General features: G+C 44.7%; 3 protein-coding genes across 3 annotated transcripts; 2 read left to right on the forward strand and 1 right to left on the reverse strand.

Moving 5' to 3' along the window:
• Positions 1–27101: 27101 nt before the first annotated feature.
• LOC134612106 (olfactory receptor 11L1-like) lies at positions 27102–28037 on the forward strand. Its single transcript, XM_063456483.1, has one exon. It carries the CDS (start codon positions 27102–27104, stop codon positions 28035–28037), a length of 936 nt encoding a protein of 311 aa, XP_063312553.1.
• Positions 28038–35199: 7162 nt separating this feature from the next.
• On the forward strand, positions 35200–65512 carry LOC134612107 (olfactory receptor 6F1-like). The gene is made up of 2 exons (XM_063456484.1): positions 35200–35279; positions 64557–65512. The coding sequence occupies exon 2, from the start codon at positions 64565–64567 to the stop codon at positions 65510–65512; it is 948 nt and encodes a 315-aa protein (XP_063312554.1). The 5' UTR covers positions 35200–35279; positions 64557–64564.
• A 30431-nt stretch (positions 65513–95943) lies between these two features.
• On the reverse strand, positions 95944–96909 carry LOC134612108 (olfactory receptor 6B1-like). The gene has a single exon (XM_063456485.1). It carries the CDS (start codon positions 96907–96909, stop codon positions 95944–95946), a length of 966 nt encoding a protein of 321 aa, XP_063312555.1.
• Positions 96910–144179: the final 47270 nt, after the last annotated feature.

A 144179-nucleotide genomic window follows, 5' to 3' on the forward strand; every position in this document is an offset into this window, starting at 1 on the left:
GGTGGGGGCCAGGCGGGAGGACATTAGGTCACCCCCAATTTGTATTTAGGGCCCCCACCCACCACTCAGGGGTGGGGGCCAGGGGGGAGGACATTAGGTTCCCCCCCTTATTCTAGTTTAGGGCCCCCACCTACCACTCAGGGGTGGGGGCCAGGGGGGAGGATATTAGGTCCCCCCCAATTTGTATTTAGGGCCCCCACCCACCGCTCAGGGGTGGGGGACAGTGGAGAGGACAATAGGTCCTCCTCCCTTTTTTCACTTTAGGGCCCCCAGCCGCCTCTCAAGTGTGGGGGCCGGGGGTGGGGAGGCAATAGGTTCCCCCCATTATTTTACTTTAGGGCCCCCACCCGCCACTTGGGGGTGGGGGCCGGTGGGGAGGACAATAGGTCCTCCCCCCTTTTTTTACTTTACGGCCCCCATCCGCCACTCAGGGTTGGGGGCTGGGTCTGCTCTCTGTTTAATAGACATGCCCCTACTCGCAATATAGCAAGTAGGGGTATAATTTACTAAGTAATCTTTACCTGGTATTAGTAAATTTGGCTAAAAGACCAATTCAGGTCTTTCAGCCTTTTAGTAGATAGCTCCCTAATACTGTGGGAATTAGGGAGTTATCTACTTATTCATTCCTGTCATTACAATGACTGGCCAAGTAACTTACATTTTATATGAATGTGTGTTACTTGATTGTTGTAAGTGTTGCAAATGCTTACAGCTGAATCCTGTACTTGGGTACTTGGGCAATACTGTGCTTCGGAACTTCGGCACTTTGACACCTCAGAACTTCGGCAACTTCGGAAATGTGGCACTTCGGCACTACTACAATTTGGAAATTCGGTAATTTCGGCACTTCAGGACTTTGACAATTTGACACTTCAGCAATTCAGCTATTCGGACATTCGGAAGCACCTGAATGTCCGAATTGCCTGAAATTCGGACGAATTTTCATTCGGACAAATTTTCATTCGGAACGAAACTAATTGCACATGTCTAGTCTGTTGTCCTAGGTTTGCAGGGTCCATAGACACTGTCGTAAACCTAGGTAGATATGAGGAAGGTATGTATACTGGTCCTTAGAGTGCCTGGATGTGTACTGGTCTTTAGAGTGCCCGGGCTAGCACTGAGATTTTAGTCAGAATGTCTGCAAGCAGACACAGAATAAACGTTAACAAGACAAAGTAAGGGATTACAGAAGTACACAGAAATGGGAAACAAGCCGTAGTGTGTGAACATTTTGTTTTACTCCCCCTTCCCTGCTTCTTACCTGGCCATGACAATGCTCTGACCTGGGACTCACAAGACTTAGACAGGGGAGCTGCTGGGAAGGTTAGTGAGAGTGTGCTGCGGGCCCCCGGGTACCTGTCTGTTGTAGTAGAAAATTGCTGTATATATGTGTACCTAGGCAATGTGGGTCCCGGAACTCCCAGGGCAGTCCGGGCCCCCCAGGACCTCCTGGCCCATGACAACTGTCATGGATGTCATGCCCTGATGGTGGCCCTTATAGCTGCAATAAAGTTACATCTGTTTAATCACTGATATAATCACTTGCTACATATCCCCTCTGAATTCAAGTCAGATTACGTTAAAGACATGGATTGTTATCTTTATAAATTAGAAAAGTTGGCCATAAAAGAAACAAAAAAATGGTGGGAGATTTAATTTTTGGAAACTTATATTAAAGGAAATTTGTTCCCAAGGAGTCTACGTTTAAGAAAAATGCCTGCCAATGGCCAAGAACTATCAAAACATGCAAAAAAATGTGATTCAGCGTTGGAAAAATGCTCTAAAAATCTTATGGAAATGATAGTAGAATTCGAGAAAGATAATATAAATAATAATTTATATTATAATAATATAATAAAATAATAATATAAATTTCCAGTGCAGTGGGTATTTCATGTTGTAAAAATGTATCTTCTAATAGTAATGGCCAATGCTTTTTGATTATTTTCTGAATTTTAAATGCTTGGGCATTATATTGTGTAATAAAAGAAAAGTCAAGCTCTTCATTTTTAGTGGTAAGACTACTCTTATCTGTTAAAAAATAATTTCTATTTTTCTTCCTAATCATATCAATTTAATTATTTAAAAAGGACAGAGAATATCCTTTTTTTTTAATAAATTTCTCCTTTAAAAAATTGCTTTGTTCTATAAAAGATGTATTTGTCTGTACAATTTCTCTTAATTCTAGTAAATCGGAATTCCGGTGATTTTTATCTAACCGCCCTTTCCTATTTGGCAGAAGACAGCTTGAGAAGGTGCGAACAGGATCATTAAAAAGAATCCCGACGAGACCGACAACATCACTACTGGATACCCCTGAGGAAGTCCGTTTGAAGGATGAAACGCGTAGGGCTGGGAGAACAATATAGTGACTTTCATTTTTATTTATTTAATTGTATTTTGTATTCAATTATTAGTTTATATTTGATCTTATTTTATTTGTGTGGATTGTAAGCTGCTATCCTGCTACCGACTACAAAGGACTGCCAAAACACCATACCCTGAGTCTGCATACACATATCATGATATGCAAGCCTAAGAAATCCATCCTGCAGTTTGAAATAAAAGGTGTTTTACCTTTTAAACTGATACACTATGTTTGTTTTTCTCACTCTTTTTCCTATATATTTTAGTTTTAAAAAATTACCTGTCATACCAGAGTTTGCTTGTGCAGTAAACTGTGACACACTATATGTTACTGAGGAAAGAAGCTTGCAATTTTCAAAGCATAAACAGTTAAACTGAAGCACACTGCAAATCAACTTATTTGTCTCTCACTATAAATTTAAAAAAAATCATAAAACAGAAAACAATTCTAAATTGGTTAGTCATAATTTGAAGTTTAAGTGTCACTGGCAGTAGATAGGCAAGATGAACTTTTTTTGTAATTATTCTTTAATAGCTTGAACCTCTACACTAGCACTTGGTTGAGTAGTGCATTGCAAAAGTTTGGTGGTGGTGGTAGTGGTTGTAGTAGCGCTGGTGGTGATGAATGACATCCAACGCACGAGTGATAGGATGTTACCGCAGCCCCATCTTGTAAACCCCAGTGAGAGACCAAGAATGGACAGAAAAGGCAGAGTTTGAATGGAGATACTGTGGGTGGATTTTTTATATGTATTGGGAGGCTAGTAATGGACTTAGAGGTCCTGACCTTTTTTTAATGGTGGAATATACCAGAAATACCATATATGGGTATTTCATTTGTTACACATGTTGTGGATTTCATAATCAACTATGGTATAAAACAGAACATTTTGAACCCAGTAGGATATGCACCTGCGGAAGACCAGCTACGGTTGAAACGTGTTGTGCTATAAGTACCCCTAAGTTTGTTGTGTTTTTTACTTATTGCAATAAAGTATATTACTTACAAAACTTATGCATCCTGAACTTCATCTGAGAAAAATATCGCTGGGACCGTCTACACAGCAATTCTTCAGAGTTCAGAGCCAACCTGAAGGGCTCTTAAATATGTGAGTGTCCTCTATATTTGTTACACGAATACCACTTTGTACAGTCTGAGCTATGTCACTGTTTTTATTAATAGGTTTTATCCTGCCTACTTCTGCCAGTGTGTAATACAACTACCATTACTGCTATCACCTTATTTATGTATGTATAAGTGTTTTTGTGGCATAACACTTGGGTGAATTTGTGCTGCACTGTTTTTTCTGTATTATTGTGACGCCATTTATCTTTAAACTCTCTTGAAAAATTGTAAAAAGCAGATAGAGATGGTCTTCATCAAGGTGGAAAATTAGCAGCAGGAGAAGAGTGCAGACTAGTTGGAGAAAATAGTAGTGGAGTTCTGCCTGTCCTCTTCCTGTCTTCTCAAGACTAATGTAATTTATCTGGCTCATTTTGAAGTTCCTCCTGGGCCATAAATAAATAAACTATGTCACTGGATGTGGTAGGAGTAATATCATCATCTCCAGATTCATCTTCACCACCACCAATACCAGACATTGGGGACACTACTTAGGTACTCTCCTGTACCTATTTCTGGATAATATGCTGCTACTACTTGTGGGCCTAGCTGACTCTGTTCCTGCAACTACACATTCTTCTTTGAGTTACCAAATACTGCAGTGTAATTCAAAGAAACAAAATATTCACTATTATTGTTGGCTAATTGGATGTAATGGATATGCTTGTACCATTATCCTGAGGCTGAATACTGCTTCCAGTGGGGGTACTTCTGATGGTGATGGTGGCAGTGGCAGCAGAGTTGTTAGCAGTACTCGGGACTGAGTAGATGTCAGTCACATCGACCTTCCTCAATCGTCCAGTACAAATCCAGAGAGATTAAAATCATAGCTTTGCTTATTTTCACACATAGCTCCTTAAATACTTCTGGGTGAATACCAAAAACCTAGGGCTTTGTTGAAAATTTTTAACTTTCTGTAGTTGCAGTAGCACCTTCTCTTGAGTCATCCAATCACAATTTTTCAGCTAGTTTTATTTGCTGCATTCATTTGCATATTTCCTACTGTAGGTTGCTCCTTAATTTGTACTGAGGAAAATTAGTTTATTAAAATCTCTGCCTTTTACAGGTCTTTGCTAATTAACACACTCATCTCTAATTTCAGTGTACTTTGTTTGTACACTTTGTTTTTTACAATTTGTGTACTTAAGATTTTGGGGGTTGGTTTTGCTCTCTTTGGCTATCACTTTCTCATTGTCTAGTTTAACCCATCTAATCACCTTTTTGCATGCATTACAAGCCCTCCACAAGACCTCTGAACGTGTCCTGTGGTGTCTGATACCATGACATTAATAGCAGTTAACATAAGTATTGCAAGTTGTGAGGTGGAGCCTCCAAGGATCAAATGTGTTGTTCCATCACATCTGACAGATGCTCAATCGAATTGAGTTCTGAGAAATTTGGAGGCCAAGGAAACACCTTGATCTCTTTGTCATGTTCTTCAAACCATTGCTGAACATTTTTTGCACAGTGGCATGGTGCATTATTTTGCTGAAGAGGTCATGGCCATTAGATAGCAGCATTGCCATGATGGGGTTTATGTGGTCTGCAATAATTTCTAGGTAGGCGGTACATGTCAAAATAACATCCAAATGTATGTCAGGATCCAAGGATTCCCATCAGAACATTACCCAGAGCATAACACCGCCTCCACCAACCTGTCTTCTTCCCATTGTACATCCTGCTGTCATTTCTCCCCCAGGTAAATGACGCACACACACCCAGCCATCCACCTGATCTAAAAGAAAATGGATTAATCAGACCAAGCAACATTCTTCTATTGCTCCATGGTCCAGTTCTGGTGCTCATGTCCCCATTGAAGGCACTATTGGCATTGTACTGTGGTTATCATGGTCACTTTGATTGGTCTGCAGCTATACAGCCCCAATGCAGCACTATCTGTTCTGACACTTTTCTATCATGGCCAGCGGCATACATACCGCGGTCACAGGGGACTGGGCCCGTCACTCCAGGGGGCCCAGCCTCCCTGCGGACCCCTGCGAACCCCTGCGACCGGGTACCAGCTGCCACCATCTTTTGCGGCCCCGGCCCGCATGGCAAACCGCCGGGGATGCATGTTAAGGGGTCCATCAGGTGGCCCATGTTGTCAGGGGGCCCGGTCAGCGCTGGGCCCTTTATCAGCGCTGACTGGGCCTCCTGTGATGATGTCAGACAGAGCATGTCACTCCTCCCAGCTATCTGACAGAGCCGCGCGGGAGGAAGGAGGAGGGAGTCAGAGTGGGAACTCTAACTCCCATTAGGCTGAGCCCACACTGGACCCCAGGGAAGTCACCCTCATGCAAAAGGTAGGAAACAGGAGGGTGACTTAAACATTTTGTATGTTTATGTCTGTATGTATGTGTATGTCTGTGTGTCTGTCTGTATGTGTGTGTATGTGTGTCTCTGTATGTATGTGTCTGTGTCATACAGACACATACATGCAGAGACACACACACATACATACAGAGACCCACACAGATACATACAGACACATACATACAGACACACATATATAGACTGTATGTGTGTGTGTCTCTGTATGTATCTGTGTGTGTGTCTGTATGTGTGTATGTATGTGTCTGTCGGGGGGTGTATGTGTGTGTCTGTGAGTATGTGTGTGTCTGTATGTATGTGTCTGTATTTATGTGTCTGCGTGTGTGCCTATGTATGTGTCTGTGTGTATATGTGTGTGCCTCTATGTATGTCTGTGTCTGTATTTATGTGTCGGGGGGGAGGGCATGGATCGTGGGGGGGGGGGGGAGCATGGGTCAGTTTCGCACCGGGGCCCCATGTATTGTGTGTACGCCACTGATCATGGCTATTCTTTTCAGCAATTGTTCAGCAATTTAAGGCAGCAGTAGCTCTTCTGTATGATTGGACAAGACAGGCCTGCCTTTGCTTTCCATGTGTATCCCACAAGACTTGTCATTTTGGAGATGCTCTGACCCAATTGTCTAGGTATCACTATTTGCCCTTGTCAAAGTCACTCAAATCTTTTCACTTGCTCATTTTTCCTGCTTCCAACACATGGAATTTAAGAACAAATTGTTCACTTGTTGCCTAATATATCCCACCCATTCACAGGTGCCATTGTAACAATATATTCAATGTTATTCACTTCACCTGTTAGTGGTTTTAATGTTGTGGCTGATCAGTGTATATATAATGTGGAATCACCCAGTCCAATAATACAAAATGTGTTTTGTTACAAAGTAGCTCCTTCAATCCGCGGCCTCTTCCTGACAGGCACTAGTGGTGTTTTTGCTGCACTAACCGAGTAAAACTCAGTCACATGACATGTTAGCTCATATGACAGCATTGAATTCAAACCTTTTCTATGGGGAAGCTGGAATGCGTGAGGAGCATTGAATTGAACGATCACCAAAGCAGGCCATGCCTCCTTGATTACGTTGTGGGAAGCACAGAGGGGAGCAGTGCCAAGGGAGTTTCAGAGCTGTAAAAATGTGAGTATAACTATTTATTTTCAGAATACAATTTTGGGGGAGAGGGGTCTCTGTCTTACTGGGAACAGGCAATATAGTGTTTCTTTAACTTTGATGTTCGGTTTGGATCGGATCGAAGATCATGAAAAAACTTGAGTTTTCTTTATATTTTTGATCAATGTGGGGTAAATCAAAAACGTAAAAGGAACATATCAATATTATATATATATATTTTTTTTTATTTAAGGCAGGGCCTGTAGTTGTGGGAGGGGCTTGGGTCCCCTTTTAAGGGCCTTCAATCCTATCTCACATACCATTATTGGTCTGGCGAGTTGAGTGTGACTACTTCCAGTCACTTACAAATCTCCATCGTGTTATTTTTACCTGTGTCCTAGTGGTCCTGGTTCCTAGCTCCTGTCCATCTGATTCTGCTTACCTGACCGCTCACTGAACACTTCCAGCCCTCTTCCTCCTCCAGCTTGCTCAGAGACTAACCCAGAAGTGCTTGTTTGAACCGTAAGTTAGGCCTTGGTCGCGCCTTCGATCTTGTGCGTTCGGCATCATCACAGTTTGGGTCTATTTCAATTTTTTATGGTTTTGCACGTGTTCGGCAGTTTTCGCATAGAAGCACACGTACAAATTACTCAGTTTCTGTCTGGTAGGGGCTTTCAGTTCTTTCAACTGCACAAATAGAGACCCTCGCTCATCTCCTTTCGCATACGCTAGCCGATACATATGAACTGACTATTTGATATGTACTAGAAATGCACGAACACCTGTTTAAAGCATAGGATGTTCGCAAATTCTAAATCTAAATTCAGCAACTACACAAATAGGTATGAACTGAATGTATATTTGACTAATTTTTTTGACTAATTTTTGGTTAAGGTGCCCTCCACTGGTTATGGACGATATTACATTTGAATTTTGCATATTGTAATTTGTGGATAAGAGGGGAAGTTTATTTTAGAATTTGTACTAAAACCTGCTATTTGGTATTATATTACCATTGGTATGTTCTACCCACAGGTTCGGTTCAGAACTGTTATTCAGGGGAATTGTTCCTGTTTGGCAAACACTTCAAGATTGTCATTTCTATGTGACAATATCTGTCCAGGATGATTAAAATCATGAGGTGCTCATCAATTAGTGGCAGCTTTGCCAAATTGCATTTTATGTCTAGCAATCTGGGTAGGTTACTCTATATTACTTGGGTCCACGATCCGCCCCACATGTTTTGCCACACCCTTACATACAATTTTACGGTTTCATCTTTAGGTTGCCATTCTCAGGGTACCTGTGGTCTCTACCTCCGAAAGAGGTAGAGACTTAGCTGTTCCTCCATCCAGACGGCCTGATGGCTCCCTTCCCCACGGTCTATCCGGTCATGCAAGGCCGGCCGCGAGGGAGTGACTGCCTTTTACAGCATCTAGGCAGGAAGTTGTCATCAGGACACTCCTCCGGGACGACCTGTCACTCAATTGCTGCAGGACCAATCAGGACGCCCCGGAGGCGTGGTTACTGCTCTGAACAGGGTATTTAACAGAGCTTCTTTCATTAGCTCATTGCCCTGTCGTGGTTCTAGCTTGTTCTAGTCACTCAGTGCTTGTGTATTCTATTATCCCTTTTGGTTTTGACCCGGCTTGTTTACCTTTCTCTGCTTATCTCTGTTACCCTTGATTCGGCTTGTCTCTCGCTTACCTGTCTTCTGTTACCCTCGACCTCGGCTTGTCTTTGACCATTCTATACTGTACTACTTACGTTAGTCCGGCCATTCTAAGGTCCGGTATACGTATCTGGCTACTGTTTGTACTCTGCGTGTTGGATCCCTGTCCCGATCCTGACATTACGACAGGGCCAATGGATCCTGCAAGTACAAACAGTCAGCTGGCTTCTCCTGATCCTAGGTTTGAAGCCATGGATCACAGAATGGATCAGATGGCGCTTGCGCTACAGGCTCTATTATCTCGTGCCAATAACCCACCAGAGGAGATACGTAATACCCCTGTTTCTCCTGTCGGTTCAGGTCTAGAGGTAGCCACAGTGGGTGCTTCTTCTCGCATTACCCCCCCAGTACGCTATGGTGGGGCTCCTGAGAAGTGTCGTGGTTTCTTAAACCAAATTAGTATCCACTTTGAATTGCAACCTCGCTCTTATCCTACAGATAGGGCAAAGGTAGGATTTATTATCACCCTACTTATTGAGAAAGCTCTGAGATGGGCCAACCCATTATGGGAGAACGATAATCCATTAGTTTATAACTATAACGCCTTTTAGAAGAACATTTGACCCTCCAGGTAGAAAGGTTAATGCAGCCAGAGTACTGTTGCGTCTGAAACAGGAGAACCAAACACTGGTGGATTATGCACTAGAGTTCAGGTCTCTGGCGTCAGAAGTCAAGTGGAATGAGCAGGCGTATATGGATGTATTTTTGAATGGCTTATCTGAAGTAATCCTTGATGAGGTTGCTACCAGAGAACTCCCTGAGAATTTAGAGGATTTAATTTCGTTCATCTCTCGTATAGATGAACGTTTAAGAGAGAGACAGAACACTCGAGAGAGGAACCGGAGACCTTCTTTTAGGTTAGCCCCCGCTTTTCCAAGTCCTGACTCCACGGTATCTTTGCTTCCTGAACCTATGCAGATAGGGTATACCCGCCTCTCTGAGGAGGAAAGACAGTACAGGAGAAGAGAGGGTTTGTGTATGTATTGTGGAGCTAAGGGTCATGTACTCTCGAACTGTTCTAACCGCCCGGGAAACGCTCGCACCTAAGTCTCTCTAGAGGACAGGCCTTGGGTGTTTCTATTTTGTCCTCTACTCCTAATTATAAAGATCACAGGCTTCTGCTACCAGTTTCCTTAACTTACGGGAGGGAAGTAGTAAGGGCTATGGCTTTGATAGATTCCGGTGCTGCTGAGAATTTTATCGACCAAGCCTTTGCTAGTAAAAACAATTTCCCATCCCAGCTAAGGGAGACACCCTTGGCCGTTGAGGCCATAGATGGTAGACCACTACTAGACCCTGTTATCTTCCGTGAGACCATACCCATTGAGTTAAATGTTGGTATCCTACACGTGGAGAATTTATCTCTTCTGCTCATTTCGTCTCCTTCCGTTCCCATAATTCTGGGGTACCCATGGTTGAGAGAACATAACCCTATTATCTATTGGGAGTTAGGGGAGATACTCTCGTGGGGCCAGGGCTGCCAGGATCGGTGTTTGTGCAAGGTTTCTCCATTAGCTAATATTAACATACAGGAGAATCCTACTCAGTCCACAGAGAGACAAATACCAGACCTTTACCTAGACTTAAGGGCAGTGTTTGACAAGAAGAATGCCGATTCTTTGCCGCCACACAGGTCATTTGACTGTAAAATTAAGCTTCTACCCGGGACTATGCCTCCGAGGGGCCATGTATATCCTTTGTCTGTTCAGGAAAACTCGGTTCTAGAGGAGTATATTCAGGAGAATTTAGAAAAGGGATTTATCAGGAGGTCTTCTTCTCCGGCTGGGGCGGGGTTCTTTTTCATTAAGAAGAAGGATGGCACGCTGAGACCTTGTATCGATTACCGAGGCCTGAATAAAATAACTGTCAGAAATGCCTATCCTATCCCACTGATTACCGAGTTATTTGATCGTCTTAAGGGCTCCAAAATCTTCACCAAGTTAGATCTCAGAGGGGCTTACAATTTGGTGAGAATCCAGCAAGGTCACGAGTGGATGACGGCATTCAATACCAGGTATGGCCATTACGAATACACTGCAGAATGCACCTGCAGAATTTCAAGATTTGATTAATGAGGTACTTAGGGAGTTTCAGCATGATTGTGTTATTGTTTACCTGGACGACATACTAATACATTCTAAGGAGATTGAGACTCACCATAGACAGGTCAGAAAGGTGTTACACAAACTTCTGCAACATGGTCTATACTGCAAATTGGAGAAGTGCAGTTTTGATCAGTCTCAGGTAGACTTTCTTGGGTACGTGATTTCTGGGGAAGGTTTTAAAATGGATCCTGGTAAACTCCAATCTATTTTAGACTGGCCTTTGCCCAAAGGACTCAAGGCTATCCAAAGGTTTATTGGTTTTTCCAAGTACTATAGGCGCTTCATTAAGGGTTACTCCTCTATCATTGCGCCTATTACCAATATGACCAAACAAGGGGCTGATACTAAGTTCTGGTCTGAGGAAGCTCTTGGTGCTTTTAAGACTCTCAAGGAACTTTTTGCCTCAGCTCCCATTCTAGTTCATCCTGATACGACTCTGCCTTTCTTGCTCGAGGTCGATGCTTCTGAGACAGGAGTTGGGGCTGTTCTGTCTCAAAGGTTAGGGGTGGATAAACCGTTACACCCTTGTGGTTTCTTCTCTAAAAAAAATTCTGGGCCTGAGAGCAGATATGACATCGGGGAGAGGGAACTGTTAGCGGTCATTAAGGCTTTAACCCCTTAAGGACACATGACATGTGTGACACGTCATTATTCCATTTTATTCCAGAAGTTTGGTCCTTAAGGGGTTAAAGGAGTGGAGACATTTACTGGAAGGGACACTACACCCTGTTACTATTCTAACGGATCATAAGAACTTGTCTTATATTGGGGAGGCGAAGCGCTTGTCCGCCAGGCAGGCTCGCTGGGCCTTGTTCCTCACTCACTTTAATTATGTACTTACGTATAGACCTGGTTCTAAGAACTCTAAAGCCGATGCATTGTCTCGTCAATATGAACCATCCACTATAACTGAACCACTGCTGTCCTCCATAGTTCCTAAGGGGAATATCATCGCGAACACGAATCTCAGGATTCACTCTCCATTGCTTTCTGAGATCATGAAGTTTCAGCATTTGGCACCCAAACAGACCCCTGGGGATCGACACTTCGTTCCTGCCGCTCTCCAACTGGAGGTGCTACGCTGTCTCCATAACAGCAAGGTGGCTGGGCATCCTGGCATCCGCAAGACTTATGCGCTGGTCTCTAAAGATTTTTGGTGGCCTGACTTACGCAAGGATATTAAAGAATTCATCGGGGCATGTGAAGTTTGTACCAAGACCAAGCTACCCCATTCGCTTCCATGCGGATTTCTGCACCCTTTAGAGGTTCCTGAAAAGCCTTGGTCCTGCCTGGCAATGGACTTCATTGTTGATTTGCCTATCTCTAAAAAGCAGACTGTCATTACACTGTGGTAGACAGATTTACTAAAATGGCTCACTTCATTCCCTTACCTAAACTCCCATCTTCGCCCGAATTAGCGGAGATATTCGCCAGGGAGATTTTCCGTTTGCATGGGATACATTCCCAGATTGTCTCTGACAGAGGCTCCCAATTTGTTTCCCGTTTTTGGAGATCATTCTGCTCCCAACTAGGCATCAAATTGAATTTCTCCTCTGCCTATCATCCTCAGTCCAATGGAGCTGCTGAACGCACTAACCAAAAAGTTGAACAATATTTACGTTGTTTCGTTTCAGAACACCAGGACGATTGGGTCGGTTTGATTCCTTGGGCGGAGTTTGCACATAACAATCTCATTTGTGATTCTACGCATTCTAGCCCTTTTTTCTTGAATTATGGCTTTCATCCTTCCATCCTTCCTTCGGAGTCTTCTTCTCAAGGGATACCGTCGGTGGATGTTCATGTTGCCAATTTAAGAAAGTTGTGGGATCAAACTCGACAAATCCTTCTGCACAATTCTACGCTGGTTAAAAAACACGCTGACAAACGTAGAAGGGCAGCACCGGTGTTTGTTCCAGGTGATAGAGTATGGTTAAGTACTAGAAACATTCGGTTAAAAGTGCCGTCCATGAAGTTTGCTCCTCGATATATTGGACCTTACAGGGTACTGTCTCAAATTAACCCAGTTGCGTATCGTTTAGCATTGCCTAATGCCTTACGCATTCCTAATTCATTTCATGTTTCCTTGCTAAAACCATTAATATGTAACAGGTTCTCCTCCACGATCGCCCCTCCCCGCTCAGTTCAGGTGGAGGGTCAGGAGGAGTATGAGGTCAATTCCATCGTTGATTCTCGAATCTCCCGCGGGAAACTGCAATATCTGGTCGATTGGAAGGGTTATGGTCCTGAGGAGAGAAGTTGGGTACCTCAGGAGGAGGTGCATGCTCCCCGTCTCCGCAGGGCGTTTCACTCTCGATTCCCTTCTCGCCCTGGTGTATTCCGCCCGGTGGGCGTATCTGAGAGGGGGGGTACTGTCAGGGTACCTGTGGTCTCTACCTCCGAAAGAGGTAGAGACTTAGCTGTTCCTCCATCCAGACGGCCTGATGGCTCCCTTCCCCACGGTCTATCCGGTCATGCAAGGCCGGCCGCGAGGGAGTGACTGCCTTTTACAGCATCTAGGCAGGAAGTTGTCATCAGGACACTCCTCCGGAACGACCTGTCACTCAATTGCTGCAGGACCAATCAGGACGCCCCGGAGGCGTGGTTACTGCTCTGAACAGGGTATTTAACAGAGCTTCTTTCATTAGCTCATTGCCCTGTCGTGGTTCTAGCTTGTTCTAGTCACTCAGTGCTTGTGTATTCTATTATCCCTTTTGGTTTTGACCCGGCTTGTTTACCTTTCTCTGCTTATCTCTGTTACCCTTGATTCGGCTTGTCTCTCGCTTACCTGTCTTCTGTTACCCTCGACCTCGGCTTGTCTTTGACCATTCTATACTGTACTACTTACGTTAGTCCGGCCATTCTAAGGTCCGGTATACGTATCTGGCTACTGTTTGTACTCTGCGTGTTGGATCCCTGTCCCGATCCTGACAGCCATACGTTACTACCCTCACCCTCCTTACTCTACTGCTACAGAGAATCATCATTTTAGATTCTCACTGTCCCAGGTAGGACATTTACAATTACTAAGTTCATAGTCCTTATTAGCGGAGAGTACTGGCTTTCAGGGATCTAGGTGTCCAAATAGTTTGTTTTCTGGTCTCTTTGCCATAGGAAAGTGGTCCCGCGAGGCCAACACCCATTCTCATACTCAGAGGTATACGCCCATCGGTTCAATGCATTGTTATCTACCTCGCATGGCTGCATAGAGAGGGACTCACCTGTTCCTTCCATACTATTTTCTGCTTTGTCACCGAGAGGCAGACACCCCACCACAACGTTTGGTGGCCTCAAAATCGCCTCAGGCAAAGGCCTAATTAGAGCCTCTCAAGCCACTTGGAAACTAGCAGGGCCTCACCTGTCACCCTTTTTTAGTGGAATTCTTTCGCCGCTTGGCAATAGGTAGACTGCTAGTACCAGTTGGGTTTTACACTAATGGTAATTTTATATTTTACAATGTCTCAGGTTCCCAAATATAGGGATGTGTATTGCTCTGCATTTACTGGCTATTAGAAACCCAGGTGTCCAATATTGTATATTTTCCAGCCCCTGTGCCATAGGCTAGTGCTCCCATGAGGCAAACATCTATCCTCATACTTGGAGGTATATGCCCATCGGTCCAAAGCATAGCTATCCACCTTGCAGGGTTGCATAGAGAGGAACTCACCTGACACTCCCATACTATCTTCTCCTTTAAATTGTCACTGAGAGGCCGACACCCAACTACAACGTTCAGTGGCCTCAAAACTACCCTTGGGCCAACAGATAGTTAGAGCCTCTAAAGTCACTTGGCATCTAGCAGGGCCTCACCTGTCACCCTTTTTGTGGAATATTTTGCCACTTGGCAATAGCTAGTCTGCCAGTACCAGTTTGGTTTTGCAATAATGGTAATTATATATTTCAGTATATCTCCGGTTTCTAAATATAGGGATGGGAATTGCTCTGTCTAGTCCGAGAAACGAGAGGAACTGGATGTGTAGCTCTGACTCGGTTTAACTTCAGTATGGATTGGAGTAGACTAGATACAGAGTTTTTCTGCAGACACTTTGCAGGCCTCAGGATTCCGGCTCATGCAGTTTTACATGTCCATGTCACACTCAACGAATTTGTGCCCTAAGACGGAAGAAGTCCCTCGGGGCCACTCGGTTTCTTACACACCTACAAAATCTGATAAGGTAGTTAAGGATAAGCTGGGTAGGGACATTTTTTGGGGCAAAACATGCAATATTTTAAGGCAGGTACTTGCGGTTTCTGTACTTACAGGTTATTGCACGTTTGTTCCTACTGCTTTAAGACTCATGCCTAGTCTAGGTGCCTAAATAAATGTTCCCTAAAACCTACCTTACAGGTATTAATGTTATGTGTTTTGCTGAACTATTTTTAGTACCAACACTCACAACAATTGGTTAACTTTCTCTTTGATTGGTTATTGCAGGGGTTTCACGATAGTATCATACACTTGACATCTGGTACGATGGAATGCAATAATTTGCAGGTAGCGCTAGCAGATCCAGACTCGGTGAATAAATTGATAAGACTGAGTTGGAACAGGGAATTGTTTTGGGGTCTTTTAGGTCCCCTCCTTTTACTTCTTGGGTTACAAACTCTATTGTATAGTCACTGGTAAATCATCACATGAACACAGATTGATCATTGACCTATCAGCACCACATTCCTCCACGGTTCCTAGTCTTAACTCCCATATTCCCTCTGAAGGTCCTCCTTGCAATGTTACACCATTGACAATGCCATCTGAGCCTTTCTTGAAGCTGGGGTGGTAGCATGGCTCAATAAATCTGATTTTGTCATATGCGTTCAAACTATTTCCTATTCACCCCTCAATTTGTCATCTGCACGGCATTAAGTGGCAGGGTTTATGTTATTTTCTCCCGGCTTATGTTCAGTTCCAAGGTAGCACCAAGATATTCGATATTTTGCGGAAACCATGTGCTGGTTGCTACTTGATGTGTGCAGATGTCCGACTGTTATACACTATTTAGACAATTTTCACACTATTGAAGACAACGTCCACCCCCTTGCAGTCTCACAGCAGCAATCAGTCTTTTTGCATCCATGTGTCAATTAATCCATGTCTCCCCTAAAAAGACAGAAGGTCCAGACATGGTAATAAATTTTTCTGGGTATTCAACTAGACTCTATCAACATGCAGTCCTGTCTTCTTCGTGGTAAGATTGAGCACAACCTCTCAAACATTGTCCTATACTTGCAATTAGGTTATTGCGTCCGTAAAGAACTACAGTCTATGCTTGGTTCACTCAATTTTTCCATGAGGATCATCCCACAAGGTAAATCCTTTATTTCCTGACTACTCTGTTTGTTCCCTAACCTTCCCTCAGACAATACTCGCATCACGTTAGACCCACAAGCGACGGCTGACTTACTGATGTGGCTCGCTCTTTTCACAACATGGTAGGGGAAGGCAATGTTTATTCCCCGATCTACGACAAGTCCCCGACATTCTGGACAGATGCTGCGGCCAATTCGGGTTTCACAGCCACACAGGGTTTCACAGAGATTACTCTGGGAGGCCATAAGCTTTCCTGAAGAGATGGGTTTTAAGGCCCTTCTTAAATGATGTAAGGTAGAGATTACTCTGGGAGGCCATAAGCTTTCCTGAAGAGATGGGTTTTAAGCCCCTTCTTAAATGATTGAAGACTAGGGGAGAGTCTGATGGCAGTAGGCAAGCTATTCCATAGGAGAGGAGCTGCCCGCGAGAGGTCCTGCAAGCGCGAGTTGGCCGTACAGGTGCGAGCAGCGGTCAGGAGGTGGTGACGGGTAGAGCGGAGGGTACAAGGAGAGGCATACCTATGGATCAGTGAAGAGATATAAGAGGGGCTGGAATTGTTCAGTGCTTTAAATGTATGGGTTAGCACTTTGAATTGACTCCTGTAGGATACAGAGAGCCAATGTAAGGACTGGCAGAGGGGCGAGGTGTGAGAGCACCGACTAGAGAGGAAAATCAGTCTAGCTGCAGCATTCATTACAGACTGTAGAGGGGCAATACGGCTTTTGGGGAGACCAATCAGGAGAGGGTTACAGTAATCCATGCGGGAAATTACTAGAGCATGGACAAGCTCCTTGGTAGCATCTGGTGCAAGAAAGGGGCAGATGCGGGCTATGTTTTTGAGTTGGAACCTACAGGACTTGGCAACAAACTGGATGTGAGACTCAAAGGTGAGACCAGAGTCAAGTATGACGCCAAGACAGCGCACTTGCAGGGATGGACTTATGTGGATATCACTGACTTGAAGGGAGAGCGAGAGAGGAGGATCAGTATTAGGAGGAGGAAAGACAAGGAGTTCAGTTTTAGAGAGGTTAAGTTTGAGAAAGCGTGACGACATCCAGTCAGAGATGGAAGAAAGGCAAGCAGTGACACGTTGCAGGGCGGCAGGGGAGAGGTCTGGGGAGGAGAGGCATATCTGAGTGTCATCAGTGTACAAGTGGTAGTGGAATCCAAAAGAGGCAATACGTTTTCCAAGAGAGACAGTATAAAGAGAAAATAGAAGGGGACCGAGGACAGAGCCTTGGGGAACTCCAACCGAGACAGGACGAGGGGAGGAGGTATCCTTGGAAAAGTAGACACTGAATGAGCGTTGGGAGAGATAGGAGGAAAACCAAGAGAGGACAGAGTCACAGAGACCGAGCGATTGAAGAGTTTGAAGGAGGAGAGCATGATCAACGGTGTCAAAGGCAGCAGAGAGGTCAAGGAGAATTAATATGGAGTAGTGACCTTTGGATTTTGCGGAGATTAGGTCATTCATCACTTTGATAAGAGCAGTCTCAGTAGAGTGGAGAGGGCAGAAGCCAGACTGAAGAGGGTCAAGGAGAGAGTTGGAATTAAGGAAGTCTTTCCAAAAGCTTTGATGAGAAAGGGAGCAGGGATATGGGACGATAGTTAGAGGGGGAGGATAGGTCAAGAGATGTTTTTTTCGGGATAGGTAATACAGTGGCATGTTTAAGGTCAGCAGGAACAGTGCCAGAAGAGAGAGAGCAGTTAAAGATGTGTGTTAGGGTAGGCACAAGACAAGGGGAGAGAGATCTGATGAGGTGAGATGGGACAGGATCGAGCGGGCAAGTGGTGGGGCGAGAGGAATGGAGAAGCGCAGCCACCTCTTGTTCAGTAGCCGGGGAGAAAGTCTGGAGGGTAGGGAAAGCATGATTTATGTGAGGTTGAGAAAGAGAACGGCAAGGAGGGGAGAATTGTTTCCTTAGCTGTTCAATCTTGTCAGTAAAGTAACATGCAAAGCTATCAGCTGTAAGGTTAGTTTGGGGGTGGCCACAGCAGGGCGGAGAAGGGAATTAAAGGTGTCAAAGAGACGTCTGGGATTGCGAGAGCATGAACTAATGAGAGAGGAAAAGTAGGACTGTTTGGCGAGGGCAAGGGCAAGGGCTGCGCTGTATGAAATAATGGAGAAAGTCTGCCTGGGTGCGAGACTTCCTCCAGGAGCGTTCAGCACAACGGGTGCAACTCTGTAGATAGCGTGTTGATTTATTATGCCAAGGTTGGGGTCGTGTCCTCCTCGAGGTTCATGTTTTGAGTGGGGCTGCAGCGTTCAAGGCAGATGGATGTGAGGGTAGTGTTATATGTGGAGATGGCCAGTGAGGGACAGGAGAGGGAAGGGATGGATAGCAGTTGTGAATCAATGTCAGCTGACAGCTGCTGGAGGTCAATAGAGGCTCCTCCTGAGCTGAGGGGGTTAGGCTGAGGTTGTTGGGTGAGGGGGTAATTGAGAGCAAACGATACGAGGTGGTGATCAGAGAGAGGAAATGGGGTGTTGCAGATATTAGATAATGTACATGAATAAGAGAAAATAAGGTCAAGGGTATTGCCAGCTACATGAGTGGGAGAATTAGCCCACTGCAATAGTCCAAGGGAGGAAGTAATTGAAAGTAGTTTAGAGGCTGCTGGGGTTAAAGGTGGGTTAATGGGAATATTGAAGTCTCCAAGAATTAGGGATGGAATGTTGGAAGAGGAAGTAGGGTAGCCAGGCACACGCACTGATCCTTACCCACCTAGCACTCGCAGTTAACACTACGAATCATATGATAGGACTCTCTTTTTATATCACTCACCATTACTTATATATATAGTGTAGATTGGATCTACATATATATATAGTGTAGATTGGATCTACATATATATATAGTGTAGATTGGATTAGCCATATTAGTCCAGTAGACAAGATGCCAAAATACCTGAGTATTGCAGTATGCAATGATACCTTTTTTATTGGACTAACATAATATTTCAAAGACAAGCTTTTGAGCGTTTTCCTCTCTTCTTCAGGTCTGAAGCAATACTGATCAATCTGATAGAGTTTAACACTTAAATCAACTGATGTTAGAGAGGGGGGGAAGGGGGGTGAGGAAGGTGTCATAAATAGCAGAAGATGTGCCTGAAAGTGAAAGGTGTAGGTTAGCTGAGAATAGCCAAAACAGTAAATAAACAGAGGAGAGTCAATAAGCTAGTTAAAAAAAAAAAGAAAGAAAGAAAACAGCAGAGCAGGGCAGGGCAAGCAAGTATATAGTCACATATATGTATGTATATAAAGTGATCCAATAAATGTGAAATGAGAATATTGAAAAAGAACTATACACTGCGTGCAGAATTATTAGGCAAATGAGTATTTTGACCACATTATCCTCTTTATGCATGTTGTCTTACTCCAAGCTGTATAGGCTCGAAAGCCTACTACCAATTAAGCATATTAGGTGATGTGCATCTCTGTAATGAGAAGGGGTGTGGTCTAATGACATCAACACCCTATATCAGGTGTGCATAATTATTAGGCAACCTCCTTTCCTTTGGCAAAATGGGTCAAAAGAAGGACTTGACAGGCTCAGAAAAGTTAAAAATAGTGAGATATCTTGCAGAGGGATGCAGCCCTCTTAAAATTGCAAAGCTTCTGAAGCGTGATCATCGAACAATCAAGCGTTTCATTCAAAATAGTCAACAGGGTCGCAAGAAGCGTGTGGAGAAACCAAGGCGCAAAATAACTGCCCATGAACTGAGAAAAGTCAAGCGTGCAGCTGCCAAGATGCCACTTGCCACCAGTTTGGCCATATTTCAGAGCTGCAACATCCCTGGAGTGCCCAAAAGCACAAGGTGTGCAATACTCAGAGACATGGCCAAGGTAAGAAAGGCTGAAAGACGACCACCACTGAACAAGACACACAAGCTTAAACGTCAAGACTGGGCCAAGAAATATCTCAAGACTGATTTTTCTAAGGTTTTATGGACTGATGAAATGAGAGTGAGTCTTGATGGGCCAGATGGATGGATTGGTAAAGGGCAGAGAGCTCCAGTCCGACTCAGACGCCAGCAAGGTGGAGGTGGAGTACTGGTTTGGGCTGGTATCATCAAAGATGAGCTTGTGGGGCCTTTTCGGGTTGAGGATGGAGTCAAGCTCAACTCCCAGTTTCTGGAAGACACCTTCTTCAAGCAGTGGTACAGGAAGAAGTCTGCATCCTTCAAGAAAAACATGATTTTCATGCAGGACAATGCTCCATCACACGCGTCCAAGTACTCCACAGCGTGGCTGGCAAGAAAGGGTATAAAAGAAGAAAATCTAATGACATGGCCTCCTTGTTCACCTGATCTGAACCCCATTGAGAACCTGTGGTCCATCATCAAATGTGAGATTTACAAGGAGGGAAAACAGTACACCTCTCTGAACAGTGTCTGGGAGGCTGTGGTTGCTGCTGCACGCAATGTTGATGGTGAACAGATCAAAACACTGACAGAATCCATGGATGGCAGGCTTTTGAGTGTCCTTGCAAAGAAAGGTGGCTATATTGGTCACTGATTTGTTTTTGTTATGTTTTTGAATGTCAGAAATGTATATTTGTGAATGTTGAGATGTTATATTGGTTTCACTGGTAAAAATAAATAATTGAAATGGGTATATATTTGTTTTTTGTTAAGTTGCCTAATAATTATGCACAGTAATAGTCACCTGCACACACAGATATCCCCCTAAAATAGCTATAACTAAAAACAAACTAAAAACTACTTCCAAAAATATTCAGCTTTGATATTAATGAGTTTTTTGGGTTCATTGAGAACATGGTTGTTGTTCAATAATAAAATTAATCCTCAAAAATACAACTTGCCTAATAATTCTGCACTCCCTGTATAAGGCATTAGGATGTGTGTTTATAAAAAGTTTTGGTAGTGTGTGAGAAAGCCAGAGTCTACATTAAGTCCTTCATTTCTGGTGTTAAAATGTGTGATCATTTTCATCTCAAATGGGAGTCTTTGAAATTCCCTTTAAGAACTTTAATACTGAGGTTTTGGATGAAGTGGCCAGTCTGGGTGAAGTGATGACCATGAGGGGCACAATATCCATTTTCCTTGTGGTTCTTGATTGAGTGTCTGTGTAGATTCATTCTGAGATGTAGCTTAAGGCCAGTTTCTCCAATGTAGCAAACTTTGTCACACACTGTACACTGTATCAGGTACCCCACATTTGCAGATGTGTACGAATATGATCCCTTAATGCTGTATGATTTGTTATTGTGTCTAGCTGTGTTATTGCCACATTGTAGCGGAGTAGTAGTATTATCCATGGTATCTCCGCTGGTAGACAGGATGAAGCAGGTAAAATGTAGGTAAAATGCAGGTAGCATAATTACAATCCTTTTCTCCCAAGAACTAGACGACACATAGCTTGGAGGTCAACTGAGGTTTTTAATCACAGGTCACAGTATTTATGCGGTTACAAATTTAAGGGGTTTCCCAAGTCACACTGCAGGGGTTGTCCAGTAGTGGACTACATGGGAGACTGAGCTTACAGGCTGATTTCCCATCATGCACTGCTGTACTAGAGAGATAATCACCCAAGAATGTATTGTTAATGGGATTATCTCCTAGTACAGCAAACTACAGTTTTTACATTAAAATCCATAACTGACACAATATTCCTGACATGTAGCTAACAGACCCCTTGTTACATAGCTGGGATCTGAGAGCATCATTGAGGGAACTAGCGCTCAGATCCCGGCACAAATAACCAAACACCATTCAAATTGCATCATCAGAACCACCAGGCTTGAAATAGTGGTACTGACTGAGGGAATGAAATTCCCAAAAGAACAAACTCCTGAACGGCTTGGAAGTCCAGCGGGGCTTGTGCCGCCGAGTAGACGATTTTAGTTCCAGGCACTCGACGGCAAAACCCTGCTGGGTCTCCGAGAACAAAGATGGCTGCCGCCACGTGTTCGGTACATGAACGGCAGCCACCCGCAGCAGACATTAATTGGGCCCTGCTACAATGTTGCAAAGTACCTAATGGGAGACACACGACCTGCTGGGGTGGTCTCCCATTCGGTACTTTGCTTGTTCCACGAACAGTGAGGAGATTCACTGCTTGTGGATAGCCAAGCTGAATGCTAGCGGTGTGTTATATATTTTATGTATAGGACACTCATTTCTTGTTTGTATTCGTGTGTTGTAACACTCCTTCTAGAGTTGACTTGTATATAACTACTAGAGGGATTCTTGTTTTCCTTTCCTTTGTATTGTTGGAGCCTTTCCCGTGGTGTTTTTAGGGCAGATTTTATTTTTTTAGATAGTGTCCTTTCCTTGTAGCCCTTTTGCCTAAATGACTGACAGTGTACTCAGGTGCTGATTTCTGTCTTTTGTGTCAGAGCAAATGCGGTGATATCTGATAGCCTGGATGTAGATAATCAGGGCCGGTGCTAGGATTTTTGACTACACAGGCGAAGATGCATTTTGACGCCCCCCCCCCAAAAAAAAAATAAACAATGCATCTTCACCTCTGTGTCTCGTAGCCTCCTTTTGAATGTCTTACCCCCATTAGTGTTGCATATCCAACCTCTTGAATGTCTTACCCCTTTGTGCCCTTTAGTGTGTCTCCTACAACCCCTCTTATGTATTTCTTACTTCCCACCAGCCCCTTTCTGTCTCTTTCTTCCGCCCAGCCCCTATCTATCTCTCTTTTTCTCCCACATAGACATAGATAAAGGCAAAAATACATACATGCACAAATACACAAACATACAGACACACAACCATACAAGCACACAGACATAATTATTCAGGCACACAGTCACAAAGATATACAGGCACACAATCAAACAAACACAGTCATACAATCTACACATACAGGTACATTGTCGTACAAACACAGGCATACATTCATACAGACACAGGCACACACAGAAATACAGACACAGACATAAAGAAACAGAGAGGCATATAGAGACATACATACACAATGATACAGACAGACATACACACACACACACTGACATTCATACACACACACACTGACAGACAGACATATACACACACACACACACACACTGACAGACGTACACACACACTGACATACACACACACACACTGTCAGACATACACACACACACACTGACAGAAATACACATACACACACACTGACAGACAGACATATATACACACACACACTGACAGACATACACACACACACACACACACACACACACTGACAGACATACACACACACACACTGACATAGACATACACACACTGACAGACAGACATACACACACACAGACTGACAGACACACACACACAGACTGACAGACATACACACACACACTGACAGACAGACATACACACACACTGACAGACAGACATACACACACACACACAGACTGACAGACACACACACAGACTGACAGACATACACACACACTGACAGAGACACACACACACACTGACAGACAGACATATACACACACACACTGACAGAGACATACACACACACACACTGACAGACATACACACACACACACTGACAGACATACACACACACACACACACTGACAGACATACACACACTGACAGACAGACATACACACACACACACTGACAGACAGACATACACACACACACACACACACTGACAGACATACACACACACACTGACAGACATACACACACACACACAGACATACACACACACACACTGACAGACACACACACACTGACAGACATACACACACACACTGACAGACATACACACACACAGACAGACACACACACAGACAGACACACACACACTGACAGACAGACATACACACACACTGACAGACACACACACACACACTGACAGACATATACACACTGACAGACACACACACACTGACAGACATACACACACTGACAGACATACACACACTGACAGACACACACACACACTGACAGACAGACATGCACACACACACACACACACACACACACTGACAGACATACACACACACACTGACAGACATACACACACACACTGACAGACATAAACACACACACAGACAGACATACACACACACACACACTGACAGACATACACACACACACACAGACAGACATACACACACACACACACTGACAGGTTCAGGAGGGTGGCTTACCTGGGATCCAGAGTGCTGCCTGAGGTAGTTGGGAGTTGGAGCTGGTCCTGCCCAGCCCCCCTCCTCTCTGCTGTCTTCTTGGGAGGACTTCCTCCCATGCTGACGTGAGGGGGCCGGCGGTAGCTCCGCCCCTGCTGGGTGCCAGCTGCACTGTGTGCTACAGAGGGAGCAGGGATATGACGTGTTCATATCCCCGCCCCCTCCACACAGTCTACGGCACTGCAGCTTGGCGCTCGGCCACGCTACAAGAAGTGACCAGCAGGAGAGGAGAGCTGTGCGCTTCCCTCCTGCCGGTCACCTGGACATTTGCGCCCCCGGGCCGGTGCGCCCCCGGGCCGGTGCGCCCTAAGGCGGCCGCCTGTGCCGCCTTATGGACACGCCGGCCCTGTAGATAATACCTTGTTCAGTGTGATTGGGATAGAAGCTGGAATTGTGGCGGTAGTTGTACCTGTCTGTGGGTTTTCTATATACAGACGAATGAAGAGTGCCATTGGTGACAGTTATTGTGCAGTCCAAGAAACTCACACCATGATTTAAAAAGTTCATTTTAAGGTTTATTGACGGGTGGAATGAACTGAATGATTTATGGAAGTCTATAAGCCTTTCTTCTCCATCTGTCCAAATTATGAAAATATTATCTATGTAACGATAATATGTATATATATATATATATATATATATATATATATATATATATATATACAAATTCAGAGTTTTATGAGTAAGCATGTGTAAAGGTGGAGTGCTGCCTCATGGGAGCATGTGGTGTTTTACTCTGATGTCTTATTTAGCAGAATTAAAGGGTCTGAGATGTGGCTCTTTACTAATCATGCAGATGGGGATTTGTCCATGATCTTCGGGGAATAGTGTTGAGTTGTATCAGAAGGCTGAGCAGAATGGTGATATATCACAGTCATTCTTAGCAGCCCTCTGTCAGGCTATACATCTCACATCAGCGTTTTTCTACAGAGAAACAGTTTCACTTAGTTAAAGTCTTCTCTAAACCTTTCAACTGGTAATGTATAGCTTGCAATCTATTAAACAAAAACTTATCGCTCTATATATCATCTGTGATGCTCCTAAGCAGTACTAGAACCGATTTTTTTCTAGGACATATGCTGTCATTGTGGAATCAAATGCCTTTATCCTCTTATATCGTACATATTTCAATTAATGCTTCTATTTGTAGATATAATTACTGGTAATTGTAGATATTATGCATACTTTAGCTTGAAGGCTTTTTATCTTTTTCTTAATAGACATTTATTTATGTCCTGCACTTAATCTCTCATATATTATTAAAGTTATTTGCAAAGTTAGGAGTTTTTTTTTTTTAATTTGTTATGTTTTTCCCTACATATTACTAATGCACCCCATAGACATAGTAGGTTGGTTAATACAATCAATTAGACTTGTGCAAAAAATGTGTTTCGCTCATTTCATCTTAATCCAATTCCTTTTTATCCACAACCATACTAATCTATCTGTCCCTGATTTACTTGGGGAGGCTTATTCACTGGTAAATCTCAATCGATTTCATTAATTTGGGTGTATATTAAAATACATCCGTTTCAGACAAGCCAGAAGAATTTTTTTTTTTCACAAGTCTACAATTCATACCCACCCTTCAAAATATTTATTTTTAAACATGTACATTATGTAACCCTTTCATTAACCAGGTATCTCTGTTTACAACTAGTCTCGTTGCATTTTGTACAGGCTGTTATTTGGCAATATCTACAAATCAAAGGCATAGTTTTTAAAATGTATTTTTCTTTTTAAATTTTGTTTATTCTTATGACACTCCTTATCTTGAAATATTGACATAGAAACAGTAGAAACAGTAGGTGTGTCGAAGCACTCGACTTACAGGTATTTCAAAGGAATCTGGTTCTATATTTTAGAAACAGAACAAGAATGATATTGGATTGTAATGCCCCCATACAATTAGTGCAGCTATACCAGGAATCAGCCCTGTACATTGTACACTTCTAAATCCTTCCTTGTAGTTAGAAGTATGACCTTTACAGGTCAAGGTCAAGTTCTACTGTGGAAGAAGAGGTGTCTGTTGTTGTCCATCTCCAGAGGTTTAGAGGGACAGAATGAAAGTGGTTAATAGCTTTTAATAATTAAGATTAGTAATATATTAAAAATCTTTGGGCTTATTGGGTTCTTACTGTGCTTGTTGCCATCATGTACTAATTGTTAAAATGGCTGTCAATTTAATTATCTATAAGCATAGTGTATATAGTTTTAAATAAATACCTGTGTAATTAGGTTTGGAAACACTGAATGGAACTTGCTCAAATGATTGCAGGTGACATGTAAAGGTGGTGTGTAAATCATGTATAGCCTGATAGAATTACTTTTTCTTGATGTATGTCTAGGTTTCAAAATAGTAAACACTATATAGAGGATAGTATCAGTAAAGGTAGATGTGAATAGTGTGTTAACGATAAAGGCAGGGCTGGACCAAGGAATGCAGTCATAATTTTTAGCCATGAAAATCGACCAGCTGTTGGAGTTGACTATATTTAAGGGTTGCTTGTGACCTACTAGCCTGCAAATAAGTCATTTCTAAATAATGCGTAAAAATACAGAACATTTTAAAAATATTAAAAGAAAAAACTCTCTTAGTGATGATAACAAAAAATATTTATCACAGACTGATAACAATTAAGTTAGACCAATGCATGTTTTCTGGCTCTTTTATTAGCTGTAGTTATAAAATAGACAATATCAATAGTCTATGCACGGTCATATGAATTTTTGATTAAAGAATATTTTAATTATGAACAATTAAAGAATACTTCATTATTGAAACTGGTACACTACTTACTGTTTTCTCAATTACTTTCTCTGCGCAGAAACCTTTCTGATGGATTCTGGACATTATCACCATTTATACCATGCATTTTTCCAACCAAACCAATAATAAAGATTTTGTGATTCTTGGACTGTTAAACATTCCGGATCTTGACATCCCTCTCTTTGTTGCTTTCTTTCTTATTTTTTTAGCAACCATCATTGGAAATCTAATAATTTTAACTGTGGTGTGGCTAGAGAGAGCTCTTCATACACCAATGTACTTTTTCCTTACCAACCTCTCTTTCTTGGAGATCTGGTACACAGCAACTATTGTTCCAAAGTTGTTAACCAATCTCTTAGTAAAGAACAACAATATATCTTTTTCAGGGTGTATGACTCAATTATTTTTCTTTGTTACATTTGGGGCCTCTGAGTGCTACTTTCTATTAGTCATGGCATATGACCGCTACATGGCCATCTGCAAACCTCTGCATTATTCCTTGCTAATGGACACCAAAACCTGTTTTCAGCTAGTCACTGGTTCTTGGACAACTGGAGTTCTGACCGGACTGATTCCAGTTCTGCTTATTTCACAGTTACAGTTCTGTCAGTCTCGACAAATCAACCACTTTTTCTGTGATATTCCACCTTTGTTAGAGCTCTCTTGCAGTAACACTAATAATACAGAAATCTCTATCTTTATTCTGTCTCTCCTGGTTCTGTTTGGCTCTTTAATGCTAACACTAATATCCTATGTTTTCATTGTCATTTCTATATTACGCATTGCTTCAGCCAATGGCAGGAATAGAACATTCTCCACCTGTGGAGCTCACCTTACTGTAGTATTAATCTATTATGGTACTATGATATTTATGTATGTTCGCCCTCATTCCAATTACTCATCTGATTTAAAGAAATGTGTATCCATTTTCTATACTGTGGTCACTCCAGGTCTAAATCCTATTATCTACAGTTTGAGAAACAAAGAAATGAAAATATCAGTTAGAAGGGTGTTAAAGAGATTCATATTATCATGAGTATCCATCTCACTTAATATATTGATATTGTTCCTTAGCGTATTTGAGCATCAAGGAATTGGTTATACTGCATTTTGAAGTACATGGATTAAAATGAATACATACATAACAATATCCACAACAAAGGTAATAAAAAATTGTAAAGCAAATACACAAGAAAGAGTTTGCATTTAGTAATTTAAAAAATGTCTAGTGAGCTTTCATATTAACCGTCCAGTGGGGAAATGGTACATAAAAACTATTTGCACCATAACAGCTACAATAACCAGTAGTGGTTATCAATGTTATTCACTAAAGTGAGAATTGGGCTTATTGGATTTCAAAACACTTTTTCTGTCCCTTTAAATCCATGGGGAAATGTGCCTCTTCCCCTCCCCCTTTTTCCTGTCCATTGTTTCTCCAGCACGGCGTTGTCCCTGGGACACTGCCAGACCAGTTTAAACTGGCTGCTTTGTCCCTCCTCAATCTCTCATCAGTCCTTGCTATTGTTTAACCCCATAGCGATCCAAATGTATTTGTGAGATCTGAGTGCTTTTCGGACATATTGAGCACTCAGATCCAAGCTATCTGGGGATATGTTGGACATATAGGTTAAACATTGTATTTTAAGAGTTATGTATTTTATGTGGTTTTTGTAACAGTTTTTGACTTCCTGTACCTGGAGATAATGAAGTTACCACAGCCACTTAAGCCAATTATCTCCAGGATAGAGGAGAAGATAGACCGGCTGCACAGCCTAAATCTGTGGAACTATTTTGGGCATGAAAGCCATCCTTGCAGTCGGTCAAAAGAGACTTCCATAAAACCTTTGAACCCCTGCTCTGATCTGGGTGATTTTTTGGATATGTGGTTCACCCAGATCAGGGCTATCCAGGGATGTAGGATGTTGTGAGGATATGTGGTGTTTTGGGGTGTTTTGTGAAAAATTTGTGTTTTCTGCCTGTGGGTAATTGAGTTAGTCCATTGTGCTTGGTAATTGTATCACAGGCAGAGGGGAGGGTTTGTGTGCAATATCTGGGAGTGCCTAACTGTTCAAGAGTGTTTTGATTGGCTTTGTAACTTTGTGTCCTGTGTTCCATAAGGTCCACATGGGTGGTAACCTTGTGGGAAAACTTATATAAAAGAGACAATAAACCCTTCTGTTCTGTTCCTGCTTAGAGGACCACTATAGAGCCAGGAAAACAAACTTGTTTTACTGGAACTATAGTGCCCTGAGGGTGCCCCCACCCTCAGGGTCCCACTCCCGCCGGGCTGAAGGGGGAGGAAGGAGGTAAAATACTCGCCGGGTGTCCGGCGCTGGAGGTTCTCTCCTTCTCTCCTCCCTCTTCTGACTTCACCGGTTGAATGCACATGCATTCAGCCAGTCCATAGGAAAGCATTCTCAATGCTTTCCTATAGACTGGCGTCTTCTCACTGTGAAAATCACAGTGAGAAGTGCGGAAGCACCTCTAGCGGCTGTCAATGAGACAGCCACTAGAGGCTGGATTAACCCATTTGTAAACATAGCAGTTTCTCTGAAACTGCTATGTTTACAGCAAGCAGGGTTAATCCTAGATGGACCTGGCACCCAGACCACTTCATTAAGCTGAAGTGGTCTGAGTGCCTATAGTGGTCCTTTAACCCTCAATATGTAGCCTTGTCTCGTTATTGTAGGGAACTGCTATATTCACACTGGGGATTGCTATACTTTGTATACTCCCCGGAGCTCTAATCACTTAGCTCTTTTCAAAGCTCTTGCTGATACGCTCTCCTGGAGGAGAGGTCTTTCCCACACGGTTCTGGAAGACAGAGGCTGGGTGGAAGGAAGACGGCGAGACTCCAGTTAAGCTACAGCGGTTGTGGAGTCTGCGGTGGTTGTGGTGTCCGGTGAGTTGCTTATGGTCCTTGGCGTCAGCTAGGAAGGTGTCCGTCAACGGAGGTGCCCAGTCGGGGTGCCAGGTGATCCGTTACAACTTTGAATTCTCACTTCAGTAAATAACCCTTAAGTATCATTGGTTTTGCTATATAGGTTATTAAATCACTGGTTGATGATTAAAAGCACCTCACATTTTATCTCAGACACTTGTACTTGCACTGGCGCAGAGCTGTGACTCAGATCTCAAAAGCCTCAACCGTCTACTGGTAAAGAGATGTGCCATATTGGCATGATGCTGCACTGTGCACGATGCACCAAGGTGGCATTCCCAGCAGATTCTACATTTCTCCATCAGATGACAGCTAAGCGGACCGTGCCTTACCTCTCTTTACACCAGTCACCACTACCAAGGTTCTAGCAGTACCATATTGTGCAACTCCAGCTACCAAACAGAATAGCCACAATTTATTTGCTACCATTCAAAAACTGTTCGCTACTTACGTTGCCATGGTGAAGGCAGAGGGTCAAACAGTAACACCTCCTGTACTGGCTTCTGAAGAGGATGTCCTGGAACTTCAACAGGGTTTGACAGTATTGGGGAAAACAGGTCAACAACTGCAAGCATCACATTCTAATCTCACCCTCTGGGTAGATCATAGAATAATAAAATGAAAATCATGGGAGTTGCGGACTCTCTTCCTCCTGATGAACTTCCATATTTTAGATAGTCGCATAGTTACATAGGCTGAGAAGAGACTTGCATTCATCAAATTCAAACTTACATCTGTTTTTGCTGTTGACCAAAAAAAAAAAAAGGCAAAAAAAACAGCTTGATGCACTTTCCAATTTTGCAACAAACTACAAAAAAAAATTTCCTTCTTGACCCCAATGGCAGTCAGATTTCTTCTTGGACCAAGAAACCATTATTCCACAAATTAAAAATTATATGAATGGAATGTTTTTGGTAGGATTTATCCATTTGCTGTTTAAACATCTGTACATACTCTTAAGGCAGAGAATTCCAGATCCTCATTGTTCTTACTGTAAAAAAAACCCTCTCCTTTGCATTAGACTAAATCCAATTTCTTCCAGCCTAAATGTGTGACCTCATGTCCTATGTATAGGCTTGTTTCTTATTAGATTTCCAGACATTGGTTTGTATTGGGCCCGAATATATTTGTATAATGCTATCATATCCCCTCTGAGGTGCATTTTTTCAAACTAAAGAGATTTTAATGTGTTGACCTTTCTTCATAACTAAATGGTTTCATTCCTTTTAATAATTTTGTAGCCTGGTTCTGCATTTTTTCTAGTGCCAGAATATACTTCTTTAGAACAAGTGTCCAAAATTGCTCAGCATATTCAAAGTGTGGTCTTACCATTGATTCATAAGGAGGCAAGATTATATTTTTATTCCGAGAATTAATGCACCTTGATATATATGACAATACCTTACTGGCCTTAGCAAATGCTGTTTGCCATTGAACATTGTTGCCTAACTTGTTGTCTAACAATTCCTAAATCCTTTTTGTGTGTTATCACTAATTATTATTATTATAACCGCCATTTATATAGCGCCAACAGATACTGTAGCACTTTACAATATTATGAGAGGGGCATTTAACTATAAATAGGACAATTACAAGAAAACTTACAGGAACAATAGGTTGAAGAGGAGCCTGCTCAAACAAGCTTACAGTCTATAGGGGGTGGAGTATAAAACACATTAGGACAGGAAATAGCAATCAAATAAGGTGGAAGTGAATCAGAGCTGGAGGAGAGAGTAAAGTGCTGCCCTTTAGTAGAGGGTGTAAGTTGCTTGTGCATTCTAACCTGAAGTGCATAACTTTGCATTTATCTACATTCAATTTAATCTACCATTTTAATGCCTAATCCTGCAAAATCTATCTAAATATTTTTGCATTGAGAAAATATCCTGCTCATATTGTATTACATTACAGAGTTTTGAGTCATATGCAAACAGTGAAACATGACTTGCAATGCCTATTCCAAGATAATTTATAAATGTGTTAACAGAATCCTGAGGGACATCAATTACTACTTTTGTCGAGCTCAAACATTTACCATTAATGACAACTGTCTGTACTCTATCTTTACGCTAATGTTCTACCCAAGAACAAGAATTTTCATCTAAACCGATATATTTTAGTCTGAACATTAACCTATTGTGAGGAACCGTATAGAACACCTTGGCAAAGTTCAAGTACATCACATCCACTGCAACACCCTAATCTCTATTTCTACTTACTTCTTCATCATATGCAATTAAGTTAGCATGACCTATGTGTCATAAACCCATGCTATTTTTTTGCAAATAACAATGTTCTTCCCATCAAATTCCTGAATATCATCACTTAATAACCAATCAAGTATTTCCCCAACCACAGAAGTTCACAAGTGTAGACATTCCAGGCAAAGATGTTGAACCCTTTTTTTAATGTAGGAACCTCATCAGCCTTTCTCCAATCCTCCAGTACAAATCCTGAAAGAAAATAATTCTGAAAGATTAAAAACAGAAGTTCACGTATTTCCACACTTAGCTCATTAAGTACTCATGACTGAATACCATCAGGCCCTGGAGCTTTGTTTACATTAATTTTCTTTAGCTGCTGCAGCATCTTGTCTTGAGTCATCCAATCACAATTTTCTGCAGGTGTTTGCAGAATTCACTTGCATATATCTTACTATAGGTTCCTCAATATATACTGACGAGAAATAGTCATTTACACTTTCTACCTTTTCCTGGCCTTCATTAACTAACACATTAATCTCTGTTTTCAGTGTACCTACCCGATACTTTCAAAATTAGTTTTTTTTTTTTACAATTTATGTACTTAAAAAACAATGGGAGGTTGGTTTTGCTCTCTTTGGCTATCACTTTCTCATTTTATAAATTTAGCCCATCTAATTGCTCCTTTGCATGCATTATTGACTTCTTTATATATTATAACTCTAACCATTCACCTTGCTTCCTTGAGCTTCTGGCAAAGATCTCTACTGAGACAGAAAGGGGTATTTTTTATATACACCCCTATATATTATTAACCCTTAATAGGAAACACATGGGAAGGGCGGCTGCATTGTAACGTGCAAGGATGGGCAAATTGTAGTGTGACTGACCGCCTGGCACCCCAACCAAGTGCCTCCACCAATAGACTCTCCTAGAGCTCACCGAGGACTCCAATCACTCCACCAGACACCATTAGCACCGTAGTCCCCACGTCCAGCTTTACAGCTTGGCTGGGAACTCGCCGTGCTCCACCCACCCTGGACCAAACACTAGGATCCAGCTTCCAGTGGGTCAACCTCTCCTACTCAAGAGAGTTTAGCAGGAACAGCTCTTATAAGAGCTAGTGATTATAATCCCAGGGGAGTATAGTGATATAGCAATCCCCAGAGTAGATACAGCCGTTCCCTCCACACATGAGATGAGACTCTATGTTGAGGGTAAGTAGGAACTCATTTATTGGTAGCCACACTGGCCTTTTATGCAATTCACACAGAATTACTGTCCGAAAAGAATTCCAGGAAATCAGGCTGTGTGGTCAGTCTACTTCGGGGATTCAAAGTAGCATATAAAATACCGAATGTATAGCTTCGGGAGTAGTCTCAGTCTATGTCTCTCGTTCGGGAGTTTATTCTTACCGAACACTGTTCGATTCCCATTTGAATAGCCAAACATCAGTGAAAGGTATGTGTCCAGCGGTGTTCACGCCATCAAGTGTCCAATTTGAGTTCCATGTACTTGACGACCAAACACCACTCATTGTGCTTGCAGCTTAAGATGGCCACCGCCACGTGTTTGAATGCTTCGAACCGCATTGGGAGTTCAAAGTGCCGCTTCACCAACAGTTTATTACAGGGGCCATAGTCACAGGGCAGGAGGCTGGCAAACCTGCTCCTCTAAAAGCCAGTGGTGAGGTTACTCTCGCCACATATAGATCCTCAGCTGGCAGAGCATCATGGGAGTTGGGTGACAGATGAGAATCTACCTTTTTGCCACACTAGAGGGGGCCCAAAAAACTTTCTTGCACCAGGGCTCTTTTTGAATTAGTTCTGCCACTGTCTATAGCCATTAACAAAGCTAATGATAATGTTAAGATAACTAAAAACATAATCATAATCACAATATTTTTTTTTTCTTTTTGTAACAAGAACTGTCAGGTGACTGCTCTGCCTGCCCCTATGGAACAGTTAAGATATAAATAACTTTAAATCACATGAATGTGATGGACTGTATGGACTGCAGGTAGTACTGAATAATTATGACACAAAAATATGTCATGCAAATGAGAGTAGAGAGACATGAGTAAACAGGCAAGGAGAGCTGGCACTGCTTAAAAAATCAACAACATACAAAATTGACTTAACCGAAGCAGAATGAGAATGTGTGCTTAAATTTTATCAATAAGAGAGGAAATACCAATGGACTCAAGTAAAGTGTTACATAGCTGAAAAGAGACTTGCGTCCATCAAGTTCAGCCTTCCTCACATATGTTTTTGCTGTTGATCCAAAAGAAGGCAAAAAAAAAAACTGAAGCACTTCCAAATTTTGCAGGAAACTAGAAAAAAAATCCTTCTTGACCCCCAAAATAGCAGTCAGATGTCTACTTGGATCAAGCAGCTATTACCCCACTAATTAGAAATTATATCCCTGTATTTTATGTTTTTGCAAGTATTTATCCAATTGCAGTGTAAACATCTGTATGGACTCTGATAAAACCACCTCTTCAGGCATATAATTCCATATCCTTATTGCTCTTACTGTAAAAACAGAAAACAAAAAACAAAAAAACCTTTTCTTTGCCTTAGATGAAATCTCCTTTCTTCCAGCCTAAATGTGTGACCTTGTGTCCTATGTATAGCCCTATTTATGAATAGATTTCCAGATGAAATAGATTAACCAGTCACATACATATTAGCATCTTACCTGGTCATGATAGCAGGGTACACCGGCAGCATAACTACTACAAGAATGTAATTTAGAAATCTTTTTTTTTTTTTATTTGTTAGTTTTAGTGTTCTCTAAATTGGAGCTGATTATGAATTTCATGGTTCAGGGAGATGGAATTTCAGAGGCCGCAGAATTTTTGAGTTGGACAGTCTAGTTAAACAGCAGTAAAGCTAAATTATCTCCCTTGATGTCATTTTAAGTGTGCTAATATCACAATGAGAATGCCCTAAGAGGCCTCAGGTGCATTCAGGCACCAAGAGACTTTAGTCCCAGCAGAGTCTGACTGATCATATAAATGTCAGTAATGATGACTGTAAGTCGAGTTTATTCGTATCAACTACCACGCGCATTGCCCAAGCCGGAATTTTGTATAGAAGGAAAAACATTGAAATTTGAAATATACGATTCAAAGGTGAGATAACGGCACTCTTTAAATGTTTAAATTCTTAATATCACTTTTGAGCATATTTGTTAAAGCAGATTTTAGCACCTTTGCAGCTCACACAGTAACACATATTGCGAGTGGGTAAATGAAATGGACTCGCTTTTTGTAAACATTTGTCATTTAACTCTGCAAGTGACTGCTTAAATTTTGAAAACAAAACTTTGGGTACTTATATTTTATTTTCACCAGTCTTAGCTTGACTTGTTCTTATTTGAGGAATAACCAATATATACTCAAAATTATCATTGTTTGACCAACATGGCATACGAGTAATTTCAAAACTTTCCCTTTTTAAAAAATGTTCCCTGGAAGCATACTAAGGACTCAAAGTGAAGGAGGCATTAAATAAATAGAATGCTCGTCTGGTCTACTTGCGGTAGTGCCAGTGGTATAACAGCATATACCAAAAGTAAATGTAGCAAGTGTATATATTTATAGGGGATCCATCACATTCCAGTATGTTTAATACTATGTTTACTTATTCTTTATAATTCTAAAAAAAAAAAAAAAAATCTATTTGTCAGGTGTGAAAAAATAAATAAATGCAGAAATCCACAAATCTTTAACCTGCAACTGGGTTATTCCCTGTCAGTGTTGCAAGCTCTGTCCATTGCACTTTGCAATCAGTATAGCGAAAACATGTTTAAAAAACAAACAAACAAAAAAAACAACAAATGAAACAATGTTTCTGTTTCCCCCCACATTTGAATTTGTGCCAAGGCTGTGCTTACTAGTACTTACTAGTATTAGTAAAAACAGAGCAATGCATGTAAAAAAAATTGTTAGCACAAGTTATACGTGATTTTAAATGTTTCATTACAAAGTTTGATATCCACATTAGTAACAGTTACTCTTTACCAAGCACAGCCAACAGACTTCATTACCAGATTCAGGGCCATCTTTAATATCACTAGGACCCTGGGCAAAACATTTTCTTGGGCCCCACGGGCAAGGCATTTTCTTGGGCCCCATGGGCACCCCCACTCCCTGGCATGCAATTGCACTTCTCACATACATACTTACACAGACATACACACGGACAGACATACTGACACACACACATATATACTGAGAGGCATGTTGACACACACAGACACAAACACGTCTGACAGTCATTCTGACACACACAACCTGACAGACATCCTAACACACACACACAAAGACATACACTGACAGACATACTGAGATACTGACACACATACACTGTCAGACATACTGAGACACACAGACAGACACACAGACATACTGACAGACAGAAACACAGACATACTGACAGATTCACACTTTTAAATCTACTCCCTGCTTCCTACAAACGCCCCCCGGGTGGCCCTTACTGCATGGGCAACCCGGTGGGCCTCCTTAATGTGCGTCCCCAAGATCTTGTGGATACTTAAAAGATCACTATAGTGTCAGGAAAACAAAGCGGTTTTCCTGACACTATAGTGCCCTGAGGGTGCCCCCACCCTCAGGATCCCCTTCCCGTGGCGATGAAGGGGTTAAAACGCCTTCAGCCACTTACCTTAATCCAGTGCCGGGCTCCCTCGGCACTGGTGACATCTCCTTCCGTCCGACGTCAGCTTTCCCGTCCAACGTCACTGGAGCTGAATGCGCGCACATTCAAAGTGTCCATAGGAAAGCATTTCTCAATGCTTTCCTATGGACGCTCTGTGCGATGGAGGCAAAATTTGCCTCCAGCGTCGCAGATGCGCCTCTAGTAGTTGTCCGGAAAACAGCCACTGGCTTAACCCCAAATGTAAACATAGCAGATTGAAACTGCTATGTTTGCATCTGAAGGGTTAAAACCTGGGGGACCTGGCACCCAGAACACTTCATTGAGCTGAAGTGGTCTGGGTGACTATAGTGTCCCTTTAACCCCTTAAGGACACATTACGTGTGTAACATGTCATGATTCCCTTTTATTCCAGAAGTTTGGTCCTTAAGGGGTTAATATCAAGGAAGCTGCAATCCAAACTTTTTTTGGGATGCTTATGGTTGTTTGAGGGTCCCTTACAGCATGTGGCCCTTTAAGTGCAACATATAGCTCTGCATTTAATACTGGAAATGGTTAGAGAGACATTTTGTAAACCTGAGTTAACCCCTTGAGTGCCAGAGGCATGCCCAACGTATTTCAAAACACGCATAGAGCTAATGTTTAGTTGCCACCAGATTTCCCCTTTGCATTGCAGACTCCCATGCCAAGCCTAGGGGTGGACAATGTGTTGTTTTGCTGTTTAATCTGCACTTTTTATTATCTGAACTGAAATCCATGCTGCTGTTTTGCACCATTTTTATTAACCTGTTCAGTGCTGGAAGCCACTGCAACTAAGTTTACCCATTACATACCCTAAACGTTCCTGCCAGGCAATGTTTCACCAGGCCTTCTCTTAACCACAAAGTGACAAAGAAACATGTTAACTATTTGTGCACTGCTTGTTATTGTGCAGCGAGCACACTGACACTCGAAGGGTTAAAGCAACTATCAGTAAATACTTTGCTTGTATGGAGAAAAGGATATCTACTTTCAAAATGAAAAAAAATAAAATAAAAATGTATGTAGAACTTTAACGGAAGAGCAAATACATTGTGATCTATATCCTAAGCAGTGAATTAAAAACAGAGAATTCTTTAATTCTTTAAACGTTTTGGCCCCAAATATAGCATATTCCAATTTACACATAATCCCATCTTGAATATTTCAGACTGAACATTTGCATATTAGCTTTTCAGTGAAATTCACTGTTTAGTGAAAATACCCCAAAGTGATTTGTGATGCTTATATGTTGCAAATACTGCAATAAAATGGCAATATTATTAAAACAATAAATGACTTGCTCTAAGAAATATATATGAATGATCATGAGATGCTTGCCAGAACTGGTAGAGAATTTTGCTTCAGTAATAAAATAGCATTTATATTTGTTTTAACTCTTAACTTGAGTGTCAGAGAGTGTGAAATGCTTTTCACAGACACCTGGTACATACAGGGTTAATAGTGACTTGTTTATAAACTGAATATAGGAGGATTATATTAGGAATATTGGTCTTAGTGCATGGTACAAAAAAATACATTTACATGGTGCAAATGTTCTTCCCCCAGCACTACACAATCCTTCTTCTCTCCCCTTTACATAAAATCTTTTTAAATGGAATCCTGATTAAATATGGTGTACATCACTGGGTTCAAAGAGCTGTTACAGTATCCAAACCAGAAGAAAAATTATCAGGGATGAACAGCTCGTACATATAGCAGAGAGGTGTATGTAAAAAAGAAAGGGAACCAGCAGATGACAAACACCTGAATGACTACAGACAAGAAAAATGTGAACCTCTTCTCACCTCTTTTAAGTCTACCTCTTAAGACTTAAGTCTACCTTTTAAGTCTGAACCTCTTTTAAGTCTACTCCCGTTTCCTACCTTGAAGGATTGCTTCCCTGGTGGCCAGAGTGGTGGCTGAGGTTGTTGGGGGTTGCAGACTGGCAGTCTGGACCAGCCTTCCTCCTCTCTACTTCCCTGGTGTGGTCACTCCCGCGCGGCTCTCTCTGGGAGGAAGTGACTCACGGCAGTCACTTCCTCTCATGCTGCCAAAAAGCAAAGGGGCCCGGTCGTGCTGTTAAAGGGCCACAGCATGCACTGGGGGCCTATGGGTGGAGGGCTGGGGGGAGAAAGTTGTTGAGGGCAGCGGGGCCCACGTGGCAGCTGCCTTGGGCCCCCGGAGGTAAAAGGGCCCGGGGCAGCTGCCCCGTTTGCCCCGCGTTAAAGACGGCCCTGACCAGATTGGATACACTAGACTTCCTATTCACAAAACATTTAACTTATTTTCAATGCTGTATACCAATCAAGAAAGGCAAAACAAAACAGAGCATGCAGGTTCACCACAAGAGAACATACATAGCTTCCTGGAGATATGGATAGTAGTATTGCTAACTATAAATATAAAGTAATTAACCTGTAACGAAGTAAATGTCCTCTGAGATTCAGCAGTACAGTATTAAAAGAAAAAAATAAATAAAATACAATAACCACCTTGTACGGTAAACCTCTTATACCTCTTGTACAAAGTCTCACAAGGCTGGTATCACCATAAAAAGGAGCTTTATTAACCCCTTAAGACTGCAGGGCATTCTATGCCGTTCCTATTTTGATGGCTCTAAACGCTGCAGGGCGGCATAGAACGCCCTGCGATCTTATGTACTTACCTGGTCGCCGGCGATCCCACGCCGGCGATCATGGTATGGGGACTTACCTGGGAGCCCAGAGAGTCCCCCTCCGTCCTCTTTGGCCCCCGTGGGCCATGTGATCGCGAGGTCCTTGGGAGGACCTCGTGATCACATGGACGGCATAGCCGTCCAAGGCATTGCCAGCAGGGGGAGTGCCTGTAATGACAGGTACTCCCCCTGCTGTCTGGAAATAAAAACCATTATAACAGTGTAAAAATAAATAAATATACTTAGATCATATATACATTTATTATATATATGATCTAAATGTATATACACACATATACACACATACACATACACTAAGTGTATTTTATTATTAATATATACATAATTATATATATATATATATTAATATCAAAATACACGTACAATGATATTGATTAAATATATATATATATAATTTTATAGCATGACAGGAGGCTTCATATTTGCTTAAGTCTCTCTTTACTAGAACTCCACAGCAGCACATTAACAGAGAGATAAACACCAAAGACAAAAACATAAGGTATCTATATAAGGCTCCTCCTAAGCCACCATTTCCTCTTTCTTTGCTGCTCTGCATCAGTACAGGTCAGAGTACCTCTGCCTCCTGCTTCTTGTGGGTGGCTTTGGGATTTAGTGTGATTTATTTATGATTGTTATGAACTATGCTTGGTTGTGAGATTTATGTGCCTTTCTGGCTCTTTTATTTTATTTGGTGAATGTTTCCTTTACAATACTGATAGTTTTTTTCATGTGTTTATTTATACAGATTACTGACAGTTTGCCATGTGTTTATTTATACAGATTACTGGTAGTTTGCCATGTGTTTAGTTATACAGATTACTGACAGTTTGCCATGTGTTTAGTTATACAGATTACTGACAGTTTGCCATGTGTTTAGTTATACAGATTACTGACAGTTTGCCATGTGTTTAGTTATACAGATTACTGACAGTTTGCCATGTGTTTAGTTATACAGATTACTGACAGTTTGCCATGTGTTTAGTTATACAGATTACTGACAGTTTGCCATGTGTTTAGTTATACAGATTACTGACAGTTTGCCATGTGTTTAGTTATACAGATTACTGACAGTTTGCCATGTGTTTAGTTATACAGATTACTGACAGTTTGCCATGTGTTTAGTTATACAGATTACTGACAGTTTGCCATGTGTTTAGTTATACAGATTACTGACAGTTTGCCATGTGTTTAGTTATACAGATTACTGACAGTTTGCCATGTGTTTAGTTATACAGATTACTGACAGTTTGCCATGTGTTTAGTTATACAGATTATTGACAGATTGCCATGTGTTTAGTTGTACAGATTACTGACAGATTGCCATGTGTTTAGTTATACAGATTACTGACAGTTTGCCATGTGTTTAGTTGTACAGATTACTGACAGTTTGCCATGTGTTTAGTTATACAGATTACTGACAGTTTGCCATGTGTTTAGTTATACAGATTACTGACAGTTTGCCATGTGTTTAGTTATACAGATTACTGACAGTTTGCCATGTGTTTATTTATACAGATTACTGGTAGTTTGCCATGTGTTTAGTTATACAGATTACTGACAGTTTGCCATGTGTTTAGTTATACAGATTACTGACAGTTTGCCATGTGTTTAGTTGTACAGATTACTGACAGTTTGCCATGTGTTTAGTTGTACAGATTACTGACAGTTTGCCATGTGTTTAGTTATACAGATTACTGACAGTTTGCCATGTGTTTAGTTATACAGATTACTGACAGATTGCCATGTGTTTAGTTATACAGATTACTGACAGATTGCCATGTGTTTAGTTATACAGATTACTGACAGATTGCCATGTGTTTAGTTATACAGATTACTGATAGATTACATGTGTTTATTTATACAGATTACTGATAGTTTACCATGTGTTTATTTATACAGATTACTGGTAGTTTACCATGTGTTTATTTATACAGATTACTGGTAGTTTACCATGTGTTTATTTCTTTGTGCCTGTTTTCTCCTTGGGAGTTTTGTTTTACCCTGTTGGCTTTATTGTTTGTTCTGTTTCCTCTGGCTTATTGGCCGTGGTGGTCGCCGAGAAGCGGTCTTCCGACCGCTCCCCGTGCCGACCGCCGGGACCGCGGAGAAAGACTCCTGCGGTCCCTCGTGTGTTGCCTTTGATTCCCGCCCGCCTGCTTCGTCCGCCGAGCGGGAATCCCCGTTTTGTTCTTTACCCTGCCCGCGTCCCCGCTCACTCGCTAACACTGTTATCAGAGTGGGGACGGAGCAGGGATCTACTCATTTGCCGCGGGAGCCTCCTCCGCTCCCGGTCACCTTCCCCGCGACCGCGTGGTCGGGCAGTGGGTGCGCGGCTCTCCTCTGTGTTAGCCGCGCGCGTCACTGCCTTATTAAAGGTACAGTGACTAGCTGGTCCGGTGTGTTTCCCCATCTCCTGGGCTGTTTGGGGGTGCGTATTTTTTGGTGACAGCTTTCTTTTCTGTCCATGTGAGGCAGCTCTGTGAGCCCTTGCATCATAAATTATGCCCCATATATGAGGGTCGCAGATTCAATCCCCCTCACCTCCCCAAGTAACTAGCAATAGACTTTAGTTTTCGATTCTTTGCATGTGTGTTTGCCCTGCATGTTTTTCTATGAACATGGTTTTACGGTTGACTGGTTCTCCTGACTTCCACATGGCACTGCGTGCCTCCTGCAGGAGTCCCTGCCTGGTGTCCTTACCCACTTATTGAACTAGGACTGCTCTGATCAAGCCTCGGTTGCCTGATGGAGGTAGCACTGGCGTCAAAAGCCAGGGATTGTGGGTTCAGGCCCCATCTGGGTGGTTGAGCATGGCACTCGTATTTTGTGGCCTAATGGATTAGGCACAACCATATAAAAACTAAAGTGTTTCGCTATCTTGAAGAACCTTGCCTATAAGGACCCAGCTTCGTCTCTACCCTGCACCCTAATAGTCAAGATTCTACTACATGTCTAAAAGGATCTAGGTTTCCGCCTGCATTATACCTCTGGGTCGGTACCGCCCGTACCCTTATACTGGCCTGCCTTGTCTGTGCCTTTATAATTGGCCTGCTTTGTCTGTGCCCCTTGATTGGCCTGCTTTGTCTGTGCCCCTTGATTGGCCTGCTTTGTCTGTGCCCCATGATTGGCCTGCTTTGTCTGTGCCATACTATGCATGCTATTGGACTGGTGGCTCCATACCCTGGATAACGGTTTGTTGAGCCTGCATGCATTATTACTTGCCTCTGCCAACACTAGGGGTGCTGCCCCTTTTGACTGCTAATGATACCTGTTTTCTAGCTTCGTAGGTATCAAGTATCATAGACTCAGACTTTATGGACGCCTCTGCACAGGAGCAGAATTTGCAGGCTTTACTTAATGCGGCTGTGACCATCTGTTGAAAAAGCCCTGGCTAGGACCCTCCCTCAACCACATACGGACAGGGGTGTGTGTGGAACCCCTCAGTTGGCAGAAGACTCGGATGAGTCAGACTCTCAGGTGCGAGAGCAGGCAACGCGCTATTGAAAGGGTGAAGACCCTGAACCACGCTCCCGGACGGGCAAGACTCCGGCGAAGTGACGTGGTTTGAGGTTGACAACCTCGCCGGCCAGGCGCCACCGCCTATCGGGCGCAGGGGAGGAGGCCTCCTAAACCCCCCCCCTCCACCTTGGCCGCGCTGGATGTGTGGCGGGCAGACCAGCCTCCCTCAGATGGAGAAGATGTTTGGGTTGCGGACCTTGGCGAGGGTCCCGGTGGACGTAGGGAAGAGGAAGACGCGCCACCGACTAGGGCCTCCACGACAATGTTGGGGGACGATACCCTTTTGGGCACTACTGGAGAACCTCTGTTAGAGCCTCAATCTATCCGACGCCCCAGGTCCTCGGACTAGTCACTGCCCGACCACTTGGCACAATTCGTGCGCTACTGGGTCCGTAGACCCCTTGGAAGTAAGGCCTGCAAGAAGCTGCGGGCGGAATGCCCCAGACCGGTACTGCTGGACAGGGTGGCGGTTACCCCGGATGTTGGCCCTAACAGACGAGGCCTTCACAGAAGGTAGGGCTCTGGACCCAGCCACCATGAGGGACTGGGCACTTCGTTCAATTTGCCTGCTGGGCAATGCCACTGTGGCCCTTTGCACGGAACCCAGGAAGACGGCACTCTTCCATATGGACAACAAGCTGTCAGATTTGGGAGCCGAAGATGTGGGTCCCCTGGCTAAAGGTCTGCTGTTCAGGGAGCCTTTCGTTGAGGAACTGCAGAAACAGGTTATTCTGTTTACCTCCCGGGATAAGCGAAGTCTTCGATCGGGAGGGTCTTCCGCCCACGGTTACCTTCAGACGTATGGGTCCTTGGGACAGTGCGGAGTTATGTCACAGACTTCCACTCTTCCCCTACACAGGTTGGACGCCCGAGGATCCCAGTCATCACAAGAGGCCAACAGCCCTTGTTGGAGGTGGAAGTTCGAGCTCCGCTAGCCAAAGGCGCGGTCCTACAGGTCCTGGATTTTGGGGGGTTTCGTCAGCTCGATTTTCTCCTGGTAAGGGAGAAGTCTGTAGAATTCCGTCCAGTGATCAATTTAGGAGAAATGAATGCCTTCGTGGTATACAACCACTTCGAGATGGAGGGCATTCACCTTCTTCGATGCCTTCTCTGGCCAGTAGACTGGGTCGCGAGACTGGACCTAGAAGACGCTTACCTCTCCATCCCGGTGGACGGGGCCTGTCGCAGTCCCCTCTGATTCGTATGGAGAGACTCTCCGTACCAATTCCCATGCCTCCCCTTCGGCCTCAGCTCGGCCCCTTGGTGCTTCACCAAGCTCCTGAAACCGGTGGTCACCCAATTCAGAGCAGAGGCCGTATGCTGCATCGTCTATCTGGACGACTTGCTTATCTTTGCGAGGACCCCACCGGGCTCAGATTTCGGACGCGCTCTGCGTTTTCCTCGTTGGAATGCTGGGGGTTCGTGGTCATTCTGAAGAAATCGGCCTTGGAGCCTGCGCAGACGGTGGAATTCTTGGGTTTCGTAGTCGTTGCGCAAGACGGCATTCACCGCCTGCCTGTGGCGAAGATAACGACCATTCGGAAGGAGATCAGACGTGTTTTCGACAAGACCGAACTCCCCTCCGGAGGTTGGCTCGCGTGGTGGGTCTCCTCTTGGCCTCGATACAGGCGTTCTACCCGGGCCCACTACATTACAGGGCCATGCAGCGGCTGAAGGCGCACTCTCTACGCAAGAGACCCTCTTAGGACCAGATGATCTCCTTGGCCTCGGAGGTGCAGGCCGGATTGAGCTGGTGCCTCCTGCATATATCCGCCTGGAAAAGCAAGGCGATATTCGGGATGACCCTGGATCTCGTGTAGGAGTCGGATGCGAGTCTTTGGGACTGGGGTGCCTCGTGCACGACGAGGTCCACGGGGGGCCCGTGGTCAGACAATAGATCGGAATCCCGCATCAATTGCCTGGGGTTGATTGCAGGTTCGTTGGCAATTCGGAGCCTGGCGAAGCATCTGTCGGACTGATGCGTGCTCCTTCGGATGGACAATGGTTCGGCGGTGCAATACATCAACCACTCGGTTTCGAGCACTAGAGGTGTTATCTCTCAACATGGAGCTCCTGGTTTCGCTGGTGCTTGGAACGGGATACCGATCCCTTTACGGGTCCTGTATCTAGCGTGCTGAATTTCTTGTCTCTTGTCTTTGACCTGGGTCGGTCATATCGCTTGGTTATCGTGGTTAGATCAGCTATCTCGACGGCACTTGTCCCGCTTCGGGTTTTTCCCCATCGTCCAGGATCCGCTAGTCTGCAGGCTCCTGCGTGGAATGAGACTGGTGCGCCCTCCGGCGCCCAAGTATTCTTCCCTCTGGGACGTGCGTTTGGTTTTGGCGTTCTTTCGGGAATTGGCCTGATAACCAGGACATTTCTCTTCGCCAGCTTTCAGCGAAATTTGCCCTCTTGTTGTGTCTGGTCTCGTTCAGACGTGTTTCGGATGTCCGGGCCTTCGATGTCAGCGCTTTCTCGTTTTTCTCCAGAGGGGGTGTCCGTCAAGGTGCTTAGACGTACCAAGTCGGATTCGACGGTTGTATCATGCCCTTACTTCTAGGACTCGCCTAAGCTTCGTGTAGCGAAGGCACTGGCGCGATGGATAAGATGTCTTTTGGCTCCGGCGGGCGTGGATGCGACCTTCGGAGCGCTTTTGGTTAGGGGCGCCGCAGCTTCCGGAGCTTTTTTGGCGAGCGCTTCCCTTCAGGACATTTTGCGTTCGGCGGACGGGTCCCGTGTAGAGTTTTTTCGCCTATTTTACTTTAGACCGTCGGAACATGCTTCTTTTGCTTTGCTGTCGGAGCGTTAAAACAGCAAATATGAAGCCTCCTGTCATGCTATAAAATTGTAGATTATACTAGCTTTAGTGTAACTATAATCTTAATTTTATTAATGACAGGAGGCGAATATTTCCCACCCAATTTGATTTCTTCCCCCCCTTGTTTTGGATGGATTGTATTTCTGTTGATTTGTCTGATTATCTGGGCTAGGTTGGTTAGTCTGGGGTGATGTTGTGGGAAGTGCATGTTATACTGTATTGACGGTCATTAGTATGGATTTCGTGTCTTTATTCTATCTGGATCGTGGGATTTATGTTTTATCAGTACATTTCATTCACTAATCAGTGTTTTCGATTCTGTTTATTTCGTTTCAGTTTAATGGTTCGACTTCAGTTCATAGGATCGGCCGTTTGGCAGGATAAAGATCAAGTTCATCCATTATCCAAAGTTTTTCCAGATGACATTCATCGTTATGTTGTGAATTTTTCTTTATTTAGTTATTGTCATTGTGTACGTTACGTTGTCGCAGCGTGAAAGAGGAAATGGTGGCTTAGGAGGAGCCTTATATAGATACCTTATGTTTTTGTCTTTGGTGTTTATCTCTCTGTTAATGTGCTGCTGTGGAGTTCTAGTAAAGAGAGACTTAAGCAAATATTCGCCTCCTGTCATTAATAAAATTAAGATTATAGTTACGCTAAAGCTAGTATAATCTACAATTTTTATTATATATATAATTATATATAATAAAAATATAAAAAATAAATAAATAAAACATATATATACATGTGTAATTTCGTTCTAACTGTATTTTAAAATTAATATATATAGATATCAAAATACATATAGAACAAAATAATATATATATATCTATATACATAAGTATATATGTATATATCACTATATATATACCTATATATAAATGAAAATAATAAAAAAAAATGATATACATATATATATACACATAAAATACAAAATTGCTTGCACTCCTGGAACAGGTAAATAATGTGCCCGGTGCTGGTCAGGCAAATAGCATAGAAAAACAGAGAATGACCGCACTCAGGGACTTGTAAATATCACTAAAACTTAACTTTTAATGTTCAAAATTAATCAAATCAACGTTTCAGCCCCATATTTGGGCTTTCATCAGGATGGTAAAAAAAAACTTAATTCTATGTATATATTTATGTAATAATTTTACATAATTAGGTCATTTTATTAATTACAATTTGCAGGACCTGCCTGACAACCCAGGCCGAAAGTTCAGGGAATTTAATTTGCTAGCACTATATTTAACCCTGTAAGTTTCCAAGACACCATAAAACCTGTACATGGGGGTTACTGTTTTACTCGGAAGACTTCGCTGAACACAAATATTAGTGTTTCAAAACAGTAACATGTATTACAACGACGATATCGTCAGTGACATTTTTTGCATTTTTCACACACAAATGGCACTTACACTGACGATATAATTGTTGTTTTACTGTTTTGAAACACTAATATTTTTGTTCAGCAAAGTCCTCGAGTATAACAGTACCCTCATGTACAGGTTTTATGGTGTTTTCAAAAGTTAGAGTCAAATATAAGGCTTGCGTTTCAGTTTTTTTCACATTAAAATTCGCCAGGTTGGTTATGTTGCCTTTGAGACCGAACGGTAGCCCAGGAATGAAAATTACCCCCATGATGGCATACCATTTGCAGTAGTAGACAACTCAAGGTATTGCAAATGGGGTATGTTCAGTCCTTTTTAGTAGCCACTTGGTCACAAACACTGGCCAAAATTGGCAATTAAATTAGTTTTTTGCATTTTCAAATATTAACACTAATTTGGCCAGTGTTTGTGACCAAGTGGCTACTAAAAAAGACTCAACATACCCCATTTGCAATACCTTGGGTTGACTTCTTTTGTAAATGGTATGCCATTATGTGGGTAATTCTTATTCCTTGGCTACCCTATGGTCTCAAAGGCAACATAACCAATCTGGTGAATTTCAATGTGAAAAAACTGAAAAATGTAACACGCTATATTTGACCCTGTAACTTCCCAAAACACCATGAAACCTGTACATAGGGGGTACTGTTTTACATATGAGATCGCTAAATACAAATATGTGTATTTTTTTGCAGTGAAAGCAAACAATATTTTGACATTCAGTTAAAAAGTCACGTAGAACTAAGAAAAAAAAATAATAATCTTATTTTCTCCCATTTTTGTATATTTTATTCATATTAAATTATGTTCCATACCTAAATATTTGATGTTAAATGAAAGCCCTGTTTCCCCTGAATAAAATGATATATAATAAGTGTGGGTGCATTTAATATGAAAGAGGTGAATTACGGTTGGACAGACATTTAGCGCAAATGCCAGGTTTTGTTTACGTTTTGATCACAACTTGTACATTTGGCTGCGGTCTTAAGGGGTTAAATATGGCTCTACATACAAACACACGTCAGCCCCTGTGAGAACAATTGATTGCTGCGAGGAAAGAGAGGCTATGTAGTCAGTATACATATCACCAAATGGAACAGTCAAGGTAATGTCAGCCTGTATGCGGCAAGAAGGGTTATTTAAATGAGTCAAATAAAGCCTGTTGGGTGGCCAGGTGGACAAATAGGTATAAAAGCCTCTCTCCATGTTAAGCTTGCTAGACAGACATAGTAGGAAAGATCAGAAGTAAAAATCAAAGTAAGTGAACAATCAGAGCAACATGCTAACCATTAATGAAAAATAAAGTCCCAAGTGATAAAACAAAAAGCAAGAATGCCAGACACGCGTTTCAGTGCAGAACTACATGCACCTTTGTCAGGGAGGAAAACAATAGAATGGCAGTGATCTCTGTTATATACCAGTATCTCATGTGTATTGGCTGTGTTCTCGAAGTAGTCATCCATATTGACAACCAGCGTCTATCAATATCACTGATTATCACCCTAGCAATCCTGGGTTCCATCTATTTAATGAATTTGTGGACACACTTAACCATGATAACTTCAATCTAAGATTTCCCCCCATAATAGGTGAAAAAATATCAATTTCCTTGACATCACAATTACAATTGACACTGTAGGACACCTATTAACCACACTCTTTTGGAAACCCACGTCTACCATGTCTTCTGAATTGTGATAGTTATCATCCACCAGCCCTCAAGAAAGGTATCACAGTGGGACAATATTTGCGCCTTGGACGCAATTAGTCTACTTTGGATGAATTCAAGCAGAAAGCAATGACGCTGAGGGCCCAGTCCAGAAAGAAGGGATATCCAAATGATCTACTAGACATATCCCCTTCGGATACTATTAGATGCATCAGTATGTGGCGGGTGCAAAGCATGTCAATTTATAAGAAGACCATCTAAGACATTATCAGACTCAACTAACACCCATGAATTTACCACCAAAAACTTTTTCAACTGTCAATCAGTCTGATTACTACACCTACTGACTTGCTTGTGTAATAAATTGTATGTGGGAAAAACTATTCGTGCCTTCAAATTCAGGATGCGCGAACATGGCAATTCTGTTAACCCAAGGAGACTTCAGTAGACACTCCAATCTCAAAGCATCTTAAACTTTGTCACGGCAGTTCATCAGATGGACTTTGCTTCTGTGGCATAAAAAAAGTGTCACTTGGTCCTAGAAAGGGTGACCTTGAGAAAAAGCTTCTCCAAAGGGAGAGCTTCTGGATATATAAACTGAAAACACTGTCACCAATAGGCCTTACTGAAGTTTTCTCATATGCATAATTTATCTCAGATTAAATTGTTTTAACATTACGATCCTATTATGCCAAATAGTAGTTATGGTTGCTTCCTTATTTATTTATTTATTTTACTCATTTTATCCAAGTAGCATTTGTTATTAATTCCATCCATTATAACCAAGCGGTGGGAGCACACTATATTTATATGGGATCAAGGATATGATGAATTAGTATTGACACATTCATCAACATGAGTGTATGTACTTATACATGTAAATATTTTTTTAAGATCAGACATTTACCATCCCTGGGGACATACAGACACTTTCTGTACCTATGTCTGATACATGTAAGTTACATTAGGACATCTGGATGTGCTTGAGTACCCAGGATTGCTACGGTGAAAATCAGTGCTATTGATAGACACTGGTCGGTAATATGGATGACTACTTTGCCCACACTTTGAGTACACTCATGCAGACACTTACTCTCTTACTCTGTGGATCCTAATTCCAGCCGACCCAGATCCACTCTGGATCATGCAGGAATAACAATGGACCACTGTGGTTATGATGGATGTGAGCTTGTGGGGTCGCTAAGCACTCTTTTTATTTCAAGCTCGGTAATCGTTTACTTTGCCTGTTCGTACTTTGGTGCCATGGGTCACGCAGTGGTGAGACAGGAAAGCATTGACATCTACGCAGAGATCTATTTGTATGGGGTAAGGATGACTTCTGCCTTGATATATGCCCCGATTAGATTATCTCTTTAAGATTACTAATAAGGCGTTCCCCACTTATGCCCCCCCCTTATTAAAGTACAGCCTGACTATTGGCTGATACCCGGGGCTTCCACGTGGAATATTGGTATATAACAGAGATCACTGCCATTCTATTGTTTGCCCCCCTGACAAAGGTGCATGTAGTTCTGCACTGAAATGCACGTTGGGCATTCTTGCTTTTTGTTTAACACTGGTTAGCATGTTACTTTGATGGTTCACCTACTTTGATTTTTACTTCTGATCTTTCCCCCTATGTCTGTCGAGCAAGCTTAACAGGGAGAGAGGCTTTAACCTTTTGCCAGTATTTTACTGATAATAGTATTTTTTATCTTCCTCTTATCGGCTATATTGTATATACCTATTTGGCCACCTGGCCACCCAACATGCTTTATTTGACTCATTTAAATAGCCCTTCATGCCTCATACAGGCTGACATTACCTTGACTGTTAGATCCATTTGGTGCTATGTATACTGATTGACTACATTGCCTCTCTTTCCTTGCAGCAATCAATTGTTCTCACAGGGGCTGACGTGTGTTTGTATGTAGAGCCATATTTAATAAAGCTCCTTTTTATTGTGATTCCAGCCTTGTAAGACTTTGTACAATACTTATTTTGAGATATGAGGTTTACCTTACAAGGTATTTATTGTAGTGTATTTTATTTATTTTTTCTTTTAATAATGTACTGCAGAATATCAGAGGACATTTACTTCACTACAGTTTAATTACTTTATATTTATATTTAGCATTACTACAATCCATATCTTCAGGTAGCATTGCATGTTCTTTTGTGGTGAACCTGCATGCTCTGTTTTGTTTTTTCTTTCTTGATTATCTAGGGTTGTGCCCTGAGAGACCCCTGGAGTCTCTCTTTGGTGCCTAGGAGCATTGGGAACACTCGGATACATTTCATTTAGAATTAGGCATGTGCATGGGGAAAATGTTCGGTTCAGCATTCCGCAATTCGGCACTTCAACACTTCAGAACTTCACCAACTTCTGAACTTCGGCACTTTAGAACTTTGGCACTTCGACACTTCGGAACTTCGGCAACTTCGGCACTTCGGAACTTTGGAATTTCGGAATTTCGGGACTTCGGCACATCGGGACTTCTCTTGCAGCCGCTTAGTAGATAACTCCCTAATTTCCACGGTATTAGGGAATTATCTACCAAAAGGCTGAAAGACCTAAATTGGTCTTTCAGACAAATTTAATAATACTAAGTAAAAATTACTTAGTATTAGTACATTTTGCCCCTACTCGCTCACTGTAAAAAAAAAAGAAAAGAAAAAGGGATCCCCTTTTAAACTAAAGGGGGGACCTATTGCCCCCGCTGGCCCCCACCCCTGAGCGGCGGGTGGGGGCCCTAAAGTAAAATGATGGGGGGGGACCTATTGTCCTCCCCCTTGGCCCCCACCCCTGAGCAGTGGGTAGGGGCCATAAATACTAATAAGGGGGGGACCTAATGTCCTCCCACCTGGCCCCCACCCCTGAGCGGTGGGTAGGGGCCCTAAATACTAATAAGGGGGGGCCTATTGCTCCCCCTGGCCCCCACCGCTGAGCGGCAGGTGGGGGCCCTTAATACTAATAAGGGGGGACCTAATGTCCTCCCCCCTGGCCCCCACACCCGCGGTGGATGGGGGCCCTAAATTGGAATAAGGGGGGAACCTAATCTCCTTCCCCCCGGCCCCCACCCGCCGCGCAGTTGTGGGGGCCAGGGGGGAGGACATTAGGTCTGCCCCTTATTAGTATTTAGGGCCCTCACCCACCGCTTAGGTGTGGGGGCCAGGGGGGAGGACATTGGGTCCGCCCTTATTAGTATTTAGGGCCCCTACCCACCGCTCTGGGGTGGGGGCCAGGGGGGAGGACTTTAGGTCCCCTCCTTATTCCAATGTAGGGCCCCCACACACCATTCAAGGGTGGGGGCCGGGGGGGAGGAGATTAGGTTCCCCCCCTTATTCCAATTTAGGGCCCCCATCTGCCGCTCAGAGGTGGGGGCCAGGGGGGAGGACATTAGGTCCCACCCTTATTCCAATTTAGGGCCACCACCCACCGCTCACGGGTGGGGGCCAGGGGGGAGGATATCAGTCCCCCCCCCCTCTTATTAGTATTTAGGGCCCACACCCACTGCTCAGGCTATGTTCCTGGCTATGTTTGTATACTTTTTATTTAAAATTGCATACATTTTTACATTCTTCATTCTTCCACTGGGTAAGTATATTAGTTATTAGACAATACTGTGCTTCGGCACTTCAACACTTCGGCAGCTTCGGAACTTCGGCACTTCAGCACTTATGAACTTCGGCACTTCAACACAATTCGGTAATTTCGGAACTTTGGGACTTCGAACATTCGGCAATTTGGCAATTCGGCAATTCATCTATTCGGACATTTGGAAGTACCCGAATGTCCGAATTGCCCAAAATTGCACAGTTTCTTATGTTTTCATTTCTTTCATAACAATTTCTACCAACTTGAATATCCCATCTGTAACAAAAATTTCCAGACAAACTAAAAATGTACATTTATTGACCGAAACAAAAAACAAAAATATTTTCTGTGTACATTCATAAAACTAGTTTACTTTTTATTAACCTCAGAGAAGCTACTTAAATAATTTAAAGGATGGATGCACTCTCAGATGCACACTGATATACTCACACCTATAACATACACCAGACTGACCCATAAAGACAGACACTCACTGACTCTCACTGACTCATATACACACATACACAGACGGATTCATATGTACAACACACAATCTGTGACACACCGACCCATACTTTTTTTTCAGTTTGACAATTTTTATTGAATGTTTTCCGTTTGAGTAACAGTGCAGGATATGGTATTACATTTGTGGAATCATAACAATATAAGAACGGTTATTGACGTTTTAGAGCGAGTCACCATTAATACATAGTCAAATACCATACATAATTATACAGCAACAATATCTTCTGAACAGATCAATTCAAAAACGTGCTACACATTGTTTTGAAATAACTAGGATTGCCCTATCCACTTGAAGCCATCTTGTATGTTGAAAGCCAATTCCTAGTTTGCTCAATGGCAGCTTCAATGTAGCAGTGGGCAACATAAAGAATGTACTGGGACATACCTAGATTGAGCTGACAATGGATAAAATGTACAGTGACTGGGAGCCAAGACATATAAGATCGATATAGGTGTTGAATATTGGACAATAAAGTATACGTGCTCTGTACAAATGTTCATAAAAGATTCACTTGTGATGCCTATATAACCTCTCTAGCCAGCTAGGACTGTAAGGGTCTGTCGGGCATGGATAACTTCTTTGTAGTGATGTACCGAACTGTTCGCTGGCGAATAGTTCCTGGCGAACATAGCGGTTCGATCCACCCCCTATTCGTCATCATTGAGTAAACTTTGACCCTGTGCCTCACGGTCAGCAGACACATTCCACTAAATAAGCAGCAGACCCTCCCTTCCAGACCCTCCCACCTCCTGTACAGCATCCATTTTAGATTCATTCTGAAGCTGCATTCTTAGATAGAGGAGGGAAAGTGTAGCTGCTGCTCATTTGATAGGGAAATTGATAGTTAGGCTAGGGTATTCAGTGTCCACTACAGTCCTGAAGGACTCATCTGATCTCTGCTGTAAGGACAGCACCCCAAAAATCCCTTTTTAGGGCTAGAACATTAGTCTGCTTTTTTTTTTTCTTTTTTTTTTCTGTGTAGTGTAATTGCAGTTGCCTGCCTGCCAGCTTCTGTGTCAGGCTCACAGTGGATACTGTGCCCACTTGCCCAGTGCCACCACTCATATCTGGTGTCACAATAGCTTAAGCTTGCATTTAAAAAAAAAAAAAAAACGACACTGTAATAGATTGAATAGCAGTTAGTTGTCTGCAAGCGTCTGGGTGTCAGGCCTTCAGCGTGTACTCTGCCAACCTCTGCAAGTGCACTTTGCCACTCCTATCTGGTGTCACTATAGCGTGCCTTTAAAAAGAAAAAAGGTTTTCACTGTAAGCTGATAGCAGTCAGTGTCCTTAAAGCGGGTGTCAGGCCTTCAGCGTGTACTCTGCCAACCTCTGCAAGTGCACTTTGCCACTCATATCTGGTGTCACCATAGCGTGCCTTTAAAAAGAAAAAAGTATTTCACTGTAAGCTGATAGCAGTCAGTGTCCTTAAAGCGGGTGTCAGGCCTTCAGCGTGTACTCTGCCAACCTCTGCAAGTGCACTTTGCCACTCATATCTGGTGTCACAATAGCGTGCCTTTAAAAAGAAAAAACGTTTTTCATTGTAAGCTAATAGCAGTTAGTTGTCTGCAAGCGTCTGAGTGTCAGGCCTTCAGCGTGTACTCTGCCAACCTCTGCAAGTGCACTTTGCCACTCATATCTGGTGTCACTATAGCGTGCCTTTAAAAAGAAACAAAGTTTTTCACTGTAAGCTGATAGCAGTCAGTGTCCTTAAAGCGAGTGTCAGGCCTTCAGCGTGCACTCTGCCAACCTCTGCAAGTGCACTTTGCCACTCATATCTGGTGTCACTATAGCGTGCCTTTAAAAAGAAAAAACGTTTTTCACTGTAAGCTAATAGCAGTCAGTGTCCTTAAAGCGGGTGTCAGGCCTTCAGCGTGTACTCTGCCAACCTCTGCAAGTGCACTTTGCCACTCATATCTGGTGTCACTATAGAGTGCCTTTAAAAGGAAAAAAAGTTTTTCACTGTAAGCTAATAGCAGTTAGTTGTCTGCAAGCGTCTGGGTGTTAGGCCTTCAGCGTGTACTCTGCCAACCTCTGCAAGTGCACTTTGCCACTAATATCTGGTGTCACTATAGCGTGCCTTTAAAAAGAAAAAAAGTTTTTCACTGTAAGCTAATAGCAGTCAGTGTCCTTAAAGGGTGCTCGTTGTCACCTATCTGGTAGCTGTGGTGTTGTACGTGGCTGGGGGGAAGGACATACCTTCAGTGAGATCACTGAGGACGAGGAACGGGACATGAGTAGCTCGGCATCCAACCTTGTGCAAATGGGGTCTTTCATGCTGTCGTGCCAGTTGAGGGACCCTCGTATAAAAAGGCTGAAGGAGAATGACCTGTACTGGGTGTCCACGCTACTAGACCCCCGGTATAAGCAGAAAGTGGCGGAAATGTTACCAAATTACAACAAGTCGGAAAGGATGCAGCATTTGCAAAATAAATTAAAAAGTATGCTTTACACAGCGTATAAGGGTGATGTCACAGCACAACTGGAATCTAACAGGGGAAGAGGTGAAAGTCATCCTCCTCCTCCCACGACCACGCCGGCAAGGACAGGACGCTTTAAAGACGTGTTGTTGATGGAGGACATGTGGAGCTTTTTAAGTCCTACGCATCGCCACAGCCCTTCGGGATCCACCCTCAGAGAACGACTCGACCGACAGGTAGCAGACTACATCGCCTTAACTGCAGATATTGACACTCTGAGGAGCGATGAACCCCTTGACTGCTGGGTGTGCAGGCTTGACCTGTGGCCTGAGCTATCCCAATTTGCGATAGAACTTCTGGCCTGCCCCACTTCAAGTGTCCTGTCAGAAAGGACCTTCAGTGCAGCAGGAGGTATTGTCACTGAGAAGAGAAGTCGCCTAGGTCAAAAAAGTCTAGATTACTTCACCTTTATTAAGATGATGGATGGATGACCTTTATTAAGATGATGGATGGATCCCGAAGGGACTGACAGTGGGCGATACATTCGACTAAAAAGGCCTGATGAGATGAGCTGCCTTGGGCTAAAAATGGTGACCCTATGTAGGAGGAACAGTCCCTATTCTGCTCTGTGTCAGTGTGTATCAGGGTCCCTGAGGACAGGTGTCAATCCATATCTGCCAAGTGACCCTATGTAGGGGGAACAGTCCATATTCTGCTCTGTGTCAGTGTATATCAGGGTCTCTGAGGACAGGTGTCAATCCATATCTGCCAAGTGACCCTATGTAGGAGGAACAGTCCCTATTCTGTTCTGTGTCAGTGTGTATCAGGGTCCCTGAGGACAGGTGTCAATCCATATCTGCCAAGTGACCCTATGTAGGGGGAACAGTCCCTATTCTGCTCTGTGTCAGTGTGTATCAGGGATCATTAGGATAGGTGTCAATCCATATCTGCCAAGTGACCCTATTTAAGGGGAACAGTCCCTATTCTGCTCTGTGTCAGTGTGTATCAGGGATCATTAGGATAGGTGTCAATCCATATCTGCCAAGTGACCCTATGTAGGGGGAATAGTCCCTATTCTTCTCTGTGTCAGTGTGTATCAGGGATCATTAGGATAGGTGTCAATCCATATCTGCCAAGTGACCCTATATAGGGGAAACAGTCCCTATTCTGCTCTGTGTCTGTGTATATCAGGGTCTCTGAGGACAGGTTTCAATCCATATCTGCCAAGTGACCCTATGTAGGGGGAACAGTCCCTCTTCTGCTCTGTGTCAGTGTGTATCAGGGATCATTAGGACAGGTGTCAATCCATATCTGCCAACTGACCCTATGTAGGAGGAACAGTCGCTATTCTGCTCTGTGTCAGTGTGTATCAGGGATCATTAGGATAGGTGTTAATCCATATCTGCCAAGTGACCCTATGTAGGGGTAACAGTCCCTATTCTGCTCTGTGTCAGTGTGTATCAGGGATCATTAGGATAGGTGTCAATCCATATCTGCCAAGTGACCCTATGTAGGAGGAACAGTCTCTATTCTGCTCTGTGTCAGTGTGTATCAGGGTCTCTGAGGACAGGTGTCAATCCATATCTGCCAAGTGACCCTATGTAGGGGGAACAGTCCCTATTCTGCTCTGTGTCAGTGTGTATCAGGGTCTCTGAGGACAGGTGTCAATCCATATCTGCCAAGTGACCCTATGTAGGGGGAACAGTCCCTATTCTGCTCTGTGTCAGTGTGTATAAGGGATCATTAGGATAGGTGTCAATCCATATCTGCCAAGTGACCCTATGTAGGGGGAACAGTCCCTATTCTGCTCTGTGTCAGTGTGTATCAGGGATCATTAGGATAGGTGTCAATCCATATCTGCCAAGTTACCCTATGTAGGAGTAACAGTCCCTATTCTGCTCTGTGTCAGTGTGTATCAGGAATCATTAGGATAGGTTGTGACGAAACCAATCTCGCCACATTGTATTGGAGGAGCCTGGTTGCCCGCCTGCTGCCTTTAGATTATGGACCGGCAGCTAAAGGGTTAATTTTGCTGTGCAGAAGGATTTATTTCTCACTTTCTGCACAGCAGTTCACTTTCTGCACAGCAGTTCGGCAAACAGCCGTTCACCAACCTCCCCAGAGCCGTGGGAAGCCGGCCGGCATTGTTAATTGGCCACCCAGAAGCTGGAGTGTGCCTCCTATTTACCTCCCTGAAGCTGCGGTTAACCGCAGCTTAATTGCTTGTTAACTGGGTGGCCGCTGTTACACTTAGCGGCCGCTAGGTGGCAGTGTTCTGGAGCTCCCCGGGCAGCCAGCGCTTTTCTGCCCGGCTTTCATGCACCAAAATCGGACACTTTTACGTGCAGGCACCGCTGAACCTCCAGCCCCTGGTTCTCATTCGTATGGATTTGGTGAATGCAGGGAAATTCGGTATTTTATGTTTTATGTGAATGCTTTAACCCAGATAGCAATGCCATGGAGCCTGTTCGTATCATTAAAGACTTTAGCTCCATGGCACTTAAACTGTATTCGGGTGGTCTGGGTGCCATTCACCTAATAATGTGCACCCAGACCTGAGCTATCTGGGGATATGTTACATGTCTGTGTTTTATGTATAAAATGTGTCTTTATGTATTTTAAAGTGATATTCTGTTTCTGTGTCACCACGTGCATAATGGAGTCTGGCCTTTGTCCTGGGAGATAATTGAATTACATCATTAATTATCTCCAGGACAGAGAGGAGGAAACCAGGATGCATTGTGGGAAAGTATTGTGGCTGTGTGTACAAAAATGATACATGTCTGTCTGCTGTTTCAGTCTTCCATTTGGTCCCCTAGGGGAGTGTCCACCAGGTGGGAGACCTGCATAAATACAGGGGCAGGTAGCCCTCAATAAACAGACCACTGCTTGACCCTCAACACGGAGCCTTGTCTCGTTCTTGGGGGGATTCACTGTATGCTGTTGGAGATTGATTGCTAGGAGTGTAAGCTGATGTATGCTTTTCCTATTCGTCTGCTAGCAGCTATTCGTGAGGTTCCAGCTTGGAGTGCTATCTTATTCCCTGGTATACAGTTCGGGAGTTTGATGCATTCGCCTATATCCAATTCGTGAGTTTTGATGTTCTGCAGTAGCTGTGCCTTTCTGTAAAAAGGGGATTATCGCCTAAACGGATTTTATTCCCTTTTATGCTGAAACGGTCCGTTACATAGGTGTTAATCCATATCTGCCAAGTGACCCTATGTAGGGGGGACAGTCCCTATTCTGCTCTGTGTCAGTGTGTATCAGGGATAAGTAGGATAGGTGTCAATCCATATCTGCCAAGTGACCCTATGTAGGGGGAACAGTCCCTATTCTGCTCTTTGTCAGTGTGTATCAGGGTCTCTGAGGACAGGTGTCAATCCATATCTGCCAAGTGACCCTATGTAGGGGGAACAATCCCTATTCTGCTCTGTGTCAGTGTGTATCAGGGATCATTAGGATAGGTGTCAATCCATATCTGCCAAGTGACCCTATGTAGGGGGAACAGTCCCTATTCTGCTCTGTGTCAGTGTGTATCAGGGATCATTAGGATAGGTGTCAATCCATATCTGCCAAGTGTCCCTATGTAGGGGGAACAGTCCTTATTCTGCTCTGTGTCAGTGTATATCAGGGTCTCTGAGGACAGGTGTCAATCCATATCTGCCAAGTGACCCTATGTAGGAGGAATAGTCCCTATTCTGCTCTGTGTCAGTGTGCATCAGGGTCCCTGAGGACTGGTGCCAATCCATATCTGCCAAGTGACCCTATGTAGGGGGGAACAGTCCCTATTCATCTCTGTGTCAGTGTATATCAGGGTCTCTGAAGACAGGTGTCAATCCACATCTGACAAGTGACCCTACACTCCCTATTCTGCTCCGTGTCAGTGTATATCAGGGTCTCTGAGGACAGGTGTCAATCCATATGTCAAGGTGCCAATATGTCATATGTCAGGTGTCAATCCATATCCATTGTGATTTAGGAATGTTAGGTGATTTATGCCCTTTATGGATTAAAACCAGACTCTGCACCAACTGTGTAATTTTCCATGGGAGTTTTGCCATCCGGCATGCCACAGTCCAGGTGTCCCCTTGAAACAACTTTTCCATCACTATTGTGGCCAGAAAGAGTCCCTGTGGGTTTTAAAATTTGCCTGCCCATTGAAGTCAATGGCGGTTCACCCGGTTCGCCGGTTTGCGAACGTTTGCGGAAGATCGCGTCCACCGTTCGCGAACCGAATATTTTGTGTTCGCGACATCACTACTTCTTTGATATTCCTACTAATCTGCCTGGATGTTGTTGAATGGTTTACACAAATGTCACTTTTCATCTCATTACTGTCAGTTTGGGAGAGAAATATGTAAGTAGTGGGAATAAATGTATAATATTGTAAGTATAACCTTGTGTAGTTTAGCATTTTCCCCTCTGCATAAGGTGTTCTTATGACCTGGAGCACGTTAGTAATTGTACTGGAATATGAGATTGATCTCCTGGTCATTTTTCACTCACATATGTCAAACATTAAAGTTTTCTGACACACACACATACATACTGACACACACAGATACATACAGACACATACATACATACTAACATACATACAGACACACACACACACATACATACAGAGACACATACAGACACACACATACATACGTACTGACATACATACATGCAGCTAATTTTTTTGGACACCCTTCTGTTTCTTACCATTTCTGTGCAGAAGGCTGGCTGGGGCTGATGGGAGTTGGCCCAAGACCTCCATTCTGTCTCTTCCATCCCGCACGGAGTAAGATGGGAGGCCGTCACTTCCTATCAGCACTGGCTGTGGCTAACATCATTAAAAGTAGCCCGCTAATTGCTAATTTTTTTATTTTTGATTTTCAATTTTGAATAGCCATATTATAAATAAAATAAGAAAACGGTGTTACAGAATACACCACCAATGAGACTATGGTAAAATGCAATTAGAACTCAAGAATAGTTGCACTAAACAACAAAAATCTGAATGCAAATAACAGTGTATGCAGATAATAGTAATTCACACAATCAGTCATTTGAAATATCACGACAACAGTGTTATTAATGATCAGGTATATGGGAGGAGCTGTGGGAGTGTAGTCAGTCCAAACACACTGTCTCATTATACAAAGGTCCTAGTTGAAGTGAATCTCTGCTATCCCTGGCAGTGTTGAATTTCTAGCATCTTATTGCCCACAGAGATCTTTAATGACAAAAAAAATTATGGATGATTCCTCATAAAAAAGGAAAAATGCAGTTACAAAAAAGGAAATAAATTACTATATTCCCAAAAAACAATGGGGGATGAATAGATTGTATGCAAGTCTGCACAGTAGACAAAACATACACATATACCACTTATATAATGAAATAATATGACACAATTGCAGGTTGGAGTCTTTATGCAATATCCCTGTTACAAAAGCCTCACAGCAAACAGTTAATTTGCTAATACAGGACAAAGTGCTACTGCAATTAAATAAAGTTTAAGGGGCACTATTGTCACCAGAACAACTAAAGCTTATTGTATTTGTTCTGGTGAGTATAATCATTCCCACGGGCGGACTGAGCACTCGGGCAAATCGGTCATGGACTGAGGGCTCTTGGGGGCCCGTCCACTGTGCAGGAAAGGAACAGTTGGCTGGGGAGTTGAACAATCTCCCCAGCCAGCCTGCAGTCAGTAAGGGAACCGTACGTCACTCCGCGGGCCCCTGCTACAAAATACTTCTCTTCTTTTTCAGCCCCTCTCCCCTTGTTCTGCTTCCCCAAAGACCCACTAGGCTGTCTCTAAGTGTGCCTGAAAGATAAACACATTGGGAGAGCTGTCAGTAAGCCTGATCACATGGCAGCTCCATGCAGCTCTTTATATAGGAAGTGACATCATGTGTCAAAAGTTCAGCCGTGCGGAGTTGCCTGATCTGTGTTAGAGGCAGCACTTCAGGGAGAGACAGCATGCTTCAGGACCACCAGGAATTCCTCCTCTTTGGCTAAAGGTAAGGCTCAGCCCCTCTACCCAACTACAGCCCATATATCCCTTTACCCCAAGCAGCCCCTATATCCCCTTACCCACTCTACCTTCTACCCTTCTACCAGCTAACCCCTATATCCCTTAACCACCAGCAGCCCCTACAATATACATTCAGAAGCGCAGCACCAGGCGCCGCAGAAGACGAACCACTGGAGGGGGGGAAGCAGGCAAATTGTTGATGGCCTGCACAACCCCATATTAACACAGTGGAAGACCACCCTACGATCCCTGAGTATATCACCTCAGATCTCCAATGCCACCACGACAGGAAAAAGCTCCAAGAAAGCAAGGTTCTTAGTTAACCCCGCAGAATGCCAAGATTCCAGCCAAGATTCAGCACACCAGTGGGCCCCAAAGATGACCCCAAACCTCAAGGTACCTGCATGGTCAGTGAACAGATGGAGCTCGGCATTGGACACCTCAGGGGCCTGTCAATACTACCAACTACATAAAAGCAGGAAATCAAACAACCCATGGGCAAGCACAGGTCCTCATTATAGCAGTCCTGGAAGAAACAACCCAATAGGTGATGGAAATCTGGGTGGACTGGAAGCAAGCGAAAGGCAGCCTCTATATCAGCTTTTGCCATAAGAGCCCCCTGGGCCTGCCACCCGAACCATCCGAACCTCTGCGTCAAATAATGCGGACGACAACCTACACTGATCCTCATCAATATCACTATTCACCGAACCCCCTGAAGGAAAGAGAAATGGTGAATACGCCAAATCTACCCAGCTCCTTCTTAGGCACCACTTCCAATGGGGAGACACGTAGGTTCATGATTAGCGGGGTGAGAATGGGCCGGCCATCCATACAAGAGACAGCTCCATATTGAGCTTGTCAGCCACCCCTCGGGGTGATCCCGAACCAACTTGAGGTTCTGACAAATCCCAGTAGATTCCCTGACCCGATGGGGAACCCAAAACCCATCACGGAAACCCTGCTTGAAACAGCGGGAGGCTGAGTGAGAATCCCCCACACCCGGAGCATTCATGCTTAAACTTGCAACTGCTCTCCAATTTACACTGACTTTCATTGTATTGCCAGCAGCAACCAGTGTGCCTGGGCAAGGCCAATGTAGAGGAGTGTCCCACCGTGCTGGCCCCCTCAAGAAAGGTCAACATACCGCCCTGATGCGACGCCCGGTGAGTCATAATTGCCGGCCACAAACTAATATCCATTTGATCCCAACCAACGGACGGGCGAACCGCCATCCACAGGCGAAACTGCTCACCATAGCACCACCCGCTTAACCCCCACTTATCCAACATGCAGTCCAAACTATATCCTGATAACAAAACAGAGCCGAGCATTTTTCAGCATTTTTCATTTTTCCCTATAATACAGGCCAGGATTGAAAAAGCCCTGATCCAATTCCCAAACTTTTTGGGGATCTTCCGATACCGGAACTTGTCCTTGTCCTTGTCGGAGTCCTTAGACTCCTTATCAGGAGGGGGCAAGTCCTCCAAGGGGAGCAGGGAGAAAATCTCAACAACCCCCCTCCCCTTCCAAATTGTGTCACGCACCTCCTGGTGCAAATGCAGCCCCATGGGGCCTGACCAGCACATATATGCTGCACCATGTGCAGCCAGCGAGACCTCAATGCTCGCTGGAACCGCCACGGGTTCAGGAGAGTCTAGGACCACTGGGGCAGAGGCTAATGGTGTCCCACCTGGAACAGGCACCCCCAGCCCCCCAGAAGAAGTAACTGACCCACCCTAACCTGTGCATCCAAAGAAGAGGCCGCTGCCCTAGGCTCCCAGTTATCCAAGAGCCCCCTCAGACACCTCATCAGTGATCCACTAAAGCACCCCAGGACTCACTGGAGGATTGGAGAAGCAGAGTCATAACCACCAGAGGTTCGGCCGGAGCTGCCACCTCCATATGAAGCGATACCAGCATAGCGCTTAATGAGTCCTGGAACATGGCCCGGCCTGGAGCCACCTGGGGAGAAAGAACAGAGGAATTCATATCCCTCTCCCCGACCCAGAATGGCAGGCCCACCCCTGGAGGACGGAGACGGCAAGAGGTGTCCGGTAGGTCCAGACGACACTCCGAGGGAGGGCAGGGGGCTAGCAGAGCTACCACAGGAAGGGATAGGAGACAGACACCTCACACTACTCCCAGCCACCACCCCACTTTAGGAGGGGATGCCCCTGCCCCCCAGGAGACACCCTTGAACCTACTCACCCGGCTGGAGGCCTGGGCTGCGGGACCCACATGGAGGGTCCGCCGATGAAGGCAAGGCCACTGGAAAACCAGCGGAAGTGAAAGGAGATTCAGCCTGCGCCGGAGCATCATCAGTCGGAGTAGCCGTGGGCCAGCCGGCCCGGGAAGAAGGACTGCTGCTCCTGCTGCATGAGGCTGGAGAAAAGGGTGATAAGCGGGCGCAGAACGCCCCGCTCCCCGGTTAGAGACCAGCGGATAAAAGGCCTGCACTCCTGAGCCCAGGAGGACCTGTAGCTTCATGTAAGGCTTCAGCCCTGAGGGCAGAGAGGACAGCTTTGATATCCATACCCTGGCCGCAAACAGCACTGGGAAAGCAGGTATAACAAGCGCAACAACCAGCAATTACCAAGCTGTAACCAAAGTATAATTAAGATGGTTGCTATCCTGTAAGATGGCAACCTATTTATACTATCCAACCCATCTACCCTTTACTACTCCACCCATTGTCCCAGGACCACTTTACCACATTCCTCTGTATACATTACCCTCACACTTACATGTCCCTGTTCTGCCTAGGCCTTGCCTGGCTCCTCATGGTTTCTTTTGTTTAATCCGTTTAGAAATTATCTTGAAGTGGGCATTAAAAACTATTGCAGATGACATAGCTAGGTGAAATAATATAATCTGAATATGATATAACTTCTCAACTGAGTGATGTCCATTAATTGAGGGAAGTGTTTTTTTTTTCTCTTTTGGCATCGAGAAATATGTTTTTAAAAGTTGAACTTGATGGTCTTTTTCAATCGATCTTACTATGCAGCCACTTGAATAATAATAACAATGTGTATGCCTTTTTCAGTAACTGTAATGGGAGCTTTTAATCAAACATTAGTGACAGAATTCATCATTCTCGGATTTCCAAGCCTTCAGAAGCTCTACCCCGCCCTGTTCCTGATTTTCTTAGTGATCTACCTCTTCACTATTACAGGTAATGTTGTTATCTTTTTGATCGTATTTTTAAACTACAAACTGCAAATCCCTATGTTTTTCTTCCTCAACCATCTCTCTGCGATGGAAATCTGGTACACATCAGTTATAGTCCCCAAAATGTTGGCTAACTTCGTTGCAAAGAGCAGAAGTATTTCCTTCAACAATTGCATGATTCAACTTTATCTGTTTAGCTCCCTTGGGGCATCTGAGTGTTATCTCCTGACAGCCATGGCTTATGATCGATTCCTTGCTATATGTAATCCTTTACATTATTCCACTCGAATGACCAATTCAACAGCCCACCAAATGGCATCTGGTTCATGGTTCGGTGGATTTATTTCACCAATTCTTCCAGTTGTATTGATATCAAAGCTTGTGTACTGTGGCCCAAATCAAGTCAATTACTTTTACTGTGATTCACAACCTCTGCTCAGATTATCTTGTAGTGATACTCGGTTAACAGAAATGGCTATTACTACCTTAGCTACTGGTCTAATTTTCAGCTCTTTTCTTCTCACCGTTATCTCATACATATTTATAATTTCTACAATTTTACGTATTCCCTCAGTCACTGGAAGGAAAAAAGCATTCTCAACATGTGCATCTCATTTAACAGTGGTCTTAATTTACTACGGCACCATTACATGTATGTACATGCAGCCCATGTCTAGATTTTCTCTGGATATTAATAAAGTACTGTCTCTGTTATATACAGTGGTGACACCAATGCTCAATCCTATTATCTACAGTTTAAGGAATAGGGAAATAAGGGAATCTCTAGGCAAGATCATAATTGGACTTAAAGCAAAGGGATATGCTACATGATGAAGTATACTGTATTGTTGTTCTGCATTGTTTATAAATTAGCAACCTGTCAAAAAGCATAAAACATTACTTTTTTACACTGTGTGTTACATCCTATTATTTTTTTATTGGCCTATAATAAAGAAGTAATTAAGCTAATGTACGGAAACTGGTGACCTCGGGCTCAATGATCATTCTTTAACCTCTTAAGGACCAAACTTCTGGAATAAAGGGAATCATGACATGTCACACATGTCATGTGTACTTAAGGGGTTAATTTAACAAGTCAACTTGATCTGACACATGTAAATTATCAACGTCTAAAATAATATTTTCACCTAATTGTGTTTTGCATAGTGATAAAGACATAAAATATAATGGTAACTTTTAGACTCCGTAAACCAGAAGTCTCATATGGATGTATAAGGAGCAAACAACTTGCACAATGGACCAGCATGTTCTTTAATTCATCAATCAGAGTTCTGTGTATGGTGTCAGAAAAAGAGTTGATTGTTGGAGGGAAAGATGATTGATGGTTAGAGGGCAGCTGCTAAATGTGAGCATTGACCAATGGAATAAAAGGAGAAGTAAAATATATATATATGGTTTTATTGGTCCTGAGGAAAGTCCCCAAGTAGGACTAAAACGTCGACCGGCTATTATACTCTTTTTCCTACGCAATATTGGGGGATGTTCATTTCTAAACATATGAAATAAAGAAAATGTTGGAACAAACACAAAAAGACCATGACTGCAGCCAAATTCCTCTTATTTTTTTGTATTACAAAGCTAAGCCTGGGCACCCGGCAGAACTAAATGTATATTGTATTGGCAAGTGTGCAAAGATTTATGTTATATATATAGTTAATACAATGTTAAACAAAAATCTGTACACCAGTCAAGCCATAAGACTTGCTTTTCCCACAGAAACCACAAATTTGCAGTGATGTTACTACCACAAAGGATTCTGGGTGGACATATGCAAATTAACTTAACAAAGAATCACATTTTTGCCTCATTCTATGTGAAACATGGATTCCTTTGGGTCTGTGTATGCTGTATACAACAACTTTGAAACACAACTTGGGAAAAGATGCAAAGTCAGTGAACCACTCATGGACAGCTGTTTCATTGTTAATGCAAATGATCAGCATGAGGTTGGTTACTGATTTTCTATTGAGGCTTGGTAGTGCTTGGGAAGCAAAAACCAAAAAGGTTATGGTGGGGAAAATAATGTGATTGAAAACCCCTTCCACCTGAAGTCTGCGGATAATTAATACAATGTCAAACAAAAATCTGCACACCAGTCAAGCTATAAGACTTGCTTTCCCCACATAAATCACTATATTACAAATTTATTAAACCTAATTTATGAAAATAAATAAATAAATAAATGAAACATATGTTTATATGTTATATAGTGCCCTGGGCAAGACACATAACAATATAATATGAGAGTTACATGAACCAAGAGAGCCATGCCAGCTCAGACCTCGCATTGGATTAACAAGGTCCACATCAGATGCTATGGAATCAGGGCAATCTTATGACAAATGGGCTACTGAAACAAACCATTCCTAGACACGAATGTGGGAACTATAGATCAATAAGAGACTTTCTTCTACCCTAACATCAAAACAGCTATGTACACAACATATGAACATTGTCAAGTGAAAGTTAGTTAATTGGACTACACAAAACAACACCATACAATGAGATGAAAGAAATTCCCATACACAACACCAGATATAAGAAAGATGATCAGAGAAAAGCTTGAGCACCAGCCAAGATTACCAAAAATCACTGGAAAACTACTACTAGGCAGTATGCTAGCTGTGGATAATGAGGCACTGTCCACAATCCCAACTAACACCAGCACAGAGACCAACAAGCTCAAATATGCCACAGCATTAGTGGCCCTCCAGATGCTTGAGTACAATATCAGGCTGAATGAGAAACAATGTCCATTATGGAGACTAAGACTGGAAGCCAAGATAAAGGCAACACATAAGTTAATACGCTAGATCAACTTCATAGAGGTAGAAAGATCAAAAAAAGATGTCTACTGAGGAAATTCAAGGGTATGAAGCACTAGAAACAGCTAATCAAAGGCTAACCGCACTGGCAACCAAACTGAGCAAGTACACCAAAGAACTATCCAAAGTGTATGCACACCTGCAGGGATACCACATGTCCAGAAACAAATAAGAATTGGAGGCACAACCAGAACATGCATTTCTAAGTAGTCATGCTGCTGTAAAGACCAAAATATAAACACAATACAATTAAAGGAACAGTGCACTTAGGTGATTTTAAGTAGCCTTGTAAAATGTAAAACTGTAATTTTGTTTTTGTGTGTGTGCTGTGGACCAATGGTCTTCTGCCTGCAACAATTGAATCACACAGTGGTAGAACAATGCATTTAGGGCCACCCAATTGGATATCGCTGAGCAAGGGCCCATTCGGGTACCAAAGCCCTTTAAGAGCGTGGCTGGGCCAGTGTAATATGGGCTAGCTATAAGGAGTGAGCGCTTCAGGGAGGAAGAATGCACAGCACAGGCAGCAGCGGGAAGGAGAGAGGCAGACTCCCCACACATCAGCCTCAGCCATCAGCACCACAGGCATGTCAGCCCCCTGCATACAAAATGTATGCTAACAGAAGGGTGGCTGCAAATATAAAAGTTATGATGAGTGTGTATCTGTGTGTGAATATGTTAGTGTGTGTATCCATGTGTCAGTGTGCATGTGTCAATGTGCATATGTCAGTGTGTGTTTCTGTGTGTGTGTGTGTGTGTGTATGTGACAGTGTATGTATCTATGTGTCAGTGTGTGTATCTGTGTATGTGTGCCAGTGTGTGTATCTGTGTGTGTGGAAGTGCCAGTGTGTGTATCTTAATTATGTGATTTTATTAATTATATATTGAGGACCCTGCCTGACAATTGCCGAAAAAAAGTCCAGAGAAGTTGATTGGCAAACTCTTTATTTCACCATGTAACTTTCCAAAACCATGAGATATGACTGAATACAAATATGAGTGTTTTAGAGCGACAGAATCTACAATGATGATATCATCATTGGTGAAATGGCAGTTGTGAAAAATGCAAAAAAATGTATATGAGCACTAATGTTAGCCTGGGTTTGTAACTACATGGCTACTAAAAAGACTAGCATACCTACTATTTTTATTTTATTTCTTTCTTTCTTTTTCTTAATATTTCAGACGTATACCTGGCTTATGTAGTTTAACTGGTACTTCTTGTCTTGGCACGGGAGAGAGAATGAAAGCACAAGGTAATAATGAATACCCTAAGTAAAGAATAAAGAAAAGTTCACAAATATGGTAGGATAAGATGTAATACACAGTTAAAGAAAACAACACAACACACAAACGGAAATATATCACCTATATTAAAAAAAAAACTCAATTTAAATTAATAAGAAAAATGTATAATAGCAGTACAAAAAAAATTAAATAAAAAAATAATAAGATATAATTACATAGGAAGAAACACATTCACACAAGGATATCTGAAAACACTTAAAGGGTGTAAGTTAAAAAAGGGGGGAAATAAGCCTAAATAGAGCAATTAGATGAGGAAGAACATAAGTTTTCACACAAAGATAGAATATGAAAATAATATATAAAAAGACTTAAAAGGGGGAAAAAGGAAATAAAGGGATGAGGGAAATAATAAATAACAATATTTTTTTTTCCTTAGGACTAGAAAAAAAAAGGTAAAAGGTGAGTGTGGATTAAATTATGGAGGTCCTGTAAGGTATTCAAAATAGGTAAATCGTTCTCCTATAATCTTAAAACAGCCCAAAAGGGGGCTCCCTCTTGATCGTAGACCCTCAGCATGCTTTCCCCAATAGACAAGTGGGACCCATGCTCGAGTAATGCCCGATATTACTCGAGATGCCGTATGGCAGGGTACTTCTGTCATACAAAACCTATCTTCTAGGTGTATTCCTTAACTTTGGAAAAACCTAGTATTTGATACAAATTATTTTCTTGTTTTTAGCTTCACAATAAATTTTGGAGAGAGAGATCCCCAAGAACAGACAGATAAGTTTAAATTAAGCTAGTTTCAATAATCGCCCGTGGGATCAACACACCCGGTAAAAGATCGACAATCTTAGAATTTTTAACAAAAAATAGGGTACAAATTTGTGCCCTACAAGAAACACACTGGAACGATAATCGCCCGTGGGATCAACACACCCGGTAAAAGATCGACAATCTTAGAATTTTTTTTTTTTTTTTTTTTTTATTCTTTATTTTTTCAGTGCATTGAGATATAACAAGCTGGCATGCGGTACCCCAACGGCAGTCCTCATGCTGTTCAACAGATATAACATTAGGGTTTAGGTTAGTACTTGCACAATTTTTATATTATAGGTTAATTCACTTAAGGAGCATTGCGTTTTTATATTCATACAATGGTAAACAAGCTAGGTATATATTTCTAACTGCGAATCATTCTTCATGGCTAAGACTCTGCTAAATGTTATTTATATAGGAACATACAATGTTGTTCTATGCTTAGTATACGTTTTGAAGGTTAAGAATGCGCTGTTGCATTAAAACTAATAGCATTAGTACTGAGCTTGTAACATAAACAAGGTAGGTTAACTATGTAGCCGTGGTGCTATACGGTAGGTAAAGGAATTGTGGTTAAGCCATAGCTTAGTACAAAACAGCAGTAGTTGGGTGAGTGCTAGGGGATATGTCGACAGGGTGACACATGGCTGCGCTATAGTGATAGTCAGGCCTCTGGCGATATTTCAAACAGAAAAAATAAACATAAAAGATGAACCAAACGCTGTAATAGATGATCTTGTGAGTCCATTTGAGGCATATGAGGCTGGGTGTCAGCGAATACTTTGAATTAGGAGTGCTGGCCTGTGTTTAGAGTCCCGGTCAGTTCACGCCTGCTCTCATCTGATAAACAAAGGGTTAGGAGCTTTTCTGGCTAGATTTGGTTAGGTAGAGGCAGGCGGCAACTGTGGGGTTCTGCCATCGGTCCTTTTAGCCAATGCCCATGAGTGGGGGGTCAGTAACCCAGGAGTGCAAAGTTCTCGGGTGTCGTGGTCCGAACTGGGGCCAGTGGGGCTGGCTGGGGCATTTCAGGGGCGGGACAAGCGCTGGCATACCTCGCTCCCTTGGGCATGTGTGGCCATCTCCGCTCGCACGGCAGTTGGCAGGTGTTGTCAGTCGTTTAACGCGCCGGGTGTTCCTTGCGCAGTCTGGCCGTATGTGCCACCGCTGGGTCCCGGTATATCGGTGCGGATGGTTCGGATCTGATCCCTGAGCTGCTGCAGAGGTTCGGCTTTTCGTCCATGGTGAAGATTTCTGCCCTACATCTCTGGGTGCCCCTCCGCTGTGCCGACTGTGCTGTTGGGTTCGTGTGTGCTGGGGGTTTGGTACCCCATCTCGCCTCAGAGCCCGGCGATATCTGTTGTGGCGGACGGCCATCTTGGAGGCTCGGGGCATCTGTATAAAGTAGCTGCGTCTCGCTGCAGGACGTATCCATGATGCCACCTTTAATTCAGCTTGGCGGTGAGTTACTCCCTGGCTGTATAAAGCCTCCCTGAGGCCTGCGCAGAGCCAATCAAAGGTTTCTAGTGAGGACTTGTGTGTCCTGAGGCTGATGCTCCGCATTTCGGGCACTGGCTGGGTGGCTCTTGTGGACAGGCTGTGTGGATTTGTTGCCCCACTTTGCTTCACCTCCCTCTTGCCTGCTTTAGAGATGCATGTGGGTGTAGTAGGCTGCTGCTGCGTACCATGAGTTTTGCCGTCGCTTGCGTCCGCCATTTTGGAGGCCCTCACCTCCGGTCTGCTTGTTTCGGCTGTCGGTCCCGAGTGCAGGCGTGCAGCCGAGCCAGCTCCATGTGGCGGGGACCGGGATATCCCCCCCGGTCCGTAGGGGGGGAGGGGACGCCTGGTGCTTGCTTGTGGCCCGGTATGGTGAGCGGGAAGCGGCCGCCTTCCCAGCCCGTCCGACCTTGTAGGCCTCACTCCGCCGTTTCGGTTCCCAGGCATGCTGTGTGGTAAGTCGGGTATCCGCATGTGTGTGCTGGTTTCCCCAAGCTTTCTAGACACTGTACGTGGTTCTTTCTGCGGTTCACCCCTAGATATTAGGCAGTAAACCTCCCGATCGGCTGGAGCTCGAGCAGAGCACGTCTTGCTCGCTGGCTTGCCAGGCTCCGCCCCCAATCTTAGAATTTTTAACAAAAAATAGGGTACAAATTTGTGCCCTACAAGAAACACACTGGACGAAATCCACTAAAAATATAATAGGCTCATCAAGATATCCCACAATCATAAGCGCTTCTATGGATAATAAAAAAAAAAAGAGGTGTCGCCCTTCTGTTTGAAATTTTTTTATTTTTAGACGTTAAACACGAAGTACTAGATCCAGAAGGCCGTTACATCATCTTAGTATGTGAAATCAACAATAAACTATTCACAGTAGCCAACATATACGCACCGAACAAATCTACAATAAATTGTATTGCAAAAGTCCTCAAGAAGATAGAACAGATTAAACAAGGACTGGTATTAATGGGGGACTTCAACTGTGTAATTGATCCCGTGAAAGATAGGAAAAGCCAGAAAGATTGAAAGAACAAGATTACAAGCGGAAACTGAATGCAAAACCTATTGAACAACTATAATTTGAGAGATATATGGAGAACATTTCACCCCTCCGATTTAGATTATACATGTTACTCTAGAACATATAACGCTTATTCTAGAATTGACATTATGCTGGGAAACGTGTCCATGCTCTATCTGACTAAAAAAATAGAGATAGAAGATATAAATCACATAAATCAAAATCAACATAAATCAACCACTAACAGAAACAGAGGTCAGTAAATCAATAGACAATAGTGATGTCGCGAACATGAAATTTTCAGTTCGCGAACGCGAACTTCCGCAAATGTTCGCGAACGTGCGAACCGGGCGAACCGCCATAGACTTCAATAGGCAGGCAAATTTGAAAACTAGTGATGGAAAAACTAGTGATGAAAAAAATAGTGATGGAAAAGTTGTTTCAAGGGGACTAACGCCTGGACTGTGGCATGCCGGAGGGGGATCCATGGCAAAACTCCCATGGAAAATGACACAGTTGATGCAGAGTCTGGTTTTAATCCATAAAGGGCATAAATCACCTAACATTCCTAAATTGTTTGGAATAATGTGCTTTAAAACATCAGGTGTGATGTTGTATCGATCAGGTAGTGTAAGGGTTACGCCCGCTTCACAGTGACAGACCAAACTCCCCGTTTAACGCACCGCAAACAACCGCAAACAGTCCATTTGCACAACCGCAAACTCCCCATTTGCACAAGGTTGGATTCCAAGCTAGCCATGTCCCGTTCCTTGTCCTCACTGATGTCATTGAAGGTCTCTTCCTCCACCCAGCCACGTACAACACCAAGGGTCCCCGAAAGGTGACGACAAGCCCCATGTATTTTTTTTTAAATGTACAATACTGTTACACCAGATATGAGTTGCACTGGTGTGACACTGTGCCCTGGCAGGCCCTGAAACGCACACGTGTGAAGGAAACTGACTGCTATTATTTCACAGTCAAATTTCTAGTTTTTTTTAATGTACACTACTATTACACCAGATATGAGTTGCACTGGTGTGACACTGTGCCCTGGCAGGCCCTGAAACGCACAGGTGTGAAGGAAACTGACTGCTATTATATTACAGTCAGTGTTTTTTTTTTAAATGCAAGCTATTGTGACACCAGATATGAGTGGTGGCACTGGGACCACCTTAAAAATATTGGATATCGCTAAAAATCATGATCACTATATACTAGACATGTGCAATTCGTTTCGGTCCGAATTAAAATTCGGCCGAATTTCAGATAATTCGGACATTCGGATGCTTCCGAATGTCCAAATAGTTGAATTGCCGAATTGCCAAAGTGCCGAATTGCTGAAGTCCCGAAGTGCCGAAATTACCGAATTTCCGAAGTGTAATAGTGCCGAACTGCTGAAGTGCCGAATTGCTGAAGTGCCGAAGTTCCGAAGTTGCCAAAGTTCCGAGGTGTTAAAGTGCCGAAGTTCCGAAGTTCCAAAGCACAGTATTGCCTAAGTACGAAGAAGAATGTTACACTGTATACAATTTAAAATAAAAAGTATACAAACATAGACAGGATTCAGCTGTAAGCATTTGCAACATTTACAACAATCAAGTAACACACATTCATATAAAATGTGTTACTAAGCCAGTCAGTGTAATGACAGGAATTAATAAGTAGATAACTCCCTAATTCCCACGGTATTAGGGAGCTATCTACTAAAAGGCTGAAAGACCTAAATTGGTCTTTCAGCCAAATTTACTAATACTAAGTAAAAATTATACCGCGAGTAGGGGCATGTCTATTAAACAGTGAGCAGTCTGTGGCTGCTCACTGTTAAAAAAAAATAAAAAAAGGGTCCCCCCTCCCTGAGCGGGTGGCGGCCCTAAACAAAAGTAAGGGGGGTAGGACCTAATTTCCTCCCCCCTGACCCCCACCCCTGAGCGGTGGGTGGGGGCCCTAAACACAAATTGGGGGGGGGATCCTAATGTCCTCCCCCCTGGCCCCCACCCCTGAGCGGCGGGTGGGGGCCCCAAATACATATTTAACCCCCCTCCCCCAGGTGACTAGGGGTCCCCAAACCCCTAGTCGACCCTCCCCCCCAAAAATAAGCTCCTACCTACCCCCCTCACCCTAAAAATAATGAGGGGGGACCATTTAACTAAGTACCTTTAAAAATAATAAAAAATACACTTACCATTCAATGTTTTCTTTCTTCTAAAATCTTCTTTTTTCAGCCCCAAAAAAGGCCAAATAAAAATCCATAATAACCGACGCAAAAAAAATAATCCATCTTCATCCGACGAGGGCTCCGCGCAGACTGAGCTCTGCAGGGCGGGGGAAGGCTTATAAAGCCTTGCCCCGCCCTGCAATTAGGATCAGAGCACTCTGATTGGTGGGTTTAAGCCATCCAATCAGATTTTAGAAGAAAGAAAACATCGAACGGTAAGTGTATTTTTATTTTTAAAGGTACTTAGTTAAATGGTCCCCCCTCGTTATTTTTAGGGTGAGGGGGTAGGTAGGAGTTTATTTTTTGGGGGGGACCCCTAGTCACCTGGGGGAGGGGGGTTAAATTTTCATTTAGGGCCCCCACCCACAGCTCAGGGGTGGGGGCCAGGGGGAGGACATTAGGTCCCCCCCCCATTTGTATTTAGGGCCCCCACCCACCGCTCAGGGGTGGAGGCCAGGGGGGAGGTCAATAGGCCCCCACCCACCACTCAGGGGTGGGGGCCGGGGGAGGACAATAGGTCCCTCCCCTTATTCTTGTTTAGGCCCCCACCCAACGCTCAGGGGTGGGGGCCGGGGGGAGGACATTAGGTCCCCCGCTTATTCTTGTTTAGGGCCCCCACTCACCGCTCAGGGGTGGGGGCCAGGGGGAGGACATTAGGTCCCCCCCCCATTTGTATTTAGGGCCCCCACCCGCCGCTCAGGGGTGGAGGCCAGGGGGGAGGTCAATAGGCCCCCACCCACCACTCAGGGGTGGGGGCCGGGGGAGGACAATAGGTCCCTCCCCTTATTCTTGTTTAGGCCCCCACCCAACGCTCAGGGGTGGGGGCCGGGGGGAGGACATTAGGTCCCCCGCTTATTCTTGTTTAGGGCCCCCACCCACCGCTCAGGTGACAGGTACTCCCCCTGCTGCCTGGAAATAAAATAAAATAAGTTAAAACAGTGTAAAAATAAGATTATATATACTTAGATCATATATATATTTACTATACATACACACATACACATAAATATACATGCACTGTCTACGTGTATTTTAATATCAATATATATATAATTATATATATATTTTAATATCAAAATACACGTACAATGATATTGATTAAATATATATATAATTTTCATTATATACGTATATATATTTATATATAATAAAAAATAAATAAATATATAAATATGTTAAAAAATTAAATTAAAAAAATAATACAAAATAAATAGATAAAAAATATATAAACATGCGTAATTTCGTTCTAACTGTATTTTAAAATTAATATATATATATATTGATATCAAAATACATGTAGAACGAAATAATATATATGTCTATATACATAAGTATATACGTATATATCACTATATATATACCTATATATAAATAAAAATAATAAAAAAATTATATACATATATATATACACATATATATACACACACATATATATATAATAATTCTACGTATATATTTATGAAATAATTTTACATAATTAGGTCATTTTATTAATTACAATTTGCAGGACCTGCCTCACAACCCAGGCCGAAAGTTCATGGAATTAAATTTTCTAGCACTATATTTAACCCTGTAACTTTCCAAGACACCATAAAACCTGTACATGGGGGTACTGTTTTACTCAGAAGACTTCGCTGAACACAAATATTAGTGTTTCAAAACAGTAAAATATATTACAACGACGATATCGTCAGTGACAGTGACATTTTTTGCATTTTCCACACACAAATGGCACTTACACTGACGATATAATTGTTGTGATACGTTTTACTGTCTTGAAACACTAATATTTGTGTTCAGCAAAGTCTCCTGAGTATAACAGTACCCCTCATGTACAGGTTTTATGGTGTTTTCAAAAGTTACAGAGTCAAATATAAGGTTTGCGTTTCAGTTTTTTCACATTAAAATTCGCCAGGTTGCCTTTGAGACCGTATGGTAGCCCAGGAATGAAAATTATCCCCATGATGGCATACCATTCGCAATAGTAGACAACCCAGGGTATTGCAAATAGGGTATGTTCAGGTTTTTTTAGTAGCCACTTAGTCACAAACACTAGCCAAAATTTGCGTTCAATTTAGTTTTTTGCATTTTCAAATATTAACACTAACTTTGGCCAGTGTTTGTGACCAAGTGGCTACTAAAAAAGACTGGACATACTCCATTTGCAATACCTTGGGTTGTCTACTTTTGCAAATGGTATGCCATCATGGGGGTAATTCTTACTCCTGGGCTACCATATGATCTCAAAGGCAACGTAACCAATCTGGCGAATTTTGTGAAAAAAATGAAATATGTAACACGCTATATTTGACCCTGTTACTTCCCAAAGCACCATAAAACCTGTACATAAGGGGGTACTGTTTTACACGTGAGACATCGCTGAATACAAATATGTGTATTGTATTGCAGTAAAAGCAGTTAAAATGTCACGTAGAACTAAAACAATTTAAAAATTATCTTATTTTCTCCCATTTTTTTTTATATTTTTTCATATTAAATTATGTTCCATACCTAAATATTTGATGTTAAACGAAAGCCCTGTTTCCCCTGAATAAAATGATATATAATAGGTGTAGGTGCATTTAATATGAAAGAGGTGAATTACGGTTGGACAGACATATAGCGCAAATGCCAGGTTTTGTTTACTTTTTTTTTGGATCACAACTTGTACATTTGGCTGCGGTTTTAAGGGGTTAAAACAATTTGGAATTACGGGTTCAATATTACAAGCGATATCAGCCCTCTACACGGATCCATCAGCAAAAGTTTTAGGGTCAGGATTTACATCATAAAACTTTAATATAAGAAATGGGACAAGACAAGGCTGCCCACTTTCTCCGCTATTGTACGTAATGGTTTTAGAACCCATAGCAATTTCAATAAGACAAAGCAAAAGGATAAAAGGCTTCACTAACAAGTCTGGACAAACAAAGTTAAACATATACGCAGATGATATTCTATTAACATTAGAAGATCCTGAAATCTCGGTCCCAGAGTTACTAAATTAAATAAAAATATACTCTAAAGTTTCAGGATATAAAATTAACTTAGAGAAATCAATATATATGGTTAAAAATATGGAAAAATAGAGTAATTAACTTTCTTGTTTAAAATATTGGACTTCCAGATAATAAGGATAGACTAAGTTATTTAGGTATAATTATAACACCACATATAAAAGATCTAATCAAAGCTAATTTTCTACCCTTACTAAAACAAACTAACATTAAAGGATTGGAAAGGACTAGGCTTCTCTTGGTCAGGTAGAATTTACATCCTAAAAACATACATTTTACCAAAATGGCTATACTTATGGAGAATGATACCTCTGAATTTCCCAGAAAACTGGTTAGTATTATTACATTCATCATTCTGCAAATTTGTGTGGGGAGGTAAAAAAGCTAGGGTGAAAATGAAAAATGTACCTTGGTCAAAGCAAGATGGAGGTCTGGGATGTCCAGAAATGATGCAATGCTACATGGCTAGCAGACACTTTCACATATTGCTCACCCAAAAGAAACTTGGTATAATATGGAAAAATCAGAAACAGGGGTAAACAATTTGTGTTCATTATTTTGGATTTTAGATCTGAACAAAAAAACAGTTGAGGATGCACGGAGCAAATCACAGATACTCAAAGAATTAATGAGGGGGTGGGATAAAATCATGTTTAATATAGGATTTAGAAATAAAATTATAGAGATGCTTCCATTTTCTATGATTTCAGATATGCTGGGAAACATAAAAATAGACACCTGGAAAACCGGGGCGATTAGGGAATTCAGAAATATTATAGTGGAGAATAAAATCAAACCCTTATTTAATGGAGGAATTTAACATCTCCTGGAATGAAACCTTCAACTACTTGAGAATTAAGGGCTTCATCTCTGAATACCTATCCAAAAACAAGGAGGAGAAAAATCTAAAATTCAGACATCTTCTGGAACTAAAGAATTATAAAAATCTATTGGCAAAATGCACCAAAGTCATATATGGATGGAGGCATGATAAACAAATAGGATTGATTAATAAATGGGAAAAAGAACTACATGTTTCTATAGAAGAAAAAGAATGGATGCGTTCTCTAAATAAAGTATATAAACAGATATAGTGCCTAAATCTCACAGAAACACAATTCAAACTCGCTAATAGATGGTATTTGACACCTAAACATCTAAATAGAATCTTTCCAGAGACATCAGACAGGTGTTGGAAATGCAATGTCAATGAAGGTAATCTGATCCACAGCTGGTGGCATTGCTCTCCTATAAGTCAATACTGGAAGAATGTAATGAGGGTAATTTATCAAATAACCGGAATGAAAATAGGTTTGAAACCGGAAGTAGTTTTATTAAATCTAAAGTGGCCCAAAATGCCAAAAAAAGAACAAATGGTAATAATACATATCATCACAGCAGCTATCATGTAATTGGAAAACAGTGACAATTCCACACATCCAAGATTGAATCACTCAAGTTTTATGGCAAGCGAAAACGGAAAGGGATATACTAATGAACTTAGGAAACAGATACACCCAGATAGAAGACTGGGACACATGGATAAATAAATTGGAATCCATAATCCAAGAACCGGCATAAAAGTGTAAAAGTTCATATGGATCCCGAAGATCCCAAGTAACAAGCAAATATTAAAAGCTAGAATAATAAACAATATAACATCATACAGAATAGTGTGTTCTCTATCTCCAAGGACAGGTGGATAAAATAAATCAACAATGAAGAATCTATAACAAGAAGCTAGATAAGGTAGGGGGAGGAGGGATGGGGAGGAGGGGACTAGAGCTTAAGCACAGAACTCCTCTGTTTTCTCTCTTCCTATACCTACAAATGTATTAAACAAAGAAGTGAATATATCAATACAGAGAGGAGGAATGGGGTTGGATAGGAGGGAACAAGGGTGGAAATATTTATGATGACAAGAATACCTAGGCTAGCATACTTAATATTGAATACCATTGGTTGTCTACTTTTGCAAATGCAGAGATGCACAATTTGTATTGCCCGAAACTGGGACATGCAGTTCCAGGCCCCAGGCAGGTTTCTATTTTTTTCTTGTAGCCCTCCTGTGGGCTAGCAGCAGAGTTAAATGATTTTTTTCCCCTCGGATCCAGGTCCCCTGCATAGCTGCAGGGGACTTGGATCCTCCTTTGAGGTAGAGGCGTCTCTCAAATTAGGTGACTTATGCGGCCGCATAAGGCCTCGCCCTGACTAGGGCCTTGGGGCCGCCTTAATAGCCTTAATCGGCAGAGTGAATTGTCGGTTTCCGCGGTCCATGACCAAAGACCTGATATCGGGAGGGGGCCCTGCAGCTTGTGGGTGTGAGGCTTCAGGGTACGAGGCCTCTCCAGCCTGCCCTGTGAGGGAGAGAGTCAGCTCCTCCAGTCTGCAGCTCCACCGGTGTGAGCTGCAGAATGTGCAGTATCTCGCAATCTCTGGCCAATCGGAGCATTGCCGCGGGTTACCACAACTGGCAAAGCTGCAGACTGGAGAGACAGCCCACTGAACCACCAGGGTGGTTGACAGCCCTAAGGAACACCAGGGTACCTGGAAACAGGACACCAGGGTAAAAGAAAAGGTATTTCTAATACCCCTCCCTCCGTTTGTCACCAGTCACCCCCTCCCTCACTCTGCCACCAGTCACCCCCTCCCTCATTCACTCTGTCACCAGTCACCCATCCCTTCATTCTGTAACCATTCACCCCAGCCATCCTTCACTTTGCCACCAGTAACCCCCTGTGGCGAAACCAGCTTCGCCACTGTGAACTGGAGAGGCCTGGCTGCTGGCCTCCTGCCCGCTGACTATGGCCCCTGGACGTGTCGCACTTTAGAAACTATATTTGGGCAGGTAATAATTTGTATTGCTGCTGCTGGCCCTTTAAAAGCAGCGATGGACATATTGGAACTTTTGGGACTACTGTACCTTTAAGACTGTGGAGCGTAGTACAGTAATCCTGCCTTTAATACTTTAATGTCATGTATGTATTGTTGTATGCAGTTACCTGGGTTATATATATGTACAGCATTCATCTGATTGTTCGGTAGAATCACTCCATTCATTATATTGAGGAAACTACCGAACAACCAGACCACCCAGGACTAAGTGTGGCCCCAATTACCGTTTGCAACAATGTTGCAAACGGGTAATTGGCAATCCATGTAATGTATTCTTTGTCCTCTGGGTGGCCGCCATTCGGGAAACAAACACGTGGCGGCGGCCATCTTAAACTACCGAACAGCGGTGTTTTGCCGTCGAGTGTCTGGAACTAAAATCGGACACTTGACTAGGCAAACACCGCTGAGACCTCCATACTTCCAGAAATTCGTATGGAAACTACCGAATGACCCGCCGTTCGGTAGAAAGAACCCCATAAACAAGGGAATTCATTCAAACCCTCTCCAGGCTCTATAACACAGGCAATTCGCCTGTTTTCATTCCCTTGTTTGTGACCGACCGCAGGGCCAAAATGCATGGAACTGTTTTCGGATACTTTACCCATGCGGTCGGTCAAATCTTTGGAACCCCATATCTCACGAACCATTCATCCGAATTACTTGAATTTTGGATATGTTGTCCCCCTGATTAAGGGCTATCCAGCGATGCTGGATTTAAAGGTGTACCCCCGGGTTTTGGGGTACATCCAGAACTTGGCTGAAAAAGTGTACCGGATAATTGAGTTTAATGTTATCTGAGGGGAGGGGATGTGTGGGCTGAACCATGTATGTGATTGGTTAATTTCATCCTCCCCCTGGGAGTGTCCTGTATGTACTTGTTTGTAATAAAAGCCAGACTGGGTGTCCCAGTCCACAGTTCTTGCTTAACCCTCAAAGCGATGTGTCGTCTCGGTCTTTGGGGGAATGGGATTGTATGCTGACTGCCAAGAGTGTAAGCCGATGTCTGCTTTTCTTGTTCAGCTGTTCCAGTGTTCGTATGGTTCCAGTCGGGAGAATGGTGTTTGCAGTAGCTGCCTGTGCATCTGGAAAGGGGATTATCGCCTAAACTGGGTTTTATCCTCTTGTAAGTGAAACGGTCCGTTACAATTGGTGGCAAGCGGCGGGATCGTTCCTACAAACAGAGGGACAGCTACAGACAATACCATTTCTGGATTACAAATTGAGGGCAACGCTAGTATCCGTACAGCGACCCTATCTACAAAGGAACTCAGAAAATGGAGAGGAGGCTTCGGGATGTAATGTCCAGTTACGTAGGCCTGTGGGGTGGAGTAGTCCCAGAGGAGGACATGATGAGGTACAGAGATATGGCCAGAGCCAGATTGTGGGACGAAGCCCTAGAAGAAGTACAGTATTCACGAGGGGATCGGCGCCGCAGCAGAAGGCAGCGAATTCTGGCTAGAATGGCAGAGCGGATGCCCCTCCTGAGAAAACAGACCACAGAAAAGTGGGTGACTAGACTCGAGATTCTAGTATACGCAGAACTGACGCTCGACAACGCGTACCAGGCGCTACAGTGGTACGCGGCTCAGTGTGTCCCCAGGATGGCAGAGTATGAGTTCCCAGAAGGCGGAGAATACACTGGCCCCGGTCTATTTTGGGATAATAGTGGTGACGAGGACTTTGGGGAAGATGCCGACTATCGTTTTTGGGACCTGTACGGCATCCGAGAGAACATGCTGGGTCTCTTTGGCGCTGTGGACCTCGAGGCAGACCTACGATATTTGGTCATCAAGGAATGGAACCTGGAGGGGGATTACCTGCGACTCATCAATGAGGCCTGGGAAGAGACAACCGGTCCTCCCGCCCAACAGCAACCAGCAGTACCCGAGGTAGCAGAGTTCCTAGACTGGTCCTGTGAGCAACCCCAGGGAGATGAAGGTGTCGTCCTTCCTCCCCAGCGGCAGGCTGAGTTACAGGGGGCAGAGGTTGTTGTTCCTGCCCCCCAGCAGCAAAGTGATGTGCCGGGAGGGCAGTGTGAAGTGAAGGGAGAGGAGAGCAGCGTCCTCCCTCCCCAGCGGCAGTGTGTACCCCAGGGAGATGAAGGTGTCGTCCTTCCTCCCCAGTGGCAGCATACACCCCAGGGAGATGAAGGTGTCGTCCTTCCTCCCCAGCGGCAGGCTGAGTTACAGGGGGCAGAGGTTGTTGTTCCTGCCCCCCAGCAGCAAAGTGATGTGCCAGGAAGGCAGTGTGAAGTAAAGGGAGAGGAGAGCCGTGTCCTCCCTCCCCAGCGGCAGGGTGTGTCTCAGGGAGCAGAAGGTGCAATCCTTCCTCCCCAGCGGCAGTGTGTACCCCAGGGAGCTGATGGTGTCGTCCTTCCTCCCCAGCGGCAGTGTGTACCCCAGGGAGCAGAAGGTGCCATCCTTTCTCCCCAGCGGCAGTTTGCCATCCAGAGAGAGGAACTTGTTACACCCTCTCTCCCACGGCAACCTAACCCACCAAGGGGAGATGTTAAGCCCCACAACTGTGCAGATGGGACCGTAGTCTCTGCACTTACAGCACAAGGGATAGGGACGGTCGGTCCTGTTCCCCAGCCTCAGTGTGATGGATCCAAAGGGGAGACAGTCGGTCTCCCCCTCCAGCAGTCGAGCTGTGCACCTAAAGGGGAGACAGCCAGTATCCAGCAACCAGACGCCCACCAGACTACTCCCGTGGTAGTGCTGGCAACAGGACAGAGTACCGCTGGTCTCTGCCCCCTCAGCAACCCACCAAGGCAGCCTACCCGTCTCCCACCCAGCAGTGGTGAAACACCAGAACTTGGACAAAATCCTTCCTCACCCAGATGTAGTAACCGGTTAGTGTGGGTGGGCTGCTCTGTTATTTCTGTTTTGTGGGTGGGTTGCTGGACTAACCAGGGCACTGACCGGCAGAAAGTCAGGTACCCTGTTAGTCTTATTGGCAAAGGGGAGAAATGTGGCGAAACCAGCTTCGCCACTGTGAACTGGAGAGGCCTGGCTGCTGGCCTCCTGCCCGCTGACTATGGCCCCTGGACGTGTCGCACTTTAGAAACTATATTTGGGCAGGTAATAATTTGTATTGCTGCTGCTGGCCCTTTAAAAGCAGCGATGGACATATTGGAACTTTTGGGACTACTGTACCTTTAAGACTGTGGAGCGTAGTACAGTAATCCTGCCTTTAATACTTTAATGTCATGTATGTATTGTTGTATGCAGTTACCTGGGTTATATATATGTACAGCATTCATCTGATTGTTCGGTAGAATCACTCCATTCATTATATTGAGGAAACTACCGAACAACCAGACCACCCAGGACTAAGTGTGGCCCCAATTACCGTTTGCAACAATGTTGCAAACGGGTAATTGGCAATCCATGTAATGTATTCTTTGTCCTCTGGGTGGCCGCCATTCGGGAAACAAACACGTGGCGGCGGCCATCTTAAACTACCGAACAGCGGTGTTTTGCCGTCGAGTGTCTGGAACTAAAATCGGACACTTGACTAGGCAAACACCGCTGAGACCTCCATACTTCCAGAAATTCGTATGGAAACTACCGAATGACCCGCCGTTCGGTAGAAAGAACCCCATAAACAAGGGAATTCATTCAAACCCTCTCCAGGCTCTATAACACAGGCAATTCGCCTGTTTTCATTCCCTTGTTTGTGACCGACCGCAGGGCCAAAATGCATGGAACTGTTTTCGGATACTTTACCCATGCGGTCGGTCAAATCTTTGGAACCCCATATCTCACGAACCATTCATCCGAATTACTTGAATTTTGGATATGTTGTCCCCCTGATTAAGGGCTATCCAGCGATGCTGGATTTAAAGGTGTACCCCCGGGTTTTGGGGTACATCCAGAACTTGGCTGAAAAAGTGTACCGGATAATTGAGTTTAATGTTATCTGAGGGGAGGGGATGTGTGGGCTGAACCATGTATGTGATTGGTTAATTTCATCCTCCCCCTGGGAGTGTCCTGTATGTACTTGTTTGTAATAAAAGCCAGACTGGGTGTCCCAGTCCACAGTTCTTGTTTAACCCTCAAAGCGATGTGTCGTCTCGGTCTTTTTTTGGGAATGGGATTGTATGCTGACTGCCAAGAGTGTAAGCCGATGTCTGCTTTTCTTGTTCAGCTGTTCCAGTGTTCGTATGGTTCCAGTCGGGAGAATGGTGTTTGCAGTAGCTGCCTGTGCATCTGGAAAGGGGATTCTCGCCTAAACTGGGTTTTATCCTCTTGTAAGTGAAACGGTCCGTTACAATTGGTGGCAAGCGGCGGGATCGTTCCTACAAACAGAGGGACAGCTACAGACAATACCATTTCTGGATTACAAATTGAGGGCAACGCTAGTATCCGTACAGCGACCCTATCTACAAAGGAACTCAGAAAATGGAGAGGAGGCTTCGGGATGTAATGTCCAGTTACGTAAGCCTGTGGGGTGGAGTAGTCCCAGAGGAGGACATGATGAGGTACAGAGATATGGCCAGAGCCAGATTGTGGGACGAAGCCCTAGAAGAAGTACAGTATTCACGAGGGGATCGGCGCCGCAGCAGAAGGCAGCGAATTCTGGCTAGAATGGCAGAGCGGATGCCCCTCCTGAGAAAACAGACCACAGAAAAGTGGGTGACTAGACTCGAGATTCTAGTATACGCAGAACTGACGCTCGACAACGCGTACCAGGCGCTACAGTGGTACGCGGCTCAGTGTGTCCCCAGGATGGCAGAGTATGAGTTCCCAGAAGGCGGAGAATACACTGGCCCCGGTCTATTTTGGGATAATAGTGGTGACGAGGACTTTGGGGAAGATGCCGACTATCGTTTTTGGGACCTGTACGGCATCCGAGAGAACATGCTGGGTCTCTTTGGCGCTGTGGACCTCGAGGCAGACCTACGATATTTGGTCATCAAGGAATGGAACCTGGAGGGGGATTACCTGCGACTCATCAATGAGGCCTGGGAAGAGACAACCGGTCCTCCCGCCCAACAGCAACCAGCAGTACCCGAGGTAGCAGAGTTCCTAGACTGGTCCTGTGAGCAACCCCAGGGAGATGAAGGTGTCGTCCTTCCTCCCCAGCGGCAGGCTGAGTTACAGGGGGCAGAGGTTGTTGTTCCTGCCCCCCAGCAGCAAAGTGATGTGCCGGGAGGGCAGTGTGAAGTGAAGGGAGAGGAGAGCAGCGTCCTCCCTCCCCAGCGGCAGTGTGTACCCCAGGGAGATGAAGGTGTCGTCCTTCCTCCCCAGTGGCAGCATACACCCCAGGGAGATGAAGGTGTCGTCCTTCCTCCCCAGCGGCAGGCTGAGTTACAGGGGGCAGAGGTTGTTGTTCCTGCCCCCCAGCAGCAAAGTGATGTGCCAGGAAGGCAGTGTGAAGTAAAGGGAGAGGAGAGCCGTGTCCTCCCTCCCCAGCGGCAGGGTGTGTCTCAGGGAGCAGAAGGTGCAATCCTTCCTCCCCAGCGGCAGTGTGTACCCCAGGGAGCTGATGGTGTCGTCCTTCCTCCCCAGCGGCAGTGTGTACCCCAGGGAGCAGAAGGTGCCATCCTTTCTCCCCAGCGGCAGTTTGCCATCCAGAGAGAGGAACTTGTTACACCCTCTCTCCCACGGCAACCTAACCCACCAAGGGGAGATGTTAAGCCCCACAACTGTGCAGATGGGACCGTAGTCTCTGCACTTACAGCACAAGGGATAGGGACGGTCGGTCCTGTTCCCCAGCCTCAGTGTGATGGATCCAAAGGGGAGACAGTCGGTCTCCCCCTCCAGCAGTCGAGCTGTGCACCTAAAGGGGAGACAGCCAGTATCCAGCAACCAGACGCCCACCAGACTACTCCCGTGGTAGTGCTGGCAACAGGACAGAGTACCGCTGGTCTCTGCCCCCTCAGCAACCCACCAAGGCAGCCTACCCGTCTCCCACCCAGCAGTGGTGAAACACCAGAACTTGGACAAAATCCTTCCTCACCCAGATGTAGTAACCGGTTAGTGTGGGTGGGCTGCTCTGTTATTTCTGTTTTGTGGGTGGGTTGCTGGACTAACCAGGGCACTGACCGGCAGAAAGTCAGGTACCCTGTTAGTCTAATTGGCAAAGGGGAGAAATGTGGCGAAACCAGCTTCGCCACTGTGAACTGGAGAGGCCTGGCTGTTGGCCTCCTGCCCGCTGACTATGGCCCCTGGACGTGTCGCACTTTAGAAACTATATTTGGGCAGGTAATAATTTGTATTGCTGCTGCTGGCCCTTTAAAAGCAGCGATGGACATATTGGAACTTTTGGGACTACTGTACCTTTAAGACTGTGGAGCGTAGTACAGTAATCCTGCCTTTAATACTTTAATGTCATGTATGTATTGTTGTATGCAGTTACCTGGGTTATATATATGTACAGCATTCATCTGATTGTTCGGTAGAATCACTCCATTCATTATATTGAGGAAACTACCGAACAACCAGACCACCCAGGACTAAGTGTGGCCCCAATTACCGTTTGCAACAATGTTGCAAACGGGTAATTGGCAATCCATGTAATGTATTCTTTGTCCTCTGGGTGGCCGCCATTCGGGAAACAAACACGTGGCGGCGGCCATCTTAAACTACCGAACAGCGGTGTTTTGCCGTCGAGTGTCTGGAACTAAAATCGGACACTTGACTAGGCAAACACCGCTGAGACCTCCATACTTCCAGAAATTCGTATGGAAACTACCGAATGACCCGCCGTTCGGTAGAAAGAACCCCATAAACAAGGGAATTCATTCAAACCCTCTCCAGGCTCTATAACACAGGCAATTCGCCTGTTTTCATTCCCTTGTTTGTGACCGACCGCAGGGCCAAAATGCATGGAACTGTTTTCGGATACTTTACCCATGCGGTCGGTCAAATCTTTGGAACCCCATATCTCACGAACCATTCATCCGAATTACTTGAATTTTGGATATGTTGTCCCCCTGATTAAGGGCTATCCAGCGATGCTGGATTTAAAGGTGTACCCCCGGGTTTTGGGGTACATCCAGAACTTGGCTGAAAAAGTGTACCGGATAATTGAGTTTAATGTTATCTGAGGGGAGGGGATGTGTGGGCTGAACCATGTATGTGATTGGTTAATTTCATCCTCCCCCTGGGAGTGTCCTGTATGTACTTGTTTGTAATAAAAGCCAGACTGGGTGTCCCAGTCCACAGTTCTTGCTTAACCCTCAAAGCGATGTGTCGTCTCGGTCTTTGGGGGAATGGGATTGTATGCTGACTGCCAAGAGTGTAAGCCGATGTCTGCTTTTCTTGTTCAGCTGTTCCAGTGTTCGTATGGTTCCAGTCGGGAGAATGGTGTTTGCAGTAGCTGCCTGTGCATCTGGAAAGGGGATTATCGCCTAAACTGGGTTTTATCCTCTTGTAAGTGAAACGGTCCGTTACAATTGGTGGCAAGCGGCGGGATCGTTCCTACAAACAGAGGGACAGCTACAGACAACACCATTTCTGGATTACAAATTGAGGGCAACGCTAGTATCCGTACAGCGACCCTATCTACAAAGGAACTCAGAAAATGGAGAGGAGGCTTCGGGATGTAATGTCCAGTTACGTAGGCCTGTGGGGTGGAGTAGTCCCAGAGGAGGACATGATGAGGTACAGAGATATGGCCAGAGCCAGATTGTGGGACGAAGCCCTAGAAGAAGTACAGTATTCACGAGGGGATCGGCGCCGCAGCAGAAGGCAGCGAATTCTGGCTAGAATGGCAGAGCGGATGCCCCTCCTGAGAAAACAGACCACAGAAAAGTGGGTGACTAGACTCGAGATTCTAGTATACGCAGAACTGACGCTCGACAACGCGTACCAGGCGCTACAGTGGTACGCGGCTCAGTGTGTCCCCAGGATGGCAGAGTATGAGTTCCCAGAAGGCGGAGAATACACTGGCCCCGGTCTATTTTGGGATAATAGTGGTGACGAGGACTTTGGGGAAGATGCCGACTATCGTTTTTGGGACCTGTACGGCATCCGAGAGAACATGCTGGGTCTCTTTGGCGCTGTGGACCTCGAGGCAGACCTACGATATTTGGTCATCAAGGAATGGAACCTGGAGGGGGATTACCTGCGACTCATCAATGAGGCCTGGGAAGAGACAACCGGTCCTCCCGCCCAACAGCAACCAGCAGTACCCGAGGTAGCAGAGTTCCTAGACTGGTCCTGTGAGCAACCCCAGGGAGATGAAGGTGTCGTCCTTCCTCCCCAGCGGCAGGCTGAGTTACAGGGGGCAGAGGTTGTTGTTCCTGCCCCCCAGCAGCAAAGTGATGTGCCGGGAGGGCAGTGTGAAGTGAAGGGAGAGGAGAGCAGCGTCCTCCCTCCCCAGCGGCAGTGTGTACCCCAGGGAGATGAAGGTGTCGTCCTTCCTCCCCAGTGGCAGCATACACCCCAGGGAGATGAAGGTGTCGTCCTTCCTCCCCAGCGGCAGGCTGAGTTACAGGGGGCAGAGGTTGTTGTTCCTGCCCCCCAGCAGCAAAGTGATGTGCCAGGAAGGCAGTGTGAAGTAAAGGGAGAGGAGAGCCGTGTCCTCCCTCCCCAGCGGCAGGGTGTGTCTCAGGGAGCAGAAGGTGCAATCCTTCCTCCCCAGCGGCAGTGTGTACCCCAGGGAGCTGATGGTGTCGTCCTTCCTCCCCAGCGGCAGTGTGTACCCCAGGGAGCAGAAGGTGCCATCCTTTCTCCCCAGCGGCAGTTTGCCATCCAGAGAGAGGAACTTGTTACACCCTCTCTCCCACGGCAACCTAACCCACCAAGGGGAGATGTTAAGCCCCACAACTGTGCAGATGGGACCGTAGTCTCTGCACTTACAGCACAAGGGATAGGGACGGTCGGTCCTGTTCCCCAGCCTCAGTGTGATGGATCCAAAGGGGAGACAGTCGGTCTCCCCCTCCAGCAGTCGAGCTGTGCACCTAAAGGGGAGACAGCCAGTATCCAGCAACCAGACGCCCACCAGACTACTCCCGTGGTAGTGCTGGCAACAGGACAGAGTACCGCTGGTCTCTGCCCCCTCAGCAACCCACCAAGGCAGCCTACCCGTCTCCCACCCAGCAGTGGTGAAACACCAGAACTTGGACAAAATCCTTCCTCACCCAGATGTAGTAACCGGTTAGTGTGGGTGGGCTGCTCTGTTATTTCTGTTTTGTGGGTGGGTTGCTGGACTAACCAGGGCACTGACCGGCAGAAAGTCAGGTACCCTGTTAGTCTAATTGGCAAAGGGGAGAAATGTGGCGAAACCAGCTTCGCCACTGTGAACTGGAGAGGCCTGGCTGCTGGCCTCCTGCCCGCTGACTATGGCCCCTGGACGTGTCGCACTTTAGAAACTATATTTGGGCAGGTAATAATTTGTATTGCTGCTGCTGGCCCTTTAAAAGCAGCGATGGACATATTGGAACTTTTGGGACTACTGTACCTTTAAGACTGTGGAGCGTAGTACAGTAATCCTGCCTTTAATACTTTAATGTCATGTATGTATTGTTGTATGCAGTTACCTGGGTTATATATATGTACAGCATTCATCTGATTGTTCGGTAGAATCACTCCATTCATTATATTGAGGAAACTACCGAACAACCAGACCACCCAGGACTAAGTGTGGCCCCAATTACCGTTTGCAACAATGTTGCAAACGGGTAATTGGCAATCCATGTAATGTATTCTTTGTCCTCTGGGTGGCCGCCATTCGGGAAACAAACACGTGGCGGCGGCCATCTTAAACTACCGAACAGCGGTGTTTTGCCGTCGAGTGTCTGGAACTAAAATCGGACACTTGACTAGGCAAACACCGCTGAGACCTCCATACTTCCAGAAATTCGTATGGAAACTACCGAATGACCCGCCGTTCGGTAGAAAGAACCCCATAAACAAGGGAATTCATTCAAACCCTCTCCAGGCTCTATAACACAGGCAATTCGCCTGTTTTCATTCCCTTGTTTGTGACCGACCGCAGGGCCAAAATGCATGGAACTGTTTTCGGATACTTTACCCATGCGGTCGGTCAAATCTTTGGAACCCCATATCTCACGAACCATTCATCCGAATTACTTGAATTTTGGATATGTTGTCCCCCTGATTAAGGGCTATCCAGCGATGCTGGATTTAAAGGTGTACCCCCGGGTTTTGGGGTACATCCAGAACTTGGCTGAAAAAGTGTACCGGATAATTGAGTTTAATGTTATCTGAGGGGAGGGGATGTGTGGGCTGAACCATGTATGTGATTGGTTAATTTCATCCTCCCCCTGGGAGTGTCCTGTATGTACTTGTTTGTAATAAAAGCCAGACTGGGTGTCCCAGTCCACAGTTCTTGCTTAACCCTCAAAGCGATGTGTCGTCTCGGTCTTTGGGGGAATGGGATTGTATGCTGACTGCCAAGAGTGTAAGCCGATGTCTGCTTTTCTTGTTCAGCTGTTCCAGTGTTCGTATGGTTCCAGTCGGGAGAATGGTGTTTGCAGTAGCTGCCTGTGCATCTGGAAAGGGGATTATCGCCTAAACTGGGTTTTATCCTCTTGTAAGTGAAACGGTCCGTTACAATTGGTGGCAAGCGGCGGGATCGTTCCTACAAACAGAGGGACAGCTACAGACAATACCATTTCTGGATTACAAATTGAGGGCAACGCTAGTATCCGTACAGCGACCCTATCTACAAAGGAACTCAGAAAATGGAGAGGAGGCTTCGGGATGTAATGTCCAGTTACGTAGGCCTGTGGGGTGGAGTAGTCCCAGAGGAGGACATGATGAGGTACAGAGATATGGCCAGAGCCAGATTGTGGGACGAAGCCCTAGAAGAAGTACAGTATTCACGAGGGGATCGGCGCCGCAGCAGAAGGCAGCGAATTCTGGCTAGAATGGCAGAGCGGATGCCCCTCCTGAGAAAACAGACCACAGAAAAGTGGGTGACTAGACTCGAGATTCTAGTATACGCAGAACTGACGCTCGACAACGCGTACCAGGCGCTACAGTGGTACGCGGCTCAGTGTGTCCCCAGGATGGCAGAGTATGAGTTCCCAGAAGGCGGAGAATACACTGGCCCCGGTCTATTTTGGGATAATAGTGGTGACGAGGACTTTGGGGAAGATGCCGACTATCGTTTTTGGGACCTGTACGGCATCCGAGAGAACATGCTGGGTCTCTTTGGCGCTGTGGACCTCGAGGCAGACCTACGATATTTGGTCATCAAGGAATGGAACCTGGAGGGGGATTACCTGCGACTCATCAATGAGGCCTGGGAAGAGACAACCGGTCCTCCCGCCCAACAGCAACCAGCAGTACCCGAGGTAGCAGAGTTCCTAGACTGGTCCTGTGAGCAACCCCAGGGAGATGAAGGTGTCGTCCTTCCTCCCCAGCGGCAGGCTGAGTTACAGGGGGCAGAGGTTGTTGTTCCTGCCCCCCAGCAGCAAAGTGATGTGCCGGGAGGGCAGTGTGAAGTGAAGGGAGAGGAGAGCAGCGTCCTCCCTCCCCAGCGGCAGTGTGTACCCCAGGGAGATGAAGGTGTCGTCCTTCCTCCCCAGTGGCAGCATACACCCCAGGGAGATGAAGGTGTCGTCCTTCCTCCCCAGCGGCAGGCTGAGTTACAGGGGGCAGAGGTTGTTGTTCCTGCCCCCCAGCAGCAAAGTGATGTGCCAGGAAGGCAGTGTGAAGTAAAGGGAGAGGAGAGCCGTGTCCTCCCTCCCCAGCGGCAGGGTGTGTCTCAGGGAGCAGAAGGTGCAATCCTTCCTCCCCAGCGGCAGTGTGTACCCCAGGGAGCTGATGGTGTCGTCCTTCCTCCCCAGCGGCAGTGTGTACCCCAGGGAGCAGAAGGTGCCATCCTTTCTCCCCAGCGGCAGTTTGCCATCCAGAGAGAGGAACTTGTTACACCCTCTCTCCCACGGCAACCTAACCCACCAAGGGGAGATGTTAAGCCCCACAACTGTGCAGATGGGACCGTAGTCTCTGCACTTACAGCACAAGGGATAGGGACGGTCGGTCCTGTTCCCCAGCCTCAGTGTGATGGATCCAAAGGGGAGACAGTCGGTCTCCCCCTCCAGCAGTCGAGCTGTGCACCTAAAGGGGAGACAGCCAGTATCCAGCAACCAGACGCCCACCAGACTACTCCCGTGGTAGTGCTGGCAACAGGACAGAGTACCGCTGGTCTCTGCCCCCTCAGCAACCCACCAAGGCAGCCTACCCGTCTCCCACCCAGCAGTGGTGAAACACCAGAACTTGGACAAAATCCTTCCTCACCCAGATGTAGTAACCGGTTAGTGTGGGTGGGCTGCTCTGTTATTTCTGTTTTGTGGGTGGGTTGCTGGACTAACCAGGGCACTGACCGGCAGAAAGTCAGGTACCCTGTTAGTCTAATTGGCAAAGGGGAGAAATGTGGCGAAACCAGCTTCGCCACTGTGAACTGGAGAGGCCTGGCTGCTGGCCTCCTGCCCGCTGACTATGGCCCCTGGACGTGTCGCACTTTAGAAACTATATTTGGGCAGGTAATAATTTGTATTGCTGCTGCTGGCCCTTTAAAAGCAGCGATGGACATATTGGAACTTTTGGGACTACTGTACCTTTAAGACTGTGGAGCGTAGTACAGTAATCCTGCCTTTAATACTTTAATGTCATGTATGTATTGTTGTATGCAGTTACCTGGGTTATATATATGTACAGCATTCATCTGATTGTTCGGTAGAATCACTCCATTCATTATATTGAGGAAACTACCGAACAACCAGACCACCCAGGACTAAGTGTGGCCCCAATTACCGTTTGCAACAATGTTGCAAACGGGTAATTGGCAATCCATGTAATGTATTCTTTGTCCTCTGGGTGGCCGCCATTCGGGAAACAAACACGTGGCGGCGGCCATCTTAAACTACCGAACAGCGGTGTTTTGCCGTCGAGTGTCTGGAACTAAAATCGGACACTTGACTAGGCAAACACCGCTGAGACCTCCATACTTCCAGAAATTCGTATGGAAACTACCGAATGACCCGCCGTTCGGTAGAAAGAACCCCATAAACAAGGGAATTCATTCAAACCCTCTCCAGGCTCTATAACACAGGCAATTCGCCTGTTTTCATTCCCTTGTTTGTGACCGACCGCAGGGCCAAAATGCATGGAACTGTTTTCGGATACTTTACCCATGCGGTCGGTCAAATCTTTGGAACCCCATATCTCACGAACCATTCATCCGAATTACTTGAATTTTGGATATGTTGTCCCCCTGATTAAGGGCTATCCAGCGATGCTGGATTTAAAGGTGTACCCCCGGGTTTTGGGGTACATCCAGAACTTGGCTGAAAAAGTGTACCGGATAATTGAGTTTAATGTTATCTGAGGGGAGGGGATGTGTGGGCTGAACCATGTATGTGATTGGTTAATTTCATCCTCCCCCTGGGAGTGTCCTGTATGTACTTGTTTGTAATAAAAGCCAGACTGGGTGTCCCAGTCCACAGTTCTTGCTTAACCCTCAAAGCGATGTGTCGTCTCGGTCTTTGGGGGAATGGGATTGTATGCTGACTGCCAAGAGTGTAAGCCGATGTCTGCTTTTCTTGTTCAGCTGTTCCAGTGTTCGTATGGTTCCAGTCGGGAGAATGGTGTTTGCAGTAGCTGCCTGTGCATCTGGAAAGGGGATTATCGCCTAAACTGGGTTTTATCCTCTTGTAAGTGAAACGGTCCGTTACACCCCCTCCCTCCCTCACTCTGTTACCAGTCACCCCTACCTTCCTTACTCTGTCACCAGTCATCCCTACCTCCCTCACTCTGTCTCCCCATCCCTCACTCTGTCACCAGCCACCCGTCCCTCACTCTGTCACCAGTCACTCCTCCCTCCCTCTGTCACCAGTCACCCAATACCTAGGGAGTGTCACCAGTCACTCCCTACCTCTTTTACTCTGTCACCCCCTCCCTCACTGTATCATCCCCTCCCTTTGCCACAAGTCACCCCTCCCTCCCTCACTGTGTCACCCTCTCACTCTGCCACCAGTCACCCCACCCTCCCTCATTCTGTCAGCCCCTCCCTCACTGCGTTACCACCTCCTTCTCTCTGTCACGTCCTCATTCTGTCACCAATCAGCCCCTCCCTCCGTCACTATGCCACCTGTTACCCCTCCCTCACTCTGTCACCTGTCACTCTCTCCCTCACTTTGCCACCTGTCATTCCCTCGCTCTACCACCTGTCAACCCCTCCCTGTCACCACTCACTCAGCCCTCACTCTGCCATCCCTATCCCACCCCACACTATGTGCCCTACCCATACTACATCCCTATCCCACCACACACTGTGTGCCCTACACACACTACATACCAATCCCACCCCACGCTATGTGCCCTACCCATACCACATCCATATCCCATCCCACACTATGTTCCCAAAGACCAGTTTTTAAATGGGCGCACAAGGCAGCAGAGCCACTACAGTGTAATGTAGTGGTTCTGGAGCAAAGAGATTGACACTGTAGGCTCAGCTGTGTAAGCACTGCCTATTCTATAACCAAGCATGTAAATGGGTAGAAATTAGTCTGTTTAAGTTCATTACCACTACCTTGCATTTGTTGATTGCATGTAAGTACTGTTAGATATGTCTCCTAAGTTACTATCAATAAAGACCTTATTTAAATACGGTTTTGATTAAAATTATATTTTGTATCAGGACAAGTAGGTTGTTATGGCGGACATGTAGATTGGGCAAACACTTTAGTCCCTGGAGAAGTAGTTTTTTTTTTTTTCATTTTATTATTTCCACATGAAATGGTATGCCATAATGAGGGTAATTTTTATTCCTGGGCTGCCATAAGGTCTCCAAGGCAGCATAACCAAAATGGCAAATTTCAATGTGTTAAAACTGAAATGGGCAAATCCCATACAACATGTACATGTGGGGGGAGTACTGTTGTACTTGAGATACATCACTGAACAGACAAATTAGTGTTTTAGAGCAGTAAAGCTATGATACCATTGGTCAAAGAGCAGTTGTGTAAAGAACAATGGGAAAAAATATATATTAACACTAACTTTGGCCAGGGTTTGTGACTAAGTGGCTACTAAAAAAACTGGATACAATCCATTTTGAATAACCTGGGTTGTCTACTTTTGCAAATGGTCTGCCATGATTGGGTTAATTTACATTCCTGGACTGCTATAGGGTTTCAAATGCAGCATAGGCCCAGCAATCCTATCTAGGAAATTTCAATGTGTAAAAACTGAAATGGGAAAGCTCTTTGTTTGACCCTCTAACTTTATAAAACCCCATGAAACCTGTACATGGGGGCCATTGTTGTACTTGTGGGACTTCACAGCATACAAATATGTGTTTTTTATTGAAATAAACGCTAACAGTATTATGTCTGTCACAGATAAAATGCCATGCAAGAGATGGAAAATAAAATTTGTTAATTACTCACACTTTATTAAATTGTGTTCCATATATAAATATTTAATATTAAAATAAAACCCTATGTCTCCTGAACAAACTATATTTAGTAAGTGTGGGTGCACTTAATATAAAACAGGTATATTACAGTTGAACAAAAATATTGCTCACATTTTAGGTTTTGTTTTAGTCAGAACTTTAGAGCCTCCATCATTAAAGGGTTAAACAGTCAGTGAAAGTTAATTGTACTATATGTAATAACTAGGTTTGTTTGTTTGTTTGTGATTTGTTGAATCCTTAGAATATAAAAAAAGTGTATATTTTTTCTGTTCATAAACAGAACACAAAGTTTGAACGTTAAATCATGCCATAGATACCCTCAAAGGAAGGGTTGGATTAGGTTTTAAAATCAGTTTCCATATTACTTCCTTTACATCCTTATTTCTCAAGCAGTAAATGACTGGATTCAGCAGAGGAGTAATTACTGTATAGACAACAGATATCAGTTTATTGTAATTGAAAGACTGTGCCTTGCTGAGCCTGGCGTACATGAATAGTGTAGCAAAATAGAAAATAATAACCACAGCTAGATGAGAAGTACAGGTTGAAAACGCTTTTTGACGCCCGCTGGATGTTGGGATCCCGAAAACAGTGGTCAAAATACAGCAGTAGGAAATGAATGTAAGCATTAGTGGAACCAGAAGAATGAACAGGGCAAGGACAAAGTCAACAAGCTCAGCCACCCTCATGTCTGTACAGGCAAGATTAAGTATAGGAGAGATGTCACAGTAAAAATGGTTTATCAGACCAGAATTACAAAAAGTCAGACGAGAGATATAGTAAACCTTAATGAAAGATATTAGGAGCCCAGTAAACCATGAGCATAATGCTAGAACAAGGCAAATATTCCAGTCCATGATGGTGACATAATGCAGGGGAGTGCATATAGCTACATAGCGGTCAAATGCCATTACAGCAAGCAACATGCATTCAGTGCAGACCAATGAAATGAAAAAGTAAAGCTGTGACATACAAGCCGTTACTGAAATTTGTCTACTTTCTGTCACAAATATGGCAAGCAGTTTTGGTATGGTGACAGTAACATACCACATCTCCAGGAAGGACAAGTTCCCCAAGAAAAAATACATTGGCTTGTGTAGGTTGGCACTTGTCCATATGATGATAATGACCAATATATTTTCCGTTACTGTCAGAATATAAGCAAATAAAAAGATAAAGAAGAGAACGATTTGAATTGGTTGAGATGTCGGGAATCCTAAAAGATAAAATGTATTGATACCAAATGTTGTATTTCCTCTCTCATCCATTGTTCCAGAGGTCTTGCTGTGGTCAATTAAAATATATGATGACTTCAATATTTATCATGTTACTGATGTGTTATGTTCTGTTTGCTCCAATTTTTGCATATTTCGGAGAACTTTTCAAATGTTGTCTTCCTATTTTTCTTGGATTCCAGATGCAGTGTTTTTCATATATGTTTTTAAATTTTACGTAATCTTTTTAGTAACAAAACAGAATGATTTAAATGCACCTTTTATTTGTTTAAATCAATTAACATGGCAGATAGGCATGTGTATTTCTATGCAAATTACTCTGTCAAAAACAAACATATTTGTTAATATATTATAAGATTTCTATATCCAACCTTTTCCCTGCTGCACTCTTCTTGGGAAAATGCGATTGTTACCAATGTAACTGCGATTCTGTTGTTTATTTTATTATCATGTTATTGCTATTCAAAATGATATTCATCTTGTTAGATATGTGAATGTGTGTGTTTATGTCTACACATATTTGTAAACTATTAGACAAAATGTTAATTTATTTAATATAATAACTGACAATACTTCGATCACAATGCAAATATTTATATGTGTTATATATGTATTATATGATAAATAAAATGAAATCATTAAATAAAAAAAGTCTCAAGAATGATTATATTAATTAGGCGTTGTTTGAATATTTATCACATCAACATGCATAAATGCGGTGCTGCTGGGGCCAATTCGTACAACACACAACATTTTAAACACTTTATCTAGGCAAAAATAATTGGGGTTTAGTTATAGTAAATGATCATACATTGCAAAAGCCTGCCACAACGTCAATGTACCCGATCTTGGCAGGTCCTACTCTAACAACCTAATGTCTGCTCTTATGATATGAACCTACCTACTTAGGGGGGAAAATCCATTTGGGGCTCTATGTAGTACAAGATTAAATAGAGCTCTGGAATAGGTTAATATCATAAGAGCAGAAATTGGTTGTTAGAATAGGACCTGCCAAATATGGGGAACATTGACATTGTGGCAGACTTATGCAATGTATGATTATATACTGTAACTTAACCCCCATTATGTTTGCCTAGATTAGGTTTTTTTTGTTGTTGTTTTTTTTAACTAATAAAATCTGTGAGCTTTAAAGTTGCTCTTTAATGGATAAGGGAGTGCACTGGATCTTGTGATACACATAGATACACATATACACACAGACACACACAATCCAGTCTGGAGAAAGGGTTTTTTGTTTTAATTTAATTAGCAGCTATTTACAGAAATAATGGTTTAAGAAACCATTTTATTTAAAAATGAGTAGGTTACCCAACACCCAAATAGTGAAGTTTTAACCAAAAATTCTAAATAATGAAAACCAAGTAGAGCAATCCAGGAGAGCTATCCTGCAATGTACCACTTATTTGTATAATGGATCATTCACAATCGCCTTTCTTAATACACTTAAAGAAAATCAAAGGAGCACATTTACCTTTCACAATGTCCGCAGTATCTCATTCAATCCACGAATAGCTTAGTTTTGAGTATGTACGTCTCTGCATCATGGAATTAATATTGCATTACCTTCAGAGAACTATTTATCCACACTTGCTAAAGGTAACAGAATAATTTATCCCAACAGGATTTGAGTTATTGGCTAAAAGTTGCTGCCTCATGAGACAGCATTCAATTAATTCTCACAAGATATAAGACACAATCGAAATACTGAACATTGTAAATAAAAAGTAATTTATTATAAAAATCGGAAAGAAAATGCTACATGAGGCCTCATATGAATATGTCAAACACTCTCTCTTTATCACAGTGAGCAAGAATGTCAAGTATGTGAGTGATATTCCAAACTATTAGTCAAAGAAAGGATTTAACAAAGTAAATGTGTGAAAAGACTGACAGAATTTAGAGCACATATTACTTGGTTATGCATTAAAGGGACACTATTGTCACCAAAACTACTGCAGTTTAATGTTGTTCTGGTGTCTACAGCTGGTTCCTGCAAGCTTTTTAATGTAAACACTGCCTTTTCAAAGAAAAGGCAGTTTTTACATTGCCGCCTAGGAACACCTATAGTGGCAGTCACTCAGACAGCCCTTAGAGGTGCTTCCTGGGTCAGTGCTGCATGTCTAATAATAGACATGTGCATTCGTTTTCGTACGAATACGATTTCGACCGAAAATTTCGTATTTCGTCTGTTTTTTTCGTATTTGTTTACCAAAATGTAAACTAAAGTCCTGTGTACGAATTATAAACATAACGAAAGGGCAAATGCCACATTACTGTTTTGTTTGTTTAATAGACTCATGCTGCAGGGGAATTAACCCCCACAGCACAGAGAAATAATACTGTGCATGCGCAAAAAAACAAAACAAAGGAGGGAGCCGGCAGCGCTACCAGCTCCCTCCTTGTAATAATATTAATTCCTACCCCCCCACAGCATTAAAACCTATGGGGGTCACTATGACCCCATGTTAATAAAAGGGAGGTTAAATCCTCCCGCTTGCCCCTACTTGCGGCATGCAGCGAGTAGGGGCATGTCGCCTAAACAGCGAGCAGCAAGTGGTTGCTCGCTGTCATTTAAAACTGGATATAAATCCAGTAGGAGGGTCACTCTATTGCTGCCCAGTCACTAGTGCACAGGTCCCCCCGATCCTCCATGGTGGGGAACCCAAATAACTAAAATGGGGGGGACATAGTGCCCCCCATGTCCCCACCCATGAGCGGCAGGCGAGGACCCTAATTAATTAAAGGGGGGGACCTAATGTCCCCCCTGGTCCCCACCCATGACCAGCAGGTGGGGACCACAATAATAAAGTAACTAGGGGTCCCCAAACCCCTAGTCACTACCCCCCAATAAAAATACCCCACCTACCCCCTCACCCTAATAGTGAGGGGGGCCAATAAACTAACCCTGTAAAATAAAATTTCCTACTTACTATTAGATGTCTTATTTCTTCTTTTCTTTCTTTAGCCCCCAAAAAGGCCAAATAAAAATCCATAATACCCGTCGCAACTGTTAAAATAAAACAAAAAACCTGAGCGCAAAAAAAAAAAAAGCTGCCCAGTCACTAGTAGTTTTAAATGACAGCGAGCAGTCACTGGTTTCTAGCTGTCATTTAAAACTGTATATATATATATATATATATATATATATATATATATATATATATATATATATATATATATATATGTATCTTGTATAGAAGTGTAAAGGAGTACGGTAAGAGTACATGTAAAAATTAGCTATTTAGATCAGTAGCACAGCCTTTTTGTGTTACTGATCTAAATAGCTACTTTTTCATATTGCAACATTGTTATTGTTTTTGCAACAAATATTGGTTACCCTTACTCTTACCGTAGCTCTTTATCACTTCTGTGTAAGATACTAATTTTTATATCAAGTTTTAAATTACAGCGACATGCCCCTACTACACGGGGGGACCTGGCAAAGGTAGGGGCATGTGGTAGGATTTAACCTGTGCCAGGTTCCCCCTCATTGCACTAGTGACTGGGCAGCAGTAGGCAGCATGTCACGAGTAGGGGCAGTAGCTGCCTTGTCACTAGTAGTTTTAAATTTGTTTAGGCGACATGCCCCTACTGCCCCTACTCATGACATGCTGCGAGTAGGGGCATTGTAGAACATTGAATATTCTATATGTTCCTATTCAAATACATATTAAGGTGTGGCTGTCTAATGGGTTAAACAGAACAGATGTCGTTTGCTATTCAGTACCATGAGGTATCTGGAATTTGCTGTATAAGAGAGATTTGGGGTGGTCTCTATATGGGGAATTTCCTTATATGGCCAGAGTCTAACTAAACGTTATGATGTAATTTGGGCTATAAAGGGCAGAGGACAAAGGACCCCGCTCTCTTCCTTCTATTTTGCTCTCCTCTCTGATGTCCTGAGTTGCTGATACAAAGACGACTCTCTGTAACGTCGTTAAGAAATACCATCTGTTAAGTATATTATTGTTTGCTGTTGAAGTAGAATAAATGCCTATTTTTTATAAAGAACGTCAGATTGCGTATTAGTACTTTTCATTAATATAGACATATATTAATGTGGCAAGCCTGACCCGAAAAGAAATCTCTCTCTCTCTCTCTCTCTCTCTATATATATATATATATATATAAAGACTTATTCAACTAAATAAACACACAGCCAGATATTACAGGCATGCAGTAGGATTTAACCTCCCTTTTATTAAAATGGGGGTCATAGTGATCCTATAGGCTTCAATGCAACGGGGGTTGCAATGGTTTATTACAAGGAGGGAGCTGGTAGTGCTGCCGGCTCCCTCCTTGCTTTTTTTTTTTTGGCGCATGTGCAGTACTATTTTCGTCATAATGGACGAAAAAAAACATTTTTTTTACCGAATTTCGTTCATTCGTACAAAATAAAAATGTCACTGGTGCACATGTCTACTTAATAATAAAAACCAACCAAATACAACTTAGCACAATATTTAACCCCTTAAGGACACATGACATGTCTGACACGTCATGATTCCCTTTTATTCCAGAAGTTTGGTCCTTAAGGGGTTAAGCAATTGCAAAACACTGATTAGTCTCTTCAGGTAACATGATTCTTTACCAGACAAAGGCAGAACTTAATAAAGGAATATTTATTATGAGCAAAAAATAGTCACAGTGCATACAAAAATATAGATGACAATCAAATTAGTTACAACAGATAAAAAATAAAAGGGATAAAATAACAGAAGTCCTATTCACTTGCTCAGGTTTTATAAGTAAAACTTCTGCCCAGAGGGGTATCTGGCAAGAAAGTTTGTGACTCACTCAGAATTTGATTCTGCCCCCAAGCAAATAGTGCAGCTGCCATCAGTTGAGGGACCTCATTAGAGGCTCGGTCGGGTGCTGCAGCACTTTGGCAGATCGGCCACTTTAAAGTTGCAGGGAGTGCTGGGAGGAAGTGACTGTTACTTCCTCCCAGCATACAAACCGCGCGAGCTTAGAACACACAGGATGCAGCTGGGAGAGAAGGAGGAGGGAGGAGAGAGAGCTCTGCAGCTTCAGACTCCCATCACCTCCCTGCAAATAAAAATGTATGGAAGCAGAGGGGGTGGGGATGGGTGCTTAACATTATGGAAGCAGCAATTTGTGTGTGTGTCAGTGTGTATGTTTAGGTATGTGTACATCTGTGTGTGTCAGTGTGTATGTTTAGGTATGTGTACATCTGTGTGTGTCAGTGTGTATGTTTAGGTATGTGTACATCTGTGTGTTTCAATGTGAATTTGTGAGCATGTGTATGCATCTGTGAGTATGTGTGTGTGTGAGTTTGTGTGTGCATCTGTGAGTATGTGTGTATCAGAGTGTCAGTGTGTTAATGTGTATCTGTGAGTACGTATGTCCACTGCACAACGTAGTCCACTCAGGTTCCACTTTTCACATCGGCCCACAGCCTCAGAGCTGCTCTGCATTAGATATACACTGCTAATCCGTCCAACAATACAAGGTAATAGAATATACAGTCAACACTCCAGGTACTGAAGGTGTATTTATTGGAGGGTAGAACACCACATAAAAGTGCAACTTTTCAGCCCTAGAGGGACTTAAACATGATTAAGGCCCCCAAGGGCCGAAACGTTGCACGTTTGCACTTTTAAGTTTTTCTACCCTCCAATAAATACACCTTCAGTACCTGGAGTTTTACCTGTATATTCTATTACCTTGTATCTGTGTGTGTGTATGTGAAGGTATGTGTGTCATTTTGTGTATGTGTAGGGATGTGTGTGTGTGTGTGTGCGTATGCACCAGTGTACATGTGTAGGTATGTGTGTATCTATGTGCCAGTGTGTTTATGTGCAGGTATGTGTGTGTATTTGGGTGCCAGTGTGTGTGTATGTGTATCTGTGTGTGTGCCTGTGGAGGTATAGGTTTGTATCTGTGGGTGTGCCAGTGTATGTTATTGTGTTTCTATATCACTGTGTGTGGCTGCATATGTGTACAGCCTCTATCCCCTAAACAAGAGTCCCCTATTCCTCCGCTGCAGCCCTTTTCACCCCGCTCTAGCCCACTTAAGTGCCCCTCCCGAGATTTGGTTCTGGATCCACCCCTGACCTATAGTAACTATAAGTGATCACCCTCTTGTGTTCCAGACCAACATCAATCCAAATGGAAACATTTGGTTCTATCCTCTCTTATGTACTTGCCACATAAATAATAATTGCATCTATGAATTTGTTACCATTTTTCCAATCCATAGATATGTCATACAGCTTACTTGTGACCCAATATAGCGGACATCACAATCTCTTCCCCTATGGTTAAGTTACGCAAATCATGTTTGGACTTGATTGGAAGATTGTGCTGGTCACATTCCAAATATAACAAAAATGAGGCTTAATTATTATTCTGTGGGTAAATATTAATGTTTATTTTGGATGTGATACTGTTTTTGTTTTTGTTTTTCTTGAAAGCTAATGATCATTAACATATCAAAGAAATCAACTAATCAATTAAAAGGCACAGGTCATATGGCTGAAGTCAGCTAGTTTATATTTAAACCAGACTTCCAGGCCACTTATGGGTGACTTCTCACACCTTGCAGACCCTTTGATTAATCACAGGATCGATCCATATAGTAAACAATCTGACCCCTTTCACATTCATATGCAATTTACATTACCCCTTCTGTCATCTGATCTCTACCAAGTGGTCAATTCATATATGCACTACACAAATTACATTAAATGTCAATATTCTATTGTACAACAATGAATTATGCACCCTTGGCGTGACAGATGTAGTGTGTATGTAGTGGATGTAAAGTGTGTGGGTATAGTGGATGCAGTGTGTGTAGTGGATGCAGTGTTTGTGTGAAGTGGATGCAGAGTGTGTGTGTAGTGGATGCAATGTCTATTTTTCTAGTGTATGCATATAGTATGATTGTGTAGTGTATGTAATGTGTGTATGAATAGTGTATACAGAGAATGTGTGTAGTGAATGCATTGTGTGTGTTGTGAATGTAGAGTTTGTGTCCTGATTTACAGAGTACATAATATATCTAGAATTTTTATTTCTTTTTGTTAATTACAGGTCACAAAGTACAGGAAGTATAATAACATTTCAATCTGGAGCGATTTTAGAATTTGATATGTTTGTCTTCTAAGTGTAATATCCATCACAGAAAACAAAATTGCCACACAAACATATTTATATAAACTAGACATCAGAGGGCAGAGTCGGCCCAAGACGTTGTGCTGCCTAGGTCCAAGGATGACATTCTGCCCCACCCCCTCACCAAAACTACGCGCACATCCATTATGTTATGCAGTGTGTGTAGTGAATGCAGTGTGTGTGTGTGTGTGTATAGTGTATGCAGAGAATGTTGGTGGCGGATGCAGTGTGTGTAGTTTATGTAAAGTGTGTAGTGGATGCATTGTCTGTGTGTGTGTATAGTGTATGCATAGATGCTGATGCTGCACCTTATTATTCTCCCTTCTTGGCTTTTATTTACATGATCCAATATAATGTCGATGTTTTAGCTCCCAACTGAGAGCTTTCATCAGGACAACTTGAAAATTTGAAAAGCTCTCAGTTGGGAGCTGAAACGTCGACATTTTATTGAATCATGTAAATAAAAGCAAAGTTTTATATTATTAATATTAAGTCCCTGGAGTGCGGTTTTTCCACTTTTTTGTACAATTTATGTCAAACCTGCACCAGGCTTTATTGATTATAACTAGTGATGTCGCAAACATAAAATTTTGGTTCGTGAACGGCGAACGCGAACTTCCGCAAACGTTCGCGAAAACGCGAACCGGGCGAACCGCCATAGACTTCAATGGGCAGGCAAATTTTAAAACCCACAGGGACTTTTTCTGGCCACAATAGTGATGGATAAGTTGTTTCAAGGGGACTATCACCTGGACTGTGGCATGCCGGAGGGGGATCCATGGCAAAACTCCCATGGAAAATGACACAGTTGATGCAGAGTCTGGTTTTAATCCATAAAGGGCATAAATCACCTAACATTCCTAAATCACAATGGATATGGATTGACACCTGACATATGACATATTGACACCTTGACATATGAATTGACACCTTCACATATGGATTGACACATGTCCTCAGAGACCCTGATACACACATACACAGAGCAGAATAGGGACTGTTCCCCCTACATAGGGTCACTTGGCAGATATGGATTGACACCTGTCCTAAAGGACCCTGATACACACTGACACAGAGCATAATAGGGACTGTTCCCCCTACATAGGGTCACTTGGCAGATATGGATTGACACCTATCCTATGGATCCCTGATACACACTGACACAGAGCAGAATAGGGACTGTTCCCCTTACATAGGGTCACTTGGCAGATATGGATTGACACCTGTCCTCAGAGACCCTGATACACACTGACACAGAGCAGAATAGGGACTGTTCCTCCTACATAGGGTCACTTGGCAGATATGGATTGACACCTGTCCTCAGAGACCCTGATACACACTGACACAGAGCAGAATAGGGACAGTTCCCCCTACATAGGGTCACTTGGCAGATATGGATTGACACCTGTCCTCTGAGACCCTGATACACACTGACACAGAGCAGAATAGGGACTGTTCCCCCTACATAGGGTCACTTGGCAGATATGGATTGACACCTATCCTAAGGATCCCTGATACACACTGACACAGAGCAGAATAGGGACTGTTCCCCCTACATAGGGTCACTTGGCAGATATGGATTGACACCTGTCCTCAGAGACCCTGATACACACTGACACAGAGCAGAATAGGGACTGTTCTCCCTACATAGGGTCACTTGGCAGATATGGATTGACACCTGTCCTCAGGGACCCTGATACACACTGACACAGAGCAGAATAGGGACTGTTCCCCATGCATGGGGTCACTTGGCAGATATGGATTGACACCTGTCCTCAGGGACCCTGATACACACTGACACAGAGCAGAATAGGGACTGTTCCCCCTACATAGGGTTACTTGGCAGATATGGATTGACACCTGTCCTCAGAGACCCTGATACACACTGACACAGAGCAGAATATGGACTGTTCCTCCTACATAGGGTCACTTGGCAGATATGGATTGACACCTGTCCTCAGGGACCCTGATAAACACTGACACAGAGCAGAATAGGGACTGTTCCCCATACATGGGGTCACTTGGCAGATATGGATTGACACCTGTCCTCAGGGACCCTGATACACACTGACACAGAGCATAATAGGGACTGTTCCCCCTACATAGGGTTACTTGGCAGATATGGATTGACACCTATCCTAAGGATCCCTGATAAACACTGACACACAGCAGAAAAGGGACTGTTCCCCCTATATAGGGTCACTTGGCAGATATGTATTGACACCTGTCCTCAGAGACCCTGATACACACTGACACAGAGCAGAATAGGGACTGTTCCCCCTACATAGGGTCACTTGGCAGATATGGATTGACACCTGTCCTCAGGGACCCAGATACACACTGACACAGAGCAGAATAGGGACTGTTCCCCATACATGGGGTCACTTGGCAGATATGGATTGACACCTGTCCTCAGGGACCCTGATACACACTGACACAGAGCAGAATAGGGACTGTTCCCCCTACATAGGGTTACTTGGCAGATATGGATTGACACCTGTCCTCAGAGACCCTGATACACACTGACACAGAGCAGAATAGGGACTGTTCCTCCTACATAGGGTCACTTGGCAGATATGGATTGACACCTGTCCTCAGAGACCCTGATACACACTGACACAGAGCAGAATAGGGACTGTTCCCCCTACATATGGTCACTTGGCAGATATGGATTGACACCTGTCCTCAGAGACGTAGATACACGCTGACACAGAGCAGAATAGGGACTGTTCCCCCTACATAGGGTCACTTGGCAGATATGGATTGACACCTTTCCTCAGGGACCCTGATACACACTGACACAGAGCAGAATAGGGACTGTTCCCTCTACATAGGGTCACTTGGCAGATATGGATTGACACCTGTCCTCAGAGACCCTGATACACACTGACACAGAGCAGAATAGGGACTGTTCTCCCTACATAGGGTCACTTGGCAGATATGGATTGACACCTGTCCTCAGAGACCCTGATAAACACTGACACAGAGCAGAATAGGGACTGTTCCTCCTACATAGGGTCACTTGGCAGATATGGATTGACACATGTCCTCAGAGACCCTGATACACACTGACACAGAGCAGAATAGGGACTGTTCCCCCTACATAGGGTCACTTGGCAGATATGGATTGACACCTGTCCTCTGAGACCCTGATACACACTGACACAGAGCAGAATAGGGACTGTTCCTCCAACATAGGGTCACCATTTTTAGTCGAATGTATCGCCCACTGTCAGTCCCTTCGGGATCCATCCCTCATTCATCTTAATAAAGGTGAGGTAATCTAGACTTTTTTGACCTAGGCAACTTCTCTTCTCAGTGACAATACCTCCTGCTGCACTGAAGGTCCTTTCTGACAGGACACTTGAAGCGGGGCAGGCCAGAAGTTCTATTGCAAATTGGGATAGCTCAGGCCACAGGTCAAGCCTGCACACCCAGTAGTCAAGGGGTTCATCGCTCCTCAGAGTGTCGATATCTGCAGTTAAGACGAGGTAGTCTGCTACCTGTTGGTCGAGTCGTTCTCTGAGGGTGGATCCTGAAGAGCTGTGGCGATGCGTAGGACTTAAAAAGCTCCGCATGTCCTCCATCAACAACACGTCTTTAAAGCGTCCTGTCCTTGCCGGCGTGGTCGTGGGAGGAGGAGGATTACTTTCACCTCTTCCCCTGTTAGATTCCCGCTGTGCTGTGACATCACCCTTATACGATGTGTAAAGCATACTTTTTAATTTATTTAGCAAATGCTGCATCCTTTCCGACTTGTTGTAATTTGGTAACATTTCAGCCACTTTCTGCTTATACCGGGGGTCTAGTAGCGTAGACACCCAGTACAGGTCGTTCTCCTTCAGCCTTTTTTACGAGGGTCCCTCAACAGGCACGACAGCATGAAAGACCCCATTTGCACAAGGTTGGATGCCGAGCTACTTATGTCCCGTTCCTCCTCCTCAGTGATCTCAATGAAGGTATGTTCTTCCTCCCAGCCACGTACAACACCACGGGTACCAGATAGGTGACAATGAGCACCCTGGGATGCCTGTTGTTGTTGGTCTTCCTCCTCCTCCTCAAAGCCACATTCCTCCTCTGACTCCTCTTCCTCACAATCCTCTTCCAGCGTTGCCGCATGTCCAGCAAGCGATGCTGATAAGGCTGTTTCTGGTGGTGATGGTGACCACAACTCTTCCTCTTCCTCTTCACACTCATCTATGGCCTGATCCAGCACTCTTCGCAGGGCACACTCCAGGAAGAAAACAAATGGTATGATGTCGCTGATGGTGCCTTCGGTGCGACTGACTACGTTTGTCACCTCCTCAAAAGGACGCATGAGCCTACAGGCATTGCGCATGAGCGTCCAGTAACGTGGCAAAAAAATTCCCAGCTCCCCAGAGGCTGTCCTAGCACCCCGGTCATACAAATATTCATTTTCTTGTTGGAGCAGGCGGTCGAACATAAGGAGTGTTGAATTCCAACGTGTCGGGCTGTCGCAAATCAAGCGCCTCACTGGCATGTTGTTTCGCCGGTGGATATCTGCAAAGTGCGCCATGGCCGTGTAGGAACGCCTGAAATGGCCACACACCTTCCTGGCCTGCTTCAGGACGTCCTGTAAGCCTGTGTACTTATGCACAAAGCGTTGTACGATCAGATTACACACATGTGCCATGCACGGCACATGTGTCAACTTGCCCAACTTCAATGCCGCCAACAAATTTGTTCCGTTGCTAATAGTTCAGACAAGCCAGCTGTCAGACGCTGGGCAAGGGGGTGACTTTCTGACATTGGCTTCTTACACTCAAACATGTCCTTGACAGACACCTGTCTGTGGGCAGATGAGCGGGAACTGCTCAAGGCGAGAGACGGAGTGGCGGATGGTTGAGAGGGGGCAAGGAGGACAGCATAGGTTGACGTGGCTGAAGATGCTGGACCAGGAGGAGGATGGCGGCTTTGAGTTTGTGTGCTGCTTGTACTCATGTGTTGATCCCATAGGCGTTTGTGATGTGCGATCATGTGCCTACGCAAAGCAGTTGTACCTAGGTGGGTGTTGGACTTCCCACGACTCAGTTTCTCTTGGCACAGGTTGCAAATGGCATCGCTGTTGTCAGAGGTAGACACACACAAAAAAATGCCACACTGCTGAGCTCTGCAATGGCAGCATTCTGGTGGTGGACACAGCATGCGTTGATTGGCGTGCTGTCGGGCTGACCCCGGGTGCCATGCATGCTGTCTGACTGTGCCACTAGCTCCTTGCGACAACCTCCCCCTGCTTCCAACTCATCTCCTCCTCCTCTCTGTCTCCCCATCTGAACTTTCGCCCTGTTCTTCTTCTTGCCGAGTGGGCACCCACGTGACATCCATGGACGCATCGTCATTATCAACCGCTTCACTTGTATCTGACAACTCAGCAAAGGAAGCAGCAGCGGGTACAACATCATCATCATCACACCGTACGTCCATGTGTGTAATGCTGCCTGACTGAGACATATCCCTGTTATCTACATCCTCTGGCAATAATGGTTGCGTATCACTCATTTCTTCAAACGAATGTGTAAATAACTCCTCTGACAGATAAAGTGAAGCGGCTGTGGTGCTAGTGTTGGTGGTGGCGGCAGGCGGGTGAGTGGTATCTTGAGAGGTGCCCGAAGCTAAGCTGGAGGAGGATAGTGCGTCAAGGTTCCGAGCGGAAGCTGTAGAAGATTGGGTGCCCTGTGTTAGCCAGTCAACTATGTCCTCAGAACTTTTCAAGTTCAGGGTACGTGGCCTCTGAAAATTGGGCATTATTCTAGGGCAAATGGGAATCACAGCACCACGACCACGACGGCCCCTGCGGGGTGGCCTGCCTCTGCCTGTCATTTTTTTTTGGATTAGTGGTACTATGCGTGCAAGCTACTGTGAGACCAGATATGAGTGGCACTGTGCAGTGGCAGAGGTTGGCAGAGTACACGCTGTAGGCCTGACACCCGCTTGAAGACAACTAACTGCTATTCAATCTATAACAGTGAAAAAAGTTTTTTTGGTTTTTAAATGCAATCTATTGCGACACCAGATATGAGTGGCAATGTGCACTGGCAGAGGTTGGCAGAGTACACGTAGGCCTGACACACAGACGCTTGCAGACAACTAACTGCTATTCAATCTATTACAGTGAAAAAAACGTTTTTTGTTTTTAAATGCAAGCTATTGTGACACCAGATATGAGTGGTGGCACTGGGCAAGTGGGCACAGTTTCCACTGTGAGCCTGACACAGAAGCTGGCAGGCAGGCAGGCAACTGCAATTAGATTACACAGGAAAAAAAAAACAGACTGATGTTCTAGCCCTAAAAAGGTTTTTTTTGCCGTGCTGTCCTTACAGCAGAGATCAGATGAGTCCTTCAGGACTGTAGTGGACACTGAATACACTAGCCTAGCTATACATTTCCCTATCAAATGAGCAGCATCTACACTTTCCCTCCTCTATCTAAGAATGCAGCTTCAGAATGAATCTAAAATGGATGCTGTACAGGAGGTTGGAGGGTCTGGAAGGGAGGGTCTGCTGCTGATTGGCTGGAATGTGTCTGCTGACTGTGAGGCACAGGGTCAAAATTTACTCAATGATGACGAATAGGGGGCGGATCGAACTGCGCATGTGTTCGCCCGCCGTGGCGAACGCGAACACGCTATGTTCGCTAGGAACTATTCCCCAGCGAACAGTTCGGTACATCACTAATTATATTGCATTTTTATTTCTCTTTTTAGTTCCTAATCTATATTTGAGGTTAAGATCATAGATTTCTTACTGCTAATTTTAGTTAGAAACTGCATTGTAGCATTCAACTTCTGTCATCAATTCTGGAAGGGAATTTATTGGATTAAGAGAGAATCCTTATGTTCTCAAATTGCTCCTGATTTTTGAAGCTAAAGGTTTGATTGAAATATGAGTGGAGAGAGAAGACATCCTTGCCTATTTCCGACTATTTTAGTTTATGGAGAAGGACATAGTGACATAATTCCTTGATGTATCTAACCTAAAGCTCTGTAAAGATTTACTCATAGGTTGCCAGCTGACTGTCAAAGGTTGGCAGCGGTGTTACAGATTTGTCAACAGATTCCAAAATGTCTATCTCCAATAGACTGTAAGCTCATTTGAGCAGGGTCCTCTTCAACCTTTTGTTCCTGTAAGTTTTTGTAATTGCCTCATTTATTGTTAAATCTCCCCCTCCTATAATATTGTAAAGCACTATGAAATTTGTTGGCACTATATAAATGGCAATAATAATATTACTCTTTTAGTATTGGATCCTGGGAATCTATTTGGCAGAAATCGAAACCGGTTTGAGTGAATTAGAGTATTCATAACCAATTTTAATCTGTTAGCCAAAATTGACAAAAAAAATGTTGGTATTTAGAAGAGATATGGGTCTATAATTTTCCAAGAGTGAAAGATTTTTGCCTGGTTTTTAGAATAGTTATTATTTTGGCCTTAGTTAAAGGGAATCTCCCGTGCCAGGAAAACAATCAATTTTCCTGGCACTGGAGGGTCCCTCTCCCTCCCACCCACCCCCCAATCCCCAGTTACTGAAGGGGTGAAACCCCCTTCAGTCACTTACCTGAGGCAGCGACGATGTCCCTCGTCGCTGTCTTCTCCTCCGCGCCGCTCCTCCTTTGCGTTGCGTCGGCCGGTGGGCAAGACTGATCCCGCCCACCGGCTGAGGAGACCTAATGCGCATGAGCGGCAATGCCGCGCATGCGCATTAGCGCTCCCCATAGGAAAGCATTGAAAAATTATTTCAATGCTTTCCTATGGTGAAATGAGCGACACTGGAGGTCCTCACACAGCGTGACGACGTCCAGCGACGCTCTAGCACAGGTTTCCTGTGTTATGAAGGAGGAAGTGACCTCTAGTGGCTGTCTAGTAGACAGCCACTAGAGGTGGAGTTAACCCTGCAAGTTAATTATTGCAGTTTATAGAAAACTGCAATAATTACACTTGCAGGGTTAGGAGTATTGGGAGTTGGCACCCAGACCACTCCAATGGGCAGAAGTGGTCTGGGTGCCTGGAGTGTCCCTTTAAAGCAATAATTCCATTAAATGTAAATTTCAAATGAAAACATTAAAGTGCTCTAAATGTTTTGTAAAATATGTTACTGAAGCCATCTGGGACAGAGTTTTATCAACATTTAGTCTTAAAATGGCATAGTTTATTTCTTCAATAGTTATTAGGGAATTTAGTTTTGATCTTTAAAATGCTGATAATTTTGGAAGTTCCGTCTTTGTAAACAGTTGTCAATATCCGAATATTTAAAGGGATACTCAAGGCACCCAGACCACTTCTGCACATTGGAGTGGTCTGGGTGCCAACTCCCACTACCCTTAACCCTGCAAGTGTAATTATTGCAGTTTGTATAATGCTTTCCTATGGGGAGGTTTAATGCATGAGCGCGGCCATTGCCGCGCGTGCACATCAGGTCTCCCCCGCCGGCTGATGTCAGTGAGGGAGGAGAGTAGGCGGAGCCTGACCCAGCGCCGAGGGACATTGGCCCTGGACTCCGGTAAGTCACTGAAGGGGGTGTGAGGGAGAGTGGCACTACAGGGTCCTGCAGTGCCAGGAAAACTAATATGTTTTCTTGGCACTGGAGAATCCCTTTAATTTGATTCTCTAAATTGCATAAATCACTATAAAAATTGTTAAAGGTTGTTTTTAAACTCTCTGGTGATAATAAAATGTAATTTCCTACAATCAATTTTAACTGACTTTTTAAAATAAAATTTTCACCTTATCAGTTAATAATGTACCTTCTTTCTTTCAGTGAAGGAATGCCCCGTCACTTGGTTTGGTAATATTTGTTTTTCCCTGTTTGTTTGCTCATTCAAAACTCCCCTAGTTCAGTTCCTGAACGAGGACCACCCGAACATCTAATTAAAGCGTGGAATACAATGTATCCAGTGCAAAACCACAACAGAAACTACTAATAAAATGCTCCCCTGGGTGGCCGCCATTTCGTGTAACTGAACGCACGTGGTCGACAGAATGGATGGCAGCCATTTTGTTTCCCAAACGCAGGCAGTAATACCTGGTCATTGAGTGCCTGGAACTGATTTCAGCTAGGCACTCCCACGAACATCGGTGAAGATGGAACTGCTGCCCGTTCAAGTTCCAGGCCACCTATACGAACGGCGTTCGGGAGATATGAAGTGGTGGGAGCATTCAACAGTTGAAAGTGAGAGTTTACTGTATGTATAAATTGAGAATGCTTGCCTGAAATAAGCAGATTTACTCCCAGCATTCAGTCTTGAATAATGAATGGGGGGGGAAGGCGATACCAGCAATATTTACTTTCATGATTGATAGAGCTACATTACTTTGGGAAAGGGAGTCCATGGCGGCGATATACTGCCGGTCCACCACATCTGGTGGCAGCGGTGGGGTTGTCCCTTTCCCTGAGGCTCTAATCTAAAGTTGGAACTCACCAGGAGAATGACAGATAGAGAGCATACTACTTTGAAGGAGTTATTGGAAGCCCGAGGAGGTATTGCCAGCAGCAAGACAAAAAATACTTTGATACGCGAACTATTGGAGCTGGATCGAGAGAACTTGGCTGCGGCAAGCCTTGCAGTTCCCACGGAGGATGCAGAATAGATGAGGGAGAATCTGGAACGGTTGATGCTGTTCAGCCCAAACTAACCCCAGGAGGTCATCCTAAAAATCATGGCTGATGCGAAAGTAAGAGATAAACGCGAACTGCAATTTTGTATGCTTGAACTACAATGACCAGCAGCATCTCCCACAAACAGCCGCGAAAGCTACCATTTAACGTGTTTAAAGCCTTTCAAGAGTCAGAGGGAGAGATTGATGGCTATTTAGCAGACTTTGAATGCCAGTGCGCCCTGCACAAAGTAGCGGAGGAAGAATGGATACCCATCCTGGCCAGGAAATTGCCCGACAAAGCTGCAGAACGCCTTCAGAGCCTTACAAGACCAAGAGATTCACAGCGATGAGCACGTGAAAGAAGCGCTCTTGGCCCTGTATGCAGTTACTCTAGAAGCATACCGTCGAAATTTCAGGGAACTAAGAAAAGCTGACAACGATTCCTATACATAGTGGGCTTACCGGGTGCACAGAGCTGCTTCTCACTGTATTAATTGCTGCCAAGCATCCACAGTTATTGCTGGAACAATTTTTTGATTTAGTACATCCTGAGTTCAAAGACTGGGTAAGAGACCGAAGACCCCTTACTCTTCCAGAGGCAGCCAGGTTAGTGGACGAATACACTGATTTCCGCAAGCTGGACCGGTCTCAGCCCCCAGGACTGAGCCAGCACTACAAACAACAGGAGGGAACTATTGCCCTCCCCTACGACCCACTCCTGATGTTTATGTGCCTCAGCAAAAGTCCGGACCCCATTGTTTCCGTTGTCAACAAATAGGTCACATCCGCAACAACTGTCCCCTGGAGCCTCCTCGGCGTAACTGGAACCAGCCGGGAACCCTAGAATACCTGGGCCGCTGCACAGTGCGTGGACACTACCAGTTCTCGAGCCTGGGGCGCTACTGAACATCATGAAGCCGACCTGGCACAGGCAGCCACCACCAGCACCACAGGCAGTTGGTTTTGTCCTACGGGCAGACCACCTGTAGCCTAAAAGACTATGGGGCAGCCATCACCCTTATCCAATGACACTTGGTCGGCAGCACAGACCGCCTTGGGACAGTCGCTGTTCGGGTACGAGGGGGAGCCATTTACCGACCACCTACCACTGGGGTACATCTAGATTGAAGTGCAGGAGCCGGTACAGTGGACATCGGGGTGATGAAGGATCTACCAGCAGAGGTCCTGTTAGGAAATTACCTGGGGCCGCTAGCTTCCACAACAACGCCTGAAGTTCAAGCTGTGACTACCAGAGCCCACTCATGGACACTCACTCACATTCTGCAGAGGCCCAGGTAAGAACCCATACAGTAGTTATAGGACCCTTGACTTGGGATAACCCTGAGGACTTTAACCCCTTTAGGGGTTCCAAAAGTTTGGTACTTAAGGGGTTAAAAAGGGAAGTAGCTGGGGACCACTCCCTTCAGAAATATAGGGATAGGGCTATAACTGATCATGAAGGATTGGGCATAGAGCAGTTTGTGTGGGAAGGAGGAAGGTTATACCGGATCACTGAATTCAAGTTAAACACCCCTGGGTCCATTCAGAAACTTTAACTGGTAGTACCGGTTGGAGCTATTGAAGGTGGGACATGACATACCGTTAGCAGGGCACCTGGCAATACGCTGAACATCCTATCGGATAACCCAGAACATTTCTTTTTGGTCTTGGATATCAGAGGATGTCCAGCAGTTTGTAAAGACTGCCAGCGGGTTGGCAAAAGTGATGACCACCCAAAAGCCAAGATGATTTCTATGCCCATTGGCCCTGATAAGACCCATGGCACCGCCTTGCCGTTCCGGTTAGCAATATATCCTTACCGTAGTGGACTATGAATCCCGAGGCTCTGGCTGTATCCAACATCCAGGCAGAGATGGCAGCTGATGCCCTGGTCAAGATATTTTCCCGAGTAGGATTTCCCCAGGGGATTCTTTCTGATCAGGTTACCCAGTTCACTGTGGAGGGGACACATCAGCTGTGGAAAGTCTGTGGGATAGAGCCCAGAGTTTACCTATCACTCTCAGACTAACGGTCTCTGTGAACAGTTTAACGGAAAGCTTAAATAGATTTTCAAGACGTTCACTACCCCTTGCAGAGACTGGGAAAGATTCCTGCCACAGCTTCTATTCACTTACCGGGAGGTGCCACAAGAATCCACTGGGTTTTCCCCATTTGAATTTCAATACGGGCGGTGGGAACAGAGCCCCCTAGATCTTATCCAGGAGCATTGGAAAGGAGAGACTGAGATAGTACCATACGTGCTGGAACTGAAGGACCGGATAGAGTCATTGGCTCAGACCGTACGCGAGAAACTCCTGGCGGCTCAACAGCACGAGCAAGTACGGTACAACCTAAGGGCCAGGCACTGTAGTTTTCAGGTTGGACAAAAATGTATGATAATTAAACCGGTCTGACATGATATACTACAGGTGGCATGGCAGGGACCTTACAAGGTGATTGGCCAAGTGTGTGACACCACTTACGGTAGCTAGTTATGAGAATGAGCAAGTGAAATGGACGTTTCACATTAATATGCTCAAAGGAGTACACAGGCAGAGAGGAAGAAGTAGCCGCAGTGTGCCCCCCTGCCTGGGAGGATCACGATGCCCTACCCCTATCTGACCTGTTAGGAGGTGACCCTAGAGAATGAGCCATAGAGTTGGTACAGCTGGGGTACCAGCTAGGGACACAAGAATGGGCCCAAGCAATCCGCCTGCTGGAAGCCAAACAGGCCACATTATCCCAAGAACCGGACACACTACCCTAGCTACTCATAGGGTAGACACCCCAGGTCAGGCCCCATTACGCCAGCCCCATACCAAATTCCTGAGGCAGTCCGGGAAGAAATGCAGAAAGAGCTTAATGAGAGGGTCATCAAACTCTCAGATAGTCCCTGGGCCTCACCTGTAGTCTTAGTACTGAAATTCGATGGCACAACCCATTTCTGTGTGGACTATAGGTGGCTGAACGACAAGGCGGTCACTGACGCCTACCCCATGCCCAGGGTAGATGAACTACTAGACCACATAGCTAGAGGACACTATCTTACTACTATTGACCTATATGAAGGGTATTGGCAGATTCCACTAGCAGAGGAGCTATCTCCAAATCAGTCTTCGTCACTCCATTCAGCTTATACCAGTTCCGAGTTATGCCTTTCAGAATGAAGAACGCCCCAGCCACCTTCCAAGCGATGGTGGATCACCTCCTAGATGATCTCAGGATTATGCTTGTGCATACCTGGATGACATAGCCATCTACAGCAACACCTGGGAGGCTCACTTAGAGCACATAGAGACCATATTAGACAGGAATAGGGGAGCCGGCTTGACCCTGAAACCAGACAAGTGTCACATTGGTATGGCGGAGGTACAATATCTGGGCCACTGTGTAGGATGTGGAAAACAACAGCCCAACCCCACTAAGATTGAGGCGATTGCAAACTGGCACAACCCCTGTACCAAGACACAAGTCATGGCTTTCCTGGAAACAGACAGCTTTGTCTCCCGAACGCAGGCAGCGATACCAGGTCGTCATGGCTTTCCTGGAAACAGCCGGCTTTGTCTCCCCTACACAGGCAGTGGTACCTGGTCGTCGAGTGCCTGGAACTGATTTTGGCTAGGCACTCACGCGAACACTTTTGGCTAGGCACTCCCGCGAACACTTTTGATATTGTGTGTGGTTTTCGTATAGAAATCCTTAAACTGAGATGGGTTGATGATTTCTCTTTTTCTTATTTGGGCTTCAACCTTGTGCCTGGCAGGTCAAAACTTTCCCTCGATGGCAATTCCAAACCACCAAACCGATCGGAGTATTTTTTGGATATGTTAGGCACTCAGATCAGGGCTATCCGGGGATGTGACTCTCGAGGGGTTTCCATGGATTTTGGGTGTTAAAAAATGTCATATTTTTTTGTACCTTGGAGATAACTGAATTGGAAGTTTCCTGACTTAATCATCTCTCAGCCACAGGGAGGAGTTTACTGTATGTATAAATTGAGAGTGCTTGCCTGAAATAAGCAGATCTACTCCCAGCATTCATTCTTGGATAATGAATGGGGCAGGGGGAGGCGATACCAGCGATATTTACTTTCATGCAGGGCTCGAGTCCTGCAGGAACGCATGGGAACAGCGTTCCTGCACTTTTTCCACAGCAGGAACGCCGTTGCCATTACTAGTCCTGCAGGACCCAGGGCTGGCCCAAGCGGCTGCCAGAGCAGGGGGGAGCACAAATCCGAATCCCCTGCCTTTGGCTGGGGACTCAGATTTCTAAACTCACCTCTCTCCCTGCAGCCTACAGCCAGCGAAGTCGGCCGGCCTCTCCTGATGATGTCAGGAGGAGGGACCGCTGGGGAGTCTGGGAGAAGAGCAGAAGAAGTCATGCCCCCTCCTCCTGACATCATCAGGAGAGGCCGGCCTACTCCACTGACTGCAGGCGGTGCTGTCGTTGTATTTAAGGGCAAGCTTGCAGCGCTGGATACAGAGAGCTAGTGTCTGTATTCATTGTTCACAGGTTTGCTGTGTTGCGGCTCCCTGTGCTGCTGCATTGTGATCTCGCTGACTGTAGTTATGGCATAATATGCAAACTAACTTAATTTGCAATAAACTAATTTAATTAGCAATTATGCCAATCGTTTATACATGACTGAGGTGTATGGTTACATAGCCTTGCAGTCGTGTATACATAAGTGCCGGTGTATGTATATATGAGTGTATCTGGCATTGTCTACCTATGTGTGACAGGGTTTGGGGTGAGTGTTGCACAGTTGGAGTACAGGATTGTAAGGGTTTATGTAATAAGGTGAGTGTGGCAGGGTGAAGGGAGTGAGTGGGACAGACTGATAGAGGATGAGTGACAGGATTGTTAGTGCTGCTTACTGCTAGTTAGGGGTTAACGGTAAAAATAGAAGTTTATAAAAAATTTAAAAGCATAAAAAAAGTTTTAAGAAAGTTTAAAAAAGTTTAAAAACAGGGTTTAAAAAGTAAAATAAGTTTGAAAGAGTAACAAAATACATTAAAAAATGCTCATTACAACTGCACAAAATTATCCCACGCTAAGGTTTAAAATATGCCTTTAGAAATACCACAGGGTGTATTCTTTAAAAAATGGTATGCGTTTGTGGAGTAGTTTGAATAACAAACCAGATAAACTACTTTAAAATGGAACATGGACATAGCATAAAACTTCAAAGTTAGATATAAACTGAATGGCTGCGTCTCAAATGTGCCCCTTTACCATCCACATAACCCTTACAAAGGTACATACGGGAGTATTGTTGTACTCAGAAGACATAGCTGAGCAACATATGGGGATCTGTGCAGGAATAACACACACCAGCTTTACGAAATACACATTACAAAAACCTTATTGTATGTGTAAATGCCAAAATAGAAAACAAAAACACAATGTTACTCTGAAATTTAGCAGAGATTGGTGATGAAATTGCAACATTAAAAGTGTCAAAATAACCTTATGTAAATAGCCTGTGATGTCTACTATATATATATATATAAAAAGTATGTATGTATGTATGTGTGTGTATATATATATATATATATATATATATATATATATATATATATATATATATATATATATATATATATATTGGAAGGCGTAGCCTGAAGTTGTGGGAGGGGTTACCCGGCTATTTAAACTCAGGCCCCCTACACCACATGGCTGATGCTGCCTGGTTCATGACTACTTCCGGTTCAAAGGTCATCAACACAGACTGCCTAAAACTCCAAACAAGCTGGTCTGGGCCTACTGTGGCTCCCATGCCGATCGGACCAAGTTTTTCCCTGCTCCAACAACTCCCATCCTGCTGTTCCAGCCACATGCGGTCAGAGACTCCCACGCTGATTGGTCCAAGTTCTCCCTGCTCCAACAACTCCCATCACGCTGTTCCAGCCGCATGCGGTCAGAGACTCCCAGGACGATCAGACCAAGTTCTCTCTGCTCCAACAACTCCCATCATGCTGTTCCAGCCACATGCAGTAAGAGACTCCCACAATGATTGGACCAAGTTCTCCCTGGTCCAACAACTCCCATCACGCTGTTCCAGTCACATGCGGTCAAAGTCTCCCAAGCCGATTGGACAAGTTCTCCCTGCTCCAACAACTCACATCACGCTGTTCCAGCCACATGCGGTCAGACTCCCACGCCGATCGGACCAAGTTCTCCCAGCTCCAACAACTCCCATCATGCTGTTCCAGCCACATGCGGTCAGACTCCCACGCCGATCGGACCAAGTTCTCCCAGCTCCAACAACTCCCATCACGCTGTTCCAGCCACATGCGGTCATTGACTCCCACGCTGATCGGACCAAGTTTTCCCTGCTCCAACAACTCCCATCACGCTGTTCCAGCCACATGCGGTCATTGACTCCCACGCTGATCGGACCAAGTTCTCCCAGCTCCAACAACTCCCATCACGCTGTTCCAGCCACATGCGGTCATTGACTCCCACGCTGATCGGACCAAGTTTTCCCTGCTCCAACAACTCCCATCACGCTGTTCCAGCCACACGCAGTCAGACTACTCACCTCCTCTCCAGAACTGGCTGTTCGTTCCCGCTGGCTCTATGAGACCCCTTACCGGCTTATCGGGCCTTTTCCTGGACCAAACCTCCGTGTCCACCAAGTCTGGGTACTTTCCAGCCACATAGCTGACCTCTCGTTTGTTTCCTGTACCAGTCAAATCCACGAACCGTGAGTCTGCCTGTACGGGCCAAATCCATGAACACACAATTGTTCACACGTTTACGTTTTTACATACCGTATATTCTGGACTTTTTCCCGTTCAGGACTTAAGTCAGTTCACCTACTCCTGCCTGCTCTTTGTTCCATTCCTATTCGCTAGTTTCTTTTCGTCAAATTTCTACCGAACTAGTCTCCAGTCTATCTCAATTACATGCTTCCATCTTCCATTCCATGCTTCCATCAACGGCCACCACAATCATAGTACCAATTCGTTAGTTTTACACTGTTCCCTGATACATGAAATGTCCAGGTTCTTTAGCCTGCTACTAGTTATCCTTACATGCCCCCTGTAGTTCTGTTATATTTGCTATGTTTCTTGTTATTATTTAAAATTGTGCATGGATATTGTCAGTTTCCCATTACTAATTCAGCTCTGGTAAGCATTTAATATTCACTACATATATAGCATTACCATCATATATCGCATATGTCTTATTCTATCACTTATGGACCTGGTACTGTTCTGAGGCAGTCATCACGTTCACATTTGTTATCATGTGTTATGGCCAATCTGTATACTTGCTCCCACGATAGGTATATTACTTATTTGGAGGACGATCACCTATTCGCTAAACCTTTTTTGTAACACGCCACACTCCTATGTTCATATGTATCGTCATGTTCCCTGGGACAAACCCTAGTGTACCAGGCTTTACCATACCATCATATGTTCCCCTGACTCTACGTCAAAATAATCATGTATTATGCACTAAAGGCTATTTACTCATTGCTGCTATATTCTACTCAAGCAAGTTCATCATCCTAACCGACCCTTGTATCACTAAACCTACAGCAACTCCACTCTAACTGTTCTATGTTACATCAGCCAACGCTGGCACGCAATTCCTTTGCCAGGCCGTACACAGGCCCACGCCCGGGGATCCTTAATTCCCCACACATACACCCTCCTTCCCATGCTGGCACGACCATAATTAAATATTCTAAGTCCTACCGGGATAGCTCAAAACTGCCATCATAGCTTGGTATTCCATATCCCCCTATATGTATTTTAGCTTAAGAAGTCACAGGACCAATTAGCGGTCACTCATGACTCTGCCTATCCCCCATTATTGTCGCAGTATTGGTTAAACACTCCCCATGGTCTCTGGTAATGGCCTAGGATCCTCACCCTACTCACTTATAGGGATATTTGATTTATGTCCTATGAATCTTGTACCCACCATTGTAGGGTCAGGATTCTAACAACTATGTCCTCAGGTTACCTATTCATAGACCAGCCTCAAGAACAACCACCCCGATTATACAGGCGTATTTCGTTCACAGTAAGTCAAGCCCAATTCCAGTTCCAACTTGCCTCCCACCATCATTTCCCTGTAGGTTCTCCAATATCTTATTCCTCTGGCAAGGAAACCACATTCTACCCCAAGCAAGGTATGTTTACCCACCTCGCTACTACCCATTACCCGTCCCATTCTCGGATCCGCTATGTCAGCTATCGGCCTGGTACCCAGCTATGCCAGTAACTAGCCTCATCATTATCAGTTCCGTGAGGCCAACACCCATCTTCATCCGCATATGGAGGTACACGCCCCTCGGCCCAACACATAGCTAACGCCTCACATCAACCTCTCCAGGTTACGAGTTAGGGTCTCACCCAGCATGGCCTCTTATATTGACTCTTTTTACAGTCCCCAAGAGGCCAACATTCTTGCCACACCTTTCAGTGGCCCCTGCCCACTAGTCCAAATCACATGAAGTCAAACCGTTGATATCCACTCTACTTGCCTCCATACATAACATCAACGATGGACTACAGAGACTGGAATCTCCACAGGCACTGATGCACATCCCAGCCACAGGACTCCCAAATCCCTCTCATGGTTATGTTATCCTTTCAAATCCCTCCCTTAGCACATCGGTTTACATTATTACTCCCTCATACTTTGTGTCCCTGACCATACGCAAAGACATCTGGAAAGGTTAATTTAGTCTCCTTACTGATTGCCTCCCACGATGTCTTAGAGTACAAGTCTTACTACTACGATGATCTGTACGTCGTTCTATACACCAGAATCCCAGACTCAATCAGAAACTCACTATCCCAGAATTCATCCTAGCCTTCAGACTTTTGTGATGTAAGTGGCTCTACTTCTCCTCACCATAGAGAAGGTTTGCATCAACAACCTGGAGTTTTACCTCTAAGCACAGCCTTTCTGTCACTCAGTCGACTTCTACATCAAGGTTTCCACACACCAGTTCCACACAGGTCTGGTCACACTCCTGTCCGGTATTCACGAGTGTCAGAACCTTCTGTCTGCATTAATAGACCCCGCAACACAATCACGTTGCTTAAGAAGGTATTCAACCATATTAATTACCCACCCCTAGCCTCAACTCATTGATTTCCTCTAAGGAATTCTCCCAGCACTATGCCAAAGGGGTTGACCAGAGCTTGGGTGGGCAAGACAGACATTTCCTATGCCTCCAAGCTTCTACCTATTCAGCCATCCCAAGGGCATGTTCATGGCATTTTATGGAGGGATTGTCATGAATTTCCCACACGTGTAACTTTTAGAGCAAAGAGTAACCCCAAGCTGTTTATCTTATTTTCTAACACACTATGTTGACTAACACTCAATATTAGCGAATGTCCTGCAGTCACCGGTTATCTTAGATAACTTCCTCATGATAGAACACCCTCACTCCGCTTTGGTTAGTATTCACAAGACGATGGCACTTTTCCTCACTATGGGTTCCACTTTCACAAACTGACCTTCTTAGGCATTCATCTTGACACTAATAAGCTACAGAACATGTCCACCTACAGAGAAGGTACAGCGCATCGGAGTCCTGGGAACCTTTCCTTCTGAAGAACAAGCGGGGAAGGTGGGGGGAGAATGGATCTACAGTCCTACTGGGCACATTGAGGTTTGCCATGAGAATTATTCTGCACATTTATTTCCCGACCGCTGAGTCTTCTTCCCACCGACAGTTGCATTCTGGCACTAGTTGTAAGCAGACCTACACATATGGCTCAGGTTCATACCACATTGGATTGGGGGCCAGGTTATTCCCGCCATTTCTCATCATTTCCCAGTTACATGGACCAATGCGTCCGCACACACTGATTTCACAGCCAATTTGGTGACTTTTGGTTCTGAGTTGCCTGGCCAGTTGAGACTCTAAAAAAAAAATAAAAAATAATAATTTCTATTCCTCGTCAACATTTCTTTGGAATCTGCCCCATAGTGGCCGCCTACAAGGCCTGGGGAGGTATGATCGGATAGGGGAAGTCAAGTGATTTTCTGACAATAAAGCAGCTGGCTATACCCACATTCCATGGCTTAATACTGCACTAACTCGCCTCATGGCATTTGGCAGATTTCTGGATTGAGCTGCCCTCTCTGATTATACATCACAAGCATACAATAGACATTTCACCTTTACAACAAGTTTACCACAGATTACCATAAAACCGATATTCGTTCACTAGTCACCATTGCGACACTCCTCTCCTTTTTGCCCACACAATTTATAAAATCTCTCTTAACACTACAAAACGTACCTGGCTGGCTACACCATGTCTTAAGTGCCCATCCTGGTACCAAACAGTTCACATCCTCTTGCCATATGTAATACGTAGGGACAATCCTACGGGCAATAAGGTGCCGGTCAAAATGTCAGACCTTTACAGGTTATCACTCACAGGACCAAATCTCAATATGCCCCTATTTAACTGCAGGGCAAACCACTCACTACAGCTAAATTCATAATGTACCTCAGAACCCTCTTAACTAGGCGGGGACTCAACCCCAATGCCTTTTCGGGACATTCCTCCAGAATCAGGGCAGCATCAGCTGCTTCCAGAAAAATGTCCCTGCTCACACCATAAACATTAGGACGCTGGAAATCCACAGTATAATACTAGATACATACCACAACCAGAGCTAGATTTGAGTAGGACAAGCCGTTATGAATCTTGCAACGTAAAGATGTGTAATAAGGTATCTTATTCAACTTTTTGCCCTCTTTTATTACAGGCCTACCCGATACGTCGGTTTCGGCACACTACAACCGACTTGCTCATATATCTAACTTATCATGTATACGGCTTTTGTCCCCTACTACAAATTGGAAGGCGTAGCCTGAAGTTGTGGGAGGGGTTACCCGGCTATTTAAACTCAGGCCCCCTACACCACAGGGCTGATGCTGCCTGGTTCATCCCTCCCACCTATCCCCTTATACATATTACTATTACAGGTGGGCCCTCTTTTATTACAGGCCTACCCGATACGTCGGTTTCGGCACACTACAACCGACTTGCTCATATATCTAACTTATCATGTATACGGCTTTTGTCCCCGACTACAAATATATATATATATATATATATATATATATATATATATATATATATATATACATACATACATACATACATACATACATACATACATACATACATACTTTTCTTTGGCAATTGTGTTTTCTGTGATGGCTACTAAGCCTACAAGACAAACATACCAACTTCTAAAGAGATGTCAATACCCCCACCGATATGGCCGGGGATGGAGTATTTATGGATGACCAAGGAAATCCACTCTTCGACCTGCGTACCATCCGACACCCGCGGTCTTCCGAGTGGAACCTACCAGAACACCTGACAAGATTTATTCACTTCTGGCTGCGGAGACCGCTGGAACGAGAAGTGCGAGCACGCCTCCGGGCCGAGTGCCCCAGACCCCTGTTACCCGATAAGGTGGCACTTACGCCTGAGTTCGACAATACAGTGATGGTATTCATGTCCCGCTCGGGCCGTGATCCCCGTAAGGGCATAGAGAAAGGCATGAAGGCGGCACAAGATAAATTGCTGGACTTGCTCGGCCCCATCGCCAAAATACTTTACTTCGCAGACCTAGCCCTCAGCCAGGGCTCCCAACTAGACCCTCACATCATACGGGAATGGGCTCAAAGATCGGTCTGCCTGTTGGGCAACGCTAACGCCGCCTTATGCACGGAAAGACGAAAATCAGCGTTAATCCGCATCGATAGCAAGCTCCTGGAGCTCGGAGCGAAAGAACTTGGACCGAAAGCCCAAGGACAACTGTTTGGCGATGCTTTCATAGCGGAATTAAAGAAACATGTAAACCTATTCACCACGTTGAATAAGGCCCAAACTTCACTCAAGCAAGTTTTTCATGCACCAACTACAAGAGGTGTTTTTGGAAGGGCTGGTCGGCAGCGGAACCGTGCCACCAGCCGCTTTTGGTCCTCAGGTTCCAGACCATTCTCACAAACCCAAAGTTTCTTCCCATCTACGACGCAGAGACCCTATGCGTCCCGAGGAACCGGACGATCTAGAGGATTTCGAGGCCGAGGACGCGGCCGTTTCTCCAATGGTGAGTTCACATACACCCCAAAATGTTTCACATTTTATTGCAGGCAGCCTGTCCCTTTTCTTTCAGAACTGGGAGCTGATTACCAAGGAACCCTGGGTACTACAGACAGTACGAGGCTTCGTCATAGATTTCTTCGAGGATCCCATCCAGATCGGAACCCCTCCTCCGATCCACATGTCGAAGGAACAAGAACACTTGGTAGACGAGGAGATCCACACGCTCTTCAGGAAAGGCGCAGTACAATACGCGCCAGAAGGAGGAGGCTTCATAAGCAACATCTTCCTGGTCAAAAAGAAGACAGGCGACTACAGACCGGTTATCAATCTCCGGCAACTAAACTCATTTGTAGTATACAGACACTTCAAGATGGAAGGAATCCATCTGCTACAGGACCTCCTCATCAAAGACGACTGGTTTACACGTCTGGACCTCAAAGACGCGTACCTGTCCGTGCCAGTAGACGTACACTACCGACGTTTCCTGTGGAGAGGACGGACATGCCAGTTCACATGCCTGCCATTCGGCCTCAGTTCGGCCCCGTGGTGTTTCACGAAGCTCCTGAGACCGGTGATGGCTCACATTCGAACCCAAGGCATACGATGTCTCGTATATCTGGACGATTTGCTAATTTTCTGCGAATCGGCCTCCAGGCTACGATTGCAGACAAAATTTGTCGTTCACTTACTGGAATCTTTGGGTTTCATAGTGAACAGACAAAAATCGGCGCTCTCTCCTTCCCAGTCAGTGCAATTCCTCGGCTTCGACATAGACTCGAAAGACTGTGTCCTACGCCTCCCCTCAGCAAAGATAGCCTCAATAAGGAAGGAGATCAGGAGGGTTCTGAGGATGGACACAATACCAATCAGGATGCTCGCCCGGATTGTAGGGCTCCTCTCCTCCTCCATACAGGCGATTTTCCCAGGCCCGCTACACTACAGGGCCATGCAACGACTGAAAGCGGCATACCTCCGCACCGGACACTCATACGACCACTGGATCCCATTGTCGTAGGAAGTGAGAACGGAACTTCGGTGGTGGTTACTGCACATACAAGCCTGGAATGGAAAGGCGATCTTCGGCTCATCCCCGGATTTCATCGTGGAATCGGACGCCAGCTTGTGGGGATGGGGAGCTCACTGCGCAGATGCCTCCACGGGAGGCCCATGGCAAGTGGAAGAGACCAACCTTCATATCAACTGTCTGGAACTGATTGCAGGATCCTTCGCCATCCGCAGCCTGGCCAAGGACAAGTCGAATTGCTGTATCCTGCTCCGCATGGACAACATCTCTGCGGTACAATACATCAATCACCTGGGAGGAGCGAAGTCTCGAGCATTGACAGAAGCCACGAAGGACATCTACAGCTTCTGCCTGCGCCGGAACATCACACTACAGGCGGAATACCTACCGGGAATCTCCAACCTGACGGCGGATTGGTTCTCACGCCACTGGCGAGACACCAGCGATTGGAAACTCAACAAGGAGATATTCCAAGAGTTACAACGGGGGACAGGCCCGCTAACAATAGACTTATTTGCCTCCAGGACCAATCATCAACTTCCGAGATACTACAGTTGGCTTCCGGACCCGAAAGGCGAAGCCGCAGACGCATTCTTACAGGACTGGCCCACCCTAGGAGCCTACGCCTTCCCACCATTCTCCATGATACCACGAGTAATACGATACGTACGCACCCACAGGATCTCTCTCATACTGGTAACCCCCCTTTGGCAGAGCCAACCGTGGTTCCCAGATCTCCTGGAGATGTCCCACGGACACCCACTATTACTCCCTGTCTTCCCACTACTTCTGACAGGGCCTCGGGGAGAACCACACCCCCTCATCCTGGACGGACAACTAGAACTGGTGGCCTGGACGATTTCAGGGGCTCCTGGGCGGTACAGGGCCTATCACAGTCGACTAAAGACCTCCTATGGGACTCATGGGCTCCAGGCACCAGGAAATGCTATATATCCGCTTGGGCAGCCTGGACGGATTGGTGTATGGAACGGGACTCCGATCCCTTTAATGCCCCTATCACACTGATCCTTAACTACTTAGCCCATCTATTCACGCTAGGACGATCCTACCGATCCCTCAACGTGATCAGATCAGCCATATCAGCGGCACACGTCCCGGTACAAGGCAGACCAGTGGGTCAAGATCCACTAATATGCCGATTACTACGGGGCGCTAAACTGACGAGACCACCAGCACCCAAATACTCTAATCTATGGCAGGTAAACATGGTGCTGGATTTTCTTAGGACTTGGCCAGACAACCCTTACCTGTCACTGAAGCAGCTTTCAGCCAAGCTAACCTTGTTACTATGCCTCGTCTCGTTCCGACGAGTGTCAGACGTTAGAGCATTCGACGTGGACGGCTTCTCCCTCACTCCAGAAGGAGTTACCTTCTCCATTACAAGACGGACAAAATCGGACTCCACCTCTGTATCATATCCGTACTTCGGATCAGACCCCAAACTATGCGTCGTTAGGACGCTGATGAGATATACGGAAAGCACAGCCCCCCTTCGAAACAATTCGAAGGGCCAACTGTTGATTTCCTACGTAAGACCTCACGGACCGGTGTCTTCGACCACACTGGCTAGATGGGTTCGCTGGCTACTATCGCTGGCAGGAGTTGATGCTCATTTTGGCGCACACTCGGTCGGAGGGGCGGCTGCATCCCAAGCCTTCACGGCGGGCGCCTCCCTAACCGACATCATGCGCTGCGCAGACTGGTCACGAGAAAGTACTTTCAGGACGTTCTATTTCCGTAATACATCTCATGCTTCCTTCACACTAATCAACTCTAAGCTTTAAAAATGCAAATATGAAGCCTCCTGTCATGTGGTAAAATTGAAGATTATGTTAGCTTTAGTGTACTAATAATCTTAATTTTAGTAATGACAGGAGGCGAATATTTCCCACCCTATAGTATCCCACCCAGGTTATTTTCGGATCTGACGGGATCAGGTATTAGTGCTCAGGTAAGCATACTGACGGTTGTCAATATTTTTTCTGATCTAGACGCTATTTCTTAACCATGTATGAATTGTATGAATTGTATAACCTATCAGATTTCATCTATTAGATGGTGAGTTTTGTCATATTGTCTCACGTTGTAATACACAGTACTATATCTAACTGTAGACTAGGCAACCTAATAGTCATTAATATTCAGATTAATGTTTTGATATGCGGACATATTGCCACGCCATAAACCTTTCACCTTTTTTCTTTTCCTTTCAGCGTGAAAATCTCTACTGCGGGATAATGAAGCACTTTCAACACAGCCATACCATGGACCTTCCAAAGTTTATCATACTACCATGTTATTGAATTGTTAACTTGATTTGTTATATGTTTACTGTTATTTTTTCGCCTCAAAGAAAGAGGAAATTATGTCATAGACAGACCCTTTTATGGGCAGCATATCTTTTTTCTCATTGGTTGTTACTGTTACTATGCTGCTGGAGTTTTCAGTAAAGAAAGATATGCAAATATTCGCCTCCTGTCATTACTAAAATTAAGATTATTAGTACACTAAAGCTAACATAATCTTCAATTAATTTATTAAAGTGTACTACTACACAGTTGATTTATTCTCCAATCTCAAAATCATTTAATTGGACAGTGAATTCATATATATTCTAGCATTAACTGTGTGTGCCGCACATACCCATTTGTCGTCAACATGGTTCATAGATTCTTTACCCAGAATGGTATTAAATATAATGTCATGAAATAATGTAATAAGGGATGGGTTGAGTCTATAAAGTCTCTATATATCCCATTTGATTTTGTACAATAGTTATTGTCAAGCAGAGAAATCCTGTGACAAATTTGCAAAAAACAATATACATAAAGCTATTTACAAAAAACACAAAACTATTTACAAAAAACAGACCAGATCTATATCAACATTCAGTCCCCTAGGTTCCAGTGTTCGCAATTTATGTATCCAATAGGTTTTTCGCTGAGAATTTTTTTTAACCCTATCACCCCCCTCCAATTTGATAGTAGTTTTTCGATCCCAATACATTTTAGATGATAACATGAAAAAGGGTTTTTATCACATTCAGTCCCTGTACATTGCAACTCATGCCTCTCTTTCACATTTAAAGGTCTAAAATGTATTAGGATAAAAAAGTACTACCAAATTGGAGGGGTAGTGATAGGGTTAAAAAAAATTCTCAGCGAGTAACCTATTGGATCCATAAATGTTTCTACCATATCCCCCCCTGTCTCGTATTTCCTCCAAGCTATTCATGTTAAGATCTTTTAACCTTTCCTTGTAAGTTTTATCCTGCAATCCATGAACCAGTTTAGTAGCCTTTCTCTGAACTCTCAGAGTCTCCAGTACTGCATACAATACTCCAAGTGAGGTCTCACCAGTGTTGTGAGCACTTCCCTCTTTCTACTGCTAATACCTCTCCGTATACAACCAAGCATTCTGCTAGCACTTCCTGCTGCTCTATTACATTGTCTGCCTACCTTTAAGTCATCTGAAATAAGTACCCCTAAAATCCTTTCATCATATGTTGAGGTGAGGATTCTATCAAATAGCTTGCTAGACCTAACAGGAGCATCCTGTATTTGATTAAAGATAAATTTACAAAGCAGGAGATAAAAACTTCTAAAGGAAGTTTACATCTGATTGAAAATAAAACCTTTTTTATGCAGGCTGTATGAGTCACTGACAGGAGAGGAGTGGCTAGGGCTGCATGGACAGAAATAAAAGTGATTTAATTACTAAATGACAGAGAATAGAGCAGTGAGATCCATGATCTATACACCCAAACTGCTTCATTCAGCTAAAGTGTTGGTGTATAAGTATAAGAGGAGAATATATATCTGTCACATCACGGTCATAAAGAGTGAATATCAACTTTTTCATAATTTTATTTGGTGAGACTTTTAGCTTTTCTAAAAAAATAATCTAATTATAATTTAAATTAGACTTTAGACTAAAATGTTGCCTTTAAGGCACCATTTGAATCAGGCACACATTCAAATCAGGCACACATTCAATATAAAGAAAACATTGTTAAATAAATATTATCAATAATTAGTTAGTAACCCCCAATTAAGCCAATATCTACACATAGTCAGGATTATTCACTTACGTGAGAATTTAAAGTGAATTTCAAACTTAAGGTCAAAATAACCAAACTGGAAAAAATCTCTAAATTAGCTATGCTTCTAGATTGGCAATTCTGGCATTCACTTTGTGTAACAGCACCCCGGCATAAAAGGGGTTAAACCGCTGATTAGGAGATCTTCCCCTTCCAGAGATACAGGCACAGCTACTGCAGAACACCAAACTCCCAAACAGAATACAAGGGAATGCTCCAAACTCCCGAACTGTATACAAAATAGCACTCCAAACTCCCGAACCGGAACCTCACGAATAGCTGCTAGCAGACGAATAGGAAAAGCATGCAAGCGGCTTAAACTCCTAGCAATCAGTCTCTATCAGCATACAGTAAATCCCCCCAAAGACGAGACAGAGCTCCGTGTTCGTTGAGGGTCAAGCAGTGGTCTGGTTTATTCAGGGCTACCTGCCCAGTATTTATGCAGGTCTCCCACCTGGTGGACAGTCCCCTAGGGGACCAGATGGAAGACTGTAACACAGACAGACATGTATCACATTCAGACACACAGAAGTAAAACATCCCAAAATGCATCCTAATTTCCCTCCCTCTATCCTGGAGATACTTGGGAAGTAATCCAATTATCTCTGTTACGGTTACCCTTAGGCTTGCTGAGAGCTGGACCGTTTGGTCGTCTGGATTCCTAGTTGCTGAAGAGGGGAGAGCCGATTTCCATAGTATTCCATACGAGTCCTGTAAGTGTAGAATCATCCCACTAGCTATAGCATAGCTAGGATACCTTTCTGCCCACAAAACGAGTCAAAGCAGCGATTTGAGGGTCAAGTAAGAACTGAGGTCTGGAACACCCAGCCTGCTTTTTATTACAGTCAGATACACACAGACCCCTCCCAAGGGGAGGTATAAAATAACCAATAACAGCATAGTACAGCCCCCTAATGCCCTCCCCTCTGCTTGGGAGATAATTGAGTTTCCTACTGTATCTACTCAATTATCTCCAAGCTAAAACTTATAAATTTTTATACATTTTTATAACTTTCTTATTTTACCTAGGACATTAATAGAACTCATATATTTGTGAACAGCATACATTGGGGAACAACATACTCAAATTTCGTGCGAATCCGTCCATTAGTTCAAAAGATATTAAAAAGTCCTTTTTGGACCGACCGCACGCCTGTTTGCAAGTCCAGAACAAGTTCCACAGATTCAGGCTGTGTGGTCGGTTGATGTTCGGCCGGAAAATCGGTAAAGTTCCATCCGAAGCCGGTGTTCGAAGATTCGAACGTACTTCGGCTGGTGTCGAAGTGTCGAAGACATGCGGTTTTACACTTCCGCGTTGGTCGCTAGTCGGGTGGTGATCTATTCCCATAACAGAGATGGCACAGTTCCTTTCGACGGTCGGTTCGAAGGTTCGGCCGGGACTTAGCCTCCGCTGTGATGTCGAAGTATCGGAAAAGACACCGATTACCGATGACCGCCTTCGACTGCATTTAAAAATGGCCGCCGCCACGTGTTCGACTGTAATGGCGGCCGCTTCGACTACCTCGAGGACTTCGACGGCTTCGGCACTTCGGCGTTATTCGAAGTGCCGGATCAACTATTGCAATGCTGTTCCCAAGTAATTGAAAGGTACATAATTCGAACTAGTGTTCCTGTAACAGTGCTCCCTTTTTGTGGAACACTCTGGCAGACACCGTCTGACCCCTTTTCGGGGCAGACTAAGGCTGTCCAGACCGCGGGTTATGCTGGGCTGAGGTCCGTTTGTCTGGACAACCCGTCCGCATTGCCATTCTGTTTCCCGGGTCGGTAGGAAATGGTGAAATTGAAGGGTTGCAATGATAAGCTCCAACGTAATAACCTGCCGTTATCTCCAGAGACCCGGTTTAGCCACACCAACGGGTTATGGTCGGTGACCAGAGTGAACTCTTGTCCATATAAATAGGGAGTCAATTTCTTTAATGCCCATACCAAGGCCAAACACTCCTTTTCGACCGCTGCATAACTGACTTCACGGGGCAGGAGCTTCCGGCTGATGTAGGCCACTGGATGCTCCCCTCCATCTTCACCTACTTGGCTAAGGACGGCTCCCAGCCCGAACATGGAAGCGTCTGTATGGACGATAAAACGTTTATTAAGGGCTGGGGCCGCCAAGACAGGAGCATTAACCAAAGCATTTTTGAGGGCCTGGAAAGCCGTTTCACAGTGGGGAGACCACAGGACCTGTCGAGGTAAGTTTTTCTTGGTCAAGTCAGTCAGGGGTTTGGCAAGTGTGCTGTAGTCGGGTACAAATCGTCTGTAGTACCCTGCCGTGCCCAGAAAGGCTAAAACCTGGGTTTTAGTGATGGGGTGGGCCAGTTGGCAACAGCTTCTATCTTGGCTGGCTCGGGTCGCTGTTTTCCGCACCCCACCCGATGACCCAGGTACTGTACCTCGGCCATCCCAAAGTGACATTTTTCTGGTTTCAGAGTCAGGCCAGCCGCCCGGATCTGATCTAGAACCATTCCTACATGAGCTAAGTGATCCTCCCAGGACTCACTGTGAATCGCTATGTCGTCCAGGTATGCACAGGCAAAACTCTGGAAGCCATCCAGGAGTCTATCCACCAAGCGCTGGAATGTAGCTGGGGCGTTCTTCATCCCAAACGGCATTACCTTAAACTGGTATAGGCCGAATGGGGTGACGAATGCCGACTTGGGGATAGCCTCCGGGGCCAGGGGAATCTGCCAGTAACCCATACAGAGGTCGATAGTGGTCAGGTAATTTCCCCTGGCTATACGATCGAGTAGCTCGTCTACCCTGGGCATAGGGTATGCGTCTGTCACTGTTTTTTCATTGAGTCTCCGATAGTCTACACAGAACCGGGTTGTCCCATCTTTCTTGGGTACCAGGACAACCGGGGAGGCCCAGGGACTATCGGAGGGCTCAATCACCCTGAGTTGGAGCATCTCATCTATCTCTTTCTTCATTCCGGTTCTAACTGCCTCGGGGATGCGATACGGGGGTTGGCGTAAGGGTGTTTGTCCGGGGGTATCGACCTGGTGGGTAGTTAAGGTGGTGTACCCCGGTTTCTGAGAGAAAGTGAGGTGCTTGGACTGGAGGAGGATATTGAGCTGCTCCCTTTCAGTGGGGCTAAGTCGGTCCCCTATCTGGACCTGGGTTACTACCCCTGTGGGCAGTGGCGTACATACCAGGGTCGCAGGGGTCGCGGCTGCGACCGGGCCCGGCCCACCAGGGGGCCCGGCCGCCCCTGCGACCCGGTATGTAGCTACTGGGCCAGCCTCTTCTCCTGGGGGGCCCTAGAGCCGGCCACCTCCGGGCCCCCCGAGGCTGGCCCTGCTGCCACCCGGCTGGCCGGTCCTGCGGGCGCGCGAGGGAGCACTCTCCCCTGTGTGCTTCCTCTTCAGCTCCCTCGCGCACCGCGTAGGGATGCCGGCGCCGGAAGATGACGTCATCTTCCGGCGCCGGTATCAGTACGCGGCGCGCGAGGGAGCTGAAGAGGAAGCACACAGGGGAGAGTGCTCCCTCGCGCGCCCGCAGGACCGGCCAGCCGGGTGACCGGACCCCCAGGAGCCCAGCAGCACCACTGGACCCCAGGGAATCCCCTCAGCACTCCAAAAGGTAAGGAGGCTGGGGGGTTAAATTGAAAAAAAAATGTTAGTGTGTGAGTGTTAGTGTGTGTTAGTGTTAGTGTGTGTGTGTGTGTGTGTGTAAGTGTTAGTGTGTGTAAGTGTTAGTGTGTGTTAGTGTTAGTGTTAGTGTGTGTAAGTGTTAGTGTGTGTGTGTGTTAGTGTGTGTAAGTGTTAGTGTGTGTAAGTGTTAGTGTTATTGTGAGTGTTAGTGTGTGTTAGTGTGAGTGTGTGTGTGTTAGAGTGTTTGTGTCTGCTAGTGAGTGTCAGTGAGTGTGTTACTGTGTGTGTCTGTTACTGTGTGTGTTTGTGTGTGTGTTAGAGTGTGTGTGTCTGCTAGTGTCAGTGAGTGAGTGTGTGTCTGCTAGTGAGTGTCAGTGATTGTGTTACTGTGTGTGTCTGTTACTGAGTGTGTTTGTGTGTGTGTTAGTGAGTCTGTTTGATGTCTGTTAGTGAGTGTGTGTTTGTCAGTGAGAGTGTATGTTTTGTAACTGAGTGTGTATGTATGTCTGTCGCTGAGTGTGTCTCTGTCAGTAAATGTGTGTGTCTGTTAGCTAGTGTGTATGCGTCTGTTCGTGAGAGTGTGTGTGTGTCTTCAGCACTTACCTTTCTCCAGCGCTGGACTCCCTTGGCGCAGGGGAACCCTCCGCCTCTAAGCTCCGAATGCACATGCGCGGCAAGAGCCGCGCACGCATTCAAACCGCCCATAGGAAAGCATTACTCAATGCTTTTCTATGGACGTTCAGTGTCTTAGAATCGCGGAAGCGCCTCTAGCGGCTGTCAGTGAGACAGCCACTAGAGGCTGGATTAACCCTCAGTGAAACATAGCAGTTTCTCTGAAACTGCTATGTTTTCAGCTGCAGGGTTAAAACCAGAGGGACCTGACACCCAGACCACTTCATTGAGCTGATGTGATCTGGGTGTCTGTAGTGGTCCTTTAAGTGTGTGCGTCTGTATGCACTGGCGTATATACCGCGGTCGCAGGGTTCGCAGCCCTGCAACCCCTGCGACCAGGTGCCCGCCGCAATGTGTTGCGGCCCTGGTCCGCCAGAGTAAGCGCGGGGGGTTGGGGGGGGGCCCACGGATCAATTTTCGCACCGGGGCCCCATGGGTCATGTGTACGCCACTGCCTGTGGGTTGACTCTTTTCTAGTAGGTCAGGAATGGGTAGACTGTCGGGGTCTTCCTGGGGAGGACAACATACGGCGGTCACGTTCTCGGGTCGCTCCAAGTACTCTTTGAGCATGTTTACGTGGAATGTCTTCCTAAGGTTGTTGTCGTGACAACTGGCTATAACATAAGTGGTGTCGCCCCTTTTTTCTACGATCTGGTATGGGCCCTGCCATGATGCTTGTAATTTGTCTGTCTTCACCGGCTTAAGTACTAACACTTTTTGTCCTATGGTAAAGATTCTCCTTCGGGCTCCCCTATCGTACCATACCTTCTGTCTTCTCTGGGCCGACTGGAGGTTAGCCTGCACTGATTTGGCTAGCTGCTCCATGCGGTCTCGGAGTTCCAATACGTATGGTACAATGGGGACACCGTCCGTTTCCGTCTCTCCCTCCCAGTGCTCCCGGATCCGGTTTAGGGGGCCCCGTACCTTTCGTCCGTAGAACAACTCAAAGGGAGAGAATCCTGTCGTTTCCTGGGGCACCTCCCGATACGCAAATAGGAGATGCGGCAGGAAACGTTCCCAATCTCGGTACTCCTGCGTGAACGTTTTGAGCATTTGTTTGAGGGTTCCGTTGAACCTTTCACAAAGTCCGTTCGTTTGGGGGTGATAGGGGGAGCTCAGGAGGGATTTAATTTTGCAAACCTGCCAGAGTTGTTGGGTCAATTCTGCTGTGAATTGGGTGCCTCGGTCAGACAGAATTTCTTTTGGAAATCCTACCCGGGAGAACACTTGTACTAGTGCATTCGCTACCGTATCCGCTTGGATGTTGGATAGGGCGACTGCCTCGGGGTACCTGGTAGCGTAGTCTACTACGGTAAGGATGTAGTGCTTACCGGAGGGACTAGGGGTGGCCAGTGGTCCTACTAGGTCAATAGCAACCCTGCTGAAGGGTTCCTCTACAATGGGCATATTGACTAGATGGGCTTTAGGGTGATCGCCTCGCCTTCCTACTCGTTGACATACATCGCAAGTATTACAGTAATTCTTAACATCAGCGTGTACTCCTGGCCAAAAGAATGTGTGGGTAATGCGGTGTAGCGTACGTGTTATAGCTAAGTGACCTGCCAAGGGGATGTCGTGTCCTATTTAGAGGATTTCCCGACGGTATTTGTGGGGTACTACCAGCTGTCGCCTACGTTGTCCCTTTTTCTCTGTCAAGCGGTATAGTTTCCCTTTTTCCCATAGAAAAGTTTCGTTATCTGCCCCGCTCCCCCCGGTCTCTGCTCGTTCCCGGTATTTTTGTAACGTCGGGTCAGTCCTAGACCCGGTCTCGAAAGTAACTGGGGTGTCCCAGGGTATAGGGCCTAACAGGTCAAGAGAAGTCTGGGTTGGTCTTACCTGGGTCTCCCGCACTGGTGAGGGTTCTCGGTCCGTCCGGGCTTGTGCTCGGGTAGTCACTGGGTTCGCTTCGTTGTTATATGCTGGAGCATAGGCAGAAGTCATGGGGCCCAAATCGTTGCCCAGTAGTACTTCAGCAGGTAAATGGTCCATTATACCCACGTTCACAGCCCCTTTCCCCGCTCCCCAATCAAGATGTACTTTAGCGGTCGGAACTTTGTACACATCCCCTCCCGCCACTCTGACGGCTACGGTCTGCCCTGACCGCTTGTGTTCTGGCACCAAATGACTCTGTACCAGTGTTATGGTAGCCCCTGTGTCTCTCAACCCCTCGGTAGATCGCCCTTCGAGCCATACCTTCTGCCGATGGTGCTGGCGGTTATCCGAAGCCGCATATACGGGGTCTGCCTCGTGAAGCGGCCCCAAATATTCCTCCATAGGGACCTCCTGGTTAACACAGAGGGCTCGGGCCGGACGGTATGGCCCAGAGGGGTAATTGTAATTCCTGGGCGTCTGGTGCGGGCTAAGAGGGCAGTTAGCCATGAAATGCCCTGGTTGCTTGCATCGGTGGCAAGTGGGTCTGGAACGATCAAAATTGTTATTGGGTGACCCTGAGTGTCTGGGGGGCCCGGCGGGTACCGGGGCTCGGAACTCCGTACGAGGAGGTGCACGGTAAACCTCTCTGGGCTCAACCCGTGCTGGAGTCCGGTAGTTTGTTGACTCGTGAAGACGTGAATCATAGTGTTCATCAGCTAATTTGGCCGCTTTTTCTAGGGTGGAAGGTCGCCTGTCTCGCAGCCACTCCTTCCCCGTTTGTTCCAGGCCATCATAAAAATGTTCTAAGAGGAATAATTGTAAAATTTCCTCACCAGTCACCGCTTTACTTCCGCTCATCCAGTGATTTGCCGCTCTCCGCATTCGGTGCGCCCATTCCATATGTGTATCGTTAGGCTTCTTTTTCGTGCCCCGAAACTGCCGGCGATACGTGTCTGGAGTTACCGCGTATCGTCTTAGCAGAGTCTCTTTAACTCGTTCATACTGTGTCACTTCCTCAGCACCCAAGGTACGAAAAGCTTCCAGGGCTCGCCCGGATAGTTTCCCAGACAGGATCGTGGGCCACTCTCTGGTGGGAATCTGGTGCAGGGCGCATTGCCTTTCGAAGTCCGCCAAGTACTCATCAATTCCTGTCTCGCTCTCTAGGAAGGATCGGAATGCCGCAAAGGGTATTTTGGGCTTCCCAGCATTTTCAACAGGAACGATTACCTGCGGGGTTTCAGCATTGCGTTGTGCGTTGGCCATTTCAATGTTGTAGGCTCGGGTCTTTTGTAAATCCGCGTCTGCCTCCACCATCAATTGCTGTATCAGTTCTATAGATGGGTTTGGCCCGTATAAGGGAAGCCTTCCCCGAACAATTCTTGCCTTTGCATCATCCGTGATTGGTGTTTCCGCCATTGTGGAGCTTTGATCCAGTTCTGTCAATTCTGCGATTAGTTCCCTCTTTGGCTGGTTGCTGGCGTGCCCTCCTCTGCTTTCCAGTAAATCTTTCAGGGTTGTACGTTTCAATTTCGTGTAGGTGCTCTCCATCCGTTCCGTGCCTCTCCTAGGATATCCAGAATCATCCCACCGCTGCCACCAAATGTTACGGTTACCCTTAGGCTTGCTGAGAGCTGGACCGTTTGGTCGTCTGGATTCCTAGTTGCTGAAGAGGGGAGAGCCGATTTCCATAGTATTCCATACGAGTCCTGTAAGTGTAGAATCATCCCACTAGCTATAGCATAGCTAGGATACCTTTCTGCCCACAAAACGAGTCAAAGCAGCGATTTGAGGGTCAAGTAAGAACTGAGGTCTGGAACACCCAGCCTGCTTTTTATTACAGTCAGATACACACAGACCCCTCCCAAGGGGAGGTATAAAATAACCAATAACAGCATAGTACAGCCCCCTAATGCCCTCCCCTCTGCTTGGGAGATAATTGAGTTTCCTACTGTATCTACTCAATTATCTCCAAGCTAAAACTTATAAATTTTTATACATTTTTATAACGTTCTTATTTTACCTAGGACATTAATAGAACTCATATATTTGTGAACAGCATACATTGGGGAACAACATACTCAAATTTCGTGCGAATCCGTCCATTAGTTCAAAAGATATTAAAAAGTCCTTTTTGGACCGACCGCACGCCTGTTTGCAAGTCCAGAACCAGTTCCACAGATTCAGGCTGTGTGGTCGGTTGATGTTCGGCCGGAAAATCGGTAAAGTTCCATCCGAAGCCGGTGTTCGAAGATTCGAACGTACTTCGGCTGGTGTCGAAGTGTCGAAGACATGCGGTTTTACACTTCCGCGTTGGTCGCTAGTCGGGTGGTGATCTATTCCCATAACAGAGATGGCACAGTTCCTTTCGACGGTCGGTTCGAAGGTTCGGCCGGGACTTAGCCTCCGCTGTGATGTCGAAGTATCGGAAAAGACACCGATTACCGATGACCGCCTTCGACTGCATTAAAAAATGGCCGCCGGGGGGCGGAGCTTGACAGCCGAGCCGAACGGCCGCATAGACTGAGAGCTCCGCAGCAAAAAACGAGAAAAACGGGAAAATAACCGGGCTACAAACCCTCAAACCGTAAAAACGACTCTATATAACCCCCTGCGAGCAATGGGGCGAAAAACGAGGAAAATACCCAAAGAAAAACCCTTTCCGGGGCTCACAATTGGTGATATGTGGAGACAGGCCCGCGTGGTAAATGAGGCCAATATGGCGGCGCTTCACGGAGGCTGCTCCGACTTTTCGGATGATCTATCTGGGGAGGAGAGCCTGCCAGCCCCCTGTCAGGGCACCTGAGGTCTCTACCTTTGAGAAGGGTAGAGACTTAGTTGTTTATCCGTCTAGACACGCCATATCCCCCGTTCCTCGCGGTCCATCCAGTCATTCTAACGCTGGCCGCAAGGGATCCGCTTCCTTTTCTAACATGACGCTCGATACCTGACGTCTTGACGCTATCCGAGCGACCTGCCACTCTATTGGCTTTATCCAATCAGCACCCAGCTGAGGCGTGTCTACTCTCCGGACTCAGGGTATTTAAGCTTGCTTCTCTCGTCAGCTCATTGCCCTGTCGTGGTTCTAGCTTGTCTAGTCACTCAGTGCTCTTGTATTCTAGTATTCTCTTTGGTTTTGACCCGGCTTGTTGTACTATTCTGCTTATCTCTGTTATCCCTCTGACCCGGCTTGTCTCTCGCTTACCTGTCTTCTCGTTCCCTCGACCTCGGCTTGTCTCTGACTATTCTCTGTTATTCTCTGTACGTTAGTCCGGCCATTCTAAGGCCCGGTATACGTACCTTTCTACTGTTTGTACTCTGCGTGTTGGATCCCTGTCCCGATCCTGACATTACGACAGGGCCAATGGATCCTGCAGGTACAAACAGTCAGCTTGGTTCTTCCGACCCCAGGTTTGATGCCATGGAACACAGGATGGATCAGATGGCCCTAGCACTACAGGCGCTATTGTCTCGTGCTAGTAACCCACCAGAGGAGACACGTACTCCTTCGATCTCTCCTGATAACCCGTTAGTCTATAACTATAATGCCTTTGTAGCTGCTTTTAAAAGAACTTTTGACCCCCCTGGTAGGAAGGTCAATGCAGCTAGGTTACTGTTGCGCCTTAGACAGGAAAATCGAACACTTGTGGATTATGCACTAGAGTTCAGATCCTTGGTGGCAGAGGTTAAGTGGAACGAACAGGCTTATATAGATGTATTTTTAAATGGGTTATCAGATGTAATCCTTGACGAGGTCGCTACTAGAGAGCTTCCTGAGAATTTGGAGGATTTAATTTCTTTTATCTCTCGCATTGATGAACGCTTAAGAGAGAGGCAGAACACTCGAGATAGGACTCGTAGACCCTCCTTTAAACTAGCTCCTGCATTTCGAAATTCTGAGATCGAAACCTCACGTTTCCCTGAGCCTATGCAGATAGGCAATACTCACCTCACAGAGGAGGAGAGACAGTACAGGAGAAGGGAGGGTTTATGTATGTACTGTGGAGACAGAGGTCATCTACGCCTAAATTGTCCCAATCGTTCGGGAAACGCTCGCACCTAAGTTTCTCTAGAGGACAGGCCTTGGGTGTATCTATTTTGTCCTCTGTTCACAATTATAAAGATCACAGGCTTCTGCTACCCGTTTCTTTGACTTGGGAGAAGGGAGTAGTAAAAACCATGGCTTTGATTGATTCTGGAGCTGCTGAGAGCTTTATCGATCAAGTTTTTGTTAACAAGCATACTATCCCATCCCAGTTAAGGGAGACACCTCTGGCCGTTGAGGCCATAGATGGTAGACCTTTACTTGAGCCTGTTATTTTCCGTGAGACCATACCTATTAATTTAACTGTTGGTATCTTGCATGAGGAAGACCTATCCCTGTTGATCATTTCCTCTCCTTCTATTCCCATAGTCCTGGGGTACTCCTGGCTAAAGAGACATAACCCTATCATTAATTGGGAGTTAGGGGAGATAATCTCATGGGGTCAGAATTGTCAGGAGAAATGTTTACGGAAGGTCTCGCCCCTTTGCCTGGCGAACACGTCGGCTAACTCCTCTAATCCTACAGAGACTCAAATACTGCCTCAGTACCTGGATTTAAAGGCAGTATTTGATAAAAGGAGAGCCGATACCTTACCTCCACACAGATCCTTTGATTGCAAGATTAACCTACTCCCTGGTACCATGCCTCCCAGGGGTCATGTATACCCGTTATCTACTAAAGAGAATTCTGTTCTAGAGGAGTATATTCACGAGAATTTAGACAAGGGATTCATTAGGAGGTCCTCCTCCCCTGCCGGGGCTGGATTTTTTTTTGTTAAAAAGAAGGATGGTTCACTTAGGCCTTGTATTGATTATCGAGGTTTGAACAAGATAACCATTAGGAATGCTTATCCCATTCCTTTGATTACCGAACTCTTTGATCGTTTAAAGGGTTCTACCATTTTCACCAAGTTAGATCTCAGAGGGGCATATAACTTGGTGAGAGTCCAGCAGGGACACGAGTGGATGACGGCGTTCAATACTCGTTACGGTCACTATGAATATACAGTTATGCCTTTTGGGTTATGTAATGCACCGGCTGTATTCCAGGATCTGATAAATGAGGTTCTTAGGGAATTTCAGCAGGAGTGTGTTATTGTATAGGAAACATGGGGGGATGGTTGCACTCACCTAAACATGCTTAAATGGGGTGCTGCTGGGGGCCATATTATACAATAAATACACAAGATCCAGCGCACTCTCCTATCTACTAAACAGCAACTTCAATGTTGACAGATTTTATTAGTTTGTAAAAGTTTTTTTTAAAAACACCTAATCTAGGCAAAAAAAATGGGGATTTAGTTACATTATATGATCATACATTGCATAAGCCTGCCACAACGTCAATGTACCCCATCTTTGGCAGGTAGTACATTGACGGGGTACATTGACGTTGTGGCAGGCTTATGCAATGTATGATCATATAATGTAACTAAATCCCCATTTTTTTTGCCTAGATTAGGTGTTTTTAAAAAAAACTTTTACAAACTAATAAAATCTGTCAACATTGAAGTTGCTGTTTAGTAGATAGGAGAGTGCGCTGGATCTTGTGTATTTAGTGTGTTATTGTATACCTGGACGATATACTCATACATTCTAGAGAGATTGAGACTCACCACGAACAGGTCAGAAGGGTTTTGCACAAACTTCTTCAACATGGTTTGTACTGCAAATTGGAGAAATGTAGTTTCGATCAATCCCAAGTAAATTTCCTCGGTTATGTGATCTCTGGGGAGGGATTTAAGATGGACCCGGATAAACTCCAGTCCATTCTGGATTGGCCTCTACCCAAGGGTCTCAAGGCCGTTCAGAGATTTATTGGGTTCTCCAATTACTATAGGCGCTTTATTAAGGGTTATTCTTCTATTATTGCGCCCATCACCAATATGACCAAACAGGGGGTTGATACTAAGAATTGGTCCACGGAAGCTCTCCTTGCTTTCAAAACTCTCAAGGAGCTTTTTGCTTCCGCCCCAATTTTAGTTCACCCTAATACCACTCTCCCTTTCCTACTTGAGGTAGACGCCTCGGAGACTGGCGTAGGTGCTATCCTATCCCAAAGGCTAGGTGTGGATAAACCATTACATCCATGTGGATTTTTTTCTAAAAAATTGTCTGGTGCTGAGAGCAGATATGACATTGGTGACAGAGAACTACTAGCTGTTATCAAGGCTTTAAAAGAATGGAGACATTTATTGGAAGGGACATTACATCCTGTTACTATTTTAACGGATCACAAGAACTTGTCCTATATTGGAGAGGCCAAGCGATTGTCTTCCAGGCAAGCTCGTTGGTCGTTATTCCTCACCCATTTCAACTACGTTCTTACTTATAGGCCTGGTTCAAAGAATTCTAAAGCCGATGCTCTATCTCGCCAATATGAACCTTTGGCTTCTTCTGAACCGGTTCTGTCCTCTATAGTACCCCAATGCAATATTATTGCTAACACAAGTCTCAAAATCCATTCTCCGTTGCTTGCCCAGATCTTGAACTTACAGCATCTGGCACCTGGACAGACTCCTGAGGGAAGAAAGTTTGTTCCTCCTGAACTCCAACTGGAGCTCTTACAGTGTTTCCACGAAAGCAAGGTGGCTGGTCATCCTGGCATTCGCAAGACTTATTCCCTGATCTCCAAGGATTTCTGGTGGCCTTCCTTACGAAAGGATATTAAGGAGTTCGTCGGAGCTTGCGAGACTTGTACCAGGACTAAACAGCCTCACGCATCTCCTTGTGGTTTGTTGCTCCCCTTGGACATTCCTGAAAAACCATGGTCCTGTTTGGCCATGGACTTTATTGTGGATTTACCTGCTTCCAAGAGACAGACTGTTATTCTCACGGTGGTGGATAGGTTCACTAAGATGGCTCATTTTGTGCCGTTGCCTAAACTCCCCACGTCTCCTGAATTGGCGGAGATTTTTGCGAGAGAAGTTTTTCGCTTACATGGGATACCTTCTGAAATCGTTTCTGATAGAGGCTCTCAATTTGTCTCACGATTCTGGAGATCCTTCTGTTCTCAATTGGGTATCAAATTGAACTTTTCCTCTGCATATCACCCTCAGTCTAACGGAGCCGCTGAGC

The sequence above is a fragment of the Pelobates fuscus genome, chromosome 5 (assembly GCF_036172605.1).
Source record: "Pelobates fuscus isolate aPelFus1 chromosome 5, aPelFus1.pri, whole genome shotgun sequence".
Lineage (NCBI taxonomy): Eukaryota > Metazoa > Chordata > Amphibia > Anura > Pelobatidae > Pelobates > Pelobates fuscus.

Coding starts and splice junctions, on each gene's coding strand:
- LOC134612106 (XM_063456483.1), top strand. CDS start 27,102: ATGCATTTTTCCAACCAAACCAATAATAAAGATTTTGTGATTCTTGGA.
- LOC134612107 (XM_063456484.1), top strand. CDS start 64,565: ATGGGAGCTTTTAATCAAACATTAGTGACAGAATTCATCATTCTCGGA.
- LOC134612108 (XM_063456485.1), bottom strand. CDS start 96,909: ATGGATGAGAGAGGAAATACAACATTTGGTATCAATACATTTTATCTT.